We start from the raw sequence: 130,255 nt of genomic DNA, 5'->3' as shown, positions 1-130,255 counted from the left end.
GCCAATGAGCTGTGTCTGCAATGGTCTGCTTGGCAAATATCTTCTCAATTTTTGAGACTGAGCTCAAGAATTATATCTTGGGGGGGGTTGCCTGGGTGGCTCAGTCCTTAAGCGCCTGCCTGCAGCTCAGGTCATGAACCCAGGGTCCTGGGATCGAGCCCCACATCGGGCTCCCTGCTCAGCGGGGAGCCTGCTTCTCCCTCTCCCACTCCCCCTGTTTGTGTTCCCTCTCTCGCTGTCTCTCTCCATCAAATAAATAAATAAAATCTTAAAAAAAAAGAATTATATCTTAGGAATTTAGGATATATATAATCATTAAATGCATATTTATTAAATACTTAGTACATACCAGGTACTGTTCTGTTCTAGGATCTGGGGATATAGCAATGAACAAAATCCTTCCCCTTGTGAAGCTTTAACCCTTTGATCCAATATGTGTACTTCTAGTAATTTACCTTTCAGACTACTCTTCAAAAACACAGATGCTCCAAAAACAGACACATAGATCAATGGGACAGAATAGAGAACCCAGAAATAGACCCTCAACTCTATGGTCAACTAATCTTTGACAAAGCAGGAAAGAATGTCCAGTGGAAAAAAAGACAGTCTCTTCAACAAAGGGTATTGGGGAAATTGGACAGCCACACGCAGAAGAATGAAACTGGACAACTTCCTTACACTATACACAAAAAAATAGACTCAAAATGGATGAAAGACCTAAATGTGAGACAGGAATCCATCAGATTCCTTGAAGACAACACAGGCAGCAACCTCTTCAACCTCTGCCACAGCAACTTCTTCCCGACACATCGCCAAAGGCAAGGGAAACAAAGGCAAAAATGAACTATTGGGACTTCATCAAGATAAAAAGCTTTTGCACAACAAAAGAAACAGTCAACAAAACCAAAAGACAACTGATAGAATGGGAGAAGATATTTGCAAATGACATATCAGATAAAGGGCTAGTATCCAAAATCTATAAAGAACTTATCAAACTCAACACCAAAGGAACAAATAATCCAATCAAGAAATGGGCAGAAGACATGACAGACATTTCTGCAAAGAAGACATCCAAATGGCCAGCAGGCACATGAAAAAGTGCTCAACATCACTTGGCATCAGGGAACTACAAATCAATAGCATAATGAGATACCACCTCACACCAGTCAAGAATGGCTAAAATTAACATGTCGGGAAATGACAGATGTTGGCGAGGATGCAGAGAAAGGGGAACCTTCTTACAGTGTTGGTGGGAATGCAAGCTGGTGCAGCCACTCTGGAAAACAGTATCGAGGTTCCTCAAAAAGTTGAAAATAGAGATACTCTATGACCCAGCAATTACACTACTGGCTATTTATCCTAAAGATACAAATGTAGTGATCCAAATGGGCACCTGCACCCCAATGTTTATAGCAGCAATGTCCACAATAGCCAAACTATGGAAAGAGCCCAGAAGTCCATCAACAGATGAATGGATAAAGAAGATGTGGTGTATAGGGCGCCCGGGTGGCTCAGATGGTTAAGCATCTGCCTTCAGCTCAGGTCATGATCCCGGAGTCCTGGGATCGGGTCCTGCATTGGGCTCCCTGCTCCTTGGGAGCCTGCCTCTCCCTCTGCCTCTCTCTCTCTCTCTCTCTCATGAATAAATAAATAAAATCTTAAAAAAAAAAGATGTGGTGTATATATATACAATGGACTATTACACAGCCATCAAAAAAAAATGAAATCTTGCCATTTGCAATGACATGGATGGAACTAGAGGGTATCATGCTAAGTTACATAAGTCAATCAGAGAATGACAATTATCACATGATCTCACTGATATGTGGAATTTAAGAAACAAGACAGAAGATCATAGGGGAAGGGAGGGAAAAATGAAACAAGATGAAACCAGAGAGGGAGATAAACCATAAGAGACTCTTAATCATAGGAAACAAACTGAGGGTTGCTGGAGGGGAGGGGTGGTGGGGGGATAGGGTAACTGGGTGATGGACACTGGGGAGGGTATGTTAGGGTTAATGTAGAGCATGAAATCAGCCATAATACCTGGCTTGCTAAAATGTAACACAGAGGCTGCTGAGGGCAATGGAAGATTTTGGAGAAGGACATGGGCCTTTGGAATGCTGAGGCCTGCATGACCACTCTGCATAGGAATGCCACAGGGAGTTGCCTTCCCTGAAGCTTTCTTAGTCCAAACAGCTGCGTATGCGTTGTCCCTTAGGCTATGTTTAGTAGAGTATGCAGATTAACATATGTATCTTTCCCATAAACAGATCCTCCTAGTTTCAGTAAGACCCCTTGTCACACATCACGTGCTTGAGAAACAGTGATAAGGATTTGTGATGATCCTGAAGGACCAATAAAAGCGGGAGCAAAGAAGAGCAAAGCATCTTCATCTCTGAACGTTGACTCCCTTGCCTTCTCCTCTCTTTCACAGCAGTTTGGAGTAATCTTTCATCCATTGCTACAGGGATTGCTGGCCATTCCTGGTAAGGGTTTGTGTTATAATGAGCACTGGGTATTATATAAGACATGAATCACAGGCCTGTACCCCTGAAACAAATAATATATGTTAAGTAATTGAATTTAAATTAAAAAAAACAAACACAGATGCTCATTAATGCAATAACTAGAATAACAAAAAAACATTGAATATCAATATGGCATTGATTAATTACAATATAAATGTAATAAATCAAGTATCTCAAATGAATATATCTCTCTTAATATAGACATTTATGTTGACATGGATAGTTATCTTCAATATATATTTTAATGGAAAAAATGTAAAGCAAAATGTATAGAATAGTAAAACCACACTTTTAGAAGAAAATCCATAACAAAATTCATGTGGAATCTCAAAGGACCCTGGAGAGTGAAAATGGTTTTGAAAAGAAGAATAAATTTGGAGGATTCACACTTCTTGATTTCAAAATATTACAGAACTACGATAATCAAAAACAGTGTGGTATTGGCATAAAGATAGATAAAGAGATCAATGAAAGAGAATAGAGAGCCCAAAAACAAATCCTCACACAGATGATCAAATGGTCTTCAACAACAGTGCCAAGACCACTCAAGAGGGAAAATACAGTCTCCAACAAATGATGTTGGGAAAACTGGATATCTACATGCAAAAGAATGAAGTTGGACCCTTGTCTTATATAATATACAAAAATTAATACAAATTGGGTTAAAGAAATAAATGTAGGACCTAAAACTATAAAACTCCTAGAAAAAAAACAGATGGGAAAAGCTTTATGACATTGGACATGGCAATGATTTCTTTTTTAGCTATGACACCAAAAGCACAGGCAACAAAAGCAAAAACAGGTAATTGGGACTACATCAAACTTAAAAACTTTTGTACATCAAAGGACATGATCAACAGAGTGAAAACACATTCTATGGAATGACAAAAAATACTTGCAAATCATATATTTGATTAGGGGTTAATATCTATAATATATAAAGAAGTCCTACAACTCAGCAATAAAAAAATCAAATAACCAGATTTGTTAAATGAGCAAAAAGCTTGCAAAACATTTCTCCAAAGATGGCTAATAAACACACAAGAACATGTCAGCATCACTAATCATCAGAGAAATGCAAATCAAAACCATAGTGATATATTATCTCACACCCATTAGGATGGCTACTATCAAAAACAAACAAACAAACAAAAATGAGGATGTGGAGAAACTGGAACTCTGACCACCGTTGGTGGCATTGTAAAACAGTGCAACTGCTCTGGGGAAGAGCATGGTGGTTCCTCAAACATCTAAACATAGAACTACCATATGATCCAGCAATCTCACTTTTGAGTATATATCCAAAACAAAAACAAAAACAAAAAAGAAAAGAAAATTGCAACATAAACAATTACCAAAAAATTAAAATGTTAGCAGTCTACACCATACTTTTTAATTACGTGGGAAAATTACATCATTATGTCTAACTAATTAGTAAAGTTATTCATGATCATTGCTCTTTTTGGGCTCCTGGACCCAATTTTAATGGGGAAGGGGCAATCCGCCCCCCCACACACATACAAGCAAATCTCCAGGTACCCGCTGGGTGTTGTATAATTCCACACAATTCTGACATTATCTACCTGGAAATAGCACCAGATTCCACAGGTTAAGGTTTCAGTCCTACAAGACTGCTCCATCACCACCACCTCAAACACCAGTTGTAAGCTCAGGCTGTTACCTATGCTTCTGACTACAGTTTGGAGGTTCCAATGGCCCCCTCACTGGGTTAGATTAATTTGCTAGAGCAGCTCACAGAATTCAGAGAAACATTTTACTTACTAGATTACCAGTTTATTATAAAAGGATGTAACTCAGGAACAGCCAAATGGAAAAGATGTCTGGGGCAAGGTATGTGGAAAGGGGTGTGGAGTTTCCATGCCTTCTCTGAGTACAGCATCCTCTTGGCTCTCCAGCCCAGCCAAGAAGCTCTCCAAACCCAATTCTCCTGAGTTTTTATGGAGACTTCATTACATAGTCATGATTGATTAAAGCATTGGCCACGAGTGATTGATTCAACCTTCAGTCCCTCTCCCCTCCCCAAGCATCAGGGTATGGGAGTAGAGGACTGAAAGTTCCAATGTTCTAATCACATGATTAGTTCTCCTGGCAATCAGACCCCCACCCTTAGGTGGGGTTTAAAAGTCATCTCATAAACATAAAAAGAAACATATTTGTCACTCTCAACATTAGGAAATTCCAAGGGTTGGGAGTTGTGAGTCAGGAACCATAGACAAAGACCAAATATAAATGGGAAATGTATATTTGGTCATCTGAATGACCAAATGCATATTCTTATAAATCACAATATTGCAGTTACCAAACCCTGAAAACCAGAATTTTATATACACACACTTATTAAAGGAACACCATTTTTTCATACTCTTTGCTTTGTAAATAACATGATTTTACCTCCAAATTATACTGTATTATTTCAAATTAAGTGATGAGACTACATATTTGTAACTTGCCATGAAAACACATGAATTATAAGAACAATGACTTTTACAACTTAACAGCTTTTAATAATATCTTACAAAATATATTCCATTATTTATTTTTTAAACATTGCTATAGTAGTACTAGAAATTGTGGGTTATTTAAATAACCCACAATTCAACTAATGGTTAAATAACCTTTGGGCATGACAAAAAACAAATAAATTAGAACATTTAAAGCTCTTAGAACATTACTCAGCTCATCCGTATAGTGTGTACTATGTAATTACTAGCTATCACCTCTGTTGTTGTTAGTATTGTCTTTAACATCTCAGTAATTAAAGCTTGACATATAATTTCACCTTTTTCCTATTCTTAAAATCTGACTCCACTGTTTCCTCCTAGACTAAATATAACTCTCTAAAATGAAGGTTCTAGGGTGCCTGGGTGGCTCTCAGTCAGTTAAGCATCTAACTGTTGATTTCAGCTCAGGTCATGATCTCAGGGTCGTGAGATCGAACCCTACATCGGGCTCTGCACTAGGCGTGGAGCCTGCTTAAGATTCTCTCTCTCCCTCTCCCCCTGCCCTTCCCCCCATCCCTGTCTCTCTCCCTTTCTCTCCCTCTTTCCCAAATAAATAAATAAAATGAAGTTTCTGACACTAAAAAGTTCAACAGTGAACATGAGAGCCTCAGAGAACAAAGTAGATTCACATGGCACACACACACACACACAATTTTTCATTCACCAAAGGAAAATCCACCCTGCAACATATCCCCTACCTTCCTTCATATTCAAAAATGAACTGCATATAGTTAAAGATAAAAATATAAAATGCAAATACTTAAGTCAGGAAAACAATATAGCAGAATATTTTTTACAATTTTGGGATGCAAAAGGACTTCCTAATCAGAAAATAAAAGCCCTAGACGAAGTTAATGTGCAAGCAACAGATTTCCTACAAGTGACAATGATGCAGTACATCACTAGTAATCATATCCTTACAAAAGAAAAGAAATATATAATGCACCCCTCCCTATCAGATTGGGAAAATTCTAAAAGATGTGGAAAAGTAGTCTTGGGCATTGCTGGTAGAAGATAATTGGCAAGGGGCGCCTGGGTGGCTCAGTCAGTTAAGCATCTGCCTTTGGCTCAGGTCATGATTCCAAGGTCCTGGGATCGAGTCCTGAATCTGGCTCCTCCCCCCGCTCATGCTCTCTCTCTCTCTCTCTCTCTCTCTCTCTCTCTGCTCACTCTTTCTCTCAAATAAGTAAATAAATAAATAAATCTTTTAAAAAAAGATAATTGGCAAAGTCATTTTAGAAAGCTGACGTGACAATACTAGAAAGTTTTAAAGGTGTACACTCGGGGCGCCTGGGTGGCTCAGTCATTAAGCTTCTGCCTTCGGCTCGGGTCATGATCTCAGGGTCCTGGGATCGAGCCCCGTGTCAGGCTCCCTGCTCAGTGGGGAGTCTGCTTCTCCCTCTCCCTCTGCTGCTCCCCCTGCTTGTGCTCTCTTGCTCTGTCAAATAAATAAATAAAATCTTCTAAAAAATAAAGGTGTACACTCTTTGCCCTAGCAAATTCACTATGGACTCATCATACAAAAATACTTCTATGTGCCCAAAAGTATTGTAAGGACAGTCACTGAGTTCTATTGTTTGTAATAAGTTGCTTTAATTCAGGCACTTATTCCTCTGTATCGCAACGTAAAATCCCATAAAACAGATTATTTGCAGATATCAGTACTCCTTAGAAACAAAGGAACAAATGGACTTTAACTTAAAAGATAAGACATTAAGCTTTTTGATAATTTTGAGAAACTATGCCAAGCATATTGTTTGAATAGAAGCAATCTGAGGGTGTGTTACGCTGTTTATCTTTGTACATTCAAATATTTTTCCCAACAAAAATTAAGGAAGGTTAATGAGAGCACAAAGGAGAAACACTCTGATATTTGAGAGACTCTGGAGATACATAGTGTCCGAACTCCCAAATTTTCCTCAGGGTACTCGCGCCAAGACAAAGCAAATGCACTCTCTGATAGAGTGAATACAGTAGGCCATTCATTAAGCTTTCTGGCTTTGAAGGCGGTTAACACGTAAGCAGCTGAAATGTCCTTGATTTCACTATCAGGAGCTACACTATCCTGAATGTTCTCTTCACCTACCCGAAGTAAACCAAGTGTAACAGTTGTTACCACTAGAGGAGCTATATTCAGTCCCTGGCAAGCACTATACCAATACAATGGAAACATTTTTTCTATGTATTTCTGTTAAAACCCATATACCTCCTAATCCTATTATTTCCGCAATTCCCGAATAATCCTCCCTTGTTTTTAATGGCATGAGTTTTCCTGCATTTTGCTCCCTTGCTTTCTTTTCCAGGAACTGCCTTTCTTCTTTCCCCTACTTTCTTTCCTATCTTATCCTTTTACCTCAGTTTTTTAACAGTAAGTATTTGCGAAATACTTCAAAATTGTATAGAACTCTTAAATATGATATAAATCTATCAATCTTTTTCTAATGTGATCGTGAATGCCCTAGTTCAAAATTACCATCATCTCTCACCTATATAATTGAATTAATTCCCAAATTGGACTCTCTGCCTCCTGGATTGTCTCCTTTCAGTCAGTCTTCCAAATTTCAGTAAAAGTGATCTTTCCGAGAAGCAAAGCCAGAGAAGTGACTCCACTGATCCCTCCCCAAGCACCTTAATAGTGCCAACAAGTTCCTTTTTGATTTGAGGCCAGCTTAACCACTTTCCTGAATACATGGGCATTTTTTTTCTAAACCAAGTACTTTTCATTTCACTGAATGTGTCATGATTATTCTCACCTCCTGAGCCTTTGTATAAGTCATTCCTTAGGTGCTTAAGAATACATTTTTCATCTGCTTCTTTCCTCTGGCTAAACACTACTCATACTTCAGAGCTTAATTAAAATTTGGCTGTACGGGTGCCTAGGCGGCTCAGTCGTTAAGCATGTGCTTCGGCTCAGGTCATGATCCCAGGGTCCTGGGATCGAGCCCCGTATCGGGCTCCCTGCTCAGCCGGAAGCCTGCTTCTCCCTCTCCCACTCCCCCTGCTTGTGTTCCCTCTGTCGCTGTGTCTCTCTGTCAAATAAATAAATAAAATATTTTTTAAAAATTGACCTTGCCATAGATTTCCTTTCCAAGCCCAAGAATGGGTTATGTGCCCCTCTTATGTGGTCTCACAGCATCCTGAATTTCGATAATAATGTTTGGCTACCAAAAGGACGAGATCATGCCATTTGAGACAGCATGAATGGACCTTGAGGGTATTACCCTAAGTGAGGGTATTATGCTCAGTCTCTCAGACTGAGGAAGACAAATACCATATGATTTCACTCATAAGTGGAATCCTTAAAAAAATGTATGAAAAATAAAAGAAGAATGGGACCTATAAATACAGAGAACAAACTGTATTCCCCTCTCCAGTGGGAGTTGGGGAGGGCATGATGGGCAAAATGGGTGAAGGGGAGAGGGAGGTACAGGCTTCCTGTTATGGAAGGAATAAGTCACAGGAATAAAAGGCACAGCATACGGAATATCATCGATGATACTGTATAGCAATCTATAGGGACAGATGGCTGACACTTGTGGACATAGCATAATGTCCACAATTTGTCACTATGTTGTACACCTGAAACCAATGTAATAGGGTATGTCAACTATACTCAAAAAGTAAATAGATAGGTAACATTCCATAAAAACCCATGCACAAAAGATATTTCTAAGAGTGCTAGACGCTTGAAAGAATCAGTAGAGTGCTATCTCAGTGTACACATTGATCAGCAGTATGTGCCGTGCGTGACACACTCCTAAAGGAAACATGCACAACAGTTGTTGGTAATAGTGATATCTGAGTGAATTAAACCATACCATTGATTTTAGTAAAGCACCATATTTAGTGCTTTGTGCTGCATGTTATACACTCCATATAGGAACATGTCCAAAAGGTGATCCTGGCAATGCTGGATTCATGAATGACTCAGTGCACTGCTATTCCCAAATAAAAAGATACAAAATATAAAAAAGAACCAATCACAGTTGAAGAACACAATAACCAATAAAAATACACTAGAGGAAATCAAGAGTAGATTAGGAGATGCAGAAAAATATATCAAAGATCTGAAGACAAGGTAGTAATAGAAAACACCCAAGCTGAAGAGCAAAAAAGAAAAGAATTTTTTAAATGAGGAAAAGTTAAGGAATCTTTTGGACAAGTAAATAAACATTTGTATTTCAGGGGTCCAAATAAATACTGTTTGCCTACTGTATTTTTATCCTTTGCTTATTTGTCTGCTTTCACACTCATAGAACATAAGACCTTTTAGTGCATATCTGTTTCTACATATTTGACCACTCCATCTCCATAATTTTGCATGATACCTAGCCTTACTAGGCTCAATAATTACTTATAAAACAACCAGATGAATGGATGGATGAAATAGTTTATCTGATTAGGGATTGTTGAGGAGTAGCATATTTAGAAGACTGTAACAAAATTTGTTTGCATAGTAGATGATAAATTGGGTTCTTTTTTATGCACAGTAGGTCAAAGCCTTTTTTTTTTTTTTTTTTGAGGTCCTGCTACTTCTTTTTTCATCTTTTCACTTTCTTAATACAGGAAAATATTTTCTATCATCATTCTTCCAGGGTCTGGCTCTTCATCCACAATCAGGTAATATCCCTAAGGTCAAAAACCTATTACTGTAATCCAATACCATTTCCATAGGGAACTATTGAATTCTGAAAGTGCTTCAACATTTGAGTAAGCATATTTAATGGAGGACTTGCAGGCATGCTGACTTGAAGTGAAATAGCTATTTTGAGCCTGTCCAGTGTTGCTTAAATTGTAGCTTCCCTTGCCAACTATTCAGGCAAGAGATGTGAGGAAAACCATAAAAGGAGCAGTGGGGAAGTGGACCGAGGGAGTAAGAGAGAGAAGGGGTTGAAAAGCTGATTAGCTGCTTCACAGTAAAACCCAGAGAAAGTGAGCACTAACGGTAATGTGGATTTTATCCCTCCAGGAATTCTATTCAGCCCATCCGGAAATAACCTTGACTGTAATTAGGCCCCTGAGAGCAATGACCCTTTCAGAGACCGGTCAGAAACCTCTACTTTGTTTAGACACCATGTGTGGGTGGAACTTCCTGTTTGCACCAGGAGCAGTATAAAGCCTAGTTGCTCTGAGGAATGTTTGGGACCAGACCAGTTGCAGGGAGCAGGGTACAATACAGTCTGGTCTCCTCAGGGCCATTTTCCCTGCAGCATGGGGAAGAACAAACTAGTTCATCCAAACCTTTTTCTCCTCCTTCTGGTCTTCCTGCCTGCAGATGCCTCAGTCTCTGGAAAACCGTGAGTTTCACAGAGAACATGAAGAATCCTTTCCTTAAAAAAGATTCCTTTGATTCTCATTTAGACGATTCATTTGTCTTTCCCATAAAACTGTCACCTTCTTATCTCTAAAGTCTCTTCCAATGATGAGATTTCATAAATCTGGTTTATTCATTCTTTACTTATTCTTAACTATTTTTCTCCAACTCTGAATCCCTGACTTTCTAAATTTTCTAGGGATATACAAAGACTTTCAAAGGGGCATTGGCAATTGATACTTATAAAGGAAACAATTTTCAGATCCTCACATTCAGAATGATTTGCTCGAGACCATGCTATTTATCCTTCCTTACTTCTTTCTTAATTGCCCATCTTCCACTTTGTAAAAGAAAGACAAACCTCTCCCTCAATCAGATGTTACTATGAAGCATTGTCCTGGAGTATAAAAATCTATAAGGTGGAATAATTTGAAATACTAATAAGGGAACAATTTGAAATACTGATGCTGATGTTGAGAAAGCAAAGGATTCTAACAATGAGGGAGAAAATTCTTTTGCAGATTATGTGGTGATGAATTCTTTGTTTCAACAAAGTTGAAGGGGGATCTAAAGGAAATACCCACTGATAGATGATTAGAAGTAATTCTTGATAATAGGTACTGGGTGATTTTTGGTACCTAATGCAGAAGGAGTTCCAAGAACTGGCAACAATGATATAATTGTTTTATCTGTATTTTATTTACTTTATGTAAACAATTTTTCATGGCACTCATGTCCCTACAAACTAAAAACAGCAACAGAACTAATGTTAAGCCTCATTCAATTCTTGCAATTAAGGAATATCCATCCATGGATACGTAAAAACAGCTCATTGTTCTTATTAAAAATGTGTTTCAAAAATATTTTTATTTTATATCTAATATGTGTGAATATTATAATACATTTATTTTGTTTTGATCAGTTATATACTAGTAAGACTTGAAAATAATTCAATCCAGAAGAAAAGCTTTATGGTCACATAAAGAATTAATGTTAAATTAAGCACCCATATATAATATTACATATATATGAGTATATGTCTATATATATATACACATATATATACTTAATAAAGAACTAAGAGTCATCCATAAAAATATTTCAAAGCATAAAAAATCATAGGCTAAACTTCTATGTTGTAAGTGGCATGGTAATTCAAGTTTAAGGAGGAAAAAAAGGAAAGATGTTAAATTTCTGATCATACAAAAAGAACCTTTTGATGTATTTTTTAAGAAGGTCATACTGGGTATCTTATCACTATGATATTTAAGAATCCATCGAAAACTTATAGAAGACTAAGATTTAACTTAAAATGTCATCAAAAATAATATCTTTTGCTATTATTTGTGATAAAAATATAGATGTTTACTTGAAAAAATGTAAGGAATGCATAGTGTCTAAAAATTATTTTAGGAGTTCTGTGAGCAAAAATGTTTGAAAACTACATAGTCAATAAAATTATATATGAGGGTATTGGCAAAGTTTCTGTTCTGCTCATTGAGTTACCAAGACCCAAAATTCCATCACTAGAAGGCCATTTTTGGGTGGAACCATTGTCTAGCCATGAGCTGAAAGGCAAATATTTAAAATGCAAACAGCCAGGGTTAAGTAACATGAAGATTTCATTAGTTACTTACCACAACTGAGACTTTAAACTAATGACTCACTTTCTTTGAGCCTCAGATTCCATATCTGTAAAGTGGAAGAAAGTATTTGCCATACCATTTTCACAGGGTTGTTGAATATATATAACCAATGAAAATACTGTTTATTGATTGATTTTTATAGTGCCTCTCTTGAGATTTGCTTGCTTTTTACAGCAATCCTAGTGTAAAATAGATTTACAACATGAATAAACATCATTACCATATATTTTATTTGAATTCAGATGCTCACATATTGTGTTCCTTAAAGTGAGGTATCCTAGCAAGTTTTAATTTATTTAAAGCTCACTTCCAGCAAAATGTTCATTGCCATGGCACTGATGATGGAACAGGGAATAATTTTCATGCATGCCATTCAACAGCAGAGATCAATGTCATGTTCTTCAATATATCCTCTCTTGGTATCAAACGAATGATAGTAACAATCATTATGATGGAAAATAGTGCTGGTGATAACAATAACTCTCCTCTTACACTCTCCTCTAACTGGACTCCCCCCATTCCCAGGCAGTACATGGTCCTGGTCCCCTCCCTGCTCCACTCTGAAACCCCTGAGAAGGGCTGCCTCCTTCTGAGCTACTTGAATGAGACAGTGACTGTAAGTGCTTCCTTGGAGTCTCTCAGGGAGAACAGGAGCCTCTTCACTGACCTGCTGGTGGAGAAGGACTTATTCCACTGTGTCTCCTTCACTGTGAGTTTGCCTATTTGACTTCATATACTTGATTCTACTGGTTAGGATCATAGGCATCTAGAATTCAGTCAAGATAAAGCTTTGAAAGCCTGGCAAAGACTTCAGAAAGAAATCTAAATATAGCAACTATGCATAGAAAGTACGAAGCAATGCATGAATTTCCAACCATGGGAGACAAATACGTAAAGGCGTATTAAAAATCAACTTAATGATCAAAGAAAATTTCTATTAGCCAGGGGGGGAAAAGCAGTATCCACTAGACAAAAGGAAAATGTGACTTCTTAAATTAAAATGGAAAAAATGTTAATAAGGCAAACTAGACCAACACATGATATAAGCCTCCAGTGGTGGTCTGACAGGAACACATCAGCCCATATTAAGAGGGAAAATTGTAGAAATTACTATAAGCAAATATCCACTATCTCTTCAGAGTTGCCCATATGTAAAATGCTTACAGCCTACAGCCAATAAGATATGGTAGCTTCATTTCCCATAGCCTTAAATATGCTTCTACCGTGCCCCGTTAGCACAGAACATCAACTTGGTAAAGTTCATTATATAATTGAATCAAGGGGCGCCTGGGTGGCTCAGTCGTTAAGCGTCTGCCTTCGGCTCAGGTCGTGGTCCCGGGGTCCTGGGATCGAGCCCCGCATCGGGCTCCCTGCCTTGCGGGAAGCCTGCTTCTCCCTCTCCACTCCCCCTGCTTGTGTTCCCTCTCTCTCTGTCAAATAAATTAAAAAATTTTTAAAAAATTATTGAATCAAGACTGTATTGGCTGATCTATAAGGAGATGTGAGTCTCACTTATGACCTCTTTTGCTGATGTATTTTCCTCCATCTTCTGTTCTGTCTCCCCATTTGTAAAATGATGGAAATAATTCCTATCCATGCCAACTTCCCCTGATGAAAATGAGGGGGTGCAGTGAAGTAAAGGGGCCAGGTCTCCAGGGAGGAGAGGAACAGAGAGTGTAGAAGGAAACTTGCAAGACTGAATGTGTTCTCAGGGTCTGTCCTATATTTCAGGTCCCAAGATCACCGTCCAATGAGGAGATCATGTTCCTCACTATCCAAGTGAAAGGACCAACCCAAGAATTCAGAAGGCGGACCACAGTGGTGGTTAAAAACCAAGAGAGTCTGGTCTTTGTCCAGACAGACAAACCCATCTACAAACCAGGGCAGAGAGGTACGGAGAGGCCCTCCAGTCAGTACAACTCCTTCCTCCCCTGCATTTTCCCCAGTCAAAGGCTCTATAGTCCTGGTTCTTTAACAGTTTTTTTTTTTTTTTTTGCCGGCTGCTAAGCCTGATTTAAGGTTTCCGGGACTCATGGAAAATATTTCTGTTTCAGTGAAGTTTCGTGTTGTCTCGTTGGATGAAAATTTTCACCCCCTGAATGAGTTGGTGAGTCTCCAAATATCTATCTAGAATCATTATTATCTGTGTAAACAATCTGGGAGCCTGGTTTTGGTGCTGGGGGAGGACCAGGGCAAAGAAGAATCTGGTATCACTAGCAGTGATTTCTCGCATTACAATAGTGCAAGATCCTCATTTAAACCAGAATCCCGGGTCAAAGAAGTAGCTAATTCTTTCCATCTTGGTACTGGTACTTAGTCAGTTGTCACACAATTAAACTTACACTTTATAAAGTTCTCCATTAGGCAAATTAGAAAGATATGTTAAACAATAGCCATGCCTACTCCATGAAATAACTTAAAATCAAATAACTTCTCAAAAATTTAGAATTTTTCTAAACACACCTACCAGAACCGCTTCTATCAAGGAAGAGTGTAATCAGTGTTTGTTTTTTGAGACTAACACCTGATATTTATAAGAGATAACTCTTTCAACTTTAATGCAGACATCAAACCAGCAAGTCTTAATTTTTCTCTCCCAAATCTACTGCTCCACCACATCTTCTTATCTCAGAGGCAATTCTTTCCTTCTAACGCCTAAAACAAAAGCTTGTCATGGGGCACCTGGGTGGCTCAGTTGGTTAAGCAACCGACTCTTGACTTTGGCTCAGGTCATCATCTCAGAGTCCTGGGATCGAGCCCAGTTTTGGGCTCTGTGCTCAGAGCTTGGCTTGAGGATTCTCCCTCTCCCTCTGCCCCTCCTCCCGCTCCCACTCTCTCCTTCTAAAATAAATAAATAAATCTCAAAAAAAAAAAATTATCGCATAATCCCTGTTTTCTCTTTTTCTCTCATACCTACATCCACTTTATCAGAAAATCATGTTAGCTTGAAATATATCCAGACTATTTCTATTTTCTCACAACCTGAATTGCCACAATCTCATCCTGGCCAATATCACCTCTAAACAAGGCTGTTGCAGTAACCCTGAAGCTGATCTTCTATTTTCTACTTCCATTCCTCTATCTAAAATAAACACCTCATCCGTCACTCTAGCAGCCTTACCCTGCTTCATTTTTTCTTCTCAGCATTTCATTACCTAATATAAATCAAGTGTATACATATGTATATACACATAGATATATGTTTAACATATATATTTTATCTTTGAGATATATGATTGATATATCATTGATATATATCTCAAATAAATACTGAACATCAAGTAAATATCAACATCAAATTATAAATATAAAATATTAAGTATATATAAAATATGTATCTCCCAAATATATGTGTGTGTGTCTTTCTTATATATCCATCCCTATTAGAATGGAAGCTCCATGAGAGCAGATATATTGTTCTTTTGTGCATTGATGTGCTCCCAGCACCTAGAATGATGCACAGCGCATGGTAAGCACTTAATAAATATTAGTTTTTTAAAAATGACTAACCAGGGGCACCTGGGTGGCTCAGTCGTTAAGTGTCTGCCTTCAGCTCAGGTCATGGTCCCAGGGTCCTGGGATCGAGCCCCACATCGGGCTCCCTGCTCAGCAGGAAGCCTTCTTCTCCCTCTCCCACTCCCCCTGCTTGTGTTCCCTCTCTCGCTGTGTGTCTCTCTGTCAAATAAATAAATAAAATCTTTAAAAAAAAATAAAAATAAAAATGACTAACCATTGATAGTGGAGGAGCTATTCTTCCTCTTTTTTCTTAGAACTAAGAATTCTGTGACCATCTCAATATTTGGGTCTGAGTATGGTTCTTATAGTTCTGTTAGTGTTTATTTCTTAACCTATAAAATTTCCTAACAAAGGAGTGTTCCTCACTAGGATGCCCATAAGTATTTAAGTAATGTTAGTAAATCCCATTCTTATTGAATGGCTGTGCACATGGATATTTGTTGCTGATGGCCTAATAAGTTCTTAATATTATTTATTAATTGCTTAAAATAGATTAAAAGTTTTGTAAAATTTAACCTGGATTTTTTTTGTTTTACTACAGATAGAGTTATTCTACATAAAGCTGTCTTGCTTATAAATCAGAATTGAGACTCTTTGAGAATAATTCTACATCCCTTTATTTCTCTTTTGTCTTTCAGATTCCACTAGTATACATTCAGGTAAGCAACATGAAACATTCCATAGACTGAATTAAATAAATTTAGAGAAAATATTCATATTTGAGAGGTTCTTACAATATACCAGGAACTTGTCATTGAGGGAGAAACCTTTGAGCTCATATAGCACTAGATGGTTCTAACTCATCTGTCCCCCCCACCCCTCACCACCACCCGATTGGTTTATTTGTGGCTAACATAGGAGTTTCCACAGATTTCTTTTATTGTCTCTAATGTTCTAAGCTCTATTATAAGTTACAATTACTGTATCCATAGGACCCGAAAGGAAATCGCATCACACAATGGCAGAAACTCAAATTAGAGAATGGTCTCAAGCAATTGAGCTTTCCCCTCTCATCTGAGCCCTTTCAGGGCTCCTATAAGGTGGTCGTGTGGAAGGAATCGGGTGGAATGACAGAGCATGCCTTCACCGTGGAGGAATTTGGTATGGATTATGAAAAGTCATGGAGCATTTGTCTTCAGATCTAAACTTCTAGGGCCTAGAATTTGAGCTTATTTAGAGTCCTTCTATTTCCTATGTGTGAGGTTGAGCTTTGAGTGGAATCAATTATGTCTAACTCCAATGAGACCATCAGTGATCTGTGAATAGAACTTCATATAGCTTGGTTAATTTTGTATTAATTTTTAATCTCAAAAAATATGTAAAACAGCCTTGTTTTAGATAAGTCTTCCCTAATTCATTAAGGTTACAGTGATCTGTCACAGTCCTTCAATCAGAATATCCATTTGAGGGGCACCTGGGTGGCTCAGTCCGTTAAGCATCTGCCTTAGGCTCAGGTCATGATCCCAGGGTCCCTGCCCAGCGAGGAGTCTGCTTATCCCTCTCCCTCTCCCTTTGTCCCTCCCCCTGTTCATGTTCTCTCTTCCTTTCAAATAATTAAATAAAATCTTAAAAAAAAAAAAAGAATATCCATTGGTAGTAAGGTGGTTGTATTGGAGAGTATAGCTGCATATTCAGAGCCCTAAAATATTATTAGGGAATTGTTACTGAAAATACTAATTCCCCAAAAGTTGAAAAACAATCACTGACTTCCTTTATCTCCAATGAACAGTGCTTCCCAAGTTTGAAGTGCAAATAACAATGCCAAAGATAATCACTATCTTGGAAGAAGACGTGAATGTGTCAGTATGTGGCCTGTGAGTTTACATATTTTTTAATCTTTTGAGAGAATTACTTAAAGGAGACTCATCATTTGGGATATTTTGACTCATTTCTTTAGGAGCAGTGAGAGCACAAAGACCTTAAATGCATGGGCTCATCCCATCTCTGGAACCTTCCTCACCTGTTGCTTTTCTATTTTTCCTTCTTATTTTCCTTCATGGTCTTACCAGTATTATTATAACTATCATGGGGCAAGCAACTGTTCCTAGAGAAGCTATCTACTAGGATTGATTCTGAAAGTGACAAAGCTACACACACACACACACACACACACACACACACACACATGGGATAGTGTTGAAGGGTATACTGACTTTCCCTTCCCCAGGTTGTAGAGGAAATTCTATCATCAACAGATCATTTACCTGACCTTGCATGCCTAGTGGAAAAACAGCTTAAATTCAGAATTTGTAAAGATAGGCATATTACCAAAATCTCAGCTGAGTCATTGGTCTCCTTAAGGCATGTCACATACCTCTCAGCACTACCATTTTTACTGATGAGACTGGACATGATCTCTCAGTCTGGTCCTTCTCAACCTTGAAAATTCATGTTTCTAAAATCCTATGCTCCCATCTCCTGTAGTCCAGGGGTAGCACTAGCAGAAAGAGAACAGAGCGAAGAAACCAGCCCTGCCTAAAGACCACACATGTAATGCACCATGATTCAGCTGGGTCCCTGAACTGTCTCAGAATAATCGCCCCCAAGTTCCTGATCCCACATAACTGGTGAGCCAATACTCTTGCAAATAAAGATACAGAGGATATTTCAGGTAGGGAAGGAAACAAATGCCCTTGAAAACACATCAACCATCAATGACATATAAGTATATATATAGCACAACCCCATTTTTGTAAAAAGTAGACAAGTTAAATTCCATATAAATAAAGAGAGCTACACATCGGAAGAAAGTAATGAAAGGGAACACCATTGTACTAATGGTTTGTATTCCTAACTAGACTTGAGCGCATTTTCGCTCTAATTTTCATTTTGTTGGTACTTTTTTTTTCTTTTAAGAACAGATGTAGCTTTGGTAATAATAAATATATCTTTTTAAAGATGAAATTAAAAATAAAAAAGGGGAAAAAAAGATATGATCAAAGAAGACTGTGGCACTGGAGATTTTGTAAAAAGGGTCATAACTTAGCTTACTTGCTCTCAAAACTGTGAGAGCCCAGCAGAGATTAGAGAGAACAGAAGGTAAACATACTATCACTAAGGGGGGGAATAGAAATAGGTAGAAAATGGGGATGTTCGATGTCGGCTTGATTCATTCGGCAATGTTCTTATGACAGATACACATATGGGAAGCCCGTCCCAGGACATATGATGATGAGAGTGTGCAGAAAGTACAGTAACCCTTCTAGCTGCTATAGTGGGGAATCACAGGCCGTCTGTGAGAAATTCAGTCACCAGGTAGGTGGAAAACAGTTCCTTCTAGGGACTAACAATGGAGACATTGTTGATAAGCAGTGAATTACAACATGGTGCTAACTCAGGAAGAGAGCAATCTATAGGGGAATTCTGTGTTAGCTACACTGATTTTTAAATATCAGCAATTTAGCACAATGGGAGTTATTTATTTCTTGTAATTATCCACTGTGGGTGTTCTTGGTTCACCAAGCTCCCAGAATAATGAAAGTTGAGCAATCTCCAATATTTGGCATCCAAAGCTGCCTTGGGCATCTACTTGTATGAAAGAAGAAGAAAAGGCATTATACCTGTTACAATTTGGATGGAAAGGGTATAGGTTTTGCCTTCTTTCCATGAGCAAGAACTTGTCACATGGCCCCTCCTAGGTGTCAGGGAGGTAAGAGACATGGTCTCCAGATGGGCAGCCCCTTCCCAGCAACAGCTATATACTATGGAAGGGGAGCTCGACTTTGGTGAAAAGTTAGCTCCCTGCTACGGCAAGATTACTCACAAATTTTTAAGGCATTTCTATCTCATTAACTCTAGGGACTATCGGACACTAAGAAATATATCTATTATAAACCAGATACTATTATGAAATGCAATCATAATTAATCCATAGAGAATATTTATTGTGTTCTTATCATAGAAAACTCCTAGTTTATATTGTCCCCCAAAAAATCTCACTGGATTAATTGACCACTGATCTGTCCAGTATCATGTTTTTGTATTTTATTTTGTCCCCTACTAGCTGAACAGCCAGGGCTGCTTCTCTCAGCAAATAAAAACCAAGATCTTCCAGATGAAGAGACAAGGATATGAAATGAAACTTGAAGTGGAGGCCAAGGTCCAAGAAGAAGGAACAGGTTTGCATGCAACTTGGGTATGGGAGAAAAAACAATGAACATGGATTTATTTCCTTTGCCAAACTATGAACTGAAAGGGAAGTAGTAGTGTAAGAAGTTCAGGGAGATCATCCTTCCAAAAAAACTTATTTTTTTCTTTTTCTTTTTTCCAGAGGTAGAATTAACTGGAAAAGGATCCATTGGAATAACAAGAACCATAACCAAACTCTCATTCGTGAAAGTGGACCCATACTTTAGACAAGGGATCCCCTTCTTTGGGCAGGTGAAGTATTTTCTAAGTCACAAATCAAATTTGGTATTATCACTTAAAAAGTACATCATATTCTGCTAAAACCAGACCTGGTTTATTATCTATTGACTAATGTAACCAAAAGTATAAAACCACATAAAAATAAATCTGTCCCTCTGTAAATTGATATATGAAATCTACAAAATTATGCGAAAGCACCGTCAAAATTAGAAGTGGTTTTTTTTTTCATCTTTGGAAAAGCATTGTGTGATATCACTCAATCTTTTCTTGGTTTACCAGTAGTCTCAGATTTTTGTATTTCTCACAAGAATCTCAAAATTCATGGTGGCCGCTTACATTATCCTGCTAACACTAAATTTGTATGGAAATGAGTGGGTAGATGGCTTTAATTTTTATTTTGAGGTATAAAAGATTCCATTGTACCTGGTGTTTCTTTCATGGATATTATATTTACATTATTTTCTCTATAATAGCAAGAATATATTTTTTAAAAAACAGTGCACATAAGGGCAAAATACTGTTATTTAAGGCTTCCAGATTTTAAAAATATAAATTTTCTCATATATCTACAAAATACCGTGTATTGTTATTTTTTGTATTATAAGCGGATCTGCAGATGGATCTTTCTGACTCCAGAAGTCTGAATGGCAGTTGTATGTCCATCAATGTGTAATTACTGTGTATCATATTCTTAATGGAAATGTTATAAAGTTTTAGGTGTGGACACTATAAGACAGCGAGGGACTAGACCCCACTAAGGAGGGGTGGAGTATGTTTTCGAATATTTTGATTATGTTATGACAGCAAAAGATTTGAGAAACTTTAGTCACTTCCTAAAATGAATAGTCCATTTATTTTTAACTTCTCAGAGGTATATTATACTTTTTTGATATTTCATTCCTGCTAAGTAACTATCCCATTAGTCATAAGACTCTTTCATCAAAACAGAATCAGAATTTTGTACCTATCCTTGTCTTTGTATGTGCGGCCAATAGTCCATTGGCAAACTCAGATTTTATTAATCAATTACAAATATGGATCCAAGTCTTCCAACTGTGCTTCCTTCTACCAAAAGTAGCTTCTACTGAAAAAAAATAATCAGCTTTGCAATCTGAATAGGACTACTCATCTACTACTGAGTTCAATATTAGCAGTAATTTGACTTTAGGCCCTTATGCAATACTGCATGATTCTCCTCAACCTTGCATTTTTCACATGGGAAGTGCCTCATAATATCTGCCTACCTTCCAGACGTTTGAAAGTCTAGATTGAGAAGCAGATGTATAAAAACCAACTAGAAAACTACATAGGGTAATGCATTAGCAATTGTTAACTTGTTCACTTATTATATTTTAGAACACTAACCCATAGAAAGGTAAGGGTTGGTCACAAAATAAGTGTTTGGGGGTCAACTAAATTTGGCTAAAGAGTTAAGAATTTTCATTACTATCTAACACTTGTGCTCTGTGACTCTCCAAGGGTTCTATATAGTACATGGCACCTCCAAAATATCCACAGAATACTTTTTTCAGGTCACCCCTATCATCAGCTCTGTGATTCGCTAAATTTTCAGACTGTTTTATTTTATTTTGTTTTACTTTGGGGGGGAAGGGGCAGAGGAAGAGGGAGAGAAAGAATCCTAAGTAGGCCCCACACCCAGTGCAGAGCCCAATGCAGAGCTCAATCCCACAACCCTGAGATCAACCTGAGCCGAAATCAAGAATCAGATGCTTAACCGACTGAGCCATCCAGGCACCCCCCACCTGTGCTTTATTTTTCGTCTTAGGGCTGATTACTACTAAATAAATATATAACATCTATGCATTTATTTAACATCTATCTCTTTTCTATGATGGCAGGAACTTTGTTTTGTTCACCGCTGTAGCCTCAATGCCTGAAACCATGTCCAACATATAGGACATAATAAATATTTGTGATAAAATGAATGTTTGGTGACTACTGGGTATTAACCATATAACTGATCCACAGATTTTAATCTTCAGGTTCAACTAGTGGATGGGAAAGGTGTCCCCATGCCAAATGAACTCATCTTCATCACAGCAACTGAAGCTAACTATAACTCCAATGCTACCACTGATGAGCATGGCCTGGTTCAGTTCTCAATCAACACCAACAACATTATGGGTACCTCTCTCACTGTCAGGGTAAGTTTGAAAAGAAGTTACTAGTGACATGAAGAAACCTTGGAAATAAGGTTGCAACCTAAAAGTGATGAAATTTCCAAGTTTAGTCCTATGGAAATAGAAAATAAATAAATAAATAAATGTAACGCCCTTCAGTTTGCAGGGTGGTGGGATTAAATGTGATGTTTAATTTCTTTTTTAACAGTTGATACATTATTTTGAAATAAAAATAAATAAAAATTACTTATAAAAAATGATAATATATATTAAAGCACTTAGTAAGCTCCCTTTACCTTGAATATTATTATTGTAAAAGTCCAGTTTAACATCACTAGCATTTACTTTCAAGTATATATACTCTATAAATTATTGCTCTTACTTTATTTTTGTCCTGCTATTCTAATTTTCTCCAAGTTTTTGTTATACCCATATAACTTGCTTTGTATAGCATAGAGTTCTCTATTCATCAATGAAGATGTAGATATACAGTAAGAGATATATGGATACACAATAGATATTACATAATAATGATGATAAATAAACAGGATAAATAATATATTATATTGACTCCACTTTAAATAGACGGCATGAAAGCCCATGCCTCCTAATAATTAAAAATTGAGCATTCAGGGCACCTGGGTGGCTCAGTTGGTGAAGCGACTGCCTTCGGCTCAGGTCATGATCCTGGAGTCCCGGGATCGAATCCCGTATCGGGCTCCCGGCTCAGCGGGGAGTCTGCTTCTCCCTCTGACCCTCTTCCTTCTCGTGCTCTGTATCTCTCATTCTCTCTCTCTCAAATAAATAAATAAAATCTTTAAAAAAAAATTGAGCATTCATTCATTTATTCAATCAAGAAGTGTCTTGAATGTTTTCTATGTGCTAGGCAATGTTCTCATCCTGAAAATAAAAATATTATTTTTAAATACTCCCTCTTTTTGATAATCATTTACCTATTATCATTAGAAAATATGTGAAAATATAAATAAACTGTTTTACTGATACAAGGATTCATTCACACCACTTGGGAGGTGAGGATGAGGGTAGAGGAAGCCTGAAAAGAACAAGGAAAAACTTCTACATGGAGAAAAGTTAAACTGCAACTCAAATAGGGCCTGTGAACCTTAAGAGTCCAGAACCACAAAAAGCATTAAAAATAATCAGCCTAGGACAGCCCAGGAGAGATGGACTTCAACAAATTCACCAACTCAACTCATGAACCAAAGCCACTGATAGAAAGAGTTCTCAGACCTCTATGGCTGCAATATCACATTTATTCATAATACGTATTTAAAACCCACTATAAATAGGTTTCTGAAATGTAGTTCTTCAGTTTCTGAAGAGTATTTAGTCTCCTCAATGAGCTTTTAGAGCTCCAACGTCTCTGTCTGCATAGGCAAAGGGGCCCAAAAAATGTCGAGCAAATTAAACGGAGCAAAAGATGCCTCCATGTATGCTCTTCAGAAATTTAAATACCAATCCAAGGAGCCTCTGCAGTGTAAATATCTGCAACACAGATAAACACTATTCTCACTCTTTACTGTGGAGCAAAAACTTTCTAGGAACTAGTTGAGGTAGGACAGTGAACTAATGCAGTTTTGTGAGAACACTGATTCGCTATGACATCTGATCTAGAAAATAATATCATTTTTTTAAATTCATTAGGTCAAACACAAGGATCCTAGTCCCTGTTATGGCTACCAGTGGCTGTCAGCAGAGCACGAAGAAGCTGATCACACCGCTCATCTTGTATTCTCCCTAAGCAAGAGTTTTGTCCACCTAGAACCCATGCCTCGTGAACTGCCCTGCAGCCAAACTCAGACAGTCCAAGCATATTATATTCTGAATGGACGGGTCTTGCAGGAGCTGAAGGAGCTCGTGTTCTATTATCTGGTGAGAAGGAAGGCCACTTCATTGACTCATCCATAGACAAAAGCCCTCTGTGGGGCAAGGAATTACGAAATTCTTCAGCCATCACTACTTTGACTTATTATCCATGTTCCTGTTGAAAGTTCGACTTCTCTTAGGGCTAAATATTGCCAGCTGGAGCTCAATAAAACAAGCATAAACATGAAGGGCGGGACATGGGGTATAAGATTTCTGTCAAGCAAATCAAATTCCTTTTCCTTTCCTTTTTTGCAGATAATGGCAAAGGGAGGCATTGTCCGAACCGGGACGCACGTGCTGCCTGTGGAACAGGGAGACAGTGAGTATTTCCACAATTCTACATTTCTGCCCCACTCCAACATATTCAGCCTTACGTTGCAGAAATACCTGAAAAAATTTCAAATAAATAGCGGTGATTTCCATCAAACTTCAATAAATGAGAAGTTGAGAGGGGAAAGAAAGAATGGGTGTTTATTTGTCCATTTTGGCCTTTATCAAATATTTCTTTTCTTTTCCTTCAGCGACTTCTGTTCAGATTACTTAAAATGTTGAGGTTGTTGTTTTAGAATCTACGCTTATTCCAAATTTTCAAACCATAAATATTCACGGAGCTTCTTCTCAAAATGGCATTTTAGAATTGTTTCAGGAAATGGAGAGAAGGTAAAATCTTGGAATACTTCCTATATACTGGGTCTTTTGCTGAATCGTTTATATCTTTATATCATATTTCCTTTTTGAAGATCGTTCTGACTTATGGAAAGTTAAACTGGGTACTTCCACCATTGAAATGGACTCTCGCCATGAACAAATATGGAGCAATATAAACCTCTGAAGCTTTCTGCTCTTCTTACAAGAAAACTGTCAGGGAGCTACTCTTTTGATGCTAGCATAGCATCACAGAAGCACCATTGTAGACTTACTTATAGAAGCTTGACGAGACTTCTAAAAAAATCTACATAGGTATCAAAAAACAACTATCAAAGGAGCATAGTAGTCCTCTTAAGAAAAAAAAATAGAGTATTTGGTTGATAGAAAGTTAAAGAAGATACGAGGATAAATGCAATGTGTTAAACTTTTACTATTACATCACACAACTTCAGGTTCTAGTTCCCTTCTCTAATGTGAAGTCTAGATCAAATACTAGCCAAGTGGATGTCGCCATACCCTCAGATAGCATCAGAACTTTATAGAGATGAGCTAAAGTTGACAACTGGTGTGAAATCATTATATGATTTATAAGTGAAGAGAACCCTTTAATAAAGTTTTTTTCCTAAAACTAGAGTTCTTAGAGGCATAGAATTCTTAGAGGTAAACATTCATTTATTACATCTACTTTTTCTGATATCTGTTATGCCAACTAATAGAAACAGTCATTCACCAGACCAGACTCCTAAAAATGGCTCTGTGCAACAGAAGAATTTCATTTCAGCCCTAGGGAGTTGTCTAAGCCATAACTGCTTCCTCATTCTCTCTGTGCTCCAGTGAATGGCCATTTTTCCGTGTCAGTCCCTGTGGAGTCAGACATTGCTCCCGTTGCTCGATTGCTAATCTACTCCATTTTACCTGATGGGGAAGTGGTTGGGGATTCTGCAAAATACGAGGTTGAAAACTGCCTAGCCAACAAGGTAGGTTTTTTTATCATAAAATTTTCAACATTTAAAACCAAAAGTTGCTATTATCATCAATTACGTTCTGCATGTAACATTGGGGCCAACGGGGTTAAATGAATTTTCCAGAGATTTTCAGCAAGGTAATGGCAGAGTCAGACTAAGAAGCCATGTCATTTGATTCCGACTCCAAAATTCTTATGCACTGTCTCTTACTATATGATACAGTTCAGAGTACCTTGCTCCCTTCTATGATGAAGTGTTGGAAAATATGTAAGCAAGTTTTTAAGGCTACCAAAGAGCCAAAAGAAAAATACAAGAGCGTCTAGAACCATTTGCAGTCCACCGCACTTGGTAAACACCTTACCATGTGCCAAAGGTAAAAAAAAAAAAATGGCATCTCAAATTTAATAAGTTATAAGAATAATTAGATATCATTATAATGGCTCAACCGATTCTCGAGAATGAGTGAAGTGTAAGGGACAAAAAGCCCCAAGACTCACATGGTGCCAACCACCACCAAGTCAAACAAAGCGAGCACGCATTGAACATGAGGAACACTCAGGAAGTGCTTGTGAATGCCCAGTTAAATCAGGACATTTGTTTTTTCGACCGTTCTCCCCAATTCAACAGGTGGACTTGAGCTTCCGCCCAACACAAAGTCTCCCGGCCTCACACGCCCACCTGCGAATTTCAGCTTCTCCTCAGTCCCTCTGTGCCGTCCGTGCCGTGGACCAAAGTGTGCTGCTCATGAAGCCCGAAGCAGAGCTGTCCGCAGCCTCGGTGAGTTCCCGGCAGCCTCGGGGGTCAGGAGGGGCCACACAAGGGGCTCGGAGCAAGGAGAAATGCCTATATGAGTAAGATCGGATCTATTAAAATTTTATTTATCTAGGAGTTTATAGTTTTGATCTCCTTCATGGGCACTTTTTTGATAAGAAATATATTAGATTTGAATACATAAATATGTTTATTTACATAAATTTATATACATACATACACATATATATATGTATTTGTGTGTGTTTATATATATATAAAATCATACACCATTCGAAGTCCCTGAAATCCTAGAGCTCTATGAAACTAGTAACAGGCATTTTCAAGCTAGTTGTAATGTTTGAAAAAGTCTAACAAAAGTGGTGCTTTGACCTGCACTACAACTGATATGAAATATCAAGTTTCTGTTTTTACAAGAATTATATCAAACACTGTATGCCCCAAGATGAACATAATTTCTGAAGGAAGATATACATTGTCCCTGAATACAAATTTGGAAAAATGAATTATTATATGGTAAATGACATTGATAAATGAAATCCTTTAAAATGTTGGGTGAATAGAAGGAATAGCAGAAGGGTATGCCTGGAGTAGAACAACGAGAAACAACAACACGTGCTAGTAGTCATCTGCTTGTATCTTCACATTTTCAATATGAGGCCAACTGAAATAACCTTTTTTTTACTATAAAAATTTCACAAAGGGAAATTTATATTTTACTCCCTAAAAAAGAAAGTTTTAAGAAAAGACATTCAACATTTTGATCCTTACAAATGGAATTTAACTGAAAATATGAGAATTCTTCTAAAGAAAGTATTAAGTACATTTCAATGAGAACAAGGGGATACGTGGAAAAATAATGATGTTTTATGTTTATATAACATAATTTTATAGTTCTCGGGGTTTTTCTAAATTATAACAATGCTGGTGGATAAATAAGGCAGAATGTCCCATTAGTTTGTTAATAAAAAAGCAGAAGCTTTCAGGTAGTTAGTAGTAGACCTGGGTTAGAACACTAGCCCAATCCTCTCCAGCCTTGATAGTATGAAACACTTTGCTCCCAGTAGCATAAGCCATCCATTCAACACATATTTACTTCGCGTCTCCTGTGTTCCAGGTGTGCCCATTGTTTGTTGAAATGCTGGGGTGGGGATCTAGCAGTTAAGGACTCAAAAGACAAAAAGCCATGCTCTCATGGAACTTAGGTTTCCACAGATGAGCCAGACAATAACACATAATATGCTTTGGAGAAAAAGCAGAGAGGGGAGATGGAGAATAGTAAGAGGGAGCTACCTTTGAGAAAGCACGTAACTTCATTACCCTACTTACTTGGCCACGCAGTTTTAAACTCCTTTGAACATAATACAATGCACTATCAGCATTTTTCTTCCCCTTCCCCTTCAAATGAATCTGAAAACATCATTTCCAATATTATATATACTGTGTGAAGATATGGAGCATTTTGTTCCCATGAATAATACCTAAGAAAATACTATCCCATCCTCTATAGAGAGTGTGTACTTATTCATGTGCCAGTTTAGAACATGGGTTCATTAACTTTGTTAAACACTGAGTCAGCTGCTAACCACAAGGAGAGACAAAGCTATCACTTCATTCTTTCATCCTGAAATTGTATAGCACATCTGAAATACAGCAGACTCAATTTATCTCAGTAACGTTTTATTCCATTCTAACATGGAATCTAGTGTTTCCCTCTGAACTGTGTAATAAATTACTGTGGTCTTTGAAGACTCAGATGAGAATGTTTTAATTGGTTTTCCCCCCTAAAACTGTTTAAAAAAAAAAAAAACAGCTTCGAAATCATCTCTATAAATTACTGAAGCAACAGTGGTGCTCAAACAAAGACGGATGGTAATTATTCTTTTCTTTTCTCTTTGCACTTAAGAAGAATAAGCCACAAATAAGTTTGTCCTTTTGTCCTTTACATTTGTACAGGTGTATAACCTACTACCAGTGAAGGACCTCACTGGTTTCCCTGGAAGCTTGAATCAACAGGAGGAAGATGATAGAGACTGTGTCAATCGCCATAATGTCTATATCAATGGGGTCATGTATTCCCCTGTATCAAATACTAATGAAAAAGATATGTATAGCTTCCTACAGGTAAATTCCTTATATTGTAGATGATCCATTCTAAAGATTTACAAAATATTATATAGGAAAAAATTATTTATTGTAATGCCTTCATATCATAACTGAAGCTAATGGGACACAGAGAGGTCAAGTGACTTCTCCAAGGTCACTAATAGTCGCAGATCTGCTACTAGCAACAGAGCCAGGGCTAAAACTTTCTGGACTAGGAATCAAGTTTTTTTTTTTTAATTTTTCCTGAAATTCATTGCCTTGTGTTATTTAGCAAAATCACATATATAAAATATTACTCTTTTTAAGAGTTTTAGGGGTACCTGGGTGGCTCAGTCGTTAAGCATCTGCCTTCGGCTCAGGTCGTGATCCCGGGGTCCTGGGATCGAGCCCCACATCGGGCTCCCTGCTCGGCGGGAAGCCTGCTTCTCCCTCTCCCACTCCCCCTGCTTGTGTTCCCTCTCTCGCTGTGTCTCTCTGTGTCAAGTAAATAAATAAAATCTTGAAAAAAAGAAGTTTTTTTTTTAAAGAATTTATTTATTTGACAGAGAGAGCACAAGCAGAGGGAGAGAGAGGGAGAAGCAGGCTCCCTGCTGAGCAAGGAGCCCAATGCGGGACTCGATCCCAGGACCCTGGGATCATAACCTGGGCAGAAGGCAGCCGCTTAACCAACTGAGCCACCCAGGCGTCCCTAAAAAAAAAAAGTTTTAACAACAAGATAAAATTAACCTCCATAAGTATACCAATATCCCTTCTACAGATGTGAACATTAAAATTTAGTATTAAGCTAATTGGATTATTTGTGAAATTCAATAAAGTATGTGCCTTTATATATTTTATAATACTTAAGTACTGATTAGATGGTAATCTCCTTCACAGGATATGGGCTTAAAGGTATTCACCAATGCAAAGATTCATAAACCCAAAGTATGTTCACAGCCTGAACACAATGCAGTGTACTCATCTCGAAGACTATTCGCTTCTCCAGGTAAAAAACTAATAAAAATTAATATATTGAGTCAAATAAAAGAATATCTTTAAAGATAAAATGTGATAACATTAACAAAAAGGGCTTTGTGATTCAGATATATTAAGGTTCTCGCTTAAGATCACATAGCAATAAAACCCCCAAAATTTTGATTGTGTCAAGCCCCCACATGCTGAAGAGAATACAAGGCAGACTGTGAAAACTTTTCTGAGAGGTACAGTAATGTTGTGTGTCAACTCTACTTCCATTTAAAAAAAAGGGAGAGAGGGGCGCCTGGGTGGCTCAGTTGGTTAAGTGGCTGTCTTTGGCTCAGGTCATGATCCTGGAGTCCTAGGATCAAGTCCCGCGTCGGGCTCCCTGCTCAGCAGGGAGTCTGCTTCTCCCTCTGACCTTCCTTCCTCTCATGCTCTCTCTCTACCATTCTCTCTCTCTCAATAAATAAAAAAATCTTTAAAAAAAAAAAGAGAGCGAGAGAGGTGCAGATATGCAGAACAAAAGAAATATTAATTCTGATTGAGCAAGCAGGAAAGTCATTCATAAAGAATCTGCCGCTAGTAAATGGAGATGTGTAAATGTACGAGGTTGAGAAGGAAAGATAATTTCCAGAGGATCAGTATAAACTGAAACAGGAATGTTCACAAATTGGGACTAATTCTCACCAGTGAGATAAGGAAGCTCTTTAACTTACCTGAATTATCAGCCAATATTCATGTCGAAGTCACATTCATTTGTCAATGAAATGGGCTACTTTACTGGTGAATCAGATAGTAACCAAACGTTTATTTCTAGTCTGATATTGTCAAATCATGGTGGAATATAGGTTGAGTACAAACTAAAGAATTTGTCAAAGATCAAGGAAAACGTTTGTTCAATGAAACTTAACTGGTTATATGGAATTTAAATAAATATTATTATTTTTTTATTATTTATAAATTAAAGTCAACCATCCTTTACAGTAGAATTTATAGTAAACTTATATATGTACAAGTATATATATGCACAAACTTTTTCAGAGAGCTGATTGTTAAATATTTACCAGCACACCATTAACAGAGAAGGTAAATAGGTGAGAGAACCTGACTGACCTTCTGGCACATGTGGAAATAAAGAACTTTTTAATCCTTGATCCCTCACTCTTACAAACTTCCTCAGAGCCACTGTCATCATGTCTGGGTATGATGTTTCTTTGATCCCACAGAGGAACACACCAAATGGAAACTGACTCCTGCCCTCTGCCCAACCCACGTCCTATCACTCTCCTCTTTAGACAAAGTGCAGTCACCACAGAGGACTCCTTTTCTGCTCCACAGGCCATCCCAAGTTCTTTCTACCTCTAGGTCTCTGCTCTCTGCCTGTGATTCTCTTCCCCCAGCTCACTTAGAACTTATTCTACGACTCCAGGATTCAGCGAAAATATCACCTCCTCAAAGAAGCTTTCCCTTAGCACCCAAGCATCCTCTCCTGGTTCTTGTCTATTCCATCACCCTGTTTCTTTCTTTTGTAGCATGTATCACAATCTCTTTATCTGTATATTTATTATTTCTGTCTCCCCCCCTCACCCACCATAGTTGTATCTGAATTGCAAAGAGGCCATGAACTTACAAAGATGGTCCATGTTTCCGAGGCTCTCACGGAGACTGTGCGGAAGTATTTCCCTGAGACGTGGATCTGGGACTTGGTGGCGGTAGAGTAAGTAACTTTCTTTATATATAAAAGGCAACAGGGGCACCTGGGTGGCTCAGTTGGTTAAGCATCTGCCTTCAGCTCAGATCATGAGCCCATGGTCCCCGGATCGAGCCCCGCATCAGGCTCCCTGCTCCGCGGAGAGTCTGCTTCTCCCTCTGCTGCTCTCGTGCTCTCTCTCACTCTCTTTCCCTCTCAAATAAATAAATAAAATCTTTAAAAAAAAAGGCAACAATATAGACTTCTCAAAATTTTCCATTTTTAGCCAATTTTTCAATATCCAAGTATTTCTTTTAGACACAGTGCTATTTTCAGGAGAGGTTTAACATAAATACTTCTGCTACAAAAGTCTCACTATTCTAATTATATCAGAGCTAAGAAATTTTGCACACATTTGATTCTAAGACTTCCAGAAAACGGGAATAAGGACTAACTATGACCAAGCACAGCATAGACTAACACTTATAAGAGCTCCTTCACTGGCCAACAATCTTGAGTTAAACATAGAATCAGTCAGGCCAACTACACACAGTAGTAGTAGAATTAAAACTTAAAAAAAAAAAAAATCCTGCCCTCATTGGAACAGTATTTTAAAGAGTAAAATTTAAGAGCAATCTCAGATTACATACCTAGTTCATAACGATATTGTCTATAATAGATAATGCTATAATTCTGTGTCTACAGGAGATTCCAATATAGACTAGAATTGAAAACAGAATCAGAAGGAAAGGACTTCTTATATTTTCCCACTTTGAGTCTTGACTATACTCTCCTATATTGATATTTCTACTGAGTGCTTTCAAGTCATGACAATAGAATTATTTATAGGGGTTCTCTTCCTAGAAAGGATTTATTTAACCGCTTACTTTCTGTTCACATCTCTATCTTCCCCAGCTCCTCAGGGGTGGCCGAAGTGGGAGTAACAGTCCCTGATACCATCACGGAGTGGAAGGCAGGGGCCCTCTGCCTGTCCAATGACACTGGACTTGGTCTCTCTCTTCCCGCCTCCCTCCGAGCCTTCCAGCCCTTCTTTGTGGAGCTCACAATGCCCTACTCTGTGATCCGAGGAGAGGCCTTCACACTCAAGGCCACCGTCCTCAACTACCTTCCCAAATGCATCCGGGTAAAGACCTCTCTTACCTAAATTGAACACAAGGTGTGACAGTCAAGTAAATTAAAAATTGCATTCTTCGAAATACTGACAAACTTCTGTGTGTAAGATGTGCTCACTCACAGAGGAATACTCTCAGAGACATTCATATGTTATAGAAGCTGTGGTTGCTGATATTTCCATACACTTGCAACTTCAAACAAGCTTCTGACCCTTACCCCAACCCCATAAGGTTAGGAAGCTCTCGCAGTATGAAGATTTCTGACACAGTGAACAAAAATCGGTACACTTCATTCTCATGTCTTAGATCCCACAAGTTTTCAACTTCTACATTCCATATATTTAACTTTCAAATATCATCATATAGCATTAATTAGATTAAACCTTACTTTAAAGGTTATTTGTGAACATCTTACCTCCGTTGAAACCATAACCATTTATAAATCTTGAATATTCTGCTGGGAGAGCCAAGGGAATGGTCGAGATCCCAGGCCAAAGAAGTAGAGCTCCCACAGGCAACAGACCATCGTGAGTTTTCCTCACCTCTTGTCCCATCCCATAAAAGAGCAGATTATCCAAAAATACAAAGATTTCAATGTCAGAGCCACTGTAAGGTAGTCGATTGGCATTTAGATCATCTTCAGTATTAGGCAACCTAAGATCTAACTAAGCCCCCAATATACTTTATTTCAAACCATTCTCCCTTTGGTCTCCTTCTCCCTCTGATCTGTCTCTTTGTCTCACGTGTGGTTTCAGGTTAGCATGCAGCTAGACCTGAATCCTGCATTCCTAGTCCAGGAGAAGGAACAAGAGTCTCACTGCATCTGTGGGAATGGCCGACAAACCGTGTCCTGGGCAGTAACACCAAAGGCATTAGGTGAGGAACAGTCTCCTAGAGACAATTCTCTACTCAAGGATTGTATATATCAGTGGGATCCTTATATCTAGTGCTACTTCCTTCAGGCAAAGACCACGCCCCGCCCCACCCCCGACCCCCATCCTCCCCCACACCCACCTACGCCTGCCACCGCCACTGTAGGACATTTCTTCTTTTGTCTTTTATTTTAGGATGTCTAGAAGAATATCCCCACTTCCCTTACCTCCATCTATCTCTGCCTTGAATTCTTAGGATCACAAGCCTCTAGTTGACGCTGCTTCCATTCCCGTTCCTATGTTTTTATAAAACAAAAAGAGGTTACAAAGCATTGAACACTTATAAATCTTGAGGTTTGGAGGCACAGAGAAAGAAGGAGATGGTGCTCATGTGTATTGCCCCTTTCTTAGGAAATGTGAATTTCACCGTGAGTGCAGAGGCACTGGAGTCTCAAGAGCTATGTGGGACTGAGGTGGCAGTGGTCCCTGAATATGGAAAGAAAGACACCATCATTAAGTCCCTGCTGGTTGAAGTAAGTCAGCCTCCCCATTTGATAGGTCACAGTGAGCCAATAAAAACAGTGGTGAGTTGAAGTTTCCAAGTTTTAAGTGAGAAGGGCTAAATAATACATAATCACAGAATATTTCACAATATTCTCTCTTCTGCCTCTCTCTTTTTCTCCATCTCTCTATTTGTATCTCTATCTTTCCGTCTTTCTCTCTTGATATTTACATAATTTTTCCTCACTTTCTTATCTATCAACCTGTCTTCTTCATATTGCTTATACTTATAGATTCGTTTATGTAATACATTTGGAAGTCAGCTCCAATTCTTCTCTTCACCATCAAGAAATTTGTGGTTCCGCTACCAACATACGTGATCAACAACACACCTCTGCCTTTTCTTTCTTTCCACCTACAGCCCGAAGGACTAGAGAAGGAAGCAACATTCAATTCCCTGTTCTGTCCATCAGGTAAGAGTCATTCATCATAATTAGAATAGCATTGACTAAAGTTTCTGTAACATTTAATGTTCAAAGAATCTTATATCTTATTCCTACACTTTCCTATGAGGTAAGACCCAAAGAACTATCAACCCATTTGACAAATGAGGCACCTGGTTCTTAGAGAAGTCATGTAATTTGATCAGGAAACTGTCCCTAACCCATGCTTTCCGAGTTTTTAATCTGTTATAGCACCTATACAAACACCCAAATGTCTTTCTGACCAGTATGTATGTGGTTACACACTGTATGATGTGTGTTAACCACTGTATGATGTGGTTACATAAAAAGTGAGTGGAGGGGCACCTGGGTGGCTCAGTCGTTAAGCGTCTGCCTTTGGCTTGGGCCATGGTCCCAGGGTCCTGGGATCGAGCCCTGCATCGAGATCCCTGCTCAGCAGGAAGTCTGCTTCTCCCTCTCCTGCTCCCCTTGCTTGTGTTCCCTCTCATGCTGTGTCTCTCTCTCTCTCTCTGTCAAATAAATAAATAAAATCTTAAAAAAAAAAAAGTGAGTAGAATCAAATGAACATTGCCAAAGGGAATGTTTCCTTGAATGTTTAGTAATACAGCATATGGGTAGCTGAATTCAAGCCACCCCAACATTGAATTTTGCATAGCCAATAGCATTTGATAATGGGAACATGTTATGTCCTGAAGAAAGAATTGTCTTAACCTTTACCATTATTGTCGTATCAATATTTGTTTGATGCCAATCTTGTACCTAATGCTCTATCAGTCATTTGAGAAGATACTAAAGAAACTCACAGCAGAATATATAAATTTATCTTGGTGGAGAATTTTCTAGTCTAAACAAAAAGACAGAAACTTAGTACACTAAGAAATTTATCAACACAATGTGTTCTCACCTCAAACAATGTCAAATCAACATCATACATGTGTTTCTTGCCTTTCTCTGTCTACCTCCTAAGTTCTGTTTATTATGTTTATTATACTGCCAAGACTTCAAATATATAAAATCTGTTCCAAAAACATAATTGCCGGGTTGTTTAGCCTTATTTCTACATTTAAGTGAACTTGCCACCAAATCCTTTTATCATGCCGTGTCTTCCATTACTGAGTTCTTCATTTTGATTTATTTCTTATGTATTGAGGGCTAATCATCAAGTAGTTCTATTAAAATTAATTTAATTGCCCATGTAATACAAAAATACATTCTCCTTTACAAAACATAACAAAACTTCATATTAAAGGCAATATTTTTCAATACTTTAATGATCATCCATGTATGTTTAGGAATAATATGCACATGATTTATATAACTCGTATAAGTTTCATTCTATAACTTCTATAACTAAGTAACATTTTATAACTTTTTACTCAGCAACCTGTTTTAGAAATCTAACCATGTTAAATTATAGAACTAGGTAATCCCTTTTAGTCCCTTTTAACTCCATACTATTAATATATCACAGTTCTGATCTTTTTTAGCTATTCTTCAATTTGTTTGACTATTTGCCAGAATGAATGAATGAATGAATGAATACTTCCTTATGTACAGTTGCAAATATATTTAAGGTAGATACTAAAATGTGAAATTCCTAATTAAGAGGGAACATCTATATTCTTAAGTTTTAATAGAACTTCAAAAAACTTTTCTTTATTACCTATGTTAATAGTCCCATTGGTTGATATTTCCCTGCATGATCACCATCATCATTAGCCATCAAAGTTTTCAATTTTCCTGAAAAATTTGGATGAAAAATCTATTGTTGTTTCAATCTAAATTTCTATAATCACAAGTGAGGATGAGCTTTTTTTTACATATTTATGAATGCTTTCATATCCTCTGACTATTCAGGTTCTAGTGGTTTGTCTTTTTTCTGATTCATCTGTATGACACTGATTCTTTATTGAATAAGTTGCAATTATTTTTGCTTGGTAATTTCTCTTTTACCTTTTTATGGCATCTGTTTTCTTACAAAATTTTTTTAGGAAACGTAAGAGAGGTTTTTTTAACATACAAATAATACATACATAATTATATACTTAATTACAAAATTAAATTTAAATAAATACAGAGCTGTGTATATTAACATAATAACATAATTAATATATACAACTTGATGAGTTTGGAAATAAGTATACACCTGTAAGACTGTCACCACAATCCATACCATAAGCCTACCCATCACCTCCAAAGGTTTCCTCCTACTCTCTTACTATATTTTTTTGGGTGATAAGAACACTTATTATGAGATCTATCTTATTAGCAAGTTTTTAAGTATACAGTATGATATTGTTAATAGTAGGCAGTTCTAGAATGCAAGCTGGTACAACCACGCTGGAAAACAATATGGAGGTTCCTCAAAAAGCTAAAAATAGAGCTACCCTATGACCCAGCAATTGCACTACTAGGTATTTACCCAAAAGATACAAACAAAGTGATCCAAAGGGGCACCTGCACCTCAATGTTTATAGCAGCAATGTCCACAATAGCCAAACTAAGGAAAGAGTCCAGATGTCCTTGGACAGATGAATGGATAAAAAAGATATGGTATATATATAATAGAATATTACTCAGCCATCAAAAAAATGAAATTTTACCATTTGCAACTACGTGTATGGAACTAAAGGGTATTATGTTAAGCTGAATAAGTCAATCAGAGAAAGACAATAATCATATCATCTCACTCATATGTGGAATTTAAGAAACAAAGCAGAGGATCATAGGGGAAAGGAGGGAAAAATAAAATAAGATGAAATCAGAGAGGAAGACAAACCATAAGAGACTCTTAACCATAGGAAACAGGGTGCCTGGGTGGCTCAGTGGGTTAAGTGTCTGCCTTCAGCTCAGGTCATGGTCCCAGGGTCCCATCGGGCTCCCTGCTCAGAAGGGAGTCTGCTTCTCCCTCTCCCTCTGCCTCCCCCACTTGTACTCTCTCTCTCTCGCTTTAAAGTAAAGAAATAAAATCTTTAAAAAAAACTTTTTGGAAACAAACTGAGGGTTCCTGGTAGGGAGGGAGGTTGGGGGGGAGGGGAGAGGGGTAACTGGGTGATGAGCATTAATGAGGGCACGTGATGTAATGAGCACTGGGTGTTATATACAACTGATTAATCACTGAACTCTCCCTCTGAAACTAATAATATATTTTATGTTAATTAATTGAATTTCAATTTAAAAAACAGTAGACACTGTTCTGTACAACATAATCCTCTTGCAAAACTGAAATTTTGTACCCTTTAACAAAAGTTCCAGTATTTTATTTCATGAGGAAGGGGATGCAGCATGAAGATAAATACTACGATTCTCTTTCATCATCCTGAAATTTACCAGTCCTCAAATGGCAGTACATGTATGCCTATCAGCAGCAATTATTTTATTTTCAGTGCGTCACACTGCTCATCTTCATCCCCACTCCCATGTCTAGGGCTTCCATAAAAATACTATTTTCATATCTGGCAAAATCTGATGGCAATAAGGACAGAGCATTATTGTAGAATTCAGGAAATTTCAGAGATCTTTCCTTTGCTTATGTATACATTAAGGTTTTTTTTCATTAAACTTTTGAGTAATGAGTTGAGGGATGAACATTAAACAGATCGTCTTGTGATAACCATCTCATGCTAGCCACAAGATGACTACAACAGAGTCACAACATCATGGGCACTTCTCAATCTGTAGCCTTCTTTTGGAACACACTCTACATACAGAGGGAAAAGAGAGATGAGGCAGGAGAATTTCTGGAAATGTCAGAATCCCATTCATACACTTTTAAGATATATATATATATCTACTTTGAAAACAGAAATATTAAAAGAGTGACAACTTTTCAGAACTTTAAGTGTAAGGCACAGTTTTGGCTTCTGGGTTTGGAGGTCTTCAAGAAGATATATGGCAGAAATCATTCCCATTATTTCTCTAGGTGCTGAGGTGTCTGAACGATTATCTTTGAAGTTGCCAGAGAATGTAGTAGAAGAATCTGCCCGAGCCTCCATCTCAGTATTGGGTAAGCTCCAGCCCTAGTGACTTATTCTACTATATTGATAGTTTTTACCATATTTCTTTTCCATAAATACTCAAAATCACAACCATAATATTAACTGTATTCGTCCCTCCTTCTTTGGGCTTGTATGCTGCTCCCAATCATACTTCTGTCCCTGTACAACTCACTCTTCCTAAAAATCTTCATTTTTCAATCTTCCCAAAATTATTCATTTCTTCCTAATGATTCAGACAGATTATAATCTATAAGCTTTCTGATGTCCCATCTCTCCCATTCCCTAGGAGACATACTGGGCTCTGCCATGCAAAACACACAAAATCTCCTCCGGATGCCCTATGGCTGTGGAGAACAGAATATGGTCCTCTTTGCTCCCAACATCTATGTTCTGAATTATCTAAATAAAACACACCAGCTGACTCCAGAAGTCATGTCCAAGGCCATTGGCTACCTCAATACTGGTGAGTGATTAAATGAGTGAAGACGTCACGGTGTTGTTTTAACAATAGATTGGATTTCCCAATAGTCTTGAGTTACTTAGCAATTCTATGATATGTTAGCATATCATAGAATCATAGTTACTGTGATAAGAATGACAGTTAATTTTATGGTTATTATCCACTGTCCAACCTCTAATAAATGCTTAGAATGCAGCACCTTGTAACATATGACAGCAAAATTTAAGGAATATCACAAGAGAAACCAAGGCATTTTAGTAATTTCTCTGGCCACAACGTATACAATCTGTCATATTGTTTCATGAACCTTCCATTTCAGGTTACCAGAGACAGCTGAACTACAAGCACCACGATGGCTCCTATAGCACCTTTGGGGAGAAATATGGCAATAATGAGGGCAATACCTGGTAAGGGATACACAGTTTTTCGAGGTCCTATTTTTGTACTAGCTCTTTTACATATATTATCACAATTACAGTCACAGTAACCTTATCAGATATGTATTATTAAGCCTATAGTTGGTTATACTCAACAAATATACCAAGGGTAGCAAGGCAACAAATAGAAAAGCTGACATTCAAATACACGTATGTTAGATTTGTCCCCCAAATTCATCCTGTTGATAATAACCAGGGTATTCTTTCTAAAATAGCTAGTTTTTTGAGAGAGAGAGCACACACGAGCCGGGGAAGGGGCAGAGGGAGAGAGAGAATCTTAAGCAGGGCTCCTTGCTCAGCACAGAGCCTGACATGGGGCTCAATCTCATGACTTGAGCCAAAAATCAAGAGTTGGACATTTAATTTCAGGTGCTTAACTGACTGGGCCACCCATATGCCAAGAAATAGCTATTTTTTTAAAAGGTTATTTTTTTTCTAGAATAGCTCCCATAGCCATGAGTTTTTTAATATATGTCCAGTGAACATATCATCCAACCTCTAGATAAACCATGTTAACTTCAGCTTTTTTTTTTACTTCAGTTTTTAATATGTTTTTAGATCATACTCATCTTGACTGTGAATAAATAGGAAGAAAGAAATGAGGAGGACCCAGTGACATGCAACACTGTTTTAAAATCCCTAAAGCATGGGGCACCTGGGTGGCTCAGTCAGTTAAGCACCTGCCTCTTGATCTCAGCTCAGGTCTTGATCTCAGGGTCACAAGTTCAAGCCCTGTGTTGGGCTCCACGCTGGGTGTGGAGCCTACTTAAAAAAAAAAAAAAATGAATAAGTAAAATCCCTAAGGCAAAGCAAAGCAGTTTGAAGTTATTCAGTCTTCTAAGTGAGAAGATTCTGCCATCTACAGAAGGAAATCTCTAAAGAGAAGAAAGCCTTACTCAAATAAGTAAAAACAAGTAATATCAGAAGTGCTTCGACTCTCTGTAGCAATGAGAAAATGAGTCAGCAAGGAAATACTAGATCTAGCAGATTAATCAAGCAGTCTAAAGGCAATGGGCATTCTAAATACACAGGAATACCCGTCAGGTGACTCACGTCAATGTAAACAGCATCATAAAAAGCCTTTACTGTGCCGCAGTTATAAAACGATTGTAACAACATAAATATCATCATCCCCTCCCCCGCCGCTCAGGCTCACCGCCTTTGTAGTGAAGACTTTTGCCCAGGCTCGAACCTATATCTTCATTGATGAAGCACACATCACCCAAGCGCTCATCTGGCTCTCCCAAAAGCAGAAGGACAACGGCTGCTTCAGGAGTTCCGGGTCTCTGCTCAACAATGCCATTAAGGTGAGATGTTCTTGGAGCTAGTTTTGGTTTTTTGTTTTGTTTTTTTAATAAGATTTTATTTATATATTTGAGAGAGAAAGCGAGAGCGCACAGGCAGGGGGAGCAGCAGAGGGAGAGGGAGAAGCAGGCTCCCCGCCGTCCCCTGAGCGAGGAGCCCGATGCGGGACTCGATCCCAGGACTCTGGGATCATGACCTGAGCTGAAGGCATCACTCAACCGACTGAGGCACCCAGGGGGCCCTCAGAGTTAGTTTTGATTTGTCCATTTATGATGTCTACAAGGATGAGAGGAAGTAATAATGTAGGAATTAGCAAAGGTAACTAGCTAACTAACTAAATAAATAAATAAAACCTGGATCCGCACCAAGAGAGAGGGGATGGAACTTAGGTTGATTGTGATAATTGGCCCCATGGGGATGAGTAGGAGTGAGGATAAATTCCATGACACAGCAGAAGGCAAAGAGCTAAGGAAGAGCGTTCTCAGAAGTTAAATTACTCAAATCTCTCTCTGGGACTCACAATTACAGGGTGGAGTGGAAGAAGAAGTGACCCTCTCCGCTTATGTCACCATTGCCCTTCTGGAGATTCCTCTCCCCGCCACTGTAGGTACCACCTCATCCCCCTGCTGAGTCATAGTTCTGGATGCACATGAAATTGCTGCCCTGCTGTCAGAACCACCGTCCTGCTAGAAGTCAAGTGTCAGCTTTCCTTTTATGCCATGATGGCGCTTCCCAGATCAACAGAAAATTGGGTCAGTCGGCTAAGAAAGATTTACACTGTCCCAGTGATGCCCCTAAGCTATTGCTCCCCTAGAGACCTCCCGCTACTGCCATGTACACACCCAAAATGAATTCTGAAAACATGGCCCGCGTTCCTGCCTCATGAATGTAATGATAACATAAAGGTTCTATTCTCTCTATCCACGAGAATGAGAACAGATGGACGCATGCATTTGAAAAATGATCTGTGCTTACCTGGGAACGCTAGCATCTCTGGCCACATAGCTTGGTTCCCGTCTTGTCTCCCTCCCCAGCACCCCGTTGTCCGCAATGCCCTGTTCTGCCTGGAGTCAGCCTGGAAGTCAGCCAAGGAAGGAGCCCATGGAAAGCATGTCTACACCAAGGCACTGCTGGCCTACGCTTTTGCCCTGGCAGGTAACCAGGACAAGAGGGTAGAGACACTCAACTTACTTCATGAGGAAGCCGTGAAGGAAGGTGAGCGCACATCTGAGATCTTCTCCCATCCCCCATTCTCTGTATCAAGAACTGTACTGCAAAACCCCCACACCTACATCCTGTGAGCCCTTTCCCCTCTCTTCTCTTGTCTATATCACTATAAAATCTGAGATTTCTTTAGCAAGTCACACACCAAAAGGTAAGAGGCAGTATACTGTAGTAGTGAGAAGCTCAGCCTCTGGAGACTAGCTCCAAAACATTTCACATATGAGGCCTTGGCCAAGTCACTTACCTTGCCTGTGTTTCAGTTCCTTCATCAGTAAAATGGGGATAATAATAGTATTTACCTCATAGGGTTGTGTCAATATTAAATGAATTAATACAAACGAAGCACTTAGTAGACTATATGGTACATAGTAAGTGCTTTAAAAGTATTACCTATTATGATTACAATAGCCATTCTTTTTTTTTTTAATTTTTTATTGTTATGTTAATCACCATATATTACATCATTTTACAATAGCCATTCTTAATATATACCCAATCCTTACCTGGTGCATCATATCATCTTATTTTTTTTAAAGATTTTATTTTTATTTATTTATTTGAGAGAGAGAGAGAGAATGAGAGATAGAGAGCATGAGAGGGAAGAGGGTCCGAGGGAGAAGCAGACTCTCCGCCGAGCAGGGAGCCCGATGCGGGACTCGATCCCGGGACTCCAGGATCATGACCTGAGCTGAAGGCAGTCGCTTCACCAACTGAGCCACCCAGGTGCCCCACATCATATCACCTTAAACATAAGAAAGGACTGAAGGAAATAACCCCACGAATAAATTCTGGTATTTTATGCTCATATCACAAGTCTGATAATGTTGATAAATCTATTCACATTCACACGATATTCCTGTGTATACAGTGGTCTATATGAGGGGTCAAAGAAATAGAAAATAAAAATGCAAATGATATTTTATCCCCTAAAACATATTCTACCTTTCTCCCTCGACTGTGCCATTAATTGCTTATCCTTAAAATGTACTGGGAATATTTCAGATATACAAAAATACATAAAGAATAGTTAGCAAACTACTATATACTTTCCTCCCAGGTTAAGAAATACAAAATTACCAGGCAGGAAAAATTCCACTCCAAAAATATCACTCCCACCTCCAAAGGTAACCATTATCCTGAATTTGTCATTACAATTTCCATGGGTTTCTTTATTTTTTTCCTGCGTACCTATTTCTAAACAATATTGAGAATTTTTACGTGTTCTTCATCTTTAGATAAACAGTATCACACTTTTGAGTATTTCTGCCTCTTGTTTTCTTGCCTGTTTGTCTGCCTTTTGTTTTTTGCATTCAACCTTGTGCTAATAGAGTCCTCTATATGCGTGCCTGTGGCTCTAGGTCGTTGTTTTCACTGCCACATAATATATTGCAGTATATACATAGGTCATACTTTATATTAAGGAGTCTCTCCTCATGAGTCTTTTCTTGTGTCTTATTTGTGGCTATTGCAAACCATGCTGCAGTGAACCCTCATATACATGCCTCCTTGTACCTGTGTGTGAGTTTCTCTCAGTTACACTTCAAGAAGTGAACTGCTGATTAGTAAGCTAAACATGTCTTCCCCTTCGCTGGATATTCCCAAATGGCTCTCCAGAGAGCAGTTTCCTTCCCACAGCAGTGTAAATCAGTTCCCATTTTTTCACATCCTTGTCAGCCTTTGGTATTTAAAGGCTTATGTATTTTTTTCTGGCCTCATGAGTATGAACTCCACTATCTCACGTCATCTGCGATCCTCACAAGAAACCTCTATAGAAAAATTTATAGAAAATTTAACAAAGCCCAGATAAGGTCTGGATAACATCAGAAAGAGGAAATCCCCACAATCGGTGAGGAAACTTGCTCTTGCTCTTTTTCCCCGACAACCCAACCATGGCAACCATTTGAAAACTTCGATGGCTGTGGGCTTCTGACGCCAGCAACGTCATCTGCCTTCGACTGGCTGAAACAAACCAAGTTCAGGTTTACACAGAAGGAAAAGCTTCTAGATAAGGTTCAAGAGAATAGAATGGGAATGTACTCCTTACTTCAGCTCCGGCTTCGGTACTTTCACCTTAAATTAAATAAGAATATGTAGTCGCTCATAAATCTCTTTTTCTCATCTCCAGGTAGTTCCGTCCATTGGGAGAGACCTCAGAAACCCAGGGCACCAGTGGGGCATTTTTACCAACCCCCGGCTCCCTCAGCTGAGGTGGAAATGACATCCTATGTGCTCCTGGCTTACCTCACGGCCCAGCCTGCCCCGACCTCAGAGGAGCTGACTTCCGCCTCGCGCATCGTGAAGTGGATCACAAAGCAACAGAATTCCCAGGGGGGCTTCTCCTCCACCCAGGTCTGTGTTTCCCAGAACTTTTCACTTCACCTTTAGGTATCAAAAGTTTTGAACAAGCTATAAAGACACGCAAGAAGAAAACCTGAAGTTGGGAATAACTTGGAATGAGGAAAATATTACTAGTATTCAGGGATAGTGAGAAATAAGGAAAAATGAAAGTCAAAGAGGGCTAAAAAGAAAACACCTGCAATCCTGGAACCCCATCCTTTTTATCATCACAGCTCCCTCCTCCCGATAAAAACTCTACCTCCCCAAAGAAATGGGACCCGGTATGCAATGGCCACAGCAGAATGAATAAAAAACAAAAAACAAAAAAAAACTACCTTCTGGAATCTTCTGGAAGTTCTAAGAGTGCCTTTCCCAGGAATGCTACTCAAAAGCCAATAATCTGTCCTTGCAAATCGCTCCATTCGTAGGTCCCCTTTAACTGACTTATTTTAAAGCTAACACATTTTATGGTTCCACTATTCTGCTCTTATTATACAAACATCTGTTCACCAGGAGCATGAAGAATTTTCTTTACTGCGCCAACATCCTGAGCCTAACTGTGTAATCTTATATCTTAAAAATTCATCAATATGTACACAGCAGGACATTTCATCTTCAGAGAAGTTAGAGGTTAGCCCACAGGCTAAACCTAAAAGAGAAAGAGAATGTGACAAAATGGCATCCATCTTTTTTCATTGTATTTAATTTCTTACTTTTCCATATGAATGGAAAAAACTGGACACTTTTATTAAAACAGTTATTCTTAGAAATCTATTATTTAAAGACTGTCATTCAGGTTCAATGCTAATAAGAATGGAGAATATGACATGTGGGGGTGGGAGGAATCCAGACTTCCAATAAAAAAGGGAGACCCAGGACGTCAGGGTGGCTCAGTCAGTTGGACGGCTGCCTTCGGCTCAGGTAATGATCCCACGGTCCTAGGATCGAGCCCCACATCGGGCTCCTTGCTCAGTGGGGAGCCTGCTTCTCTCTTACCCACTCCCCCTGCTTATGCTCTCTCTCTCTCTCTCTCTGACTAATAAATAGAATAAAATCTTAAAAAAAAAAAAGGAGAGAGAGCCAAAAAATGGCAATAAGTTAAGAAAAGAATTATAATTAAGCATGACCTTCATCATGGCTGCAAACAACCTTGGGCTTTCTCAGGGCACTGACCTCAGCAGCAGAGTAGAGTTTAATCTGGGGTGAGAGGCAGGCTAAACTTTGGTTGAGCAGTGGCAGGTATGACCAGTTATCAAGTAAGACCTCTTAGGCAAATAGCTAAAGCCAGTAAATGATTCCCATTCATGTATATTTTCCACATTCCATATCCCACAATTATTTATAGATAGAAAAAGGTCGGTTTTCTGAGAAATAAAATAAGCTTCTTCTTTTTTTTTTAAAGAGTTTAATTATTTATTCATGAGAGACAGAGACAGAGAGAGGCAGAGGGAGAAGCAGGCTCCCTGCCATCCCCCGAGCAGGGAGCCCGATTCAGAACTTGATCCCAGGACCCCAGGATCATGACCTGAGGCTGAAGGCGGATGCTTAACCGACTGAAACCATCCGGGCGCCCCATAAAATAAGCTTCTAAAGCAGATATGTGAATGTTATGGTTCTATCTAAGGCTTATAATCAATCTTGAAATTAGAACTCCAGTATTTTAGTGAGGGAAGCAGGAAAAGAGGAAATCAAAGCCCCAGTTGTGGCAGCTGACATGGGCCTTTGGGCCCTCGGGAGGTTACCAGGCCTACGCAGGTTCTCTCACTCGTCTCTTCCAGGACACAGTGGTGGCTCTTCAGGCCCTGTCCAGATATGGAGCAGCCACCTTCACCAGGAGTGGGAAGCCCGCACAGGTGGCCGTCCAATATTCGGGGACACTTGTCACAAAATTCCAAGTGGACGACGACAACCGCCTGTTACTGCAGCAAACCTCATTGCCGAAGGTTCCCGAGGAATACACCATGACGGTTACAGGAGAAGGGTGTGTCTACCTCCAGGTGAGACTCTCGGGCCCCGTCGGGGCAGAGGGTCCACATTAGCTGTTCCCACGGAAAACCCCTGACTCAGCAACGGAGAGGGCAAATCAGAGAACCAGTGGAGGAAGTTGGGAGGAGAAGGGAGAAACACAGATTTTTGTCTTTGATGTTCCACAGACATCCTTGAGATACAATATTCTGCCAGAAAAGGCAGAGTTCCCATTTGCTTTGGAGGTACAGACTCTGCCCCAAACTTGTGACAGACCCAAAGCCCACACCAGCTTCCAGATCTCACTGAATGTCAGGTAAGACCTCTGACTGAATCTAATTCTGGGCATAACAACCGGTCCTCTTACTGGAACTCCTCATTAAGCTGAGTAGTGTGTCAGTTAATGTTTGCACTACATTTATTGAAAAAGCAGTGTGTCTGTCCTCATGCTCATATTATAGAATGTCTCCGTGGTGGGGTACCTATACATGGTCCATCCCCTGCCTCCAGGATCTATGATTGTCGAACCTCATTATTTAAAGGTTAATTCCCCTCAATAATAGCTAAAGAAAGAACGTTAGCCCTTGCCTCTGACCTGAATTCCTGATTTAACTCTAATGTCATTGAACCATTCTCTGATTTCATTCTCTTGTAATGAAATTCTATATCATCCTTGCTCTCTCCAGGGCAGAGATGGAGAATTCCTGAAAAGCATGAAAAGAAGGAAGTAGTGACTCTCCAGTTAGAATTCCTACTGGCAATAAACAAATCTCCGATTATATACAAAATAATCAATTTGGGGGGGAAATAGATGCAACAGTATTCAAATGGCTCCAGGGCTTACAAAAAATGTATCTGTCCACAAGAATATTCTAACCTGGGTGGGGATACTATACAGGAAAAAAAGTTAAAAGTATATGTTTAACTTTACTTAAAGGTCTCAGAGCAGAGATTAGAGGTCTCAGACCAAGCTACGCATCACGTGCTTTCTTAAACTGCACAACCTCGAGTCCACACACATGAAGTCCCAATTCATCAGGTCTAGGGTACAACCTGGTCTTTGTGGCTTTAACAAATTCCCTGGAGATTCTAATGCACAACCGTCTTCCACTTGGGTAGGATATTTAGGAAGACTTCCACGTACCTTTGAGGGCTGTGAGGGCTTGCTCCGGGCATAGGAAAAGAGAATATTTAATAACACAGAAAACCCTTATTCTTTTCTTCCCTGAATCTTCAGTTACACCGGGAGTCGTCCCACCTCTAACATGGTGATTATTGATGTGAAGATGGTATCCGGCTTCATTCCCCTGAAACCAACCGTGAAAATGGTAGGTCTAGTGTAAGTCCAGGAGGCTCTATTTTATTTAATGTTTTAGGTATCTCCAGACTAAGAAAATATTAAAATATTTTAAATCACTTCTATCAAAGACTAATACTTTCTCCAAAGTAAGAAATATAATTTAACATGCTTGTATATGGGTTTTTTGGTGGTGGTGTTGTTTTTCTTCGTTAAACTTTGTTTTAATGGGTCTCAAAATTCTGTGACAGATTTTTGGTCAAGTTGTTCCCACTAAAAAGTACTTATTTCAAAAACTAATTAGTTAAAACACACACACACATACACACAACACACACACACACACACACACACACATACATACACACAATCGAATGGTCCACAAAAACATTCTGTCTTCCCCCTGAAGGTTTTCCGAGGCATTTTTATCATTAACCAGTCTTCCTTTTAAACTTAAATGGCCAATTGAAACAAACAGTTCTGTGATCATTCTTCCACAGCTGGTTAAGACTGGGGTGGCAGGTATTAGGGATAATATTCATTTAGCCTCTTGAGGTTTCTGGGCAGACGTGGTAACCTTGCCAGCTCCAGCAGCCTTTTCGTCCACTGCTTTGATACACCCACGGGGACTGTCTGTTTCGTGTTACAAACAGCTGTCTTCTAGGAGCCACATCTACTAAAAGGAGAATGTCAGCAAGTTCCTTCTTTCATGGAGCTTAGACTCTTAAGAAGATAAAGCTTAGGGGCACCTGGCTGGCTCATTCGGAAGAGCGTGAGACTCTTGATCTCAGGGTCATGAGCTTGAGCCCCACATTGGAAGTAGAGATTACTTAACTAATAAGACTTTAAAAAAAAAGAAGAAGAAGATAAAGCTTATGCACCAGTGGAAAAAAATGTGAATGTGACCAGTAGACATAAACTATAATTATTACAGAAGTTCAGAGAAAAATGAGATTGCTATAAGTTAGAGCAAGCAAAAAAGTTTAGGAAAAAAAAAACTCTCTTTCATGAAGGAATAGAATATACACTGAACATCGAAATATGGAAAATTCCCAAGTTTAAGATACTCATTTCACTTTTCTTCAGATATATCAACTTTACACTAATAGGTCATGTGTCATACTAATATCAAACCCTGCATCCAAATTATCTCTCATTTTTAATTTAAAAACATTATCATCTTCACTTACAACAATCACTTGAAGAAACTTTACCCTCAGGCTTAATTTGGTAATAAAAATTCTTCATTTCTCTGGTTTTCCCAGAGGCTTCATCTGTTTATTAACATTTGTGATGTATTAATGTTCTTCAGCTTGAAAGATCTAACCATGTGAGCCGAACAGAAGTGAGCAACAACCATGTTTTGATTTATCTGGATAAGGTGAGAGCCCTGCCAATCTAGTTGCAAAAGATATATAGCTAATAATCTCTCTAAGGGAGCTATACGAATCCTATCCTAAGGGTAGTGAATGAAGGCATTTTGGAGACATTGCCTCCATGGCAAAAATTTGAGCATTCTAATATTAATTCCAGTAAATATTCTCCTCTCCTTTATTCGCATTTCATGTGAGACTACGGGAAGAAATGGCTTATTATAATACTGGGATATGAATACTTCTTGGACCCCATAAGGAAAAAATTCTCTGCACAATGTGTTTTTGTCCATAAGTTATTTTGAAGGTATTGAGTAATGTAAGGAAGAAACCCCTGGGTTTCTTCATCAGACATCAACATCAACATAATAATTGATGTTATATATTATATATATTATATCTCAAATATATCAATTATATAATTCACATCTCAATTATTATATCAACAGTATAAAAGAGGAAAATACTGTCCATTTCAGCAAGGATGTACCATAAAATGATAAGATCAGTCGACCAATAAACCAATCTCATTTTACAGTTATGTATTCTAACAAAATTTATTCATTCATATGTTAATGGACATTATATTTTACAAGTTTTGTGAAATTTTAATAAGGCTGTAATGATAGACCTTTTATATGACTTTTTAAGTCAACACAGTATTTCTACAAGACAGAGAAGTAAAACTATGCCAAATCTCTTGATATGTAAAAATGAACATCGCCATTCAACCAACAAAATCATATATCATTCACCCCCTATAAACAGAGCCCATGTACCAGTACTGATAGGAGTATATGAATGTTTGGGTTAGTTAAGAAAAATTTAGGGATGTTTTCATTCACTCTGGAAGCTTTCTGTACAACTTAAGGACATTGTTAGTTGTTAAAAAGGTTTTTCCCTCCAAAAGTAGATGAATAATTAAACTCATCCAAAGAAGAGAGAAGAAAGCTTGTAACTCCCTTTTGCTTTCTAGGTGACAAATCAGACACTCAGCTTGTCCTTCATGGTTTTGCAAGATGTCCCAGTGAGAGAGTTGAAGCCAGCCATAGTGAAAGTCTACGATTACTATGAGACAGGTGAGTGTGAACAATTTTGACTTCGAAATTAAATTTCTGATCACAAAAATTTAGGTTTGAGAAATGTGTGGGGGCAACTTACTACACTGTTCTTTCATTTTTGTCTCCATCAAGTCTGATTCTCCTCTGTCTTCTATACCTACATTGTAGAGACTACCTATCATATAATCCATCAACTAATACAGACCACTTGTGGGATATTTAGTTCCCTTTTCTTCAGATAAATCAACTATAAGACAACATGAGACTTAAATAAGTATAACACTTGAACTGTCTTTCAGAAGTTTAGGGGAAAGAAATATACTGTATTTGAAGAGTTAACATTATAAAACAGCAAGCAATGCATCAAGTGGATAATGCTGATGTTTCTGATACAACTCTTCCCATAATAAAAGATTTTTTTAACTGACCTGTATCCCATAAATGTTTGCTCTCCCTCTCACTTCACTTAATGGTTTTGTTTTTATTCAGATGAGTTTGCAATTGCTGAGTACAATGCTCCTTGCGGCAAAGGTAAGTAATGCACACTCCTCCCAAACGCAGTCAGACCCCCTTGGCTTGTCTCTTACATCTCCTCCATAAAATTCTGGCTAACTATTTTTCACAGACATCATCTTGTTCACAGTGCAATTTATAATAGAAAAATGAATTTACTGGGAAAGGGCCACTGAGGGTTAAACTTCAGATAGTTCATAGGATTATTTATTGGATGCTTAGAAGTAGTAAATCTCATTTCCCACTATACTAATCAGGCTTCCTTAGACAGTATGCTACCCAGATCTGAGAGATGGAATATTCACTGATCAGGAAGCCTGAGTCCATCTTGATTGTCTCTTCTTTCCACTATCACAGATCAAGGAAATGCTTAAAATCCACGACAATGAAAACCGCTTTGCTGGGGTCCCTGTTCCACAGACTGAGGTCTCTGTGGAAGAAAAGAATTTTTGTATCTTTGAGAATTTGAAATAAACCTTTTTTTCCGGTCAGTCTTTATTACTGTTTCCTCATTCATTCAATAAACATTTATTACATTTCCACATAATTCCCAATAGAATCCTGAGATTAAAAATGCATAGCAATCAAGGGTTGAGAGACTTCAGAAAATGAGAAATATTACAGCAATGTTGGTCTGAGTAAGCTTCATTAGGAGTTGCAGGGAAAGTATTGGATTATGTACTAGGAGAGTGGGAAGGGTGTTTGGTTACAGGAATACCCTAAGAAAAAGCCAGAGTGCATTTTAGGAAAAAACAAGGCTGTCTCGAGTAGAAAAGAATTTCCACATTAAAGGGAAATAATGAAATACAACGTTGGATAGGTCACACTGGGAGGCAGCATAATTAGTTGGAACTTCACCTGAATTGGGGTTATGTGTCCTCAGAACCAAATCTGCCATTTGACTGATACGAGTGATTAGTCAATTAACTGTGGGTCTCAGATTCAATAAAGGATGACAAATGGAAAATGCTGAAAGGGTGACACATTAGAAGCGAGCTCTCTTAGGGGCGCCTGGGTGGCTCAGTCAGTTGAGTGTTGGACTCTTGATTTCGGCTCAGGTCATTATCTTGGGGTCGTGGGATCAAGCCCCATAACTGGGCATAGAGCCTGCTTGGGATTGTCTCTCCTCTGCCCCTCCCCCCAACTTTCTCTCTCAAAAACTGTGATCTCTCTTAGAAGAAAGAATATATAGGACTCAAAAGCCCAAATAGGAGTGTTATATTGGAGTATTTTTTTTTTCCCAGAACTTCAAGCCAGGATCAAAGGGTAAGTGTAAACTTAAGGAGGAATTCAGAGGCAGAAATCAGTGTCCCCACAATACCCAGTCTCTACATTTTCTTTGTTGTAAGTATTGAAATCATTTACTGTATGGATCAAGGGGCAGAAACCTCAGGAATTCAAAGAGATCTCTGGAGTTGTCCTAGGAGTCCATGTCTTCATTTGGGTTAGCTTGACTGAAGCTTGGATGATATCAGCTAAGAACTCTAAAGGACCTTGAAGTTCAAGTGTTCTTAGCTCTATCCCTGGACTGGGCAAAAGTAGAAGATAAAAGCTATCACTGAATTCCACACAGTCAAGCACCCCCCACTCCAATCCTACTTGAATCCCAGATCACTTGCAAAGTTGCAATAGCACGGCAGAGGCCCCACACAGAAAAACTCACAGGGATGATAAGCACAAGATTTATTCGGCACAAACTCGAGAACCAGGGCCAAGCTAAAAATCCTTCCAAAAACACAGGGAAGAAATGATTATCCTAACGGTGACATGGTCAGGGACCGGGTTTCCCTCTTGCGAGAATCATCTTCCTTCCACATTTTACATAATTTTCAGTGTGATGTGGTGGGAAAAGCACGTGTTTTCAAAGATGTGGAAAATGGAATGGACTCAAAATTCGACTGTGCTACTTAGCGCCTATGGAATCTTACCCAGCACTTTAACTCTTCTCTAAATTCAATTTCCTCACCTGTAAAGAAGGAGAATATTATCACCTTCCACAAGTGTGTGTGAAGATGAAAAAACAAAAGCCCTGCACCTCGCGGGCCTCACTGGACCCAGCAGTGCTGACTGGAGCCAGCGGCCACCTCGGTTCCATCTGTGAAATGGGAAGAGAAACAGACAACTATCCCAGGAGACAGCTGTGAAGAGTGTGATGAATCTAGTTCTTGACATGTAGAAACACTCAATAACTAAATGGTAGCCATTTATTAAATGATCTTTTTTTTTTAAAGATTTTATTTATTTATTTGAGAGAGAGAGAGAGTGCAAGCGAGAGCACGAGCAGCAAGGAGAAAGGCTGGCTCCCCGTGAGCAGGAAGCCCAACGCAGGGTTCGATCCCGGGACCCCGGGATCATGACCTGAGCCGAAGGCAGACGCCCAACCTACTGAGCCCCCCAGGTGCCCCTACTAAATGATCTTTTTTTTTTTTTAAGATTTTATTTATTCATTTGAGACACAGAGATAGAGAGAGAGAGAAAGCATGAGCAGGGAGAGAGGCAGAGGGAGACGCAGGCTCCTCGCTGAGCCAGGAGCCCGATGTGGGGCTCGATCCCAGGACCCTGGGATCATGACCTGAGCCGAAGGCAGACGCTTAACCATCTGAGCCACCCAGGCGCCCCCTAAATGATCTTTTAAAGCCTGCCAGTAACAACATGATCCGTTCAAGGGAAATCTGTCCAGAAGTGGGGAAGCTCAAAGTTGTTTCTGAACAATAATAACAATGAACTGGAGAGCAATTAACCACAAAAAAGCAAATCTGAAAATGGTAAGTCTACCATTTAAAAAATTACATTTTGAAGTCCAATCGGTTTTTCCAATTTCCCGAGTACAGAGTTGATAGAAATCTGAGACTTTAAAAATATATTGGAGGGGCGCCTGGGCGGCTCAGTCGTTAAGCGTCTGCCTTCGGCTCAGGTCATGATCTCAGGGTTCTGGGATCGAGCCCCACATCAGGCTCCCTGCTCTGCGGGAAGCCTGCTTCTCCCTCTCCCACTCCCCCTGCTTGTGTTCCCTCTCACTGTGTCTCTTTCTGTCAAATAAATAAAATATAAAAAAATATATATATATATATATATTGGAAAAAGCAAGTAATTGGGTCAATGCCCTTATATTCACTCTGCTGGCAGAGACGGGAGTGGGGAGATGATAGGGCAGGAGGGGGCATCGGGCCTGAACCTGGGGGGCTCCTGCAATGGTGTCTGAAGTATGACACCAAAGACACAGGCAATAAAAGAAAAAATAAGTAAACTGAACTTCGTTAAAATTAGAAACTTTGTGCATCAAAGGACACTGTCAAAAAGAGTGAAAAACAACCCGCACAGTGGGAGAAAATATTTGCAAATCACATATCTGATAGAGGTGTGACAGCCAGAATATATAGAGAACTGTAAGTCAACAACAAAAACAGCAACAACCCAGTTTAAAAATGTCACAGCACTGGAATAGGGATTTCTCCAAAGAAGATATAAAAATGGCAAATACATACATGAAAGATGCTCAACACCATGAGTCATCCGGGAAATGAAAATCAAAACTACAATGGGATACCTCTTCATGCCTACTAGGATGAGTAATAAAAAAAAAGGAAAATAACAATTGTTGCCCAGGATGTAGAGAAATTATAACCCTTATTCCTGAGCATGTAAAATCCACAGCCACTATGAAAACGCTTAGTGGCTCCTCAAAAGATGAAACACCAAATTACCGTATGATTCAACAACTCCACTCCTAAGGATAAACCCCCAAAGATTTGAAAACAGGAGCTCAAACAGAAACTTGTACACCATTGTTCATAGCAGCATTATTCACAATAAGATAGAAATCAAGTGTCCATCAACAGATGAATGGATAGACAAAATGTGGTATATACTTGGGTTGGAACATTACTCATCCATAAAAAGAATTAAGTTCTTTTGTTTTTAAGATTTTATTTATTTATTTGACAGAGAGAGACACGGCGACAGAGGGAACACAAGTAGGGGGAGTGGGAGAGGGAGAAGCAGGCTCCCCGCTGAGCAGGGAGCCCATGTGGGGCTCGATCCCAGGACCCTGGGATCATGACCTGAGCCGAAGGCAGACGCTTAATGACTGAGCCACCCAGGCGCCCCAAAAGAATGAAATTCTGATACATGCTACAACTGGATGAAACTTGAAAACATTATGCTGTGAAGTAAGCCAGACACGAAAGGACAAACACTGTCTGATTCCACTTGTATGAAGTTATCTAGAATAGGCAAATTCATAGAGACTAAAGGTAGATTAGAGGCCACCGGAGACAGGTGGAAGACGGGGGGTAGGGGGGAGGGTGGGCGAGCTATGCTTAGTGAGTACTTAGGAATGATGAAAAGGCTTCAGAACCAGTGGTGATGGTTGCACAACACTGCATATATAATTAATGCCAGCCACTGAATTGTACATGTAAATAATGGTTAAAATGGCAAATTTTATATTAATATTTTTTACCACAATTTTTGAAAAGCAAAAAAATAGAAACCACAGTTTGAATATTGAAATGGCTAAATAAAATGTAGTATTGTGCAATATAACACTATAGAACAGCTAGAAAGAATTAACTGGCTCTTTATACATATCAACATGGCACATGAAACCAAACAACTGGGAGAACAAAGCAAATTTCAGACTGATTATACGCATAATGCTACATTTATAGAGAAAAAACACACAGCAGTAGTTTATCTTTTCTCCTGGGATACATAGATGTATGTAAAATAGTGTTGTTGTTTTTTTAATTCTAAATATCTCTCTGGGGAGTGTGGAAGACAGCAAATGGAGGGTAGCCACAGAGGACTTTCCCTTCACCTGTAATCATTTTTTTTAAGTATGTATTACTATTTTTTTAAGTATGCATCAGTTCTATGCTTTTAAAAGAATGGAAAGAAAACTTTCTGGAGAGAAACTAAATAAATTAACAGTGGATACTTCTATAAAGGAAAATAGGAGAGTAGGGACTGATGAATGGAAGCCTTTCTATTTTTTCGCTTTAATCTTCTGCATTTTTACCCAGTGTGTATTCATACATTACTTTTGTCATTTTGTAAATGCTGAGTTGCTTCACCACGTTATACGCAAATATTTAAGGGCTGAGACATTATTACTACACATGTGAAATGTGATTATGAATTTATCTATGATTTTTTATTAGAACATTCATAAACTCTTCTTCCATTAGATGAAATTCTTAATTCTTTACACATAAATGGCAAATTTTACCCAGCTGGGGCAAGGAAGGAGAGAATTCAGCAAAATCAATGGAGAGTCTATGTGATCCTAATTAGACAAAAAGATAAATACAATTGATTTGCATTTAAAATGTCCAATGAGTCAGTCTGTTTAATATGCCTTACAACTCAGAAAAAAGTATAAAACAATAATAAAGCCTGGGTTTGGATTCCAGGCATTGTCTGTTTGTTTTTGTTTTTAGCCCTCTATAACTGACCCGATGCTTGTGGACTATCACAATAGATGTCTTTCACACATCCTTTAAAAAAAAATGCAAGATGGCAGAGATATTAAAACTCCCATAGTCAGAAATTTTGCAAGGGACTAAATGAGCCATTATTTTCACTGAACAATGGGCTTGGATCATTTTGGGAATAACATTAAAGAAGCAAGATCTTAATGTTCAGAGGTGACATGATTACCTAAGTATTTTATTTTTTTTATCACTTTTAGAAATGAATGAAATTGCCTAAATTATCAAATTCATTTCAAAAATAAACGAACTGCAACCTGATGAATAACAATGGTCTGAAAAACGTTTATTAGGTTTTTCACCTTGTGTATTCTTTTTTTTTTTAAAGATTCTATTTATTTATTTGACAGAGAGAGACACAGTGAGAGAGGGAACACAAGCAGAGGGAGTAGAAAAGGGAGAAGCAGGCTTCCCGCGGAGCAGGGAGCCCGATGCAGGGCTCGATCCCAGGACCCTGGGATCATGACCTGAGCCGAAGGCAGACGCTTAACGACTGAGCCACCCAGGCGCCCCTCACCTTGTGTATTCTGATTCGCTTCCAATTAAAAACAAGTACAAAGAGTTAAGATCATAGCATAGTTGGGCTTGCATTCCGAGAAGAAAAAGTTGGTCATGTGTGGTTATTGGGCTTTTTGTATTTGAAAGTGCTTAATACTTAACCAGAAGAAATGTCCTTCAGCCACTGTGGACTCAGGCAAAGTGCAGCTTATGTAGTCTTGTGTAATTTATTCCAGTAGAGTTCAAATATAAGACCGAGACCCGTAGGATGCAAGAAGACAAGAGATTTAATCCAGCCACACAGTAACTGTTATGGGAAACAAACATTTCATGCAGTTGACTTGTGGCATCTAACCTCATAATCCCCATTTGTGTCCAGTCTCAAATATTCCCGCTTTCTGTTTCATGTTAACCAATCACTCATTCATTCAACAGTTATTCATTGAGCAACTACACTGTGGCCCAATAGGAAACAACACAGTCAAAAATCTCCACCTTCAGAGAGTTTATATTCTAGAGGGGGGAGAAAGATTTAAAATATATATATACTATATATATATAAACAAGAAATTTAAATTGCTGGTAAGAAATGTTTCCTGCTATGGGGTGGGGGGCGGGGAGGAAGACAGAAGTAGGGGTGGGGCGTGGCTACAGCTCTGCGTAGAGGCTCCGGAAAGACCTGTGTAAGAAGCAGTGTTATAAGACGATACTTGTAAAAGGTGAAAAAATATTGTTCATTTTCCTGTCTCTGGTTCCTCGTCTTTCTTGTTCTTGATCTCTCTTCTTTCTTTCCTTCCACCTTTTCTCTCTAGGTGAAGAGAGAGAATCCCCAGTAATGGGATGAAGTAAGTATTCCAAAGCTGTAGTCAGCATCAAAGTTACAGTGGCTCTCTTCTCCCACAGAATTTTTACAAAGATTGTCTAACATCCATATTGTCTAGAGGTTGGTAAATTCCTTCCCTATGCTTCCCTAGCAGACTTGCAACTAGTCCCCTTCTCACCCTTTGGGAACAGTGATAATAAGCAACTATTATTATAATGAAGGGTGGGAGAAAGAGAGGAGCTCTAACAGATGTTGCTTACCTTGTGTTCTGCACTGTGATAATCACATTACATGGCTTTCCTTGGCACCCTCACAGTGACCCCACGAGTGGATGGTATTAATTTTTGCATTTCAAGGTTGAGAAAGTGAGGCTTAGAGATGCCAAGTAAATGGAGAAGCCAGGATTTGATGATGACATTCTCAATCATTACACTAATCTTACACTCTTGAATGTGCTTTCCAGTGAATGTGCTTCTCTTCTCATGAAATACTGACTATCACTTAATACTCCAACATTAGAGTTGATATTAGTTTATGTTATTTCTCCTCCCCAGGAATATTTTCGTAGTCCCTGCAAAAACGAAGGGTCCCTGTCATCTAAAAGGAAAATGCTAATGTATTTCTCAACCAGTACATTAATGTGCTGCAAAAAGAATCAAAGTGTCTCCCAAATATTGTTCCCCTCAGCCCTCAAAGCGGTCACCTTTAGTTGCACCAAATGCCTTTGACTTACTACTATCCTAAGCAAATATTCTCATTTTCCATGTGTGCCGTGATGTGGGAAAGTTTGCGGAACACTATTCTAATGAAGAAACTGCAGGCGATGACATGTCATTGGTAATAGGCTCTGAGTCTTCCCAGTGTCCACAAACTGGGAGAACTGAAAATCTCTCATCAGGACTTTATAAACCAGTGGTTCTCAATGGAGGAGAGAGGAGACATCTTTGGTTGTCACAACTGGGAAAATGCTACTGACATTTACTGGGTAAAAGCAGGGATGCTGCCAAGCACGCTACAATCACAGCACAGCCCCCAGAATAAACACTTCTCTGACCCCCAATGTCAACAGCACTGAGGTTGAGAGACTCTGTTCTAAGATGAGGAGGTGGGTTCTGACTATAGGGTGGATTTCCATTCCCTGGGCCCTTTACTAACAGCATCTGCTCTGACACCACTTCAGGCCACTACTGTGAGCAATGACCCCTTTCAGGGAATTCTTGCCAAATTCCACACACTCTGCTTGGAAGTCTTGGGGTGGGACATTCTGTTTGCACGGAGCATTCTCATAAATAAATTCCTGTGAATTGGGGGAGTTTCTGTGACCAGGCAGAGTGCAAGGAGGGAGACACCATATTGTCTGATCTCCGGCACCATGGGGACAGGGAGATAATGCTCTGTCATGTCATGCATGCCCTCAATGCATGGAAGACCATGAGTACCACCCATGGCCCTATTTTACATCATTCCATTGCCATATTCCCCTCAGAATCTCCAACTGTACTCCTGAACGCCACCTCCTACTTTAATATTGTATAATTCTATGTAATCTTTTTATCTAAAGTAATTAATGTGACTAAACTTATATGTGATTTTATTTAGGGGAGAATTCCCTTCCTATGAGTCTGTCACTGTTGGTTCATAACCTCCTCAGGAGCTTCCCAGGCGAAATCTGAAACCAGCCCCTGTACATGGAGGGCAGAGAGAGAACAAATAAGCAAAGAGAACTTACACAGGATGCCATGTTCAGCAGCGGCAAAATGAGTAGATCTCCACACCCACTTGCCAAATCTTAAAAGTTTATATAAAGGCCTGACCTGGGTTCAGTCACGTACACCATGCAGGTGTCCCTAGGGCAGCTTCTGGGAGTTGGAAAGGCAAGCAGAATTCCAAAGACAGGGGAGTGGGTAAGGAGCCTCTGAGTGCCAAGGTCAAGCTCACAGGTCAACCTGCAGTCACATCCTCTTAACAACGTCCTCCAACATTCCACTGGCTCTTATCATTTCTTCTCCAGTGTGCCCTGGGAAGTCAGCAAGGGGTTTCCTCAGCATGGAGGTGGCTCCTTTTCTGTACTGGAGGCAGATGCCACAGCAAGAATGCAGGTACACAGAAGAGAAAACACAGATTGAGACAATGATTCCTGAAATCAGTGACAACTTTTTCCAGCCAAAGCCCTGTGATCCAAACCACTGATTTCTTAAAACCTCTAGGCTGGGGATCAGATCACTCAGGGTGTTTACTTGTGTCCTCATGTGATTTAACAAAGATGATACATTAACAGACTGACTCATCAAGTGTGAACACACAACACTCTGTTTGGAAAATGGCAGAAGTGCCTCCTTGTGAGACAGGATGGTGTCTAAGGCCAGCCTATTTTGGAGGACAGCTTTTCTCTTTAGAGACGTTTCAGTACTTGGTAAGGACAGGCTTTGTTGCTATCATTCAAGGCTTGCTGGGTGAATTTAGGAAAATTTTCTCTCTGTGCTATAATGTTCTCCAGGCCAGTGGAGGGGACAAATGATGGTACCAGTGGAAAACAGAATGTGCCCACCTGACCTTGAGGAGAAGGATGCTGACAGTTTTAAGAACTTGACCTGGTTGTTCATACCACATACGTTGGCCGGGGAGACAGCACTGTCAGGCATGAGGAGATGGACCGAGGGAGAGAGATGCCAGACCAGGACTCCCATCTTTTCTTCAACAACAGGGGTATAGATGGCCCGTCTCCACCTCCCTAAGAATTTGTTTTACCTCCTCTCTAGATGTCCAGGGTCTCACATGCCCAGCGAGATCCCCCTCATTGGGCTGACCCTGCAGGCTAGAAAATCCAATCTAGGGGCACCTGGGTGACTCAGTCGTTACGCATCTGCCTTCAGCTCAGGTGATGAGCCCGGGGTCCTGGGATCAAGTGCCTTGTGGGGCTCCCTGCTCAGTGGGAAGCCTGCTTCTCCCTCTCCCACTCCCCCTGCTTGTGTTCCCTCTCTCGCTGTGTCTCCCTCTGTCAAATAAATAAATAAAATCTTTTAAAAAATAATAATAATAATCCAATCTATATGGGAGTGCCTGGATCCCCCCAGGACCATGCAGTTGCCGGGGACCATGCAGTCCTGAGTGTGTGTGATGTTGCTCATTTTCTCTGCCTCCTGCCCAGTTAGAGAAACGCTGTGGTTCCTGTATCCTGCAGTGGCACGAACCACCCCTGGAGACTTTCCCGGGCCTTTTGTGGGAAGCTGGCAGCTACTCAGTAAGCTCAGTGAGCGTATCTTCTCTCATCATGAGCATTTCCTGACTTGGGGGCTCCCCAGTAGTTGGGGGTGTTGTTGCTGTGCTTTTGCTTTCCTTTCAGTTAGGAGCTGGAAGCCATGGGACGTTTTATCTGGTTCCTGGTCAATCCCCATGACACCTCCTGTCCCTTCTCCTCACTTCCCCAGGGGTCCTCTTTGCCACAGTGCACTGTGCGCAGTTCTCAAACAAGCACATCAAAGCAGCAAGCATATTCAGGGCGCCCCCATACTCACGCAGTGGTCCACAAGCATCTGACGTAGGGGTAGGGGCCACCCCTCCCCACATAGACGCCAACGGCCAATGTGGGATCACCACCCCCCCACCCCCGCCAGATGCCTCTCCCTCTAAGGCCCATTTCTCCAGTCTCCTGGCTGGCTGGCTGACTGATTGTTGGTTCAAAACCCTCTTGGGATCTTCCTGGGTGAAATCTGAAACTGGCCCCCATACTCAGAGGGCAGAGAACGACCTAAGAAAGAGGCAGACAACTCCAAATTGGCAGGTGGCAGGTTTAATAAACAAGGGAACTTACACACAAGGCTCATCATGGGCAGCCGCAGGAGGAGTAGATCTCGGCACCTGCTCACCAAATCTTACAAGTTTATGTAGTGACCTTACCCAGGTTCACTTTTATGTGGTCCAGAGAGTCTCAACACCACATCACTATCTCAAGTCTATGCCCTTGGAGCAGCCTCTGGGAGCAGGGAGGGCAAGCAGAACGTATATTCCAAGGACAGGGGAAGAGGGATAGAGCTCCCAACTGCCAGAGTTGAGCTCATGGGTCAATGGTGGGGGGGTGGTGTCAAGTCCTTTCGCTGACCTCCCCCAACAGTCACTGAGACATAAAGTTCCAATAATGTAACAGAGCCATTCCTTTGTGTTGAAGCTAATTAAATGCAATGGTCTAAAACACAAATACTTAAATTGTGGACTCTCGTGATTAGATTAGATGAAACATTAGGACTGGAGCCATAAACTTGGGCCCCAGGTGAGTTGTGTACAAATCACCTCTTTCAGTCTAGATCAATGTCTGTAAAAATGACCCTAACTGCTATGCAGGGCTATTGTGAGGATCAAAATGCCTTGAAAATCATCAGCTGTGCTACCAATAGAAAGTATTAATAGAGATTAAAAAATAAACACATTATCAGGAGTCGTGTTGTCACATTGCTTCTCTCCTTTTTTATAATCACAAAAACAAAGATATTTAGGGGCACCTGGGTGGCTCAGTCAGTTAAGTCTGCCTTCGGCTTAGGGTATGATCCCAGAGTCCTGGGATGGAGCCCCGCACCGAGCCTGCATCGCACCCTGCATTGCATTGGGCTCCCTGCTCAGTGGGGAGTCTGCTTCTCCTTCTCCCTCTGCCCCTCCCCCTGTTTGTGCATTTGAGCTCGCTCTCTCTCCCTCAAATAAAATCTTTAAAAAAGAGAGAGAAAGAAACCTAAAAAGAAAGTTTACCCCAACAAAGGTACAAAGTATGTATTTCCCACCCCAGAATGGGGAGAGGCGTTACTTATAGACATGCAAATTTGCTATTTAATTCCCACAAAAGTCCTACGAGCCAGGGAAAGAGTAAGTTAGACACTTTGGGGTATTTCTAATAGTAATGTACAATCTTTGAAATAATATGGGAACTAACAAGGGTCCCCACCTTCTACATAAAATTGATATCCTAAAGAAATTTCCAGGTTCTTCTTGGGGCAACCCACCTTCAAGACATACCTCCTACCATCATCACAATATTAATTTTTTCCCTATCTCATAGTTTTCAGAGTTGGATTTACTTTTTAATTTACATTATAATATTTACTCCATGAAGCTAACTATATTTTAATTGCCACTGTTGAGTCACATGGAAATTTGGGTTTTATTTGTTACACTCTTTCTGAATTATTCTCCTCCACCTTAAGTTTCAGTAATAATTAATGCTTCCTACCTACCTTCTTGAAGGAGAAGGTAAGAAAGAAAGGCCTCCAGAGAAAGATTATGAAGGCTCTCGTGTTCGTTCTTGTTCTCAGCTCCCAAGATCCTCATCTTTTGAGAATGTAATATTCCTCTCTGTCCAGATAAAAAGACCAACACATGAATTCAGGACAAAGATCACAGTGCTGGTAAAGGACACAGAAAGTCTTGTCTTTGTCAAAACAGACAAACAAATCTTTTTTTTTTTTAAAGATTTTATTTATTTATTTGAGAGAGTGAGAATGAGAGAGAGTGAGCACATGAGAGGGAGGAGGGTCAGAGGGAGAAGCAGACTTCCTGCTGAGCAGGGAGCCCGATGTGGGACTCGATCCCGGGACTCCAGGATCACGACCTGAGCCGAAGGCAGTCGCTTAACCAACTGAGCCACCCAGGCGCCCCAGACAAACAAATCTAAGTGCCAGGACAATACAGTATAAAACTCCATAATGGGTAACTTTAGAAATTATATATCCTTCACATGTTACCCAAAAGTTGTCATAGGAAAATTTCTCTTTTCCAGTTACGTTCAAGTCTCTGTGGACAAAAATTTTCACCCACTAGAAGAGTTGATTTCGGCTCAGGTCATGATTTCAGGGTTGTGAGATCAAGCCCGGCATAGGGCTCCTCGCTGAACATACAGGCTGCTTAAGATTCTGTCTTTCTCCCTCTGCCCACCCCTTTCTCTCTCTCAAAAAATAAATAAATTTAAAGTCTTTAAAATCCTCCTGTGATCCAGAGACTAGGACATTATACCCCACTATGTTTCTATTTCTCTTCCCAAGGAAGAATACTAGAAATTTCCCAAATGATCTATCACTAATACAGCAGTCTTCTTAAATGTATTACTGCCTCTAATTCTTTATTTGATAAATTATAACCTGTTTCATATATTTAGGACCCTGGAATGAAACAAATTAGGCAATGGCAGAAAATCAAGTTAGAGAGTGGTCTAAAACAATTGTCCTTCAGCTTGTCATCAGAGCTCTTTAGGGGCTCCCACAAGATAGTGATTCTAAAACAATCAGGAGGAAAGAACACTCCTTCACCGTGGAAGAATGTGGCATGAATTTGGAAGTTTGGGAAGGGAAAGTGGAGATGATAAGCTTCCGCTTACTAGAGTATGACTCCACTTGAACACTTTCAATTCCCATGGGTGAGGCTAAGCTTCATCTGATTCTACCAGGACCATCATCTATGAACACAGAACTTCATAAAAGTTTTGTGAGTTTTCAAAAGCAAGTTATTTTCCCCAATTTGGAAGTTGGTTGTTGTTTTTTTCTTCTTTCAATGGAAGCTTCTTCCCTTTGCCAGAACTAATATGATCTATGACCAATCGATTTTATAGTTTTATTGTGAAGTTCTTGGGGTACCTGGGTGGCTCAGTCATTAAGCATCTGCCTTCAGCTCAGGTCATGATCCCAGAGTCCTGGGATTGAGCCCCGCATCGGGCTCCCTGCTCCGCAGGAAACATGCTTCTCCCTCTCCCACTCCCCCTGCTTATGTTCTCTCTCTCGCTGTGTCTCTCTCTGTCAAATAAGTAAATAAAATCTTTAAAAAAGATTTATTTATTTGAGAGAGAGAGAGAGCAAAGGGAAGGGCAAAGGGCGAGAAACTCAAGCAGACTCCAGTGAGGGGCTATATCTCACCACCCTGAGATCATGACCTGAGCTGAAATCAAGAGTTGGACACTCAGCCAACTCCACCACCCATGTGCCCCAAACTGAGAATATTTTGGATGATTTCTCATTACAGCACCGTGAAAATTTGTATAAATACCTGAGGCATCTCTCCTCTCTCCTTTAGAACTTTCTATTCATGGCATTATTTTCTTTTCTTCTTTCTTTTCCTCATTACAGTTATAGCTCTACTTTCACCACTGCTCAGATATCCATTGCATAAGTTGGTGGTATGAAGAAACAAGCTGGATTCCTTCTGATAATGACAGAGACTTTACAATGATGGAATGAATCCTCTTAGGCAGCGGTGAGTTCCCCACCCTTAGAAATATAAAAGTGCACGATCTCAACCCCTTGACAAGACACATAAAAAGATTTAGGCACCAGGAGCAACTGGGTGGCTCAGTCGGTTAAGCGTCTGCCTTCAGCTTAGATCATGATCTCAGGGTCCCTGGATGGAGCCGTGCTTCAAGCTCCCTGCTCAGAGGCAAGTCTACTTTTCCCTCTCCCTCTGTGCCCTCCCACCCACTTGTGCACTCTCTCGCTCAAATAAATAAGTAAATAAATAGGGTGCCTGGGTGACTCAGTCAGTTGAGCGTCTGACTCTTGATTTCAGCTCAGGTCTTGATCTCAGGGTCGTGAGTTCAAGTCCCACGTTGGGCTCCAAGCTGGGCCTGGAGCACTTAAGGAAAAAAATGAAAATTAATTCATTAGTTAATAATAAATAAATAAATTCTGTGCTTCTTTCTTTTTTTTAAGATTTTAGTCATTTATTTGAGAGAGAGAATGAGAAGAGGAAGAGTCAGAGGGAAAAGCAGACTCCCATAGAGCAGGAAGCCCAAGTTGGGCCTTGATTCCCAGACTCCTGGATCATGACGTGAGCTGAAGGCAGACACTTAACTGACTAAGCCACTTCCCCACCCCTGTGCTTCTTTAAACATACTCAGCGGCACTCCCTTTATAATATTCAACTTCGCTATGCTGAAGAGTATGAGGAACAATATTCGAAGAGTCTTCAAAGAGTAAAATACTATTATTCCACTGCTGCATCAACTATTCTGTAACTCTCCTTGGTTATGTAGTTATAATGTTGTGGATTAGATACTATAACTTTTACACAAAGTGGGGTTTTAATATAATTTTTAAATATTTATGTTTTATTTGGTATTTATTTTCTTTTCAGAACATGGACTTAAAAGTATTCACCAACCTGAAGCTCAAACTTTACCTTTTTGTCTCTTTTTGGTTCAGGGGTTTATATTTTCCCCTTTTTTGGCCTTTCTACAAATTAAAAAACATGTTAAGTCAAAACACTGGGTTTGATTCTATGGATCTATAGAGAGAAAAACATTGCAAGACTACTAATAATGTTGGCACTGTTCAGCTCTGCTAGTTAGTTTTTCAAATGATTCTTATTACAGCCACATGGTATCTTGCCTACAGGGGCAATACATATCATCATTCTTTTTTTTTTTTTTAAAGATTTTATTTCTTTATTTGACAGAGAGAGACACAGCGAAAGAGGGAACACAAGCAGGGGGAGTGGGAGAGGGAGAAGCAGGCTTCCCGCGGAGCAGGGAGCCCGATGCGGGGCTCGAACCCAGGACCCTGGGACCATGACATGAGCCGAAGGCAGATGCTTAACGACTGAGCCACCCAGGCGCCCCACATATCATCATTCTTGTTTCCCTCTGAGGTGAAAGTTCTATCCTCTTTTTGGAAGTTCTCCTCATCTACCCTCCCCCCAAAAAATATACATCTTTCCTTCCAGTTCCACCTACACTAGGTTATGCTGTCATCAGGACTTTATCATTTCTACTTTTGCCAAAGAACTACCTATCCTGAAAAGGAGAGGCTCAACACGTTTCCAGTGCAATTGTTTTTTTTTTTGTTTTTTTTTTAATTTTTTATTGTTATGTTAATCACCATATATTACATCATTAGTTTTTGATGTAGTGTTCCATGATTCATTGTTTGTTCATAACACCCAGTGCTCCATGCAGAACGTGCCCTCCTCAATACCCATCACCAGGCTAACCCATCCCCCTACCCCCCTCCCCTCTAGAACCCTGTTTGTTTTTCAGAGTCCATCATCTCTCATGGTTCATCTCCCCCTCTGACATACTCCCCTTTTCTTCCTCTCCTGTTATCTTCTTCTTTTTCTTTTTTCTTAAAATATGTTGCGTTATTTGTTTCAGAAGTACAGAACTGTGATTCAACAGTCTTGCACAATTCACAGCGCTCACCGTACAGTGCAATTGTTTTTAACATTTTAATTTTAACAGGAAAACTAAGTATTTAGCCACATTACTCATTTTATTCCATTGTAATATTCATAGTGGCACTTCCTCATGTGGATTATAATGAGATGATTGAAAATCTCCACGTAGAGCCATTTGCTGAGACTATAAGAAACTATTTCCCTGAAACTTGGATCTGGGACTGGTAGTGGTAAAGTAACTTCCATTTTTACCATTTGCTTGAGATGTGAAAACATGATTTCATTATTTCCAGCTATTTCTCTAATTAATTTCTGTCATTTTAAGACAAGAGTAGGCTAATTTATAAAACTCTGGTCTAATTATATCAACTCATCAATTAATGACATATTTGTACTCCTGGCACTTCCTAGAAAATGAACATGATAACTATTTATAATCTAGCTTTCTAATGTTTAACACCATTCAAGGACACGGTATTGAAGAGAAACTTGAAGCAATCCTACATGGAATAAACCATTTTTAGAATTACAATTTATAAAATTTTCAGATGGTGTTTTAGAGAGGGAAGTTCAAGGATATTTTCAGGCACTGTCAGATTTGTAATGGTAGTACAGACTTTGAGGTGGTGTGGGAGGCATGGCCATTGTTAGTGAAATAGACCCATTGAAATGCCTTTTATTTTTCCATTTGGGCCCTGATTACACTGCTTTCTATAATTTTTTCAAGAGGACTCAGAAGTATGGCATTGAGTCATGTTGATCAGTTACCCTCCTAAAAATAACCAAAGTACTTGCTCACTTTCTGTTTTCTTCACATCTCTATTCTCACTAGCTCATCAAGGGTGGCTGAAGTGGGAGTAACAGTCCCTGATACCACCACTGGGTGGAAAGCAGGGGCCTCCTGCCTGTCCAGTGACAATGGACTTGGTCTCTCTCCCACTGCCTCTCTCCAGGCCTTTCAGCCCCTCTTTCTGGAGGTCACAATGCCCTACTCTGTGATCCTTTACGCTGTGTTAAACTACCTTCCCAAATGCACCCAGGTAAGGAACTTTCCAAATTAAGCATGAACAAAAGATTATGTTGGCCCATAACACTTCTTCCAGATCGATGAACTATCCCCTAAATCCAATGACCTATATTACCATATTGATAATTATCAAGTTCTAAGTAATAAGGGACAAAACTAGCAATTTTGTTCTCAAAAATATGTAAGACACTGACTATGAAACTATAGCTTACAAACCCCAGATCCCAATTTTCTTTCATTTCTGAAGTTTATAAAAATATTTTATCATAGGGTGCCTGGATGGCTTGGTTGGTTAAGCGATTGCCTTCGGTTCAGGTCATGATCCTGGAGTCCCGGGATCGAGTCCCGCATCGGGCTCCCTGCTGAGCAGGGAGTCTGCTTCTCTCTCTGACCCTCCCCCCTCTCATGCTCTATCTCATTCTCTCTCTCAAACAAATAAATAAATATGTAAAAAAAATATTTTATCATAACCTAAGTGCCTTAAGACGGCATGAGAGTCAGTACAGTTCAATCTCATTATTTGGATTTTCTAAGTCTTCCTCTAAATTCCCATGACAGTTTCTTTGTACCTTTCTTCTAACACATCACATTTAAGGATATGTAACATAATTCTTCTTTTTGGGCATTGTACATGGCCTGCCGCAAAAAATTCTTGAGGATTATATAAGTGGTTCTTATATCCTAGAAGTGCCTTATGTGCATAAAACTTTTCATGTATATTTTTAAATGAATGAATGGCTGAGTATGTGGATAAAAAAATGAAGGAAGGAACTCCACTGGACTATAGCCACAGAGTAAGCTAGGAGAATTCTCATGAATCTAAGCCAGTAGATAAATATCCTCAGGATAACATGCTGTTGTTGACTTTTCCTATCCTCCACTACTGGTACAAAAACTAAATAAATAAATATACATATATAAAATTTCTATGTGTGTATATATATATGTATATATACTTATATATAAGGTATGTATATACTTATAGATTTATATATACTTATATATTTATACTTTATGTTCTGTTTGAATTTTATACAACTTTTTATGTAAATAATCTCAGCTTATGTCATTTTTAACCCCATGCTTTCCAAAAGTGCTTCTCCTAGTCCCTTTTCTTAAAAGATTTTATTTAGGGGCGCCTGGGTGGCTCAGTCATTGAGTGTCTGCCTTCGGCTCAGGTCATGATCCCAGGGTCCTGGGATCAAGCCCTGCGTCGGGCTCCCTGCTCCGCGGGAAGCCTGCTTCTCCCTCTCCCACTCTCCCTGCTTGTGTTCCCTCTCTCACTGTCTCTCTCTCTCTCTGTCAAATAAATAAACAAATAGTCTTTAAAAATAAAATTAAAAATTTTTAAAAATAAAGATTTTATTTATTTGTGAAAAAGAGTGAGTGAGAGAGTGAGCGAGCACAAGCGGGGGGTAGGGGAGGGAGAAGCAGTCTCCCCACTGAGCAGGGACCCTGATGCAGGGCTTTATTCAGAGCTCCATGTGGGGCTCAATCCTAGAACTCTGTGATCATGACCTGAGCCGAAGGCAGATGCTTAACTGACTGAGGCAGATGCTTAACTTAACTGACTGAGCCACCTAGATACCCCTCTCCTAGTCCCTTTATTTTTTTAAAGATTTTACTTATTTATTTATTTGAGAGAGAGAGAGAGCATGAGAGGGGGGAGGGTCAGAGGGAGAAGCAGACTCCCCACTGAGCAGGGAGCCCGATGCATACGGGACTCGATCCCGGGACTCCAGGATCATGACCTGAGCTGAAGGCAGTCGCTTAACCAACTGAGCCACCCAGGCGCCCTCTCCTAGTCCCTTTCTAACACCCAAATTCACTCTGGGCTCTTTCATTTGCCCCATGCCATACATCAACTTGCTGCCCTTCTAAACTCATCTCTTGTGTCTGTGTGGCTCATGTGAGGTTATAGGTGAGTGCACAGCTTGACTTCATGGCTACACCAGTAGAAGAAGACCAAGATTCTGCGCAAATGGGAGGCAAATTGTGTTCTGGTTGATAACTCCCAAATCACTGGATGAGTGAAAGTTCTCTGAAGGGACCCTCTCTACTCAAAGCTGATGATATATAAAGGTTCCTTAAGGGGCACCTGGGTGGCTCAGTCGTTAAGCGTCTGCCTTCGGTTCAGGTCATGATCCCAGCGTCCTGGGATCGAGCCCCGCATCAGGCTCCCTGCTCAGCGGGAGGCCTGCTTCTCCCTCTCCCACTCCCCCTGCTTGTGTTCCCTCTCTCGCTGTGTCTTTCTCTGTCAAATAAATAAATAAATAAAATCTTTAAAAAAAAAAAGTTCCTTAAATTAGGTTCTCCTCTTTGAGGCCCACAAGCAGAAGACTCCAGTTGATGCTGCTTCTGTCCCTGTACTTGCCAGCTCCTTAAATAAGGAGCAAATCTTTGAATTGCTCACAGAACATAGGACACCTTGCAGATCTTGAGGATTTATTTAGAGAGTATCCAGTCCCTGGGACATCCAAGGTCAGATCTATAGGCCCTTTGTTTCAGGGAACGTGAATTTCTTCGTGAGCACAGAAACACTGTAGTCCTCAGAGCTCTGGGTGCTGAGGTGCTTATGGCTCTTAAAATTGGGAGGAAAGTTTCAGTTGTCAAACTTCTACTAGTTGAGGTGAGTGAACCTGACTTCTTTGATAGCCACACCGAGTCCAGAAAATGGTAGCAAAATTGACTGTCTATAACCCTTGGGTAAAAAAGAATTAATAAGAATAATATATGAACTAAGTATATTTCACAGCATATGACAAGTCTCTGCATTAAAAGAGACTCTGTGTTTTGTTTTTCCATTTGCCTTTTAACTACTTTCCCATTAGCTGAAAATTGAGCTAGATATATTTTGGGGATTTTTTTTGTTTTGTTTTGTATTGTTTTCTAAGATTTTATTTATTTATTTGAAAGAGAGAGAGCGCAAGCAGGCGGAGGGACAAAAGGAGAGGAAGAGAGAAAATCCTAAGCAGACTCTGCACTGAGCAGAGTCAAGGCCAGTCTCCAGCCCAGGACCCTAAGATCATGACCTGAACTGAAATCAAGAGTCCATCGCTTAACCAACTGAACCACCCAGGCTCCCCAGAGCTAGATATATCTTGTACCTATTTCTTTGTTTTGGGGGTGCCTTGGCTCAGTCTGTTAAGCATCAGACTCTTGATTTTGGCTCAGGTCATGATCTCAGTAGTGAGATCACGCCCTGCATTGGGCTCCACGCTCAGTGAGGAGTCTGCTGGTCTCTCCCTCTGCTCCTCCCCCCACTTGTGCTCTCTCTCTTTCAAATAAATAAATAAATAAATATCTTTTAAAAAAATAAAATAAAAATGAATTTCACTTGTTCTTGATGATACTGGCCAGTGACAGTTGTCCTGACCTTTCATCTTTCATTTCCATGTGACATTCTAGGTTCCACCATAAAAAAAAACACAGAAAATCTTCTCCAGATGCCCTATGGTTGTGGAGAACAGAACACAGTCCCGTTTGTTCCTAATATCTATGTATTGAAATATCTGAATGAAATCCAACAGCTGACTCAGGGGATCAAGTCCAAGGCCATTGGCTATCTCAATGCTGGTGAGTAAGGGACAGAAACTTCACTTCATCATCCTAAAATGTTCTTTCCACAATTAGGCTTAACATTCACTGGACAAGAAGAACGTGGCTATTGGTAGGTCCTGTGCGCCTGAGAGGCTTGGGCATGTCCTTGGTCTCTGGCTTCTCGGGCTTCTCTGGTCTCAGCTTGCACATTTGTGAATCCTCTCACTCTTGGATATGTCACCGCTGCTTCATGGGCCATCTGAAACCTTGCCTTCCAGGTTATCAGAGGCAGCTGAACTGCAAACACAGGGATGGTTCCTATAGCACCTTTGGGGACCAACATTGTAAGAAGTAAGGCATCACTTGATAAGAAGGGGGTCCTATGGGCTAGACTTTGTACAAGCATTGCCACTCTTATTCCTCATGGAAACCTACAAATTAAATATTGCGAACCTTATTTTGGAGAGTTAGAAGCTTATACCTAGTGCTGTTAAATAAATGTCTCTAGATTGCACAAATAATAAGTGGCAGGGCTGAGACTTATCTCAAGGTTTGTCTACTTTGACTCCCAAATGCATTTTTGATTCAACACAGTAACCTGTTCTTTCTTTTTTTTTTTTTTAAGATGTTATTTATTTGACAGAGAGAGAGAGAGAGACAGTGAGAGAAGGAACACAAGCGGGGTGGGGGGGAGAGGGAGAAGCAGGTTTCCCGCCGAGCAGGGAGCCCGATGTGGGGCTCGATCCCAGGACACTGGGATCACGAACTGAGCTGAAGGCAGACGCTTAACCAACTCAGGCACCCAGGCGCCCCTGTAACCTGTTCTTTCTCCATGTCTAAGACCCATCATAAGAAAAAATATGGCCACTTTATTTTCCAGCATCCGGAGATGATAGAAACTGGAACTAGAAAAGCTGCAGCCATCCTTCACACTACCTTATATTAAATAAACTGTTCCTCTGAGGCAAAACACACAGGCAAATAAGAAGTAATAAAGAAAAAGGAGATTGGTGGAAGGAAAGGGGATGGTGTGGGAAGAAAGTACCTAACTTTTTTTTTAAGATTTTATTTATATATTTGAGAGAGAGAGTATGAGTGGTGGGGGGAGAGTGGGTAGAGGGAGAGGGAGAAGCAGACTCCCCGCTGAGCAGGGCTCGGAGCAGGGAGCCCAAAGAGGGGCTCTATCCCAGGACCCTGAGATCATGACCTGAGCCAAAGGCAGATGCTTAACTAACTGAGCCATCCAGGTGCCCCAAAAGTACTTAACTTTTTAAGGCAGAAAACCTTGCCAAGAGGTTAGTCCATATAGCAGGAGCGACAGAGAAGGGTTTTCTCTTCTCCAACAGAAAATCAGTGAAAGGGAGAAAACCTGGTCTGAGAGCACAAATGTCTTAATCAACCACCTGATTAAGGAAGATGGAGCCTGAATCCTTGAAGCAATGAGAAAATGAGTAAGGAAGTAAGGACCACTTGAAACCACTTGGTAGTAGGGTAAGAGCAGATAGAGCCCAAAGAAAGTGAACAGTGTCATGAGGTAACAAAGAGAGATTCCTTAGCTCTGAGCACCCCAAGCCCTTCATATGACTCTCACGAGTGTTGACAGGGTCCCCGTGAAGGCCGTGTGTGTGGCAGCGCTGCCTGAAAACAAATGGCCTCATCACCCCACTCTTATAGCCTTTGAGCTCATGATTCTCGCCCAGGCTCGAGCCTTCAATCTTCATCAGTGAAACACGCATTACCCAAGCCCTTACCTGGCAGTCTGAGAAGCGGAAGAACAATGGTTTTTTCAGGAGTTCCAAGGTACTGCTCAACAATGCCATTACAGTGCTGGCTTTTGTAGACTGGTTCTGAACCCTCTGATCTCACTAATCCATGGAAATCTGTTCAAGGGGGAAGGCACATAAAAAGGTAGCACACAAGAGGGCAACCTGGGTGACTTTGTCGGTTAAGCATCTGCATTCAGCTCAGGTCATGACCCAGCTCAGCATCGGGCTCCCTGCTCGGCAGGGAGTCTGCTTCTCCCTGTCCCTCTGCCTACTGACTCCACCACTTGTGCTCTCTCTCTCTCTCTCTCAATTAAATAAATAAAATCTTTAAAGAAAGATACGAAGTTAAGAAATAGAAATTGGTTGCATTTCTACACACTAATAACAAGCTATCAGAAAGAGAAATTAAGAAGACAATCTCACTTACAACTGCATCAAAAAGAATAAAATACCTAGGACTAAATTTAACCGAGGAGAAGAAAGAACTGCACACTGAAAACATTGATGAAAGACACTGAAGAGGACACAAATAAATAGAAAGATATATTGTGCTTATGGATTGGAAGAATTAGTATTGTTAAAATGTCTATACTATCCAAAGCAATCTACAGAATTCAGTGCAATCCCCATCAAAAGACCAATGGCAGTTTTCACAGAACCAAAACAAAGAATCCTCAAATTTGTAGTGAAGCATGAAAGACCCTGAATAGCCAAAGCAATGTGGAGAAAGAAGAACATAGCTGGAGGTATCACACTATCTGATTTCAATTATACTACAAGCTAGAGTGATCAAAACAGTGTGGTACTGGCATGAAAACAGAGGACCAATGGAATAAAAGAGAGAGCCCAGAAATAAACCCATGCATAAATGCATGTCAATTAATCTACAACAAAGGAGGCAAGAACATACAATGGGGAAAAGAGAGTGTCTTCAATAAATGGTGTTGGGAAAACAAGATAGCGACATGCAAAAGAAGGAAACTGGATTACTATCTGACACCATACACAAGAATACATTGAAATGGATTAATCTGTTAAACATCTGCCTTCAGCTTAGATCATGATCTCAGGGTCCTGGGATTGAGCCCTGCTTTGGGCTCCCTGCTCAGCAGGGAGTCTGCTTCTCCCTCTCCCTCTGCCCCTCCACCTGCTTGTGCTCTCTCTCTTTCTCAAATAAATAAATAAAATCTTTAAAAAAAAAATGAAATGGATTAAAGACTTGAATATAATCCATGAAACCATAAAACTCCTAGAAGAAAACATAGGCAGTATGCTCTTTGACATCAGTCTTCCTAATACATTTTTGAACCAGGATCCTCAGGCCAAGGCAACAAAAGCTAAAATAAACAAATAAAATAATCATCAAACTAAAAAGCTTTGGCACAGGGGCGCCTGGGTGGCTCAGTTGGTTAAGCGACTGCCTTCGGTTCAGGTCATGATCCCGGAGTCCCGGGATCGAGCCCCCCGCCCCCCCCTCCCCCGCATGGGGCTCCCTGCTCGGCGAGGAGTCTGCTTCTCCCTCTGACCCTCCCCCCTCTCGTGTACTCAATCTCTCATTCTCGCTCTCTCAAATAAATAAATAAATCTTTAAAAAAAAAAACCAAAACTGAAGCTACAGAGATCAGGTGAGACTGATTTATCAAGCATCTTCATAGAAGTCTGCATTTTATCCTACAATAGGGAGCCAATGGGATCTCTTAAAAACAGGTTAGTGGCTGGAGAGGTTTTAGTTTAGGATGGTAACAAGTGATAGAAAGGGGCTAGGTGGCAAGGAGATTATTACAATAGTACTTACTTCTCATGAAAAATGTGCCTGGAAAATAGGCTGTGAGTATATTCTACTTCTTAAAACTGTATTCCTTAATTTTTACAGTTTAGGGAAAGCCAGAATGCTGTGCACCAATATGACAAGTTCTAGACCGAAATAAAAGTCTACAAAAAAAATTTAAGACATGGGGCCAACTGTAGATGGGTTCAGCTGCCTCTGCAGTTTTTTTCCTGCACTCATTAAAAGCCATAACTGTCACTACGTGGCAAATCAAGATCAACAATTAATGTGTTCCCACAGTAATTATGCATCTGGGTTAGAGGATGAGGAATGGGGGCTACTAAAACAAAGTTAGACTCAAACCAACAAGATTTTAAAGGACAAACCCTCTAAGAGACACAGATAGCATCTGTAAGTTTCACGCCGAAGACCCTCAGCATTCCGGTAAAAGACCATCTTGGATGTTCTGCAATTTTTTTTTTCTTTAATGTGCTCCCGCTTCACTTTGTCCCTCTTCGGGTGACTGAGCAGAAGCGCTGTGATGTCCTTTTCATTTACAATAAGGACAAGCAGCCACAGGGTGGCAGCAAAGTTTAAAAAGTGAGTACTACTTCTTTATTAATTACCCAAAAAAACCATGTAAAAATAAAAAGTTAGGCATAAGGAAGAAAGAAAAAGAGTATGGAAACTTAAGAAGATACCAAACTAAGGTATCTAGAACAAATGGTCCTTGTCTGCGGGCAGAATTACATTCACAATGCACGATAGAGCTGGCTGATGGGGAGGGGGCAGTTCTTAGAATCAGTGTATCCTACCAGAAAGATTACATTTCTTTGTTTTCTATAAGTGAAATGTGACTTTAAGCCTTAGTCCCATTGGACGACAAGAAATTTAGCTCAGATATCCTGGAGAACTAATGCAGGATGAAGGTGTTGTGTCCTCCTGGACTGTGGTCACCTGACTACAGCCTACATGATTGACTGTCCTAGATCCTCTACTCGGGAGCCTCCCTGTCCTTCATAGGGATCAGTCACTCTTTGACAAAGATTTGTAATGTCTTTCTCTGTTTTTGGTGTTAGGGTAATGCTGGCCTCATAGAATGGGTTAGGAATTGTTCCTTCTGTTTCTATTTCCTGGAAGAGAGTGTAGAGTGGGCGCCTGTGTGGCTCAGATGGTTAAGCGTCTGCCTTCGGCTCAGGTCATGATCCCAGGGTCCTGGGATCGAGTCCCGCATCGGGCTCCCTCCTCCTTGGGAGCCTGCTTCTCTCTCTCTCTCTCTCTCTCTCTGTCTTTCATGAATAAATAAGTAAATTCTTTAAAAAAAGAGAGAGAGTGTGTAGAGAATTATACAAATGCTGGGTAGGATTCACCAGTGAAACCATTTGGTCCTCGTGCTTTCTGTTTTGGAAGGTTATTAATTTCTGGTTCAAATTCTTTAATAGATATAGACCTATACAGATGATCAATCTCTTCATATGAGAGTTTTGATAGATTGTATCTTTCAAAGAATTGGTCCATTTCATGTAAGTTATTAAATTTATGGGCATGTCAAACACTAATGATGTATTGTATGGTGACTAACATAACATAATAAAATTTAAAAATAAAAAATAAATAAATTTATGGGCATGAAGTTGTTCATAGTATTCCTTTAATTATCCTTCTAGTTCCCGTAGAATAGGTTGTAATGTTGCCTCTTTCATTTCTGATATTAGTAATTTGTGGCTACTTTTTCTTTCTTGATTAACCTGGTTGGAAGTTTATCAATTTTATTGATCTTTTGATTTTTTTTTCTATTGATTTCTTGTTTTTAATTTCATTTATTTCTGCTCTAATTTTTATCGTTTCCTTTCTTCTACTTACTTTGGATTTAATTTGCTTTTCTTTTTCAAGTTTCCACCTTAGGTGGAAGCATACATTATTGATTTTAGATGTTTCTTTTTTTCTAACACACGCATTCGGTGCTACAAAATTCCCTCTAAGTACTTCAAGGACAGAAAAGGCCTGGGGAGTTAGCACTGTGTCTGTAATTCTGATGGTTTTGTACCATATACTGAAATTATGTATATGGGATTACGAACCATTCTAAAAGATAACAAGATTTAGCACTTTATTCTACCACACTTCTCCTTTTTCTCCTGCCTTACTGAAAGTTTAATTTCCTATAATCCGATGTCACCTGTTATTAAGAATATGATGTGTCTCTGTTTTACCCTCCTTTGTTCTTTTTTCATTATGGAACCTTCTACTCCTGAAATTTCCAGTTTCCTTGCTACTGAATGCTGTCATTCTCCTTTCTTACTCACTCACTATCATTTTCGGGCTAGTGTTCAGAACTAGCAGTAACCTGAATACAATGTACAGGCAGCCTTGCTAATCAAATGATCCTAGATCTCTATCTTGAAAATGTACAGTGACAAAGGGAATGCCTGGCCACAAATAAACTATTCATATCTGAGTAAGGTAAAAATAATGCATGAATATTTCTAGAATCAAGGTAATAACAAAATATTACCTTGGCTCAAGGTAATTTTAAAAAAATAAGAAAATCAAGGTAATAAGAAAAAGAAAAAATCACTAAGAAACTAGTGATTGAAAATATTCTATGCTTGATTGGCCACCAAAAACAAATAAGCCCTGAAGTGGTATCTTTAATTCAGTATCCTCTAAAAGGACATTGGGCCAAGTGCTTTAGCAACAATCGTTATCACTGCCATCATTGGCTTTGACCACAAGAGGGTTTAATTGCCCACAACGTAATGAGATGATTGCACATCATTTTTATTTTTTAAAGTATTTATTTATTTGAGAGAGAGAATGAGATAGAGAGAGCACGAGAGGGGGGAGGGTCAGAGGGAGAAGCAGACTCCCCGCCGAGCAGGGAGCCCGATGCGGGACTCGATCCCGGGACTCCAGGATCATGACCTGAGCCGACGGCAGTCGCTTAACCAACTGTGGGATAAGAAAGACTTGCTTCAATGTTTAAAAATAAAAACATAATATTATACATGTGCAGAGATCAAATAAGACCCCTCTGTCAGCCCTCTATTTCTGTGTACACAAACTGATACCTGAAAAGTTCAGTCCGATCTAAATCCAAATGTCAATCTTAGAACCAACTCAAAAATTTCACCTGCCTTTCTCTCAGATCTGATCCTTGTTTCCACAGACCAGCTGCGTAGAGGTGAGGCAGCCCTCCAGCCTCGGGACATAGGGGACTGGAAGAAAAGGGCAAAGTCCCTCTCGTTGGTAATGATGTTATCGGGCCATCGTTCTGTGTAGAAGATGCCTGTAATGGTTATTCGATGTGTCAGGCTGGCTAGACAACAGTCCCCAGTTACTTAATCAAAACACTAATCTAGATGTTGCTATGATTTTAGAGAGGTAATTAAAGTCTATAACCAATTGACTTTAAGTAAGAGAGATTATCATAGTTAATCTTGGTGGGCTTGATTCAATCAGTTCAAATGCCTTAAGAGCAGAGTTGTCGCTTTTCTGATGAAGAAACTGCCCCCGTGGACAGCGACTTCAGCCCTGCTGGGGAGTTCTAGCCTCCCTTTCCCGACAGCCGGCCCGATGGATTTTGGACTTGTGAAGTCAGCTTCACGATTGCACAAACCAATTCCTTACAATAGATCTCTTAATGTGTATCTCCTACTGGTTCTGTTTCTCTTGTTGAACCAGATACAATACTGAGATACTAGTTATCTTTCGTGGGGCACTTCCGTGCGTTTTAGCAGATCCTGCATGCAAAGAGATACACCCTTGAGGAATTTCTGTCCTGCACCATTCCCTGACACAGGTGATATGCTCTCTAGAAGGCCTCTTACAATCTCTTACGGCTTTACCTTAACTTTCAATTTATGGTGAAACGTTCCACAGGACTTCTTCCTTCTGGGGTCCCTTTGCCTGGCAGGATGTCCTCTTGGATAAAGCCCTTTGTAGGTAACCAAATCCCATTACCTTCTTCCGCTTCCTCTGGGCTCAGGGGAGCTCATATACGCGCTCAACAAACAGCAAAACTGCAGCTTGCATCCCCTGCAGCTCTTCCTCCTTACCTCAACTTTAGGGGCAATTTCTGTAAGTTTTTCTACAAGCATCAGACCCTCTCTAAGTAGCATTCAGATAAAAGTTTCTATGCTAGGGAACTTGGGGTCAAGTTCTTCCAAGCACTTTCTTTTTCTTTTTTTTTTTTTTAAGATTTGATTTATTGATTTGTCAGAGAGAGAGAGAACACGAGTAGGGGGAGGGGCAGAGGGAGAAGCAGGCTCCCCGCTGAGCAGGAAGCCCGATGGGGGACTCGATTCCAGGACCCTGGGATCATCATGACCCGGGCCGAAGGCAGATGCTTAACAACTGAGCCACCCAGGTGCCCCTTCCAAGCACTCTCTTGTTCTCCAGGGGGCCCCAAATCTACAAGTTTCCGTGGCTGAGCAACACAGAACCGGGAGTTAGACTCTGTTCCCACCTCCAGGAAGCAGCACCCACTCTGTCCCAAGCACCCTCTAGTTTTTCCTCTCACTTGGCTTGGGGATGGAAGGGAAAATACCCTAGCCATGTCTTCATCTACAAATTCCTGCAAAGAACTTGCCCGAATAAGCTGTTAGTCATTGTCCCTAAACCGGTTTGGAAAATCCTATGGGGCGTGTCTAAGGACTCTCTTTAGAATATAGGAGTTTTTGTCACCTACTATTCTCAGCGTTAGCTTTCAGCCAGAATTTCAAGACCACAGAATGAGGTCTTTCTCTAATATCCTATGACTCTTATCACTGAGTAAGCATTTGCACTCTCACGAAAAGCTGTTATTCATAGGTAGACTTCTCTCCAGAATTTTTTATTTTTAGAGAGCATCCCAGGCTGTTCTAGACTCTCAACAATGTTTTCCACTTGTGGCTATTTCTGAGTCTAGGGATATGTGATGAGTTCATGAGTCAGTGAATATCCCGCTGTACAATGGTTCTTAATGCCTCCTGGATGAGCCTGCAAACGTGGAATCATTGCACTCTGCCATGGTTCACGGGCAGATGCACCAATTTTCCACGCTTCTTGTCACAACAGTCCCGATTCCAGTTAGTTCCTGATGCTTCCATAATTCTGCATTTCACTAGAAGTCAATTGTCTTATAGCTCTTCCTTAACTAATTTGCTCTTAGAATGGAGAATGAAAGATTTCAAATGATATAAAACCCAGAACTTATTAAAAAAATATAAATTGGATATATAAAATCCCAAATTTCTAGCTAGGAAAAAATCCCGTCATATACAAGAGAAAAATGACAAACTAAGACAAAATATTTTCAACTTTTATCACATGCAAAAGACTAATTTATTTAGTATATAAGGAACTTTTTTTCTTACCAATTATTGAGGAAAAGATCACTCATCCAAAGTTTTTGTAAGGACTATTTATTTATTTGAGAGCACATGAGCGGGTGAAGGAGGAGAGGGAGGGAGAAGCAGACTCCCCACTGAGCAGGGAGCCCCATGCCTACCAATCCCAGGACCCCAGGACCCTGAGCCAAAGGCAGACACTTAACCAACTGAGCCACCCAGGCGCCCCTCATCTAATTTTTTTTTAAAGAATAAAGCCTATGAACTGTCAGTCCACAGAAAAGGAAATACAAATGGCCCTTAAGCACGTGAAAAGATGCTCTCTATAGTTCTTAATAAGAGAAATACAAATTAAAACCACAATGGGAAAATACCGTTTACATCTCTATCTAATCAGCAAAGATCAAAACGTTTGACGTGAAACTGCTTTGGTGAAGAAACTCTCATACACTGTGGGTGGGAAGACAAACCTGCAGATTTACACCGAGCAATCTGGCACGTCTACAAACACTCCAAAAGCACAAAATTATGCCTACATGAAATACAGTCATTGCAGCATTGTTTGCAAAGGCAAAAAAGAGGAGATGACCTAAACTTCCATTAATAGAAGACTAGCTAAGGGGCGCCTGGGGGCTCAGTCAGTTAAGTGTCTGCCTTCGGCTCAGGTCATGATACCCGGGTCCTGGGATCGAGTCCCACATTGGGCTCCCTGCTCAGTGGGAAGCCTGCTTCTCCCTCTGCCTGCCGCTCCCACTGCTTGTGCACTCTTGCTCTCTCAAAGAAATAAAATCTTAAAAGAAAAAAAAATAGAAGACTAGCTAAATAAATTGTTATATCCATAAGATAGAATTCTATCCAACCATTAAAAAGAAAAAAGCAGTTCTTATGAGTATAAACATAAAAAGACGCAAGATATATTGTTAATGGGGGGGGAGTAAAGTTCAGAACAGCACGTATACTATATGCTACAATTCGGGGGGGGGTGTGTGCCTGTGCGTGTGCGCATGCTCACATAAGTAAATGCTGTGTATGAAAAGATTCTATCTGGAAAGGAACACGAAAAGGAATCAAACTGAGTGAGTCGGCAATCAGAGGTGGGAACAGACCATTTTCACAGATACATCCCTTTGTCGCTTTTGCATTTTAAACGGCGAACATACACAACTGCAAAACACAGTAAGTAAGAATTTCAAAGAAGTAACACATAAAGAGAATCCCAGACTTGACAAGAGTTTTGAAGGGACTAAACAAGTGGTTGTCATAGAGAGCAAAAGATTGGCTATTTTAGATGAAATGATCTTATAGGATGGGTAAACCTAGGCTCAGAGAAGTTAAGCATTTTGCCTAAAGTCACACAGTAACCATTAAAAAAAAATTTGAATATAGGTTTGTCTTTTAACTGCAGCATCGGTGTTCTTCCCGGTATGTTCCCACAGCTCTCAAGTAAGGACAAGGTATGCGTCTAAAAATACATATATAACATACGGCCATACAAAGAGCCAGTGTAACTAATAGGTTTCAGGAAAGGGTTTGAGCATCGTATACCCATCACGGTGAGCAACAATTAGATGTTACCAGTCAGGCAGGGCCTTGCAGTAAGGAATACTTAAGCAAAAAACAGAAAGAACTAAGGGGAAAACAAAAACTAAACCAAAAACAAACAAAAAAACCTTCTCCTAGTTCTTACCAGCACTCTGCAGAGCACATTCCAGCCCGGCCTGTGGAGAGAGAACATGCACATCAGAGCTGGTCTGGGGCCACACTGATAAGACCAGCACCAGCCACAACAGCCCTTTTAGCCAAGAGAGATCACCACCTCAGTCTTGGCATCTGTCACAAATCTGGAGTGAGGTCACTAACTCTATAGCCATGTGACCAAAGATGAAGCCTTTTGGAAATCAGGGAGGACCTGTTCTTAGGGGCAAAAGAAGAAAATGCAACTTTTGAGAGTAGATTTTTGAAGGGCGGAATGGAGGAGGGAGGGAGAAAGGAGAAGGTACATTACTTAAGTAATCCAAAGCAGCCTGAAGCAATAGGACTACCGTCCAAATTTGCATTCCCACAGGAGCCAAACCAAACTAATCCCCCAGCTGGGATGAGCTCTGCAGAAGGCCAGAGTCCAAGAGAACAAAAGCACCGTCGAGCCTGAATAACTCACTCCTCACTGACATTCTAGCTTGACGATTTTGTTGGAGGGTAAAGACCGGTTTCTTTTTGTCTATTATTATTGTTGTTCGGGCAAAAGATGAAAACATTCTCATTTTAAAAGGCCCGTTCCACAGAAAGAAAGAAAAGGTGAGGTGATGTATTTAATCCCTTCAATACTGATGGATATTTGAATCGTTTCTAACTTTCCCCATTGTAGAAGTGTACTAACGTTCTTTGTACGTAAATCTTGGCGCAGGTGTGCAGACATTCCTTTAGCATCCGTTGCTGGCATTACCAGCATACTGACCAGACCCAGAGCGGGAGAGCCATCCGGTAGGAGGCACCATCAGTGTCCGGTCTGAGTCGGCAGGAAATGCTCACGCCCATCCTGGGTACCTGTGCCCACTCTTGTCCTGGTCCTGATCGGCCACCCTCTGGCTGTTCCTGCGGGCAACCCCTCCCCCCGCTGTGCTCACCGAACTCCCTGTCGCACTGAGAACACGTTACCTGACAGTATTCACCTGTGTGCAGAACGTTCCCACACTTCTTTATCTTAAACTGCCCACAACTGTTTTTAGCCAATGATGTCCTCACAAAATGAGGCTGCTGCAGGTCCTGCAGCGTTGGCAGGAGAGAGGAGGTGATGAGGAAAGGACAGCCTGCATTTTACAACAATAAAAAACAAGGGCTCCTCGGAGGCACATGCCATCTTCCCCCCACCCCGCCCCCCATCCGTAGTCTATTCCTTCTTGCCACTATCATCCTCAGACCCGTTCCCTCCCTCACAGTGATCCAGGATTTTGGCCCAGAATTCAGTCATCGCTAAGTTAGACCTAACTATACTCAAAACAGCAAAAATGAATTAATTATTAAAATGTAAAACAAGGGGTGCCTGTCTGGCTCAGAAGAGCTGTGACTCTTGATCTCAGGGTCGTGAGTTCCAGCCTCATGTCGGGTGCAGAGCTTACTTAAATGAATAAATACAATACTTAAATAAAAACTTTAAAAAATAAAATGTAAAATAGTAATATAAATTTATTAGGAAAAAATTTGGAAAATGTATGCATAATCCTAGGTAGGGGATTCAAAGTAGAAAACCAGAATCCACAACTTGCAGGGGGGTGGGGGAATGAGAGATTCGACTTTATTAAAACTTAAAATGCATGAATAGAAAAAAAATCTCCACGACATTAAAACACACACACACAAACCTACACACACACACACACACACACACACACAAACAGTAGACAGAAAACATTTGTAACAAATATAACTAACAAGAGATTACTCCAAGTATACACAGTGCCTACAGATTGGTAAGAGAGGGAAAAAAAAAAACCCCACAAAAACGCTGAGAGAATAAATAGCCAAGGGATCTGAACAGGTAATTCAAAGGAAATACAAATTACAAATGAACTTGAGAAGATGCTCAAAGATATTAGCAGTTAGGAAAACACAAACTATAGCTGGGACGTAACATTCCTCCTCTCCCCCTCCCATCCCCACTCAAGAGTAAGAGTAAGAATGATGATAATAAGCCAAAATTTAAAACTTGGAGAACATCTGGAGCTGAGAAGGGAGGATCGGTATTCTCATCCACTGCTAGTGGGAATAAAATGGTTTCAATCTTAGAATCTAGTAGTATCTGTTGAAATTTTTAATTTGGCATACATTTTGGCCCAGGACCGCCACTTTTAGGAATCTGTTCTAGAGAAGTAGGGCATATGTGCAACAATGTTCACTGCAGTATTTATCTCATCTCCTGTACTATTGATGAGGGAGCCGAAGGCAAACTGAGGACAAGGACAAAGCACAAGCTCACACCCTGCAAATCCCCTACCTCCACTCCCAGGTGGGATCTGTGACATGCCTCAGGCACTCCTGGCTGCCCTAAACCTAAGGGAAGGGAAACACCACCACCACCACCAACAACAAATGGTTAGCAATAGAGATCACAGTCCAGCAAGACAGGAGTCTCCCTCAGCTTACAAATGTCTTAGTGAGTTATAAGAAAAAAAAAATCTTATCAATAGCCTAACTTCCAGAAGAAAACTGTCTTAATGTTAATGCTTTACTAGAGGGAAAAGTTACCTTAATCTGACAATGGCAAGGCCTCCAGGATCTTGTAGGTCCTCCTTAGCAAATAAAAGTTCTTTTGAAAACCTCGCTTTGCCTTATATCCCCAACTCCCAAGTACAAAAATCAGTCCCCCCTCACAGCCCCCAGGGAGCAGTTCTTTCTGTCCACGAGTACTGTCCCCATGCTTTAATAAAATCACCTATTTGCACCAAAGACGTCTCAAGAATTCTTTCTTGGTTGTCGCCTCTGGACCTCACCTACATTCCTAAACTACATCACTGTTACTTCCAGATCTTTTCCTGTCCAGCATGTTCCTCGCTCCAGGATCCCCTGCTCTTGGGGTTTCTTACCTACTTCTGGCTACTTCTATTTCCTGAAACCTCCCTGTAAAATCCCCACCCTTCATCATTCCTACCATTTGACTTCTCTGTTACTACAACTGGTCTGACGTGGGCTGCTGCCGATAATCAGGCAATAGTGTAGGCTGAAATCATTAAAAACGTATGGCTTCCTGCCTCACCTGAGCTCTCAGTACTGACCGGCAATGTTGTGTCTCTTAGGTAGATGTCTCTTTTCCCTGTGTAGAAATTCCAAAATTCTGCCTTCCATAGATGCCAAACCTATCACTTCCTCCTTCATTCTCAGTATATAACCTTGTCCTTTATTTCACTGAGAAAATAGAGTTCACCAGGCAAGAACAGTGTCCATTTTCTTTTTTCTTTTTTTTAAGATTTTATTTCTTTACTTGAGAGAGACAGTGAGAGCACGGGTGAGGAGGGGGGTTCGGAGGGAGAGGGAGAAGCAGACTCCCCAATAAGCAGAGACCCCGATGTGGGACTCGATGGCAGGACCCCGGGATCATGACCTGAGAAGAAGGCAGCCGCTTAACCAACTGAGCCACCCAGGCGCCCCAACAGTGGACATTTTCTTTCCTATCATTTGGACAAATGTATCGGAATCTTCCCCTATCCCTCCCCCTTCCATGGGAAGGGGGGCACTCTTTCCACTCAAAATGATTTCTTCCATTTATGCATTGGGTCACACAGTCATCCACTGCCTCAAAGATCCTGGTCTTGCATAAATTTTTTAATCTCTCTTTTTCAACTAAGTTGAAATTTATAAACATGAGCTACTCTTTCTTATCCATATGTAAAAATACACCAGTGGAACATAGAGCCCTTTATGTAGATATTCTCTTTTTCCTTCCTGCTGTAACAAAACTTCTTAAAAACTGCTTAAAAGAATTATCTAAACTCATTGTTTCCATTTCCTTACCCCCTGTCAGGTCACTGAAATTTCACATCTTTCACTAGCACACTAATAAAGAATGATGAGCAATGACCTCCATATTGTCAATTTCATTGACTACTCTTCTGTCATTATGCTACTTCACATCTTCTTAGCATTTTAGATTGATGAATGCTCCCTCCACCTTGAAAATCACTCCTTCCTTAGCTTTTATCACATTCCTTTCATACTTTCTCTTGTGTGCCAAGAGTTTTCTCCCCACCCCTTTAATTCCTTCCTCATCTCATTACTACTATGGAAACAAAGACTTTATTATCATCAAGGTTTTGCTTTGAGAGTTGATTACTAGCGAAGATCATTACTAGCTTTGTCTTACAGAGGTCTTCCAAAGTGAAGAAACTGAAAGACCTTCTAAGTAAAAACTCATAGGAGGATAGAGCCAGGAGTGAAAACTCATGATCAAAAGGAGCCTGTGGCTCACTTCACCCTTGCCTGAGTAGCGTAGAGAGCAACAGGCACTTAACTTCATACATTGCTGGAGAGCTTAAAATAGTAGGCTCCTTCGAACAAAGTATCCATTGACCCAGCAATTCACCTCGATATATTCATACATTTACAAAATAACATAGGAATAGAATATTTATCTAAGATCTACAGTAAAATATCATAGGACCTAGAACAACTAAAACAATTTTGAAAAAGAAAAACAAAGTTGAAGGATTACACCACTTGATTTCAAGACTTATGATAAAATTACAGTGGTGTAGAAATGAAATGACAGACATATAAATAAATGGCACAAAAGACAAAACACAGAAATGGGCCAATATGGGGGCACCTGGGTGGCTCAGTCGTTAAGTGTCTGCCTTCAGCTCAGGTCATGATCCCAGGGTCCTGGGATTGAGCCCCTCATCGGGCTCCCTGCTCAGCGGGAGTCTGCTTCTCCCTCTCCCACCCCCGCTGCTTGTGTTCCCTCTCTCGCTGTGTCTCTCTCTGTCAAATAAATAAATAAAATCTTAAAAAAAGAAAAAGAAATGGGCCAATATTATCATTGATTTTCAACAAAGGTATCAAAGGAGCTTAATGACAAAAGGGTAGTTATTTCAATAAAAGGTGCTGGAACAATTAGGCCTCTTTAAAAAGAAGAAAAAAGAGACCTCAACCCATACCTCACACCATATATAAAAGTTGGATCAAAACAGATCACAGACCTCAACGCAAAAGCTAAAACTATAAAATTTCTGGAAGGAAACAAAGGCAATCTTTGTGAACGTGGACTAGGCAAAGATTTCTTAGACAACATACAAACAACACAAACTATAATACAAAGATTGATAAAATAGACTTTAAAAAAATTAAAAACTTCTGTTCTTTGAAACACACTATTAAGAGAATGAAAAGACACACCACAGACCAGGAGAGAATATTTGCAAAGTGTATATCTGGTAAGAACTTATATCCAAAATATAAAGAACTCTGAAAACTCAGCAACAAGAAAACAAAGATGCAAAATATTTGAACGGATACTTCACCAAAGAAAGATATATGGATAGCAAAATAAGCACATGAAAAGATGCTCAACGTCACTGATCTTTAAGGAAATGGTAATTAAAACCACAAGATACCACTGAGTACCTACTAGAATAGCTAAAAATAAAAAGACTGACGATACCCAATATCACTGAGGATGTAAAGGAAATAGAAATCTCATACACTGCTGGTTGGAATATAAAATGGTACAAACACTTTGGAAAAGAGGCTGACAATTTCTTAAAAAGTTAAACGTATACCTACCATATGATCCAGCCATTCCCACCTTCTAAGTATTTTATTCAAGAGAAAAGAAAACCTATGTCCATACTAAGATTTGTACCCAAATGTTCACAACAGCTTTATTTTTAATAGCCCAAAACTGAAACAATCAAAATGTCAATCAACAAGTGAATGAAGAAACAAATTATGACACATCCATATAATGGAATATTAGCAATAAAAAAGGGTAAACCACTGATACACACAACACCATGAATGAATCTCAAAATAATATTCTGAGTGAAGACTGAAAAAAAAGAGTACATACTTAATGACTCTGTAAAATTCTATGAACTGTAAAGCTCTAGAATACGTAATCTAATCTATAGTGACGTAAAGTAGATCAGGGTTTCCTGAGGATGGGAGAGTGTTGGGTGACAGGGACGAGAGAGAAGGAGGAATTACAAAGGGCATGAGGAAGTTTTCAGGATAGTTGTTTCACCATCTTGATTATGGTGACATTTTCGTGGAGATATATATATATGCATGTCAAAACTTGTCAGATTTTATTCTTTAAATATATTCAGTTTATTGTGTGTCAACTACACCTCAATAAAACTATTTTTTTTAATTTTATTCATTTATTTAGAGAGTGAGTGCACACGAGTGGGGGAAGCAGCAGAGGGAAAGGGAGAGAGAGAATCCTAAGCAGAATCCTTGCTGAGCACAGAGCTGCCTCAGCACTCCATTCCATGACCCTGAGATAATGACCTGAGACGAAACCAAGAGTTGGACACTCAACCACCTGAGCCACCCAAGTACCCCCTCATTAAAACTGTTTTTAAAGGAGGTAATAACAAAAGAAGCTGTCATAGTAATCTAGGTGAACAGCAGCAGAGTCTTGGACTGGAATTCAAAGCGGAAATGGAGGGGCACCTTGGTGGCTCAGTCGGTTAAGCGTCCCACTCATGATTTTGGCTCAGGTCATGATCTCATGGGTCATGAGATGGAGCCCAGGTTGGGCTCCATCCTCAGCGGGGAGTCTGCTTGAGATTCTCTCCCTCTGCCCCTTCCCCTACTCGCACTAGTGCGCATGTTCTCTCTTGTTCTCTAATAAATAAGCAGACCTTTTTTTTTAATGGAAATGGAAAGAAGAGAGGAGATTTAGAATATAGTTTGCTGCTGGTGATGATAAAATTTGTTGATATAGAAAAAAAGAAACCAGGAAGCTCTTCAGTTTGTAATCTGAACAACTAAGTGGAGGTAGAGCCATCTCCTAAGATGGGGCAGACTTTGGAGTAGGGATATACAAGAGAATATCCATTCCATCACTGTTTGTGATAGTGGGGAAACAAAGGCAAACTAGGTGTCCATCATTAAGAGAATGGATACATAAAATGAAGATTATGAAGCTAAAAGGATGATTACATGTACATAGTGCAACAGAACTCACAAACATGCTCGTGGAAAAAGTAAAACTGAAATATATAGAATCATTAAATATGAAACAAATAAAGAACACTACACATTTTATAAGGATACAAACAAGCTTAAGGAATATATCAAATATCAAAGTATGTTCCTGTGAAGGAAAGATAAATGAAAGTGGGGATTTAGGGCCAAGGGGAAAGGTAAATGGACTGTGAGAGAGGCATATATGACTGATGAAGAGGGTGACCCATGAACTGAGGAGTTTGATTTTTTTTCTAAGACTTTATTTATTTGACAGAGACAGAGATAGCGAGAACAGGAACACAAGCAGGGGGAGTGGGAGAGGGAGAAGCAGGCTTCCCCCCGAGGAGGGAGCCCGATGTGGGGCTTGATCCCAGGACCCTGGGATCATGACCTGAGCCGAAGGCAGATGTTTAACGACTGAGCCAGCCAGGAGCCCAAGGAGTTTGATTAACTAATCATGTACTCTAAACAATAAAACACAGATGAAAGAAACTGAAGATGGCACAAACAAATGGAAAGATATCCACAGTCATGGATTGGAAGAATAAATATTGGTGGCGTCTGGCTGGCTCAGTCAGTACCAGCATGTGACTCCTGATCTCAGGGGTTGTAAGTTCAAGCCCCACTTGGATGTAGAAATTACTTAAAACTAAAAACTCTTTGGGGCGCCTGGGTGGCTCAGTCGTTAAGCATCTGCCTTCGGCTCAGGTCATGATCCCAGGGTCCTGGGATCGAGCCCCGCATCGGGCTCCCTCCTCGGGGGGAAGCCTGCTTCTCCCTCATCCACTCCCCCTGCTTGTGTTCCCTCTCTCGATACGTCTCTCTCTGTCAAATAAATAAATAAAATCTTTAAAAAATAGTAAAATAAAAAATCTTTTAAAAAAGAATATTGTTAAAATGTCTATACTACCCAAAGCAATATATAAATTTAAAGCAATCCCTATCAAAACACCAACAGCCTTTTTCAAAGAACAAGAACAAACAATCCTAAAATTTGTATGGAACCACAAAGAAAAACAAAACTGGAGCTATCACAATTCGAGATTTCAAGATACACTACAAAGCTGTAGTAATCCAAAGAGTATGGTACTGGCACAAAACCGACACATTAATCAGTGGAACAGAAGAGGATACCCAGAAATAAACCCACAGTTATATGGTCAATGAATCTTTGACAAAGGAGGCAAGGATATGCAATAGGGAAGAAGTCCTTTCAACAAATGGTAGTAGAGCTAGGGCTGAGCAGTTATTTCTTTCCAGTACTTTTTAGTTCTTAAATTTTATGCTTGCATTTGATTATAGATGCCAGTGACACTTCATAGTTTCAAAAGTCCTTGATGCTCTGAGAAGTGTAGAGTCTAGTGAAAAGTACATTGTCATAAGAGAAATGTGTTTTGTTTTTGTTTTTGTTTCCTTTTTTAAAGTTGTGCTATTTTGGCTCTACGCTCCCTGGAATATTACTGCTTTGTGAAAGTGCAGACCGAATGCAGCACCTTCCTTGTACCTAGTACATTTATAAACCTGGGTTTCTCACTACTTGATATGTTTGCATTAGTTAAGAGAGAAATTTGGTAGCTTGGTTAGAGGGGAGGGGGAATCTGCTGCTAGATAGGTCTGAAATAAGTGCCATACTTTTTTGGGTAAGATTTGGGAAACATAACCTCTGTACATTTAAAAAAAAAAATTAAACATCACATAGTAGACAGCCATTAAATTATTTAAAAAGTTAATTTATGAAGAAAGACCTTTTGTACAGATTGAAAAAAAAAAAGATTTTCATGGAGATAACCATATGATCAAGAGAGTTAATTTTTTTATTTTTGTGGGGCACCTGGGTGGCTCAGTCGTTAAGTGTCTGCCTTTAGCTCAGGTCATGATCCTGGGGTCCTGGGATCAAGCCCTACATCGGGCTCCCTCCTCGGGGGGAAGCCTGCTTCTCCCTCTCCCACTCCCCCTGCTTGTGTTCCCTCTCTCGCTGTGTGTCCCTCTGTCAAATAAATAAAATCTTTTAAAATTTTTTTTTTTTATTTTTGTTTTACTAGTACCACAAACTTGCCAGTGCTCACTTGTCTGGTTCAAGAAAACTCTAGCTTTTTTTTCCTAGGACTTGTTGCTAAATGCCAAAAGACATTTTTGAACTGTACATTTGATCAGATTGTTAGCTTTTTCTGTTTTATTTCTTTTGAAACCTTTGAATAAAAAACATTTGAATTTTTTTTTAAAAAATGGTGTTGGAAAAACTAGTCAAAAGAATGCAAAAGAATGGGGGCGCCTGGGTGGCTCAGTCATTAAGCATCTGCCTTCGGCTCAGCTCATGATCCCAGGGTCCTGGGATCAAGCCCCACATCGGGCTCCCTGCTCAGCGGGAAGCCTGCTTCTCCCTCCCCCACTCCCCCTGCTTGTGTTCCCTCTCTCGCTGTGTCTCTCTGTCAAATAAATAAAATCTTAAAAAAAAAAAAAAAAGAATGAAAGTAGACCATTTTCTTGCACCAGACACAAAAATAAACTCAAACTTTATTTCATTAGGCAAAGTAGAAGAATTGAGTTAGTAACTGACCCTGGCTCCTAATGAGTAAGTCTAGGGGATAAATAAATAACTAGGAGATAAGTGATTTCTAACATAACATCCTAAAGGGAGAAAGAGCAGTGAAGAACTAGGTCCAATCCTGATGAGAGGTGGTGAGAAATCCTTGCAAAAAGACCGAACCTTGGGGCACCTGGGTGGCTCAGATGGTTAAGCATCTGCCTTCAGCTCAGTTCGTGATCCCGGTGTCCTGGGATCGAGCCCCGCATCAGGCTCCTGGCTCGGCGGGGAGCCTGCTTCTCCCTCTCCCTCTGCCTCTCCCCCTGCTCCTGCTTTCTCTCTCTGTGTATCTCTGTCGCAAATGAATAAATTAAAAAAAAAATCTTAAAAAAAAAAAAAAAAGACCGAAACTTTGTTGCAGAGAAGAGCTGCCTGCTCAGGGGAGAGCTCAGGAGTGCACCGTCCTCCTCTGTCTCTCTTTGAGTGAGTAAATGAGATTGTGTGCCCTGTAGCAGCCATGACCATGGCCCAAGTGGAGTCATTATCATTACATCCTTAACCAAGCGGGAGTCGCTACCATCACATTCGTAATCAAGAGACACCCTCCCGCCCCAGAGCCAAAGGTAAGAGATCATAAGGAGATGGGAGTTTGTTTCCACCACTTCTGTGAACATTAGTACATCTAGACGAAACCGGCTTATTGCCTCTTTAGAGGCAGCTACTGAATGCACACATAGGTGGGGTTAGGAAGGATTAGAAAATACTGTGTTTCTTGCCCTTAATTCCTCTAATTAACTCATGGGCTAACAGAAAAAACTAGAGTCAGAATTTTTAAATTTTTATTCATCCATTCATTTATTTAATATTCACTGATACAAGCACTATTTTAGGTGTGAGGGATACAATGGTGGATAAGATACAGTTCATGTTCCTAAAAAAATAAAATCTATGAGAGAAAGCTAAGAGATTATAATCCAGGATCATAACAGTACAGAACGGTGGTCCCCTTCAGTACTCCCTCCTACTCTATCTCCAAACCCTACTTAAGAGAAATAATCGAGTTTTTCTCATTTTTGAGGCATTCGTGCCTAAAATAATCTGGGAATCAAGCACATAAACGGCTTTTGTAAACTTTCCTCAGATTGACCACTATTGTGAAGTTAACCCGCAAATCACACATTCACAACATGGAAAAGCTATGATCATATATCAGTTTATTCAACCACGTCTATGCACGCCCAGAAAAATTAAATTCAGCCAAGGCCAGGTCTCTAAGTGAAGAGCTGAGAAGCAGAAAGCACTACCCTGTTCTCATCCACTTACTACAACTTACATTCTCACTGTTTGCATTATCCTTTAGAATACAGCTTTATCTGTGAAGGGCCACCGTTAGGATAACAATATATTATGAGGAATAAGTAACATGCCAACCCACTAACACACACCAAACCCCTATAACACATGAGCAATAGTATATACCTGCACGGATTTCATCAGATCAGTTCAGATCATAACATAGAGGAAAGGTACATTTTTTAACAGAGATGGTGGGAATGGGGATGAAGGAGGCAGCCTCAGTCACTAGAGTGAGAAGTACTACAAAAAATTTTTATTTCCCAAATGTTCCTAGACCTGATCTTTAAATTGTTAAGATAATATCTAAATGTTCTCAAAGAGAGTCCAGAGTCTTGCATCGCATGCCATGTCCTAGAAGGTTCAGTATTCACACATTCATGTCCATCCCAACACCCAGAGGCCTGCTCCTTCATACTAGGAAGCCATATGACAGATCTGACCCCTCAAAGTCTGACCTTCTTACAGACCCACTGTAAAAGAACTTCACAGCTAGAGGCTTGGAGACCATCTTTGCTGATGGTACCACACTTCTGTATCAAGCTGTTTGAAAGAATCCTGTAAGAAATCAGAAAAGTCCATCACTTAAGGTAACATGAGAGCAAAGGAGCTGCAAGGCGTGAAGGGATAAAAACTGGGCAGTTCTTTCTCCCATTTCAGGCCCCACTTCTCTCAGCTCCCAAAACAGCAGAATAAAAATTGTTCACTAGCCTCTCTTTAAAATGTCTTTTTTTTTTTTTTGCTCTTATCCGCCATTCATTTCCTCTCCTGTTCCCTAGTTCCCTTCCTTACCCTTTCCTCTCCTCTCCATCTGTTATCCATGATCTATTTCCCCAGTCACATAATTTCTCTTCCCCTTTTCTCTTTTTTTCCCATTGTTTTGAATCCCCTTACCTTGAGATGTTTAGGGCTGATCCATCTTCCCACCTCCAGCCAAAATTGTTCCTCAGACCAATCCAGTAAAAGTCCTTTTTGAGGAAATTTTGAAGCAGTCTCTAAGGGAGAGATTGAAGATGATGGGAAAAGGTAAGAAAATGCAGGAAACTGAAGAAGAGATTCAGTGTCATGATCAAATTCCTTACATCCCCTCTCATTACCATTAATATGGACCGAATGTTTATGTCTCCCCAAAATTCATATATTGAAGCTCTAACCTCTAACATGATGGTACCTGGGGGTACAGACTTTGGAAGGTAATTAGGTCTAGACAAGGTCATGAGACCCTCACTAATGATGGGATTAGTGTCCTTGTAAGAAGAAGAGACTCCAGTTCAATCTCCCTCTATCAGGAGAGGACACAGAGGGCAGCTGTCTGCAAGCCACAAAGAAGGTTCTCACCAGAAACTGAAAATGTCAACACCTCAATCTTGGACTTCCCAGCCTCCAGAACTATAAGACATAAATGTCTGTGGTTTAAGCCACCCAGTGATACTTCGGTTAACAGTTCAAGCTGATTAAAACTACCACCTAGTCCAAATAACTAATCTCTCTTTTAAACTCTAATTCCAGAGATGCACTGCAGAGTGGAACATTTCCTAGAATTGAACTTTATGTGTATAATTGCATTCTATAGCATGAAAGATAAGATAAATATTATACTCTGCCTTCCACTATAACTTCCTCCTTGATTAGACTGAAGTTATTCAAATAACTTTTACAGAAGAAAAGCTAAATACCACTATGGAAGCAGTCGTCTTTGTCATTATCATTTAATATATAAGTTATTATTAAGCCTGTAGCAAATATACTTGTTTTTTTCCCACTACACACCCATTTTTCAAGTTCTCATCAATCTTTCATTTGACAAAATAAAAACAGGTTTTTTTTTAAAGATTTTATTTATTTATTTGACAGAGAGAGACACAGCGAGAGAAGGAACACAAGCAGGGGGAGTGGGAGAGGGAGAAGCAGGCTTCCCGCCGAGCAGAGAGCCCGATGCGGGGCTTGATCCCAGGACCCTGGGATCATGACCTGAGCCGAAGGCAGACGCTTAACCGACTGAGCCACCCAGGTGCCCCAAAATAAAAACAGTTCTTAAGGAAAAAAACATAAGATGGTTAAGTTGGCTGCACCCATAGGTCCCATGCTACCACTAGAACAGAGATAACAGATTCTATGCTCTGTAGAGTCTGACATTCAAATGAACGAGTTTATACTCTAAGGTAATTGCCTCTGTAAGTGGAATAAAATAAAGGCTAAATCCCAGAAGATTAATTCTGTTGCAGGATTTGGTGTTAGTGTAATGAATAGACTTTACAATAAACATCACCTCAGCTTTGAAAATTGCTTTTGTTACAGAGACTTTTCTTGTGATGCTGCATTTTTAATGTGACGTTAATGTTAACAAGTAATGTGTTTTTTCATGAGCAAAATTGTGAGTCTGAAGACCAACATATTGATGGGAAACTGTTACATATAAAATAAGAAGCTCAGTTTGTGTATGTTTTAGAGTACAAATGAATATTTAGAGGTATTCATATGTGTCTTAACAGCAAAGCCCCTGGGTTACAAGTGGTGAGCAAGTATACACATGTGCAGTGGCATTTGTGAACATTTGATAACTGATGTCTCTGTGTGCCCAGCAAATACTGTCTGTATAATTAATGAGATCATTGCTTGGTATCTTCTCGATATCTACTTTATTCTTAAGCCTCAAAGTCAGTGCAAATCCCTTGTGGAAAAAAAATGGAAAACTAATAAGAAAGCATCCAAATTATATCTCCATTCCTTTTATTTTGTTCCCAGGAATCTTGTGTGTTAATGGTTTTGTTTGGTTGCTTGGTTGGTTTGGTTTTCTCTGAGTTAGAGTTTAACTGGATAGATGTTAAAGAAAAAGGCCATAACTTGTTCCCGTGATCATGTACTTCCTGACCATTTGTCTCAAGCCTCCTTCCTGCATTAATGCTTTGAGATAACCAGCCATTTCATCTGGCAGTGGTCATCACGAGAGCATGATATTCTCAAATTCAGAGAACTTGCTTTGATCTCTCTCCTCACTCTGTAGACTTCTTCCATTTGGAGGAATAGAAACTCAAAAAAGAGCAGTGACATATGTTATTCCACAACAATTTAGTGGTAGGACTTGGACTAGAACCCAAGGTCTTGCCCTAGTACCCAAGGCCTTGGCATGTCCTCTACTGAGATAGTCCATCTCTCTGCAACCCAACTCTCTTTAAACTATGCTTTCTCAGGGCACCTGGCTGGCTCAGTTGGTAGGGCATGAGACCCTTGATCTTGGGGTTGTAAGTTTGAGTCCCACATTAGGTGCACATATTACTTAAAAGATAGAGTAAAATAAATTGTGCTTTATCTAGCCCTGAAAAAAATCATGAGACTCCTAGGATGTGTCAAGAAACATGCACATTTAGCTAAGAAACCACATTCTCTTTGAAGAAACATGCCAAGAAGACAGCTTAAGCTTATATTATAACATTAGATTCCAGTATTATTTACTTTCTTGGGGTCCCAGTGTTGCCACAGAACAGGCTGATGTATGAATAAGGATGTCTACTAAAGTGAATACATCACATTTGTTTCCCATTATACCCAAGGTCAGACATCCTAAAACCTGGGCTGGGTGAGAAAGATCTCACATGGCAGAGTACAAAGTGCAGAACTAGGGGGCAAAAATAGCCACATCAGGGAAGATAGGAAGTGCCCAGACATGATTCTGGGGAGAAAAGAAACACAGGTGCTGCAGAGGGGAGGGTGTTTTGATCTTGGAAAGAGGAGAAAGAGAGAGGGAGAGACAGACAGACAGACAGAAAGAAGCAGCATAGGGAACTGCACAAGAGAAACACTTCCCCCAAACCACTGACTAGGAAAACTAGAGCAGCTGATTATCCCAAGTTTTTACAAGCAGGGGAACCCGAAGTCTGAAGCTTCAGAAGTCCATTAGCCACCACCTGGTGGAGGCTGGCAGCCATAGCAGTGCTTCTACGGGTAAGGAAGGCAGAGACCTGGGACCGGTCAGCATAGTTTGAAGATCCCCTGGGTTGTGCTGGAAGAGAGAGCTCCCCTTCTTGGGAGAGGTGGCATGGCCCCTCAGGGGACAAAAGAGCTGGTGGGCACCAGTGTGCTGCCCGGTCATTAGCATAGGAACAGAGACACCTGCTGAGAGCAGCAAACCCTGGTGCCAGTTTTTGCTGCACTTTACCATAAACTCCAAGCCACTGTGCAATCACATCACTGCTTTTCTGGGACTAATGGGCACCAACTGCAGCATGGCAAGACCTCCCCCGGAGGATCGTCACCACTCTGCACTGCTCTGGGTCTCTAAAATTTGGAGTTTTGAAGCCCAGCCAGGAGCCTGAGAGTTTGAAAACACAGGAGTACTGTGCCATGCGGTGGGCAGATGGCTCAGCCACGGACAGCATGAGGGCAGGGTCTGATGGAAGCCAGGAACACAAGAGGGGAGACTGGTCTTCTGTGAGGGCTTCCTAAACAGTGGCAGGGCCTGCCCCCCTGTACCCTATAGGTGCACGTTTACTAGGGCAAGTCAGCCTGACAACCAGCAGAGCAGGCTCCTCCCCCAGAAGAGCAGCACAAATCCTTCACACACACCAATTCTACTGACTATAGAGTGCTACAAAGCTTCAACTGTAGGGGAAATAGGATCTAGCCTCTTTTTTTTTTTTTTAAAGATTTTATTTATTTATTTGAGAGAGAGAGAGAATGAGAGATAGAAAGCACGAGAGGGAAGAGGGTCAGAAGGAGAAGCAGACTCCCTGCTGAGCAGGAAGCCCGATGTGGGACTCGATCCCAGGACTCCAGGATCATGACCTGAGCTGAAGGCAGTCGTTTAACCAACTGAGCCACCCAGGCGCCAGGATCTAGCCTCTTAACAAGCAGACTGAAACACACCTAGTTAAAACTTGCCACACTGTGGACAAGATCCAAACACTCCCCACTGCAGGCAAAGAGAAACTCTGCAGAGGACTGACCTGAGGGATAGAGCAGCCAAAACACAACAGCACAGTGCACACTCTGAAATACATCCTAAAGCACCAGGCACTGGACAGTATAGGACCTCTTCTTAATATAGCTATTACTCTCAGGAGCGGGAAACATAACAGGCTTTTCTAACACACACACACACACACACACACACACACAAAAACATTGACCTACCCGAAATGACAAGATAGGGGAATTCACCCTAAAAGAAAGAACAGGAAGAAGTGACAACCAGAGAACTAATTAATCAAAACAGGTAAGTAATATGCCTGAACTAGAACTTAAAACAACAATCATAAGGATACTAGCTGGGCTTGAGAAAAGCACAGAAGACACTAGAGATCCCTTCCTGCAGAGGTAAAAGAACTAAAAACTTGTCAGGCTGAAATAAAAAATGCTATAACTGAGGGGTGCCTGGATGGCCCAGTTGGTTAAGCATCTGCCTTCAGCTCAGGTCATGACCCCAGGGTCCTGGGATCGAGTCCCACATGCTGAGCAGGGAGCCTGCTTCTTCCTCTCCCTCTGTCTGCCACTTCCCATACTTGTGTGTGCTTTCTCTCTGTTGCTCTCTCTGTGTCAAATAAATAAAAGTATTTTTAAAAATTAAAAATGCTATAACTGAGATGTAGAACCGAATGGATGAAATGACAACAAGGAGGGACAAAGCAGAAGAACGAATCAGTGATATGGAAGATATAATTATGGAAAATAATGAAGCTGAAGAGAAGAGGAAAAGAAAAGTATTGGATCATGAATGTAGACTTAGGGAACTCAGCGACTCCATAAAGCATAATAAAATTCATATCATAGGAATCCCAGAAGAAGAAGAGAGGGAAAAGGGGGCAGAAAGTTTATTTGAGCAAATTATAGCTGAGAACTTCCCTAATCTGGGGAAGGAAACAGTCATCCAAATCCAGGAAGAAAAGAGAACTCCCATCAAATTCAACAAAAGCTGGACACCAAGACATATCATAGTACAATTTGCAAAATATAGAGATAAGGAAAGAATCCTGAAAGCAGCAAGAGAAAAGAAATCCCTAACCTACAAGGGAAGAAAAATTAGGTTAGCAGTAGCTCTCTCCACAGAAACCTGGCAGTCCACAAGAGAGTGGCATTCAACGTGCTGAATGGGAAAAATATGCCTCCAAGAATACTTTATCCAGTGAGGCTGTCATTCTGAATAAAAGGAGAGATAAAGAGTTTCCCAGACAAACAAAAGCTAAAAGAGTTCATGACCACTAAACCAGCCCTGTAAGAAATATTAAAGGGAACACTTTAAGTGGGAAAGAAAGACTAAAAGCAACAAAGACTAGAAAGGAACAGAAAATTTCCAGATACAGCAACTTTACATGTAATAACTGGCACTAAATTCTTATCTATCATAATTTCTCTGAATGCAAATGGACCAAATGCTCCAGTGAAAAGATACAGGGTATCAGAATGGATTAAAAAAATAAGACCCATCTATATGTTGCTTACAAAAGACTCATTTTAGACTTAAAGACACCTCCAGATTGAAAGTACAGGCATGGAAAACCATCTATCATGCTAATGGAAATCAAAAGAAAGCCAGAGTAGCCATACTTATATCAGACAAACTAGATTTTAAACCAAAGAATGTAACAAGAGAATTATATCATAATTAAGGGCTCAATCCAACAAGAAGATCTAACAATTATAAATATTTATGTCCCCAACTTGGGAGAACCCAAATATATAAATCAATTAATAAAAAACACAAAGAAACTCACTGATGGGGCATCTAGGTGGCTCAATCAGTTAAGTGTCTGCCTTCAGCTCAAGTCATGATCCCAGGGTCCTGGGAAAGCCCCGCGCCTTGTGTCGGGCTCCCTGCTCAGCAGGGAGTCTGATTACCCCTCTCCCTCTCTTTCTGCCCTTCCCCCTGCTTGTGCACTCACTCAGGTGCTCTCTCTCTCTCTCTCAAATAAATAAATAAAAATTTTTTTTAAGAAACTCGTTGATAATAACACAGTAATAGAAGGGGACTTTAACAACCCACTTACAGCAATGGACAGATCATCTAAGCAGAAGATCAACAAGGAAACAATGGCTTTGAATGACACAATGGACTGGATGGACTTAACAGACATTCACAACATTTTATCCTAAAGCACCAAAAAAAAAAAAAATACAAATTTTTTTTGAATGCATATGGAACACTCTCCAGAAGAGATCACATACTGGGTCATAAATCAGCCCTCAACAAGTACAAAAAGACTGAGATTGTACCATGCATATTTTCAGACCACAACACTATAAAACCTGAAGTCAACCACAAGAAAAAATTTGGAAAGACCACAAATACATGGAGGTTAAAGAACATCCTACTAAAGAACGAATGGGTTAACCAGGAAATTAAAGAAGAAATAACAAAAAATACATGGAAGCAAATGAAAATGAAAATAGTCCAAAACCTCTGGGATGCAGCAAAGACAGTCATAAAAGGAAAGAAAAGAGAAAGGACCCAAGTAAATAAAATCACGAGTGAAAGAGGAGAGATCACAATCAACACCACAGAAAGACAAATAATTACAAGAGGATATTATGAAATGCTATATGCCAACAAACTGGGCAATCTGGAAGAAATGGATAAATTCCTAGAAACATACAAACTACCAAAACTGAAACAGGAAGAATAGCAAATTTGAATAGAACCATAACCAGCAAAGAAATTGAATCAGTAATCAAAAATCTCCCAACAGACATAAGTCCAGGGCCAGATGGCTTCCCAGGGGAATTCTACCAGACATTTTTTTAAAGAGTTAATACTGGGTACCTGGGCGGCTCAGTCATTAAGCATCTGCCTTCGGCTCAGGTCATGATCCCAGGGCCCTGGGATCGAGCCCCGCAATGGGCTCCCTGCTCCGCGGGAAGCCTGCTTCTCCCTCTTGCACTCCCCTGCTTGTGTTCCTGCTCTCGCTGTATCTCTCTCTGTGTCAAATAAATAAATAAAATCTTAAAAAAAAAAAAAGAGTTAATACCCATTCTTCTCAAACTGTTCCAAAAAACAGAAATGGAAGAAAAACTTCTGAACTTCTAGGAGTCTTATCTTCTATGATAAGAACCATATGATCCTCTCAATAGATGCAGAAAAAGCATTTGACAAAATACAGCATCCGTTCTTTATAAAACCCCTTAACAAAGTAGGAACAGATGGAACATACTTCAACATCATAAAGGCCGTATATGAAAGACCCACAGCAAATATCATCCCGACTGGGGAAAAACTGAGAGCTTTTCCTCTACAGTCAGGAACAAGACAGAGATGTCCACCCTCACCATCATTATTTAACATAGTACTGGAAGTCCTAGCCTCAGCAATCAGACATCAAAAAGAAATAAAAGGCATCCAAATAGGCAAGGCAGAAGTCAAACTTTCACTATTTACAGATCACATGATACTCTGTGTAGAAAACCCAAAAGACTCAACCAAAAAATTACTAGAACCGATACATAAATTTAGCAAACACAGAATATAAAATCAATGTACAGAAATCTGTTGCATTTCTATACACCAATAATGAAGCAACAGAATGAGAAATCAAGGAATCAATTCCATTTACAATTACACCAAAACCATAAGATACCTGGGAATAAACCTAACCAAAGAGGTAAAAGATCTGTATTCTGAAAACTATAAACACTTATGAAAGAAGTTGAAGAGGACACAAAGAAATGGAAGAACATTCCATGCTCATGGATTGGAAGAACAAATATTGTTAAAATGTCTATGCTACCCAAAGCAATCTACACATTCAATGCAATCCCTATCAAAATACCACCAGCATTTTCACTGAGCTAGAACAAACAATCCTAAAATTTGTATGGAACCACAAAAAAAACCAAATAGCCAAAGCAGTCTTGAAAAAGAAAAGCAAAGCTGGAAGCATCTCAATTCCAGACTTCAAGCCATATTACAAATCTGTAGCCATTAAGAAAGTATGGTACTGGCACAAAAACAGACACATAGATCAATGGAACAGAAGAGAGATCCCAGAAATGGACGCACAACTCTATGGTCAACTAATCTTTGACAAAGCAGGAAAGAATATCCAATGGAAAAAAGTCTCTTCAACAAATGGTGTTGGGAAAACTGGACAGCCACGTGCAGAAGAACGAAACTGGACCACTTTCCTACTCCATACACAAAAATAAACTCAAAATGGAAGAAAGACATAAATGTGAGACAAAAAACCATCAAAATCCTAGAGAGGAACACAGGCAGCAACCTCTTTGACCTCAGCTGTAGCAACTTCTTACTAGACACATCACCAGAAGCAAGAGAAACAAAGGTAAAATGAATGCTTGGGTCTTAATCAGGATAAAAACCTTCTGCACAGTGAAGGAAACAATCAATAAAACTAAATGACAATCAATGTAATGGGAGAAGATATTTGCAAACGACATATCTGATAAATAATTAGTATCCAAAACCTATAAAGAACCTATCAAACTTAACACCCAAAATACAAATAATCCAATTAAGAAATGGGCAGATGACATGAACAGACATTTTTCCAAAGAGAACATCCAGATGGCTGACACACGAAAAGATGTTCAACATCACTCATCACCAGGGAAATACAAATCAAAACCACGATGAGATACCACTTCACACTGGTCAGATGGCCAAAATTAACAACATGGGAAACAACAGATGTTGGCAAGGATGTGGAGAATAAGGAACCCTCTTACACTGTTGGTGGGAATGCAAACTGGTGCAGCCACTCTGAGAAACAGCATGGAGGTTCTTCAAAAAGTTAAAAACAGTACTACCCTATTCCCCAGCAATTGCACTACTAGGTATCTACCCAAAGGATACAAAAATCTGATTCGAAGGGGCACCGGCACCCCGATGTTTATGGTAGCATTATCAACAATAGCTAAATTATGGAAAGAGCCCCAAATGTCCATCGGCTGATGAATGGATAAAGATGTGGTGTATACATACAATGGAATATTACTCGGCCATCAAAAAAGAATGAAGTCTTGCCATTTGCAAGGATGTGGATGGAACTAGTTGGTATTATGCTAATCAAAATAAGTCAGTCAGAGAAAGACACATACTATATGATTTCACTCATATGTGGAATTTAAGACACAAAACAGATGGACGTAGGGGAAGCAAAAAAGAGAGAGAGAGAAGCAAACCATAAGAGATTCAACTATACAGAATAAACTGAGGGTTGATGGGGGGGATGGGCCAAAAGGATCATGGGTATTAGCAGGACACTTGTTATTGATGAGCACTGGGTGTTATATGTAAGTGATGAATCACTAAATTCTACACCTGAAACCAATTTTACCATATGTGCTAACTAACTAGAACTTAGATAAAAACTTGAAATTAAAAAAAAAAAAAACCTAAAAGATATGCAAGTTTTCTCATCCTCTTCTTTACAGAGGAGTAAAAAAGTTCACCTGGGTGAAAGGGCTTACCCAAGTCTCCCTATTGAATAAGCATCCAAGTTTTCTCTCTCGGTACTAAACTTTTGCATTACACGAGGCAAATAATAGATACTAGTAATAGTATTACCTTCTAGTAATAAATAAGATCACATTGTGCCCCTGATTAATGCTCTCTGATGGTTTCCTCTTTCACATAGAATAAAATCAAAATCATTACTACGTATTACAAGATTTTACATGATCTAGACCCTGCCAACTATTTATTCACTTACTAGCTTCCAGTCAGGCGAGCCTTCTTTCTGTTCTTTTAACATGCCAAGGTCATTTTTACTTTAGGGCCTTTACATAGCTTTTCCCTTTCCCTAGATTTTCACATGGCTGTCATTCAGGCTTAGGTCTCCGCTCAAATGTTACCTCCTTAGAGAGGCCTTCCTTTGCTGGCCAATCTAGAGTAATACCTACATTCACTGTTATACTGTTTCATTTTCTTCAAAGCATATATCACCATATTTATTTATTTGTTTGTTGTCTGTCTTTCCTCTAACTAAAATGTAAGTACCATAATAGCAAGAATTTTTGATTGCTGTTGTATCCCCACCACTTAGGAAAATATATGAAGTGATTTAATTTAATTATCTAATATTATTTAATAATATTTACAGAATTAAGAAATTTAAAGACAAGTCTTATGCCACAAGAAATTAAAACCTTTTGAACACAAACTCTCTGCACTTTTTACTCTACCCCCATGGAGTACTTACTTATATATGTTGGGGGTAGGGAGGTAAACTGAAGAGTCAAGGAGCGTAAGAGAGATGAAATGATGTCCTAATTTCCAGAATAGCTTGAAACCTTTCATGCAGTTCTTTTTTTTAAGATTGTATTTATTTGACAAAGAGAGAGAGACAGCGAGAGAGGGAACACAAGCAGGGGGAGTGGGAGAGGGAGAAGCAGGCTTCCCGCTGAGCAGGGAGCCCGATGTGGGGCTCGATCCCAGGACCCTGGGATCATGACCTGAGCTGAAGGCAGACACTTAACGACTGAGCCACCCAGGTGCCCCCCTTTCATGCAGTTCTTAACCAACTTGCTTTAAAGGATTATTTAAATTGGAAAAAATGAGTTTTTCCTCATTTCTCCAGCGGAATGACAAGAAAAACAGTCTCTTTCTTCCACTTATTTCAAGGGTAGAGGGATGGCTAATAAAGCAAAGAGATGAATAAAGACTTGCTCAAAAACCTCAGGTAGAGTCTGAAGAGCTGGGATTAGATAGTGCCCACATACAAAATGCCAACCCTGCACTAATTTACTACTCTCGGCCCACACAATTCTGAGTCACGTGACCAGGCCAGTTTACTACTTCTCACTGATGAGGCTGGGGAGTGCAAACTTTTATATTCCACTTTCACTTGAAAACCTGCGCACTTGGAATAAGCCTCAAAACCAGATTGCAATTACCTATGTTATATGTACTCATGGATAGTGTGTGTGCGTGCGTGTGCGTGTGTGTGTGCGTGCGTGTGCGTGTGCGTGTGTGTGTGCGTAGAGAAGCAGCATAGAAGTATAAACAAGGGTGTTACCTCAGAATCCTTGTCCTACAGAGAGGGTGTGAACTAAAGGACTCAGGTTTGTTATATTTACTGTAGAGTTTGTGATGTTTGGTCATATTTTAGAGAGAAAATATGCAAAACCTAAAAGCAAAATGAAGACAGAACTCAAACAGATAAAATCAGATACATTTTTCTTTCTTTTTTTTTTAAGGTCAATATTTATGCCTTATACACACACAGACACACTTTTGCAAGTAATATTTTAAAATTGTAACTTAAATATTATTAAGGCATAGAACATACTCCTTAAAATACCAAACTAACATGGTTTATGGGATATATCTAAGTTCTTTCAACCCTTATGGAAATAAGCTAATAATATGTCAAAGTTACTTGGTCATATCTTCAATAGGCTAATCTAATATTAGGAATTATATCCTTAAAAAATTACTCCAAGAAAAATAATTCATATAAATATGCTTTAACTGCATAAAAATTAGAAATAAGTGAAATTTTGTCTAAGAATATGAAAAATAGATAAGCAATAATAGAATATACAGAACCTTAAAAAACAAATACCTAAAATAATTTAATGTTTGGAAAAAACAGTGATGAAATAATGTTATATGATAAAAGCAGAACATAAACATAAGGTGTCCAAAAAATCTAGAAACATAGGATAAATATATTTTTAAACATATATATCTGTTTTAAATAAATGTATCTGTTATATTTTTAAATAATACCATTAATATTTTTTTCTTCAATCTCTGGACACCTTTTCAGGTAAGGTATTTTAAGCAATGGATGTAGTTATTAATTTGGAAAAAAAAGCACAATACAGATCACCCATAATATCTAAAATCAACTGGATCTATTGCTTTAAATTTAAAGGAGTTTTGCCTAAAAACATATCTAGAGGTCTAATAACAACATATTGAGCATATTACTTGAAAATGTAACTAACATACTATTTAAAAATAGGTTTCTCCTATGTTTCCAGACTTTCAGATGCCTTATAGTCTACAACAGCAATTAGTATCATATAAAAACATGCAGATACATTAAGAGATATCAAAGGAAAATCTGACAAACTACACATTACTAGAGTTTCATATTGATATGAATGTTCCTTATAATTTTGTGTATGTACACAATACTAAAAGTCAATTAAGACTTGCTGTGTAGGGGTGTCTGGGTGGCTCAGCTGGTTAAGCATCTGCCTGCAGCTCAGGTGATGATCCCAGGGTCCTGGGATCGAGTCCTGCATCGGTCTCCCTGTTCAGCGGGAAGCCTGCTTCTCCCTCTCCCTCTGCCTGCAGCTCCCCCTGCTTGTGCTCTCTCTCTGTCTCTCTCAAATAAATAAATAAAATCTTAAAAAAAAAAAAAGACTTGCTGTGTAAACCAGAGCATTCTCTTTATTTTTTTTAAAGCACTCTCTTTAAAAGACAGTGAGACTGTCCACTGACAGATGAATGAATAAACAAAATGCGGTATATCCATATAATTGAATATTACTCAGCCATAGAAAGAAATGAAATTCTGATACATGCCTCAGCATGAATGGACCTTGAAAACATGCTAAGTGAAATAAGCCAGATACAAAAGGACATAACAGGCAAATTCAGAGACACAAAAAGTAGAACGGTGCTTACCAGGGGTTGAGGGAAAGGGGGAATGGGGAGTTAGTGTTTAATGGGTACAGAGTTTTGGTTTCGGATGATGAAAAAGTTCTGGAGATGAACAGTGGTGATGGTTGAACGACAATGTGACCGTACTTAATGCCACTTAACTGTACACTTGAAAATGGTTCAAATGGTAAATTTTATGTTATGCATGTATTTTACCACAATTTTGTAAAATGTTAACAACAACAAAAAAAGATAGAGATATCTTAACCTATCTACCACACCTACACTTTTGGTGTGAAGGTCACAGCTGCCACTTGTTCCGTTTATGAGGGAAGGGTGACAAAAACACAGACATTATCAGACTATAAGCATCTCCAGAGTAAAATAGTTCTCCTACCATCACCCTGTGTTTGCAGGCATTTCTTTGAATCTTCTAACATATTTCAGATTTCCTCATAACAAAAATACGTAGTTCAACAAGTCATAATTTATTTTGTGATACATATTTATTGAAATTTCACGTCTTGGGAGAAAGCAAGTTATTTTGACTCCAGGCTTTATTTTGAGCGACAACGAGAACTAAAGTGGAAAAGAAGGAAAACTAATATTAAGTGATTCCTACTATGTTAAAGGAAATTCCACACAGATTTTCTCACTTAATATCATAATAATTCTGGAAAGAATTTTCTCTACTTTATGCCTGAGGAAATTGAGAGTCAAAGAGGTAGAGAAAATTTCTCAAGTTCACATAGCTAGTAAGCAAGGGAGTAAAAACCAACTGGTGACTGTCTGAAAGAAACCAAAAAAAGCCCTTTCTGTTACTTTAAAATATGGGGGAAAGTGAGCACATTACCACAGTGTTTGTGTTGTAGTATCCAAAGACGGAAGCCCTGAGTATATTTAGATGTAAATCCTAAAAACAAGAAAAGCCAATATCAAAAGTTCAGGAGGAAGACAGGGACAATCCCAAAGTCATAAACTCTGATAGGGAAAGAGCATTAAGGCTGAATGAGAGGTTGTTAAAACAAGAGCCTGATGATATAATCTCACATTATGATAATGAGGAAGAAAGATGTCACAGGGTGAGAAGCAGCAGGATCGATTTAAAGAAACCAAAGTATTTCCACAGGGAACTTTCTGGTCAACATGCGTTTTAAAATAACATACCAACAACTATAACAAATGCTAACAGAAGTGTGGGAGCGGCAAGGGCCCTGGTTCCTGTGAGCCGGGCAGAGAGTGGGAGCTAAAAGAAAAAAAGAAAACCTAAAAGCAAATGCTAACATCCTAAGTGAACTGAATCTAGCGGAAAAACATGACAACAAAAATCAAGAACTTGAATATACCTAAGGATCTAAAGATAAATTCAAAGAGCAAGAAAAACAACAAAGTCGATGCCATAACATAAACTGAAAACTGAAGAAATAACTGAGTGATTCAATTTCCATTTTGTATATTATTTTCTCAAAAATAAAATAACTATTTAAGGCCAAGATAGAAAAAAGATAGTAAGTGAGCATCTCACTACTTTAAATATATTTAAATCCCAAGAGTCCTATAATGTACATTCCAGATTTCAACTTCAAATGATTTTTTAAACATGAATAGAAAAGGCACAGCAGACAATTAATAGGAAAAGTTATTTCATTTTTCAGCATGCCCAAGATGGGTCTGGAAGCCATCAAATACAATATTTCTGTACGTGACTTTAAAAGGCTGGCTGATGGACAGTTTAAAATCTGGCTTTGAATAAAAAAAATGTCTAGCTCTGCCAGATTTGTAACCCTGCACTTGTTCACTAACTCTTGTTCATTAACTATTGACTCCTCAGTAAATGCAGATGTTGAACTCAATTTTGTAGGATGTGCTGTGAAGATTGAGAATAATATACATAGAATACCTGGCACATGGTAGGTGCTCAATATATACTAGTTTCCTATTATATATACTTTGCTGTAACTGATCAAAGATAGAAGTGGGCTATATTTATATAGCCTACTGACATAACTATTTAACAGCAGGAGAGAGATACTTTCCCATACCTTTGCAGCCTCTGGCATATAGCAAACTAATTCGCTAGTAGTATTCTCCACCAGTGGAATGCCAATTTGAAAACCTTCCATTTTAATGGACCCATGTGCTCTTCTGGTAGCTGTTTCGTCCTAAGTATGATACCAGAAGTATCAAGCATACCTTAAAGTAGTATATAAATCTTGCCTTGAGAACAAAAGAATAACAGCGCTAAAACAGGAGGCTCAGCAGATCAGACAGAAGTCAAGCTGGTTCTATAGAATCTGACCAAAGCTGGGAGCAAGAAATAGAATTAGACCAGAGACTCGAGCAAGATTCCACAGGAATGTCAGAAGCAAAACTCATCTGATTGCTATTAAATCTCTCAGGGGCATTCTACCTTCTCTTGCACAGCCTTGAACCAAGGGGAATTATGAGAAAATGAACTGGTTTTGGAAATGTAGCCAATCTAACTCTGTTCGGCTTAACGGCAGAGGCAGGACTCAGGGAAAGTAAAGAAAGACAGACAAAAAGCCCTCTAATACCACTCCATTCCTTCGGGGGGAGCGCTGAAAAACAGAAACATCCCTAAGTCCCAGATATTCTGGGCCTTAGGGCTTTTCCTCCCCCCTTCTTATTATCACACCGCCTCATTTATAATAGCTGCTACATCACACTTCTCTGTGGCAGTCTTGCTTTATGACTCACTACTCTGTTTATCAGTATTTGCCCTGCAATGTTTCAAGCTCTTTGCTCTTTTCTGCTATTGACTTCAGTCAGCTCAAGACTTCAGATGCAGATATATATCAGAGTGAGAATAGGAGTTGCTGCAAAGGGTCCAGAAAGCAAGGCTATTATTATCAGATGCCACAAAACCAAGATCTCACATATCTAATGGATAGACCCAATGCGTTCTACCATCTAGTTGAGGGAAGGCACAAAAGAAAAGGAAGTCACGGGAACAGACTGATTTGGAATTAGATTCTATGCAGAATTTCAAAGGAATGAGCATTCCTTTTTTGACAGAAAACAAGAAATCTAGATGCTTTAATCTTTTCTTAAAATAGGAAGTTATACAATTTAAGTTATACAAGTTATACAATGTTCTCCTCATCAGTTTTAGAGTAGTTACCTCTCTGAATTTCCCCAAAGAATGTTAATATAATTGAAATCTTTTTTTTAATTGAAGTGTAGTTGACACAGAATGTTACATTAGTTTCGGATGTAGAACACAGTGATTGGACAACTCTGGGTATGCAATGCTACAAAAGTAGTTAACATGTGTCACCATACAATGTTATTATAATATAGTTTAATGCTTTTTTTTCTTCCTTATCCTTCTCTCTTTTTTTTTAAAGATTTCATTTATTTATTCATGAAAGACAGAGAGAGAGAGAGAGGGGCAGAGGGAGAGACAGGCTCCCAAGGAACAGGGAGCCCGATGCAGGACTCGATCCCAGGACCCCGGGAGCATGACCTGAGCCGAAGGCAGACCCTTAACCATCTGAGACACCCAGGCGCCCCTCTTTTTTTTTGTTATTAACATATAATGTATTATTTGTTTCAGGGGTACAGGTCTGTGATTCAACAGTCTTGCACAATTCACAGCACTCACCACAACACATACCTTCCCCAACGTCTATCACCCAGCCACCCCCCCACCCCCCTCTGCTCCAGCAAACCCTCAGTTTGTTTCCTGAGATTAAGAGTCTCTTATGGTTTGTCTCCCTCTCTGGTTGCATCTTGTTTCATTTATTCCTCTCTTCCCCTATGATCCACTGCCTTGTTTCTCAAATTCCACATATCAGTGAGATCATATAATTGCCTTTCTCTGATTAACTTATTTCGCTTAGCATAATACCCTCCAGTTCCATCCATGTCGTTGCAAATGGCAAGTTATAGTTTAATTCTTAATAAACTGTTCTCTATGACTTAATTCTACCCAAAAGAGAATACATAAAACAATATCAACACACAAAAATCAACATGAAATTAGCACTAAAAACCTAACTAGGGGGATGCCTGGGTGGCTCAGTTGGTTAAGTGTCTGCCTTTGGCTCAGGTCCTGGGATCAAGTCCCCACATCAGGCTCCCTACTCATCGGGGAGCCTGCTTCTCCCTCTCCCTCTGCTTGTGTGCTCTCTCTGTCAAATAAATAAAATCTTTAAAATAAATAAATAATTAATTAATAAATAAATAAAAACCTAACTAGGATGTATTATCTTTGTATATGTTATTTACATTGACAAGTTAGAATTTGATTTTTGTACCAGGTTATCTCAGGATGTCAATTCCTTATATTACCTTGAGATGCTCTAGGATTAATAATGAGCTCTCCTCCAGGAGACTACTGGGTGGACAGGAAGGATCTGAGCTGCATATAGGAAGTGGAGCCCTGCAGCTTAGCCCTGCAAGGAGGTTAAGATCTCTCTCTCTCTCTCTCTCTCTCTCTCTCTCTCTCTCAACACACACACACACACATACACACTTTCCTTTCTTCTTCCCCAGCTCTCTGGAACTGCTTCTTCTTCATGCCCTATGCCTCATACCAAATGTTTGCTAGCCTAGAACTTACTGGATTCCAATGAATGAAGGGAAATTACTGAAAAAGGCATTTAAGCCCTCGCCACAGTCTCTCTGTCCCCATTATCTCTCTCTCTCTTCTGCTCCCTCCCAAATTCCACCAGCTGTTGCATAGGAATCTGCTGTCTCCTTGTTGTTGGACCCAGATGTTTCTGGATCTAATGCTTTCTTTTAATTAGACCTGTATTTCAGGCCTAATTCCTATCTGTAATACTCCCCATCCTTCCACCTCCAGCACACACACATATACACATACAGGAGTACGCAAACATCTGGGTTTCCATACCTGAAGGCTGCTGGGTCAAGCAGAGGAAGGGTAAGGAGTAGGAAGGAGAGGGAAGGAGCAGGGGTAGAGGAGGAGGAAGGAAGGGAAAGAAAGAGGAGAGAGGAGAGGGAAAGAGAAGAGCGTTCCTTTGGCTCCTCAAAAGAGAACACACAGTACGCTGGAACAGCATTCACCAACAAAACAACCGACATTTGCTACATGTTTGCATTTACCATTTCCTGGTTGTCTGTGAACATAAGGAGATGTGAGTCTTCAGCTAGGCAGAATTCCAGACTAGAATTCCAGTCTTTTTTCTCCACTGAGAAGTAATAACAGTAGTTACCATACTTCATCCAGAGGTCTGGACAACTGTGACAACTGGCACAAGAGGTACATTTGGAACCTGGAAAGGAAGAGGGCGTGGTTCGCATCTTTATGGACCACTTAGTCTTGGAAATGAAAGGGGAGATAAATAGAACATGGCGGTCCCCCCCCCCCCCGTCTTCCCTGCCCCACCGCCTTTCAGACTAAGATTTAGAGAAATGCACAACGCCTGCCCTCAAATTAAAAACTTCATGATGTCCAACTCTATTACTACTACTGTGCATTCCACTACTTAAGCATGTGACTATGACTAAAGCAGGTAAGGATCCCCGTACGGGCCACATGCGTTTTGGGCGCCTGGGTTGCTCAGTTGGTTAAGCGACTGCCTTCGGCTTGGGTCATGATCCTGGAGTCCCAGGATCGAGTCCCACATCGGGCTTCTTGCTCAGCAGGGAGTCAGCTTCTCCCTCTGACCCTCTTCCCTCTCGTGCTTTCTATCTCTCATTCTCTCTCTCTCAAATAAATAAATAAAATCTTTAAAAAAATAATAATAAAGCAGGTAAGGAAATGGATACAACCTGGCAGAGCACCGTGGACAGAGTACACCACTTGTGCTGGAGATCTTTATGCACATATGCTGTATTCATACCAGATAAAATAACCCAGCATCTGCATTATATGTATCAGCCCATTGTCTATGTGGGCTTAGTGCACGCACTGCGTAACTGCATAATATACATTGCTGAAATCAGGCCGAATTTTCCAGAATGCCCAACCTCAACCAATACCCCATGATAATGCAAAAGAAAAGGACAGAAACTAGAAAAAGCAAACTTAACTAGAGTGAAAGATAGGTGTTTTATCTTTTATCACAAATGTGATTGTCTGTCATCATTAGATATTAGATAAAAGACTTAAACTTCAGCAAAAAGAATTTATCAAACAAGTTTCTGACAGAGAAGGATATCAGATGCTAAAGTAAGAAGTGATGTAATTTCTTCACAGGGCTCTTTTAAATACAGAACATTCTCACTCCTCTAAAATGGCTGGATTATATCCTAAAAGGGGGGGGGGTGCCTCCGTGGCTCAGTCAGTTAAATGTCTGCCTTAAACATCTGCCTTCAGCTCAGTTCATGATCTTGGGGTCCTAGGAATAAACGCCGCATTGAGCTCCCTACTCAGTGGTGAGTCTGCTTCTCCCTTGCCCTCTACCCCTTTCCCTGCCTCATGCTCGATCTCTCTCTCTCTCTCTCAAATAAATAAAATCTTTTAAAAAAAATGGCTGGATTATAGTTCTGTGAAAATGAGAGGGAACTGAATAAGCTTTCAAGGTCATTTCAGCCAAGATTCCAAAATTCTATTGGTTTTCTACTTTCATAAAATACATTTGTATAAACTCCTCACTGGCACAATTCCACGACAAGCACGTACGAATCATTATAGCAAATGAGCACGTGTGAATATCTGACTGCACAATACGTTATATACCTAATCTAGGTTTGGGGGTTAAAAAGTAGCAAAGGCAGTCCTTTTTAAAAATGTCAAAATTAGACAACTTTTCTGTGGCTTGGCATGTGACCAATATAGGGTTCTGGAAATCAAGCTATACAGTTGGCACCTTATAAATTTGTGCTTTTTCCATACAACTGTGACATTACCCAGCCTGAATGAGAAATTCCCAACCTCCTTGGAGTCTCTTTCTTTCAAAGGACTTGGGTCTGAGGTAGAGGTCCTAGGGCTGAACCCTTAGAGTCCTTTTTTTTTTTTAAGATTTTATTTACTTATTTGACAGAGAGACAGAGAGAGAAAGCACATGTAGGCAGAGTGGCAGGCAGAGGGAGAGGGAGAAGCAGGCTTCCCGCTGAGCCAGGAGCCTGATGCGGGGCTCGATCCCAGGACCCCGGGATCACGACCTGAGCTGAAGGCAGCCACTTAACCGACTGAGCCACCCAGGCGCCCCTGAATCCTAGGATCCTAATGAATAAAGTCTGCATAACAATCATCTCCAGATAACATAAACTTAAGTCAGCACTCTGGATTATAAAATAATAAACTGAGGGCTTTCTGGATCATCATAGTTAATGATCTAGGAATAATTAAATCTAGAAAATTTCACTTCAATGTGAAAGCACTCTAATTGGAAAAAAAAGCAGAATATATTTAATTAAATTTTGATATATCTATTATGTGAAAAGTTAAACACAATACATAAATAATACAATTTTGATTATCATAATAGATATGGTATTAGGAAAGTGTTTATGACATAATACCCAGTCTTACTTTAAAAAAAAAAAAAGGTGGGGAAAATTTTAGAGGACTTGGTATTCTTTGTTAAAAGAATGAATACTTACACAAATGCCTGTAGTCAAAGCCTAGGAGACGATACCCAGGAAATGTTGTTCTGTACAAGTAATGATTTATTTTGTTGGCATTATTCTTCATTTTTCAAATGTTCTGTTATGTTATGTTGCTTTTATAACAAAACATAGGTAAAATAGGGATACTTCTGACTGGTTTAGTCAGAAGAGCATGCAACTCTTGATCTCAGGGTCATGAGTTCAAGCCCCACATTGAGTGCAGAAATTACTTAAATAAATAAACTTTTTTAAAAATAGGCAGAATAGGGGCGCCTGGGTGGCTCAGTCGTTAAGCGCCTGCCTTCAGCTCAGGTCACGATCCCAGGGTCCTGGGATCAAGCCCCGCATTGGGCTTCCTACTTCCTGCTCTGCAGGAAGCCCCGCATTGGGGCTTGCTTCTCCCTCTTCCACTCTTCCTGCTTGCATTCCCTCTCTTGCTGTGTCTCTCTCTGTCAAATAAATAAATCTCTAAAAAAATAAAATAAAAATAGGCAGAATAAAAGATTTTAACTTAAGTTAGTACTTACTTAGTACTTACCCTGGCAGTGAATCCACTGGACAAGCAGGAAACACACAAAAATGGTATTCAGAAGTCCCAAAGCTACTGCCACAGGGCATGAGAGAGGGAACTTGGAAGAAGAAACTGTGAGAACAGAATCCAAAACAAAATCCTGAGTTAGAATAAAAGTTGAAGGAAAAGAAAAGGCAAAGGAAGGATATCTGGAGCCTTGAAGAAATTTGGCCTAGTGAGAACTGAGACATAGGCCCTAAATTTCTTTGCTGGATATCAGGGATTTGCTCTGAAGTCTAGAGTAACAACCCACCTCTCTATCAAGGAACATCCTACATTTATCAAGTTAAGAATACTTTTTTCTTGGGATGCGTGGGTGGCTCAGTCAGTTAAGCGTCTGTCTTGGCTCAGCTCATAATCCCAGGCTCCCGGAATCGGTCCCGCATCAGGCTCCTTGCTCAGTGAGGTGCCTGCTTCTCCCTCTGCCTGCCACTCCCCCTGTTTGTGCTCTCTCTCTCTCTCTGGCAAATAAATAAAATCTTAAAAAAAAAAAAAGAATACTTTTTGTGGGCACTGAATGGCTCAGTCTGTTAAGCAGCCAACTCGATTTCAGCTCAGGTCACGTTCTCAGGGTCTTGGGATCAAGCCCCATGTCAGGCTCCCCGCTCAGCAGGGAGTCTGCCTCAGGATTCTTTCTCTCCCTCTGCCCCTCCCCCCCAAAATAAATCAGTTAATCTTTATTTTTTTCTAAAGTTTTTATTTATTTATTTGAGAGAAAGAGAGAGCGTGAGAGAGTGCATGAGCAGGGAGAGTGGGAGAGGGAGAAGCAGGCTCCTCACTGAGCAAGGAGCCTGATGTGAGACTGGATCCCAGGACCCTGGGATCATGACCTGAGCTGAAGGCAGATGCTTAACGACTGAGCCACCCAGGCGCCCGTGTAATACCTTTTTAACCCAATTTAAAAAATACATATTTTGACTAGAAAAAAATTGATAATGCAATTCTCATTCTCTTCTCCATTTCAAAATCTCCCTCTTATCACCAGTATATCACATCTCTTTCTCTGTGTCTTTTCCCACTTTCTGAATAGCCTCTTCTAACTCACCCTCTAGAGAGTTCTCTTTAAAAAAGACTGCCTTTTCTTTTTCTTGCAGTTGGTGCTTTTATATATACATAAACTTACTAACATATATATAATTTATATATATAAATATTATAGATATAAATATATAAAAATATAAAAATTTATATGTATAAATTTTTCTGGATTTTTAAATATCAATATATATGAAGTCTCCAAAAATGTGTATGTCCTTTTCTGACCTCTCTATATTCAATTCCATTGGTCTATGTGTCTACTCCAGCATCAACAGCAGTGTTTTAACTAAAATAGCTGTATAATGTCCCCCCCCCCACCAAATCTACATTAAAATTTGGGATAGGATTATGTTAAATGTATAAATCAATAGAAGGCCTGTTGGAATATTTGACATCTGAACATATCAAATCTTCTAATTCATGATCACAAATATCTCTCCACTTATTTGTATGCACTATACAAGAATTTTAATTTCTCTATAGAATTTTGGGCAACCTTGGTTATATTTATAACCAGTTTCTTAATATTGTTGATGTTATTTAAATAGTATCTTTTTCTATTTTTTTCCCTGTTTGTTGCTGGGATATGGAAGTGTAATAGTGTTTTATATATCATTTTGTATCTAGTAAACTTACTTAAATCTCTGAATATGATAGAATCTTTTGGATCCCCTATTTATTTGTGACTTCTAAGCCTTTCTTGGTTAGTCTAGCCAGATATTTGTATGTTGCTTTTTGCTGTTGTTGTTGGTTTATTTGGTTTTTTAAGGAACCAACTTTTTCTACTGTTGCATGTCTATTATGTGCGTGTTTTCTGTTTTATTTATTTTATTTTTTTGTGGATGTGTTTTCTTATTATTAATTTCTGCTGTTAACTATATTATTTCCTTCTACTTTCTTTGGATTTTATTTCTCCTTTTTTATACATTAAAAAAGTATTCTATTTTTTAGATGGATATTTGACTCAGTAATTTTTATCCTTTCAGCTAAAAAAAGATTAATTTATTAATTTATTTTAGAAGTTGGGGTAGCAGCAGTGAGAGAGAGAAACTGAAGCAGGTTCCATGCTGAGCATGGAGCCCGACTTGGGGCTCCGTCTAACACCCCCGAGTTTATGACACGAGCCAAAACCAAGAGTCGGATGCTCAACCAACTGCACCACCCAGGTGCTCCATATCCTTTCAGATTTTTTTTTTAATTTATTTTTTAAGAGAGAGAGAGACAGCAAGAGAGGGAACACAAGCAGGGAGCATGGGAGAGGGAGAAGCAGGCTTCCCGCTGAGCAGGGAGCCCGACGTGGGACTCGATCCTTTCAGCTTTTTAATATAAATATTTAAGACTAGAAGTTTCCTAAAAGCACAGTTTTAACTGCACCCTACATATTTGGTATTTAGGATTTTTATCATTCAGTTAAAATGTTCTAAATTTTCTTTCCAACTTCTTCTTTGACCCATAGATTATATTAAATATTAAATGTGTTAGTTTATTCCCTCTTTTTTGCTGTTTTGCTTTGTTGTTCTTTCTAGTTTCTGACTTAAGTACACTGAGGAAAGAAGATATGCCATGTATGATTTCAGTCCTTTGAAATTTGTTTAACTTTTTTTATGGCCCATTATATAGTCAATTTTGCAAATGTTCCCTGTGTGTTTGAAAAAAATTATTTTGCACTCGGTGGATATGATATTCTGTATGTGTCAAAATTTAATTATGCTGTAAAATTTTTGTCTGACTTTTTAATATCAATTATGAGAAAACTTGAAGTCTCCTACAATAATTGCAGAGCTATTCATTTCTCCTTATAGTTCAGTTTTTGTGTCATGCATCTTGAGGTCATGTTTTAGGCAGACACAAAATTATATATGCAAATATAGGTATATATATTTGAATTGTAACTTTTGTCCTTAGAATATGACCCTCTTTCTCCCAAGAAATTCTTCCAGCCTTAAAGTCTATTTTGCATGATAATTAATATAATAATTAAATAATAACTAGCTTCCTTTTAATGTTTGTGCAGTACATTTTTCCATCTTTTACTTTCAACTTGTCTGAATTATGTTAGATCTTTTTCTAGTTGACAGCATATATTAGATTCTTTTTTAAAATTCAATCTGACAATCTTCATCTTTTTACAGGAGCATTTAGTTCCTTTTAGTCCATGTAACAGCTGATATATTTGTGTTTATACCTAATCTTCTATTTTTCCTTTTGTATTATTGATCATTTATTCTTTTCCTACTACTAGTTTAGAAGCTATACATTCTGTTTATATTTTTTAATATAAACTACAACAGACATCCTTAACTGATCAAAGTCCAAATTTAGCCAATACTTTTAACCTTCTCTGGGATATTTTAGGGACCACAGAAACGTTTGCTTGATTTCTTTCTTTCTTTACATTTATGTTATTGTCCTTGTTTACTTTAATTTTTTTTAACCATAGAGATACATTTTTTTGAGACATATTTTTTTAAAGATTTTATTTATTTGAGAGAGAGAGAGCATGAGAAGGGGGGAGGAGCAGAGGGAGAGGGACAGACTCCCCCCTGAGCAGGAAGCCTGATGAGGGGCTTGATCCCAGCACCCTGGGATCATGACCTGAGCCAAAGGCAGGCGCTTAACTGATTGAGCCACCCACATGCCCCTAGAGATTTTTTTTAAAGATATAATATATTTATGTATTTGACAGAGCGAGGGAACACAAGCAGGGGGAGGGGGAGAGGGAGAAGCAGGTTCCTCACTGAGCAAGGAGCCTGATGCAAGACTGGATCCCAGGACCCTGGGATCATGACCTGAGCTGAAAGCAGACGTCCAACTGACTGAGCCACCCAGGCGCCCAAATAAATTAATCTTAAAAAAAAAAAAGAAAGAAATTGTGACTTACAGTTTCACGCTTTAGTGGTGAAAATATTAATTGGTACAACCTCTTTGAAGGACAATTTGGCAATGTCTACAAAAATTGCAAAGGCATTTATCCTTTGATCCAGCAATTTCTCTTTGAGGATTTTTTCCTACAGATACTCACCCATGTGAAAACTGTCATATTTATAAGCCAATTCATGGCAGCAGTATTTTTAGGAGAAAATGTCATAGACCAGTCAAATACATTTGTTATAGCCATAAAGTGAATATGTAACTTCTAACAAAGGATAAAGACATGCTTTTTTTTTTACAGATATGAAGTGATTTTCAAGATATATAGTACAGGGAATAAAAATTAAAAAAAAAAAGAAAAGATATATAGTACAGGGAAAGAAACATTTTGCAGAACAATGTATGCTAGTATCTCTGAAAGTAGACACAAGAATCTGATAATGTTGTTTGCCTCTGGGGAGGGGATATAAGTCACTGAAGAAAAAAAAGGAGGGATACTTTTTCCCTTGTTTTCTTTTGCACCTTCTGTGTTTGGAACCATGTGGGGGTATTACCCATTCAAACTTTAAATAACTACAGTTTAAATAAAAATAAAATAACCTACAGCTCAGAAATGCTTTGTAAACTGTCATTACTGAAAAAACAACGAGTTTAGGTTGATATATTTAAGGATGAAACACTACTTCATATTAACTATGTTACATATAAGAATGCTATTTTCCTTCATTTGGAAAATGGAAATTTTTCTTAACCCACTTTTATTTCAAAATCATAGTGGTCTCATAGTCTGACAATGTAGGAGTTATTTGTAAAGAACAAAAATGTATAAAGTAAGAATTTAAGCACTAGTTTTGACCCTTTATCTGGTAATCTTTAATTAGGAAATTTGGAAATTAATTCTATTTGGGGCCTCACTTTATTACTTAAATTTTAGATAAATTACCCTGTAGACATGTGTGTATATCCATGAAGCATTCTGAACTTCTTTTTTTTAATTGTTGTTGTTAAGCGAGGGAGAGGTAGAAAGAGAATCTTAAGCAGGTTCCATGCCCCCCATAGAGCCCCTGGGAGTTCAATCCCAGAACCCGGAGACCATGACCTGAGCCAAAATCAAGAGTCAAATGCCTAACCGATTGAGCCACCCAGGGCCCCCCACCCCACACTTTTTAAAAATTTATCTTAGCATTCTGAACTTCTTAAAAGAAAGAAATTCATAGTGAGGAGTGCCTGGGTGGCTTAGTTGGTTAAGTGTCCGACTCTTGATTTCAGCTCAGATCATGATCCAAGGGCGTGGGATCAAGCCCCGTGTTGGGCTCTGCGCTCAGCATGAAGTCTGTTTGTCCCTCTCCCTCTGCACCTCCCCCTTCTCACGCTCTCTTTCTCTATCTCTAAAATAAATAAATAAAACCTTTTTAAAAAGAAAACATTTATAGTGAGTGGTACCTTTAAAATGAGAGAGTTCTGCATGATAAATATTTGGACTGATACATTCAAAAACACTAGATTTCTAGTGACATAAGAAAATGTACTTTCGGGACACCTGGGTGGCTCAGTTGGGTAAGCGTCTGCCTTTAGTCAGGGTCCTGGGATGGAGTCCCACATGGGGCTCCTTGTTCAGCAGCGAGCCTGCTTCTCGCTCTGCCTCCTGCTCCCCTGCTTGTGAGCTCTCTCTCTCTGACAAATAAAGAAATAAAATCTTGAAAAAAGGAAAAAAACATACATTTTCACTATAGTAAATATTAAGTGAAATAAATGATTTTAGATGTTATGCGAAATGAAAAAAAGTATCAAAACTTAATTGCATTTGTGTGACCACAATCCAGTTCAAGAAATTAAGCGTTATTTAGAAATATACATATTAAAAGCCTCTTAGTAGACACAGACAGGCAAAAATAGATCAGAATAGTAACAGTAATAACCGCCACGTTGTTGTAAAATTATTAGTGATTTTTGTTTTCCTGTATCTGCTTTCATAGATACCCTATTTTCCATAATAAACATGTAATAATTTTCTAAAGAGATTTTTAATTTAATTTTAAAGCTCCTAGTCTGTTTTCCTATTCCCAAGTAGAGTACCCTGGAAAGCTGGGGTGGAAATGAGCATACTGGCAGCAAACAAGAATGTGCAATGTGTACTGTATATAAATAAAAAACCACTTGCCTAGAAATCAAAATAATTATATTCAAGTTTCAACCTACCACCAGCTGTGTGACCTTGCACTTAAACTCTAGAATGTAGATTCCTTTGACTTAACGTTTCTATTCCTTAGAAATTGGTACAGATATAATCCAAAATTATAAATCCAAGAAATCTATATATAAATGAAAATATCCAATGCCATATAAATTATAGTAATGGAAATAAATCTCAATATCCCAGTATACTGGAATGATGTAGCAAATTATAGCAATGCTTTCAAAGAACAACACTAAAAATTATAATAATAAGACTATGTAGCAAAAAGAGAGAAAGCTGATGAAGCCGTACTAAAGAACATACTTAATGGCAGTGTATTGCCTAAGATATAAAATCAAATATTAATTTTGGCTCTTATACTATGATCTGCCTGTCTCAGAAAGTGTTCGCTCAAGGCTCCACGTAAAAATGTCTTTTTCATCCTCAAATCCCCAAAGAGTCACCGGGAATACTTATTTGTAGTATTCTTAATGCCTTCTTCCTATCCCTGTCACACTCTAGTGCAGTACTGTGGGAGGGGAACCTAAATAATGTGAATCAGTTTCTTTTCTGGCAAACTCTTACTATTACCCATTAGCAAAGTTACTGAGGTCTTTCTCCCAATTTAATAGTCAGAAAAACAGAGGTACTTAGAATTTAAACAGTCTTAGCTTGGGTTTCATAGATGAGACCTTAGCAGTGAACAGTTAGAAAAGACTTTACCTGAGACTTAACTAAGATCAGATCCTTGACCGTATACCAAATTTTCATATCCCAAGTCTGGACTTACAACTGAACCAAATGTATTCCTTCCAACTACCCTCGATTTTTCTGCATCCTCTCCTCCAAACTTATTCTACCTCCCACTCATCCCTTAGTCTATGAGCACTGTGCATGGTTTTGCACACTAACTTGATTAACTCACCTTTTTGCTCTGGTCTGTAGTCATTCTGGGCTTGAGGTTCAGTAGACAACTGTAACGCAGAATAAATATCATTGTCAGTCATCTCCATCTAATATCATTCACATTCAGTTGAGAGAGTAAAATTACGAAAGTGTGAAGAGACACATATCAGTGAGGAAACAGCCCAATGTCTAAACTGCAAGCAGGAAATTTGAAGGTTTTCAAGTTTTTTTTTTTTAAATGGTCCAACATGATAAAAACAGAAGTAATTTTTCAGGAAATGACTCAAAATCTGGAGCTGATTAAGAAATTAATATTCTAAACTGTGATTTTTTTTTTTTTTGCCTCACCACTCTCTCTAGATACTCATGAAATACATACTAGATTGATTCCCACGTCACTAAGTCTATTCAGCAAGGAGAAGTTGCTCTGAAGTCCAGCAACTTCAATTATGGAAACAGGAATAAAAATGACAGTGTTCTTAGCTATGAATTTATCTCAGATTTTATATTTGCTTTGTTTCCTTTAGAGAAAATAGATGCATGCCAAATGGGACCGATTTCATTGTTTCTTGGAGTGTTTGGTTAAGCATATGTGACAAGAGAAATGGACTGTTGGCTGCATGTGCCTGGCATCATGGGGAAAATGAGCTATTTCCCAGATACATGTTTTGTGAATATGCTGTACCCCTCTATTCCCCCAAATGTCTTCCTGATTGTGCTCTAATCTTTACACTTAACTGGGTCAGAAATTCCATTAAATTTTCTCTCCCTGTTCTCTTATTTTTGTATGCAAAGACAACTATAAGGGGAACAAATCAAATAAATACAATCTAAAGGGTGAATAATATATTTCTAATAGATGAAACATTAATAAAAAGTTAAAATAATGAAAACAGAAATGGAATTAAAACTCTACGTAAGTTCAAGACAGGAAAGAGATGAAAAGCAGGGACAGCATACTAATAAAAACTAGTACAGGGCGCCTGGGTGGCTCAGTTGGTTAAGCGACTGCCTGCGGCTCAGGTCATGATCCTGGAGTCCGGGGATCGAGTCCCACTTTGGGCTCCCTGCTCAGCGGGGAGTCTACTTCTCCCTCTGACCCTCTTCCCTCTCGTGCTCTCTATCTCTCATTCTCTCTCTCTCAAATAAATAAATAAAATCTTAAAAAAAAATAAAAATAAAAAATAAACCTCTGTTCATTCTTTAAAAAAAAAAAAAAAAAACTAGTATAGCTCTGGGGCACCTGGCTGGCTCAGTTGGTAGAATGTGCGACTCTTGATCTCAGGGTCACGAGTCTGAGCCCCACATTGGGCACAGAGATTACTTTAAAATAAAGTTTAAAAATTAAAAAAAAAAAAAAACCTAGTATAGTCCTGTTTCCCACCATGACAGAGTGAGACTGGACTTGCTCTTCAGCCAAAGAACTATATACAACAAAACACACAAGGCAACTGTTTTCAGGCAGAGAAGTATAGGCAGCGCTGTGATCCCTGAAAGAACAGAACATGCAAAGGTGAGCACCAGTACCACCCTGGCATTACCCTACCTCTGGGGAATTTCTGGCCCAAAGCAGGAAAATGAATCCTAAACAGAGGAGGCAGAGATGCAAGTTTTGAGCTGTTTACACGCCTGGGGTTTGCAGGGCAGGGTAACTGATGAGAGACTGCAGAGAGAGGTGTCCAAAAAATGATATAGGAATCCACCATGGTCCTTGGCTAAGAGCTAGGCTGCACAGGCAGAGGACAAGCCGCCGCCAGCCCCCCCGTTGAGATGGTCTCCTGCAGGACCCGAGGTGATGCAGTGCTGATCAGCATGAACCGAGGGGAAAAAAACGTAAAGCCTGACAGAACCAGAAAGATCTACCAGTAATTTAGCTGCCTATAAGAACAAGTGTTGATGCCCTTAAAAAGAAGACAACAGAAACAAAATGTGGTCTATACGTAAAATGGGATATTATTCAGTCTTAAAAAGGAAGAAAATTGTGTCACTCTACAACATGGAGGAACCTTGAAGACATTATGATAAATGAAATAAGCCTATCACACACACACACAAAGACAAATACTCTATGATTCCACATATATGAGATATCTAAAGTAGTCAATTCATAGAAACAGAAAACAGAATGGTGATTGCTGGAGCTAGGGTGTGGGAGGAATGGAGAAGTTACTTAATAGTTATAGTTTCAGTGCCACAAGATGAGAAACTTCTGGAGCTCTGTTGTACAACAAGGTGAATATACGTGTAGCAGTCTGCTTAGGCGGCCATAACAAAATACCCTAGACTGGGTAGCTTAAACAACAGAAATTTATTTGCACACAGCTGTGGACACCGGAAGTCCAAGATGAAGCTGCCTGCAGGGTTGGTATCTGCTGAGAACTCCCCCGTTGGGCTGCAGTGTCCTTCTCACCGTGGTCTCCCGTGGCCTTTCCTCGGTGCATGTGTACAGGAAGAGAGCGAGCAAGCAAGCTCTCTGGTGGCTCATCTTATAAGGATACTAATTCTAACAGATCAGAACCCCACCATCATGACCTATTTTAACTTTAATTACTTCCTTAGGTTAGGAGTTAGTTGGACAGTTAGGTAGTCAGAGCCAGGGTCCCCAACAAGAAAATATGGAGTCAGGACAGCTAAAATGAAATAGCACTGACATCCTGTTTTGCAGCTTAGACAGGACCACACTAGCATTCTGCTTTGCAGCCTTTGCAGAAATGACTTCTGCAAAACGTCCGAAAATAAGACAATTAACCACAAAAGCATTTGTCAATATCACGGGCAAGAGGCAATGAAGACCTAAGTCCCCAGATGTCAGCAAAAAAAGACCATCAGCACAGAGACATTAACCTAATAGGTAGACAGATACGTGACCAAAGCCCTAACTGGCACAACTCAGCACACCCTGATTGCTGAAGATAGTTCCGCAAAAGAGCTCACAAAAACCGCTAAACTTAGAAATTCTGGGGGCAACTCCCTCAGGCGCCCCTCCCGCTGCAGGAGCTTTATACTCTTGCTCAACAAACTGCTTTGCTGCCCACCACTCTCCATCTGGTCTACCTCTTTGTTCTTCAAAGCGATGTGACCAAGAACCTGGGCACTAAGGGGACAAAAATCCTGTAACATTTAGAGGCCACATCACAAAATAAAGAATGAAGCCACACTGGAGGTTAAGGTTCCAACAAATGACTTTGGGGACTTTGGGGACAGAAGGGGACACAAATATTAAGTCCATAAAATATGTAACACTGCTGAACTGTACACTTAAAAACAGTCCAGATGGCTGAAGAAGAAGAGGAGGAGGCCGTGATGGCAGCATAAGAACCAGAGCTTCTTGAGGAAATGACTAAATCTAGGATCAGGGCACAGAAAATTCAAGATGAGTCTGGGGCACCTTTTAGTCTTTTAGTGCTAGAAAATGAGGAAGTACTCAAAAACTAAAAAAAAAAGATGAGGGCATGTCGGAAGGACACAGGAACCAAGCTGACAAAGCTCCCAAAGGCTAAAAATGAAACAATTAGAACAACAAAATAAATAATAGTACTCGATTATAACTCAGGAATAAAAAAGAGCTGTGAATTCATACTGACTGATTTTTATCTGCAGGCATTTATAATTGAAATTGTACATATTTATCACTCAGCCATCAAAAAGAATGAAATCTTGCCATTTGCAATGATGTGGATGGAACTGGAGGGTATTATGCTAAGCGAAATAAGTCATATAATTTAACTCATATGTGGAACTTAAGAAACAAAATAGATGAAGGGGAAGGGAAGGAAAAATAAACTAAGAGGAAAACAGGGAGGCAAACCATAAGAAACTCTTAATTATAGGGAACAAGCTGAGGGTGGCCAGAGGGGAGGTCGGTGGGGGGAAGGGGTAACTGGGTGATGGGCATTAAGGAGGGTACTTGATGTAATGAGCACTGGGTATTGATGAATCACTGAATTCTACCTCTGAAACTAATAATACACTATATGTTAATTAAATTGAAAAAATATATATATTTAAAGCATATAATGTGCAACTTTTGATATAAGAACACATTGTGAAATGATTACCACAAACTAACATATTCAATACTTCTAACAGTTACCATTTGTGTGTGTGGTTGTGTGTTGAGAACACTTGAAATCTACTCTTTTTAAGATTTTATTTATTTATTAGAGAGAGAGAGAGAGAGAGAGCACGTGCGGGGAAGCGGTAGTCAGAGGGAGAGGGAGAAGCCCGCTCTCCACTGAACAGGGAGCCCAACGCGGAGCTCGATCCCAGGACCCTGGGATCATGACCTGAGCTGAAGGCAGACACTTAATGACTGAGCCACCCAGGCACCCTGAAATCTACTCTAACAAATTTCACGTATACATTTATTTTTTTTAAGTAGGCTCCTATACCCAACATGGGGCTTGAACTCACAACCCCAAGATCAAGAGTCACACACTCTGAGCCAGCCAGGCACCCCTCAAGTAAATATTATTTTTAATAGCTTTACTGAGGTCCAATTAACACATATGCATGCATCAATGAAACCATCACCACAATCAAGAAAATAAACACATGTCACGCCCGAAAGTTTACTTATGTACTCTGTACTACTGCCCTTCTGCCCCTCCTTTCTCTAGGCATCCACTGATCTGCCTTTTATCATCGTAGATTAGTTTGTATCTTTCCCAAGTTTGGTTTTTTTTTTTAAGATTTTATTTAGTTATTTGACAGGGAGAGCGAGCGCACAAGCAGGGGGAATGGCAGGCCGTGGGAGAAGGAGAAGCAGGCTTCCCGCTGAGCAGGCAACCCAATGTGGGGCTTGATCCCAGGACCCTGGGATCATGACCTGACCCAAAGGCAGACGATTAACTGACTAAGCCACCCAGGCGCCCCCCAAGTTTTTCATAAAAGGAGACTCATCCATGTTGAAGTAACAGTAATGCATTCCTTTTTCTTGCTGAATATATTCCACTCTATGAATAGACCAGTTTGTTTATCCATTCTCTTGTTAATACATTATTATTTAAACTATAGTCACCATGCTGCATGTACATTAGGTCTCCAAAGCTTAATCATCTTATAACTGAAAATTTGTACCCTTTGATCAATATCTCCCTCTCCCCCACCCACTAGCCTCTGGTAATGACCTTTCTACTCTGCTACTTTGAGTTCAACACTTTTTTTTTTTTTTAGATTCCACAGTGAGATCATGTGAAATTTGTCTTTCTGGTCTGGTTTATTTTACATAGATAATGTCCTCCAGTTTCATCTATGTTGTTGCAAATAGCAGGATTTCTTTCTTCTTTAAAGGCTGAATAATTTTCCATTATATATATATTCTCATATATACGGTGTGTATAAATATATTTTCTTTATCCACAGACACTAAAGTCGTTTCTGTATTATGATTACTATGAATAATGCTGCAATGAACATAGCAGTGTGGATATCTCTTCGAAAGAGTGATTTTATTTCCTTTGGCTATATAATCAGAAGTGGGATTGCTGGATCATACATTAGTTCCATTTTCAATGTTTTGAGGGGACCCCATACTGTTTTCTGTAGTGGCTATACTAATTCACATCCCGATTCATTTTGTTTCCTTTGCTCTGCAAAAACTACATCATCTCAGGTAGTCCCCCTTGTTTATTTTTGCTTTTTTGTTTCTTGTTTTTTGTGGGTGGGGGGTTGGTTTGTTGTTATTTTTTTTTAATATTTTATTTATTTATTTGACAGAGAGACACAGCAAGAGAGGGAACCCAAGCAGGGGGAGTGGGAGAGGGAGCAGCAGCTTCCCGTGGAGCAGGGAGCCCAATGTGGGGCTGGATCCCAGGACCCTGGATCATGACCTGAGCCGAAGGCAGACTCTTAACGACTGAGCCACCCAGGCGCCCCTATTGTTGTTTTTTAAATAGGCTCCATGCCCAGCGTGGAGCCCAACACAGGGCTTGAACTCATGACCCAGACATGAGGACTGGAGATCAGGACCTGAGATCAAGAGTCACTTAATTAACTGAGCTGCCCAGGCACCCCTATTGTTGCAGGGTTTCAGAATTCTTGTCTCACAGAGTCAAAGAATGAATCTCAAGGACAAAAGGGTGAAGTGAAAATTTATTAAGTGAAGGTGAGAATAGAAAGGAAAGAAAAGAGCTCTCTGGAGTGAGAGGGGTATCCAATGGGTGCCACTGAGGGCTTTGTGGATTTGTGAATATCATGTCTATATTTGGAACAAACATGGTAGACCTGTAACTATCATGAGAACAAACAAGGTGTTCTTATAAGTGTCATGTCTATTTCTCCCCATCTGGGATTTCTGTGAGCCTGGTTATATCCACCCCACACACACAATGACCCTAGTCATGTGGCCCCCTACTTAGCCTCACCTGTCCCTTACTATTTTTGCCTTTGTTACCTGTGCTTTTAGTGTACATTCCAAAAAATTACTGTCAAGACCAAGTCAAGGAGCTTTTCCCCTATGTTTTCTACCAGGAGTTTTACAGTTTCAGGTCTTAGTTTTAAGTCTTTAATTTATTCCAGTTTTTTTTATATATGCTGTAAAAAAAGGGGGGGTCCAATGTCATTCTTTCACATGTGGACATATAGTTTTCCCAACATCATTTATTTAAGAGACTATACTTCCCCAGTTGTATGTTCTTTTTTTTTTTAAAGATTTTATTTATTTATTTGAGAGAGCAAGAAAGAGAGAGAGCACATGAGAGAGGGGAGGGTCAGAGGGAGAAGCAGACTCCCCACTGAGCAGGGAGCCCAATGCGGGACTCGATCCCAGGACTCCAGGATCATGACCTGAGCTGAAAGCAGCTGCCCAACCAACTGAGCCACCCAGGCACCTAGCCAATTGCACATTCTTGATGCCTTTGTCAGAAATTAGTTGAGTATATATATGTGGGTGATAGAACTGTTCTTCCTACCCTTTTTGTGTGGTTATGCTCAAGTTTTTCTGCCCCACTGTGTTGCTGATTCTTCTTAAGTAGACTCCTGAGATCTTTCAGAGCTATTCTCATTAGGAGATAGCTAATTATTATTCTTTGTGGGGGGATAGAAGCTGGGGTCTCCTACTCTACATCATGGTGCTGCCACTCCTCTGAATCCATATTAATTAAATATATGCTTGAATAAATAAATAAATGAGAGAGATGTTATAAATCTTTCATACAGAGATTCCAAATAATATATGCAGGCACTCCCCCATCATGATATTCAATTTAATTCTCCTCCCCTTGAGTGTTGGCAAGACTTAGTGACTCACTTCGAAAGAATAACATATGGTTAGTGGAAAACTGTAACTTTATAGTAGAGAAATCTAGCAAACACAACCTTTAACATGTAAACAGGGTTAATCATGTAAATCACCAGTAATAAGTCTTGTTAATATCACATACCTCCAATATAATGCAATAAGAAAGATACCTAATTACTATGGTATATTTTATACAAAACCCATAATCTTAGTCTAAAGATTAAAATTAAAAAATCAGGTAACTATAAATTGAGAAGCATTCTACTAAATATCTGACCAGTACTCTTTAACTATATCAAGGTTATGAAAAATAAGGAAATACTGAGGAACTACCACAGACCAGAGAAGATTAAGGAAATATAAATGCAAGGTGGTATCCTGGATTAGATCCTGGAACATAAAAAGAACATTAGTGAAAACCTGGTGAAATTCAAAGAAAACTTGCAGTTAGTTAATAATAGTAGAGCAGTTATTAATTCTTAGTTTTGATTAAGTGAATACTTTATATGTTAACATTAGGAGAAATGGGGTGAAGGGTATGAAAAAATGCTACGTAGTACCTTTGAAACTCTTCTATAAGTCTGACATTATTTCCAAATAAAAATTTTATTTAAAAAAGGCAACATAATGCAGACTCCCTATAAGGTAATATATTTATTGTCCAGCATACAATAAAAAAGTATTACAATGCAAAGAAATAAGAAAATGTGGGCCACAGCCCAGAGAAAAGTAAGTAAGTAGAAAAGAAACTTAAGATGACATAGATGTTGGAATCAGCAAACAAGGACTTTAATAGCTATACAAATATGCTCAAAGACAAGAGGAAAAAATGGCCATAATGAATAAGAAGCTGAAGAACCACAGCAGGGAAACAGAAACTATAAAAAAGAACCAAGTAAAATTCTTAATCAGAAAAGAATAATATCCATAATTCTAAAAACCTAAAAATTTTTTAAAATTTTAAAAATAAAAAGCCCAACTGAATGGGATTAACAGCAAACTGGAGAGGACAGAAAAAAGGTCAATGGAATGTGAAGGTAGATTGCTAGAAATTATCCAATATAAAGAACAGAAAAAATAAAATAAGAGCCTCAGCGATCTGTAGGACAATATCAAGTGCTTAAAAGTGAAGCCCCAGGGGCGCCTGGGTGGCTCAGTCATTAAGCGTATGCCTTCGGCTCAGGTCATGACCCCAGGGTCTTTGGATCAAGTCCCACACCCGGCTCCCTGCTCGGCAGGAAGCCTGCTTCTCCCTCTCCCACTCCCCCTGCCTGTGTTCCTGCTCTCGCTCTCTCTCTGTCAAATAAATAAACAAAATCTAAAAAAAAAAAAAAAAGTGAAGCCCCGGAAATGCAGGAGAAAAATAATGGAGCAGGAAAATAATTTGAAGAATTAATGATAAAATACTTCCCAAATTTAATGTAAAATGTACAGATATGAGATATTCAATGAACCCCATTCAGGATAAATATATGGAAAATCACACCTAAGAACACCATAACAAAACTGCTTGAAAACCAGATAAACAGAAAATATTGCAAGCAGCCAGAGAAAAACAACATATTAACAGAGGGGAACAATGACATGAATGATTGCCAAATTCTCATCAGAAACCAAGAAGGAGGGCGCCTGGGTGGCTCAGTTGGTTGAGCAACTGCCTTCAGCTCAGGTCATGATCCTGGAGTCCCGCGGTCGAGTCCTGCACCAGATTCCCGACAACATGGATGGACCTTGAAAGCATTATGCCAAGGGAAATAAGTCGGAGAAAAACAAATGCTGTATGACCTCATTTATATGTAGAATCTAAAAAAACCAAACTCATACTAACAGAGAGAACGGCAGTTGCCAGGGGCTGAGGGGTGGGACAAATGAAGAGACATAGGTCAAAAGGTATAAACTTCGAGTTATAAGCTGAGTAAGTTCTGGGGATGTAATGTACCACATAGTGATTACATGGTAACAATGCTATATTGTATACTTGAAATTTCCTAAGAATAAATGTTAAACATTCTTATCACACAAAAAAAGGTAATTATGTGAGGTGTTAGATGTAGTAACTGAATTTATGTGGTAATCATTTCACAATATATACATATATCAAATCATCACACTGTACACCTTAAATTTACACAATGTTATATGTCAATTGTATCTCAATAAATCTGGGGTGTGGGGTGAATGATACTACCAATCCACAATTCTACATCCAGCAAACACATCCACCAAAAATAAAGAGGAAGAAAAAAAAACACTTTTATTTAAAGAAAACATAGACTTGTCATTAGCAGTCCAGCACTCTACAAAATGCTAAAAGCAGCTTTTCATACTGAAAAGAAATGTCACAAGATGAAAACTTAGACCTACAAGACTGAAGAACAGAAATTTTAAATACATAGCAACA

At 39.5% G+C, this 130,255-nt stretch overlaps 2 protein-coding genes across 3 annotated transcripts; one reads left to right on the top strand and one right to left on the bottom strand.

Moving 5' to 3' along the window:
* The first annotated feature begins 10,264 nt into the window (after positions 1-10,264).
* On the top strand, positions 10,265-70,875 carry LOC114221675 (alpha-2-macroglobulin-like). The gene is made up of 37 exons (XM_088025702.1): positions 10,265-10,350; positions 12,539-12,722; positions 13,745-13,904; positions 14,068-14,120; positions 16,168-16,188; positions 16,462-16,630; positions 17,259-17,343; positions 18,664-18,784; positions 19,533-19,647; positions 19,800-19,909; positions 21,901-22,062; positions 23,704-23,931; positions 24,181-24,244; positions 25,408-25,550; positions 26,166-26,315; positions 28,266-28,433; positions 29,292-29,400; positions 30,969-31,089; positions 31,978-32,206; positions 32,951-33,071; positions 33,479-33,600; positions 33,990-34,041; positions 37,955-38,038; positions 38,317-38,493; positions 38,810-38,897; positions 40,078-40,234; positions 40,761-40,835; positions 41,267-41,447; positions 43,582-43,805; positions 45,572-45,790; positions 45,947-46,074; positions 46,996-47,086; positions 48,368-48,436; positions 49,405-49,507; positions 49,979-50,020; positions 70,389-70,556; positions 70,799-70,875. Exons 1-37 carry the CDS (start codon positions 10,265-10,267, stop codon positions 70,873-70,875), a joined length of 4,656 nt encoding a protein of 1,551 aa, XP_087881828.1.
* Positions 70,876-91,421: 20,546 nt separating this feature from the next.
* KLRG1 (killer cell lectin like receptor G1) lies at positions 91,422-120,802 on the bottom strand. 2 transcript variants are annotated; one of them, XM_028119663.2, is made up of 5 exons: positions 120,634-120,802; positions 113,591-113,695; positions 110,602-110,771; positions 92,841-92,941; positions 91,422-92,504 (listed from the first exon to the last, which is right to left on the bottom strand). In XM_028119663.2, the coding sequence occupies exons 1-5, from the start codon at positions 120,719-120,721 to the stop codon at positions 92,393-92,395; spliced, it is 576 nt and encodes a 191-aa protein (XP_027975464.1). In that variant the 5' UTR covers positions 120,722-120,802; the 3' UTR covers positions 91,422-92,392. The 2 variants fall into 2 exon arrangements, with proteins under 2 accessions (XP_027975464.1, XP_027975465.1); XM_028119664.2 differs by lacking the exon at positions 120,634-120,802 and having other exon boundaries at positions 113,580-113,657.
* Between the last annotated feature and the right edge of the window lie 9,453 nt (positions 120,803-130,255).

This window comes from Eumetopias jubatus, unplaced genomic scaffold, assembly GCF_037043125.1.
Source record: "Eumetopias jubatus isolate StellerSeaLion01/CBP00866 unplaced genomic scaffold, mEumJub1_p1.0 scaffold_8, whole genome shotgun sequence".
Lineage (NCBI taxonomy): Eukaryota > Metazoa > Chordata > Mammalia > Carnivora > Otariidae > Eumetopias > Eumetopias jubatus.
The sequence above is the reverse complement of the archived record's forward strand: the minus strand, read 5'-3'. Positions and strand labels throughout refer to the sequence as shown.

What these genes read in the sequence shown, in the direction of transcription:
- LOC114221675 (XM_088025702.1), top strand. Translation starts at nt 10,265, where the DNA reads ATGGGGAAGAACAAACTAGTTCATCCAAACCTTTTTCTCCTCCTTCTG. An exon ending in CTTCACCGTGGAGGAATTTG is followed by an intron (nt 16,631 to 17,258) that starts GTATGGATTATG and finishes TCCAATGAACAG; the next exon opens with TGCTTCCCAAGTTTGAAGTG. An exon ending in AGCCTCCATCTCAGTATTGG is followed by an intron (nt 38,039 to 38,316) that starts GTAAGCTCCAGC and finishes CCCATTCCCTAG; the next exon opens with GAGACATACTGGGCTCTGCC.
- KLRG1 (XM_028119663.2), bottom strand. Translation starts at nt 120,721, where the DNA reads ATGGAGATGACTGACAATGATATTTATTCTGCGTTACAGTTGTCTACT. An exon ending in TCACAGACAACCAGGAAATG is followed by an intron (nt 92,942 to 110,601) that starts GTAAATGCAAAC and finishes TCTCTCCCTTAG; the next exon opens with AGACTGCTTCAAAATTTCCT. An exon ending in TCAGCCCTAAACATCTCAAG is followed by an intron (nt 92,505 to 92,840) that starts GTAAGGGGATTC and finishes GATTTCTTACAG; the next exon opens with GATTCTTTCAAACAGCTTGA.